General features: G+C 40.8%; 6 protein-coding genes across 7 annotated transcripts in view; 2 read left to right on the top strand and 4 right to left on the bottom strand.

Annotated features, from left to right (window-relative positions):
* The window catches only part of LOC146635712 (uncharacterized), a 74,442-nt gene extending 48,404 nt beyond the window's left edge, over window positions 1-26,038 (bottom strand). Inside the window, exons 1-5 of the mRNA XM_085350197.1 lie at window positions 25,872-26,038; window positions 24,624-24,653; window positions 23,783-23,911; window positions 23,547-23,669; window positions 22,893-23,021 (exon numbers count right to left, since the gene is read on the bottom strand). Of these exons, the coding sequence (XP_085206323.1) occupies window positions 22,893-23,021; window positions 23,547-23,669; window positions 23,783-23,911; window positions 24,624-24,631 (389 nt within the window). The 5' untranslated portion in view covers window positions 24,632-24,653; window positions 25,872-26,038. The remainder of the gene's footprint in view (window positions 1-22,892; window positions 23,022-23,546; window positions 23,670-23,782; window positions 23,912-24,623; window positions 24,654-25,871) is intronic.
* Window positions 13,001-18,297, bottom strand: LOC146635713 (stonustoxin subunit alpha-like). The gene is made up of 4 exons (XM_085348027.1): window positions 18,106-18,297; window positions 17,480-17,653; window positions 14,658-14,704; window positions 13,001-13,551 (listed from the first exon to the last, which is right to left on the bottom strand). Exons 1-4 carry the CDS (start codon window positions 18,189-18,191, stop codon window positions 13,010-13,012), a joined length of 849 nt encoding a protein of 282 aa, XP_085204153.1. The 5' UTR covers window positions 18,192-18,297; the 3' UTR covers window positions 13,001-13,009.
* A 13,004-nt stretch (window positions 26,039-39,042) lies between the features above and the next one.
* On the top strand, window positions 39,043-41,408 carry LOC146635711 (programmed cell death 1 ligand 1-like). Its single transcript, XM_085348986.1, has 4 exons — window positions 39,043-39,232; window positions 40,375-40,430; window positions 40,538-40,891; window positions 41,135-41,408. Coding segments are annotated over exons 1-4 (444 nt in total). The 5' UTR covers window positions 39,043-39,230; the 3' UTR covers window positions 41,167-41,408.
* Window positions 41,409-43,200: 1,792 nt separating this feature from the next.
* LOC146635710 (uncharacterized) lies at window positions 43,201-52,754 on the bottom strand. The gene is made up of 10 exons (XM_085348775.1): window positions 52,706-52,754; window positions 51,569-51,628; window positions 50,801-50,916; window positions 47,630-47,768; window positions 46,349-46,375; window positions 45,561-45,640; window positions 45,335-45,425; window positions 45,130-45,237; window positions 44,400-44,567; window positions 43,201-43,337 (listed from the first exon to the last, which is right to left on the bottom strand). Exons 1-10 carry the CDS (start codon window positions 52,734-52,736, stop codon window positions 43,201-43,203), a joined length of 957 nt encoding a protein of 318 aa, XP_085204901.1. The 5' UTR covers window positions 52,737-52,754.
* A 22,857-nt stretch (window positions 52,755-75,611) lies between these two features.
* On the bottom strand, window positions 75,612-100,584 carry LOC146635709 (FHF complex subunit HOOK-interacting protein 1A-like). The gene is made up of 18 exons (XM_085349071.1): window positions 100,451-100,584; window positions 96,412-96,461; window positions 94,153-94,400; window positions 92,229-92,430; window positions 91,924-92,145; window positions 87,881-88,043; window positions 87,633-87,744; window positions 82,531-82,632; window positions 82,000-82,056; window positions 81,843-81,929; window positions 81,202-81,369; window positions 81,041-81,120; window positions 80,577-80,749; window positions 80,385-80,496; window positions 77,519-78,822; window positions 77,026-77,204; window positions 76,821-76,941; window positions 75,612-75,984 (listed from the first exon to the last, which is right to left on the bottom strand). Exons 3-18 carry the CDS (start codon window positions 94,255-94,257, stop codon window positions 75,752-75,754), a joined length of 3,420 nt encoding a protein of 1,139 aa, XP_085205197.1. The 5' UTR covers window positions 94,258-94,400; window positions 96,412-96,461; window positions 100,451-100,584; the 3' UTR covers window positions 75,612-75,751.
* A 9,096-nt stretch (window positions 100,585-109,680) lies between these two features.
* Window positions 109,681-142,336, top strand: LOC146635708 (uncharacterized). 2 transcript variants are annotated; one of them, XM_085348066.1, is made up of 17 exons: window positions 109,681-109,771; window positions 116,786-116,822; window positions 121,152-121,192; window positions 121,609-121,702; window positions 123,821-123,956; window positions 124,077-124,236; window positions 125,256-126,473; window positions 129,904-129,975; window positions 132,283-132,508; window positions 133,101-133,392; window positions 133,466-133,666; window positions 133,962-134,020; window positions 134,092-134,342; window positions 135,079-135,110; window positions 139,588-139,762; window positions 139,862-139,956; window positions 142,070-142,336. In XM_085348066.1, the coding sequence occupies exons 1-17, from the start codon at window positions 109,681-109,683 to the stop codon at window positions 142,175-142,177; spliced, it is 3,288 nt and encodes a 1,095-aa protein (XP_085204192.1). In that variant the 3' UTR covers window positions 142,178-142,336. The 2 variants fall into 2 exon arrangements, with proteins under 2 accessions (XP_085204192.1, XP_085204183.1); XM_085348057.1 differs by having other exon boundaries at window positions 124,077-124,243; window positions 125,263-126,473.
* The last annotated feature ends 1,843 nt before the right edge of the window (window positions 142,337-144,179 follow it).

Raw genomic sequence — 144,179 nt, 5'->3', positions numbered from 1 at the left:
TTTTAAGTGTCTTCATAGTTTTATTTTTGAAATACACCAATTTTTATATACTGCAGGAATAAAACAAAATAAATACTATAGTGCCAATTTGCAAAAAAAACAGCATATGCATCAAAATAAACTATTTCCAGCAGTGCAATATGAGTCCTAAGCATCCCAGAGACAACACAGAAAGTCATAAAGTCAAAGATAACTTTTAAAAACACAAGTATAGGCTCATAAGGCCCTGATGGTAAAAAAAAACTACATTTTCGCAAAATGACGTCACTTCCTGTTTCGGGCAGGTCATTGCGGACATGCGATAGTTCACGCTGATGGGCGTAGGAAGTGTTACAAACAGCTGATCGGATCAGCAAAGCCTCTTTCTGGAATATTATGCTTTTGTTGCTGCAAGTGTTTTTTATGCAGTTTTTGCAAAGCTATATGTGGAAGGAAACTGTGACCTAGGACAAGCTGATGGCATAAGATGTAAGTACAACTCCTCCGGTTTCATATGCAAAAAAAATTATTGCGCTAGCTTAGGTGGTTGCAGTGCTACCGGGATTTAAAAATAGTTACCGCTCCAACCGGCTTTAAACATCTTCAAATAATAATTTAATGAAAAAGTACCCCAGAAATAAGAAATCAGTTTCATCTGCACATTCTTAACAGAAACATAAAATAAATTAAAGCTCACCAAATGTCCACATTCAATGTGTTTTATACTGTACCTCACTTCCTTGTTTTTCTCTTAGATACTAATAATTTGAATACAGGTGCTCACTGTACTGATGATTTTACATGCCTACACCACTCGACTGGTTAAACAAGTTTAAAGTCTCACTACTTTGTTCTGATATTTTGATGAGTTTCCTGCCACTGGCTACTGAATTTCTTATCAAGTGAAATGTTTGAACTGCAAAATATTGATGATTTAGTTACATAAATGATGTGCAGCATATTAATCTATAATAACAGTTGTTTTGAGGACTGTGCAAGTCTGCAGCCCTAAAAAGTTTTGAATATCCTGTCCTGTTTCCCTACCAGGACTGACTCAACTCTGTGAATCAGAAACATGATAAATTACCAACAGAGTTCATCAACCAGAGGCATTAACAGGTTATGTCAAAGCAGTTAAAGTCATCATATGCTTAAATAACTCGTGTCTCAATATACAAAAGACCAAATTCATGGTTCAGTCCAACCAACAGACACAGAGACAGTGCACAGGGTGGTCTCCCTCAGTCTTCTCTGTCCAGAGCAAAGGTTCTTAAATGTTCTGTGTCAGGGTCCCGTTACAGAGGTGAACATTATCCTGTATAATCAATCGGTTTAGTCTTAGCTCAACTTAATAATATGTAGTAACTCAAATATTTAATTAATTTCAACAGGAAGCAAGCTGACCCATCATTCACATCGCAGCAGGAAAGAAGACACAGAATTACAGTGAAAGAAATGAAAAGATGAAATACATACGTCTGCTGTGTCTTCTTCTTTCACTTGGTACCTGTCTGCGTCATCATTAAACTGGCAGACGTGTAGTTTCACTGTATATGCAAACACAGCTGCCACACCTGGCTACGGGGGTCAGATTACATCAGTTTGTTCCTCTTTCTGTGTTCACTCGGTTCATTTCTCTGTTTGCGTTTGTTTTCAATAACTTTGTAGAAACACAGAGTTATTAATTTTGTGTGGCTTTATGAATGATTTTTGACAGCAACAGTAAAAATACCTCTCATCACTTGTTTAAGGCACCTTTGCATCAGCACAGATTGGTGAAGCATTTGTGCCACATAGAGGAGAAACTTATAGCAAAAGTGCTTTTGTGTGTATTTTAATCTAAAAGGAGAAAAAATAATCCTGTGTACTGTAACTAAGTAACTAAGATGAGTTCATATTTACAGAAAAACTTTAATCAGAGTACATGTATAAATGTAGCTGTGCAGCTACAGGTGGATGGAAAACCCATCAAGAAGAGGAAGTGAGTGACGGCAGATATAAAGATTAAATAGTGAAACAAATACTCCCGTGAGTGTTGATTGATATAAAAGGCATGTGTATGTGTAAATATTTTTATCTTCAGGGGGGAAGCGGGAGGGGGGGGGGGGGGGGGGGGGGGGGGTCTGTCCCACTTGTCAGAGGGAGAGAGGCAGGACAGTTCACCAGTCTGTCACAGGGCTAACACAGAGAGACAAGACAACCATTCACACTCACATTCACACCTATGGCCAATTTTAAATCACCAAATAAATCAATCTAACTCCACATGTAAGGCTTCGGACTGTGGGAGGAAGGCAGAGAGAAGCCAACTACCATTAACTAGCCATTTTGTCATGTAACGGCTGTGCACAGGCAGGAAAAAGGACCCACACGCTGGACTCAAAGGCAGAACGTGAACTTTATTGCAGGTTCGGAAGTGATACAAAAACAACGAAACTAAACTGGGGTAAACCAAGGCTCAGAATGCACTGGGAAACACACAATATGAGGGTGAACCAACGTTAACAACACAACAACGAGCACTGGAGGACACACGCCCTTTAGGGCTGTGGAACGTGATGTCACGGGAGGGGGGATTTTTGTTTGAGGTGCTGTTGGAGTCAATTTTTTTAAATGTTGTCATTGTGTTACTTAAATTTGTAAATCTTAGTTCAAGCAGAAGGATCAAAGACATTCCTTTGTCTTTGACCACCTCCAGCTACTCTGGTGCTGGGTGCAGTGTTGGTCAAGTTACTTGAAAAAAGTAATCAGTAACTAATTACTGATTACTTCCTCAAAAAAGTAATCCCGTTACTTTACTGATTACTTATTTTCAAAAGTAATTAATTACTTAGTTACTTTTTAAAAACATGATTTACAACCTAAATAGGTGATAAAGCGATAGATCTCTCAGCCCAATTCTACTTTTTCTACATAATCCATCACAAAATGTAATCAAATGGAAAAGTCTCTTTTTAAAACTTATTTTATTAGTTTTAATCTTTTAACTTTATGCATCAAACAAAAATGTAATTATATGCAACATTCTCTGACTGGAAGAAATTTGTTTAACATTTAAACCTTTTTTCTGCACATTCCAGCAGATAAAATACATATGTATATTTTTGTGTTTACACTCAGTCTTTCAAATAGATGCAAGTAAAACACAGCAGGAAATAAATAAAATCAAAGACTCAGCGGTCCTTTTGCTCTATTTTCACCTGTATAGCAGGAGTGGGGTAGGCGGAGGTTTATCCTGGTGCAGGTGTGCCGCAGCGGTCAGTTAAAGATTTAACGTCGTAGCACACTCAGTGCTTTCTTGCAAGTTTAAGGTCAGTACTTCCACGCTTTAAACGCTGCACGCTCATACTCTCTCCCGCACTGATATATGATCCATTGTTGATCTGCACACAGCTGTTGTCAGGAACGTCGCACTTGCTTATGTCACTGTCATGAGACATTCACATACGCAAAAAAATCACGGTTTTAGTAATGCAGTAACGCAGCGTGCTTAAGGAAAGTAACGGTAATCTAATTACCGTATTTGCAATAGTAATCCCTTACTTTACTCGTTACTTGAAAAAAGTAATCGGATTACAGTAACGCGTTATAAGTAACGTAAAGTATAGTATATATATATATATATATATATGTCTATAGTAAAGTATTTTATTTTATTTTCAATGCGCTCTGAGGTCATAGCAAATTAGAACAAACATGCAGAACTACCTTTATTTATAGAGTTGCTAATTATTTGGCATCATTGCAGCAAACCAGCCTATGAAATGATTGAAGTACACCCTGACTGGGTTCCAATGCTACACATGGGGCATTACAAAATCCCTGCTTCAAACCACATGCTACACACCACCAATCAGATTACTTCTTCCATGTGAGGGTGAAGAGGTGACCCTTCTGGATAAGATGGCAAAGGTTTGCTGCGTTTTGGTGAACATGTGCCCCAGTGTGTTAGTAAAACCAGGGAAAAATGCTCTTGTTAAATACTCTTAAGTCTTGTGTAGTGATAAGTTTTCAAAAGAGACAGTAAATTACAGAATGCTAGTAGTGGGTGATGTTATTTAAAGGCTGTCATGATTTTATGTGAATATTTTGTCATTTGTAAACTATACATGACATTGATTCTACATTGTAACTGATGTGATGTTCTACAAAGTGGTTTTAATTTAAAAGAGGCAAACCATTGTTTGCTTCTTTATTCAACTTTTGAACAGTGTTAGTAAGTACATATTTAGTAAATACAAATTATTTACATGCCCCCCTAAATACAACATTATGGGTTATTCAGAACAGAACTATGCTTGGAGAAATATTTTCCCATCAGTTGATCCAACTCCTGCACAGTAGCAAGTGGAATTTTTCTGTTTTGAGGACGGCTTCTTTTACCTGTCACTACAGATGGTCTGTTTACGTTTTGAGCGAGAGCCTTTTTTGGGCAGCTGAAGAGGAGAAGTCTATCTTATGTATCTTGGTCATATTACCCAGCAAAACCCAGTATGCAGGTTCATCTGTAACAGTCCTTGTGCCACAGATCCGCATTGTTGCTTCTACATTAAACAGAAGAGCAGTGACATGGCTGCAGGTCTCCGCGACTTCGGCCATACAGCTGCAGTGGGCGGCTTCAACCTTCCCTGTGATGCTCACAATGACCCATGGCTGCAATGCTGGTTCATTCAGTCTTTGAGAGTGCAGTACCTGAAACATACACAGACAAAGTTCATTTAACTAACTCGGAAAATAAAAGAAAGTAAAAACAAACAAAACAAAACAAAACAAAACAAAAAAAAAAACAGATCCTGCTGCTCATCATCCTCACCTCATGCGTCTCTGGTTAGTTTACAGCTTCACTTTATGAACTCCAAATAAAGCTCAACAACAGATTTGTTCCAGTTCTCAGTGTGTCTGCTCCTCTCTTTCCCTCTCTGTCTCCTCAACAGGATCATTTGTAGTCAATGTGACACAGACCTCCTATCAGGCAGAGGAGAACCACAACATCACACTGGAGTGGACGTTCACCACCAAACCTGACAGATCCACCAAAACTCTCAATATCCTCTGTGAACTGATAACTGAGCATAAACTCTCAGTCTTGTATCAGTTACATAAATGATGTGCAGCATTTTAATCCATCTATAATGCATGCATCATCATCATCATCATCAAATCAGCATGAATACTTCGTTACAAACTGTCCTTCAAAAGCAAACTGAATCACTGACAGAAAACCAAATGAAACTAAACATCTCAGATCAGCTTCACGTTCTCTGTGAGGCTGATGACCTAATTTTGTTTCATTTCCATAATCATAGAGATTATTTCATGATGTTATCAGGGACAGGTTGATAAAGTTTCCCTTCAAAATAATGTAAACTTGAAGAAAGTTTCCTCCATTGAGTTTATGATTATAGCTCATTATTCTGTCCATGTTATTAAAGTGAACACCAATCGTTTCATTTACAGTGTTGATCAAACTGTTTCTACTGACTGAGTTTTCTGACATCCATTATTAGAAGAGTAGAAATTCTGTTTTCTATTCAGACAGTAAATAAATGAGAAGAAGCAGAGCTGCTGTCAGTCCACAGCAGAGGCCGATCCTTCCTCGTCTCTCTGTGTTTGATGTCTCAGGTTTTCTCTCAGGTTCAGGACAATCCCTCACTGCTGCAGAGACACAAGCATCTGAGTCGCTCACATTCATTAAATAACTTTCACTGAAACCTTCAACTCACTGACGTTTAGTCGACATCTGTCAGATCTGAAGCCATAATCCGTGTTCACCTCACAAACGTACAGACCCAAGTCATCAGTCCTGAGTCTGGACAGCTGAAGTCTGATTCGTCCTTCTCTGAGGGCGTCTTTGTCACTCTGGACTCGTCCTGAAAACGTTTCATCCTGAGACTTTGACACCTCAGATGAGCCACTTGTCGTCATGGTGATTTCTGATCCATGAGTCACATGTTATGGAGTTTGATGGTGACCTGGATCTCTGCTGTAAGATGGTCCCAAATGTTAAATGTGAACGGTCTCCATCTGTGTCTGACCAGCATGGCTGATGACCTTTGACCCCTATGACGAGGCATTCGTTAACAAATTTCATGTTTCCTGTTTGGACTTCTTAATGATCCAGATCTTTAATGGTCCAGCAGGTTATAGATGACAGAATGACGATCAGAGAGGAAGCACATTAATTAATCCAACTATTATTAAACGTATTAAAGTTTCAGTGTTTTGACTCTGCTTCTGCGTCGGTTTTGTTTGGATCGGTGGAGTTTGAGGAAATTTAAAGTGCACATTGAGGAAATACAAGAGCAGTTCAGCCCTTAAACCTCTCACATAAACAAAAACTATATTCAGTGTTTGAACTGCAGTGTTGCTGCTTCATGTTGAGAAAGAAATTAAGCCAACGACACCTCTATGCTGATGTAGAGATGTTGAGTGTCTCAGAAAAACAAACTGGGACTGACAGGATTCTCTGTGCAGGACCAACTTTGGATCAGAGCGAATCATCAGTCACATCAACAAAAGACTCTGAGCTGCTTTAATTACAGGAAGTGATGTGTGCTGTGTAACATGACTTATGTTAATTCAGGCTCCTGTTATCCTGGGATTGAATTCACAGCCGTAATCATTAATGTGCCTGAAAGGAGAGATTAATTCTAAGACACATTCCTGGAAAGCTGATCTCCTTTTCCCCACACTGTGAACACAAAACCAAACTTTCACCGCCAAACAATTCAAAACTGAACTATGCCATCAAATCGTGCCTCAAGTCAATCTAAATTAAATACTCTACTGAGTAGTTGCTAAGCACTACATAGAAAAAAGGAAAACACAATGCTCAGGACATGAAGCTGTCACGGGTAATGGGAAAGTACGGACTCAGTCGCGGAGCTCAGGATGCAAAGTACACAGTGCGTTTATTTACAGTGCCCAAAAACAGTTTCAAAACACAAAGTGAAGTGCAAAGTCCAACAGTGATCTTCTCCAAACTCCCAGTAGTGCGCAGGTGAGTTTCCAAAGTGATTCTCAGAGTGTGTGTTCTCCTCCAATAGCTTAATCCACGGGCTCCTTCTCTCCAACCTCCATATCTCTTCCTCCTATAAACAACAGGTGAGGAAGCTAGCCGGCTAAAGCTAAGCAGGACGTCACAAAACACTCAGTGACAGCTGGGTGGCAAATTAGGTGCGGGTGTGTCAGACACTGGGTGGAGGAGGAGAGAGAGAGAAGCACACACATACACACACAGGCAGGTCGCCCCGGGAAGGACCGTCCGACCATGACAATAAAGGGTGTCCAATTTAAGGAATAAGTACAATTATGTGTTTAGGTGGTTTAAGTATTGATGGAAACATGCAGTAGTTTAGTATTGGTTAAAATACCTATAAAGAAAGGTAGATTTCCAGTCATGATTTAACTGTTGTTTTAATAAAAAGCAACTGTGCGAAAGAGGTGGAAAATCAACACCATAGCTCAACAGTGTTTCAACATCAGAATCTGACATTGTTTCAATGTCAACAGTATTAGAAAATATAACGTTCAATCAATGTCAGGTTTCAACATTGATTCAACATCAAAACCTGACGTTGTTTCAACATTAAAAAAAGGTGCAAGAGTGACGTTAGGTCAACATCACACTTCAACGTTGATTCAATGACATCACCTGATATTGACTCAACATAGTTTCAATGTTTCCTTGCTATCTGGGACACTATTCTGTTAAATCCATCACAGTGCAGCAAACTAACCTGTTTATCCTGCACTAACCTGTAACTTTCAAATAAACCAGTGAGTCTGAAAGGAACTTTTAAAGAACACCGATCACATGACCTGTTTAATTTTGCCTCATTTATTTTCTGGTGAGAAACGCCCCCTGTTGGCTAATGCTCAACTTATCTGTGAGCTCTGATGAAATGAAAATCTGTTACAGTGATATTTTGTTTTTATCTTGCAGGTCAGTGAGTGAAATGCACCGGGTGAAATCAACAGAAAAAACTTCACATGTTCTTCCACGTTCGTAGAGAGGAGCTCATGGTTCGTAGAGACAGCTGCCAGAGACGGAGAAACACAAGGACGGGTACAGATAAACTCCTCAGCCTGCAAACATCTAAACATGTTACTGGAGTAACAAAACAACACACTTCACTCTGATGTCAACAGACAATTTTACATCTTGTAGCTGAAAGTGTGCACAGAACAATGATCATGATTTGGATCATAGACGACCATTAAGTCTTCATGTGCTGGTGAGCTGCACTGAAACTGTGGCTGCAGACTCTGCCAAGTGTCAAGTGTCTGTTATTGTCATTACCATGTGCAGTCGTACAGTACAGAGTGAAATGACAGCTTTTCCCCGAAGCCCTGGTGCTACATATGACATATAATAGAAAAACACGGGACTACGTAAAGTGCAATCTGCAAAAAACTGCTAAGAAAACAAGACAAGACAGTGCAACACTAGACAGAACAGGGCGACACAGACACAAGACAGTGCAATGGATGTGTGTGTGTGTGTGTGTGTGTGTGTGTGTGTGTGTGTGTGTGTGTGTGTGTGTGTGTGTGTGTGTGTGTCCAGTCACTGAGTGTTCAGGAGTCTGACGGCTTGGGGGAAGAAACTGTTCCATAGTCTGGCAGTGAGGGCCCGAATGCTCCGGTACCTCTTTCCAGAAGGCAGCAGGGTGAAAAGTGTGTGTGAGGTCCTCCATAGTGCTGGTGGCGTTGCAGATGGAGCGGGTGCTGAAAGTGTCCTTGGTGGAGGGAAGAGAGGCTCCAATGATCTTCTCAGCTGCTCTCACTATCCATTTTAGGGTATTGCAATCTGATATGGTGCAGTTACCACACCAGGCAGTGATGCAGCTGCTAAGGATGCTCTCGACAGTCCCTCTGTAGAAGGTGGTAAGAATGGATGATGGCAGATGGGCTTTCCTCAGCTTCTGCAGGAAGTAGACACGCTGCTGGGCTTTTTGGTTATGGAGCTGGTGTTGAGGGACCAGGAGAGGTTCTCCACCAGGTAGAGACCAAGGAATCTGGTGCTCTTGACAACCTCCACAGAGGATCTATTGATGTTAAGTGGGCAGTGAGCTCTCCGTGCTCTCCTGAAGTCAACAATCATCTCTTTTGTTTTGTCAACATTCAGAATCAGAATCAGAATACTTTATTAATCCCGAAGGAAATTAGGGTTACAGCAGGCAGCACGCTAATGGAGCATGCGCACTTACAAAGGAACCTTCTGACCAACTTTACACAAACATCACATTGGGCAGACATGTCAGAAAGGTAGGCTGATAGGAAAAAAAACAACAAAAATACATAACAGGTTTAGGTTTTTAATCTCAGGTTCTTCGGTGATGTTAATCCTGCAAAGCCTGAATGCTGAAACCAGGGATCAGGTGGACACTGTGCTACATCAGCACATAATCCACCATTGTTGGCTCACAGACCACCAAAAACTTCTTTTGGTGCTCTAAAAACCTTTAACTGATTCTGCTACAACAACTGGCCTCACTAAATGGAACTATGTTTTGGCACAAGCTTTGTACACTTTGTACACCAGATACACTGTAGCTTAAAGGCTACTTATTGAATAAGATGTGCAGTTGATTGATCTTAAATGATTCACTGATTGTTGACCATTTGCAAGTTATCAAATCAATCAAATATAAAATGAAAGGTGGGCTCTTGTATGTCCATTAAACATTTACAAGACAACATCAAAAACATGATAACATTAGCTGTCCTCTTACATGAACTGTCAATTGCCAGATTATTTAGTTTACTTACTGAATATTCTAATATAGTTAGAAAAATTAAAAATCACATTTGATTTCAATGGAAATGGAATATTAATGAATATGTCAATGTAAATACGCCAAAGTCAGCAATAAGGTTACTTTCATCTGTTGTCTTATAATGTTTGCTACACAAGTGTGTGAATGTGTGTGTGAATGGGTGGATGACTGAATGTAGTGTAAAGCGCTTTGGGGTCCTTAGGGACTAGAAAAGCTCTATACAAATAAAGGCCATTTACCATTTACACCTAACGTTTTGTGCACTTTGTTGCTTATAAATGTATTGTTTTTTAGGTTTTTCAGGAAAAAAAATATCAGTGAAGCACTCTCAAAAGCACATGTATAAAATACAAACAGCTGTAAACTCACTATGTGCTGAGCTGGAGCAACAATAATGTAGAAAATGTTTAAACTGAAGAAACTGCAGAAAACACAGGAAACATTTATGGCACATTTACTGATATTTGAACATGAATACAAGGGTCAGTGCTGGATTGGATTTCCCACAAACTCTGCAGGATCTGCAGGTTTTCATGTCTCTGCATAATGACTAGCTAAATCCATCATATACACAGTATATATTATACAAATACACAGTTAATGTTTAACATTAATACCTATCAGATACACGAGGTCTGTGAGGTCGATATGATTCTCATCAGTAAAGTGAACATGGAGCAAATTTCATCTTCTGACTGAAAAGTGACAGTTTGATAAAGTTTCCTTTTGAATGAACAGACTTCCATGAAGTTCATGATTTTGTGGATCGTGTCTCATTATTCTGTCCATCATGTTATTAAAGTGAACTCCAACAGTCTCGTTTACATTGTTGATCAAACTGTTTCCACTGATTGATCTGATGAAGTCTTCTGACATCTATTATTAGATGAGTAGAAATCCCGTTTTCTATTCAGACAGTCAATAGTAGTTTTTGGGTGACATGGGTGGTTGCCCAGGGCACATTGTGGTGGAGGGCGGCATCGTGGGCACCAACAAAAAAAAGCTGCTAGCACCCATACTGCCCCAACATCATGCCACCTCATTTTGGGGATTGCATAGGCACCGATTGGTTTTCTATCGCCCATTTGCTGGGAGTAAGGGCGCCCTCCGTTTGCGAGGTGCGCCTGCCGCTTGTGGCACAGGGAGGAGAGGGCAGGGCGGCGGGGGATTCTCTGATTGACTGGAGCAGCATCTCGCAAAATAAAAACAAACCAACAAACATGAAAACACCAGACATTATGATACAGACTTATAATTTCTTTTTTGAAATTTCAACGCGAAAAGTGAGTGCGAGAGCCTTCGGTGTGTCTGCTCGCTGCTGAAGTCAAACAAAGTCATCTCCGCTCCATACAGTCCAGTATATAGAGACGAGACGACGATCAATAACAATTTAAAATTTATAATTTAGAGTCGAAAGGGGACAGGGGCGGCTGCTTCCAAATATTTCACATTTCATCCATAATGATGTAAATCCAAGCCATTTATGTATTCATGATTTGAATCCTGGGTTGTGTGAAATCCCAGAAATAAACCGTAGACAAAGCGAATCTGTGAACTAAGGTCTGTTAGGTTATGTTGTGGTGATCCTCGGGTTGGGGGATGGGTGTTCACTGGCGTGCAAAATTAAAACCAATAAAAGATGGACAAGAAAAGTTCAAAATCATCAGGTGCTCAGTTTAGAAAAAAGAGAAGAAGAGCAGAAACGATCAAAGCGGGAGTGTTCCCCTACTAGTTCTTTGACCTACAACCCTGCAACTCTCCACAACTTCACACCACACAATTTATATTATTGTTATCAACAAGGCTTTGAATTATGCTGGACGAGATCTGAAGACCCACAAAAGTGTGGATGGTTCTCAGTATTTTGTGTTCTGATGAGAAATGCTGCAGTCGCGGTCTCTGTCACTGCTCGGGTATTTATGTGATGAAAGGAGAAACTGATAGAATGAAAGTTGGAACGAGTCTTTTTGCTTCTCGCTTTTCCCCTCATATACAGAAAATATACACTTGTTGTATAAATGTTTACAAAGATGCTTTAAAAACATCTTCCTGTCTGTTTTTCCTCCGTTTTTGTTTTTGACTCTCTGGATACAGTGTACAGTTTATACACATATAAACAGTTTCATTTTAGTGTTTCATATAAACAGTGCAACATAGTACCAGACAAACAGTCCTTTATTAAAATTTATTTAAAAAACAGCTGTGTTTAAATATTCTCCAACTGAATTTAAAAACTGACAAAGGTTTTAAATTAATTACACACATTTATACACTGGAGAAGTAAAAACACCTTCGTCAACAAGAAAAAAATCCTACTCTTTACATATTTCTTTTGTCTTCACCTTCCCTTTTCTGTTACAAATCAGGATTGTGTTTTTCACACAGAATAAAAACCAAATCTGAGATTGAAAAACAGTTTCTGATCAGTCGAGAAATACGTTTGTGAAGGTTCTCAGTCATCGTAGTAACTTTAAGAAGTCCAGACGCTTTTCTTTCCAAGCTCCTCAGATCAGTCGAGAAACACAGACTGGAGGTCATCTACAAGTCAGACTGTTTTTACTGAATATGAAATGAAGAGAGATGTCTCCAAGGCCTCCAGTTACAACCTCCATAAGGTGCACTCGTGTCAGTAGTATTTAAAGCTACATTTAGATCATCAGAAATTAATAAATTTTTTTTGGATCCAGAACCATTTGGATCAATTGTTATGAAAACTGGTCACATGGTGGTGATATCGCCTTTTTCCAGGAATTAATTGTAGTGAAATGTTAATTAATTTGCATAACAAGAGACAGAAACACAAATGTATAGTAATGCAATGTAAGAAATTAAGCCTAAACACAAAATCTGAAGCCTGCAGCTCTCCTCCTCACAAAGTCTAACTCATCAACATCTAAAATGTCTACATTTTCTGATCCAAGGATTTCATCCATCAGTCTAAACATTATTAAAATGTGTATAATGGAACAAATATAATAGTTGATAATAGTAATGCAACAGATTTTAAAGTAAAGTTCCTCTTTCCTATTTAAACTGTGACGCATAATAGAAACTGACAAGTGCTCTTAAAAAATAGGCACCAAAGACAATAAGATGATTTTTTCAGGAGAATCTCATTCAACAACTCGGGGCTACAAACCAAGCCAATATATGTACAACGTATCTGACAGTTTACCTGATATATTTAAGGTTCATAATATTTAAGTGAGAAAAAGTGTGAAACACCAATGTGACTCTGCACAGTAAGTTCATTATTCTGAGTCAGCACAGAGGTGGATACTAGAGTCAGGCTTCACCCTAAACCCAGCATATACAGGTTCAGTGAAGGTGGTGTTGAAGGTGTGCAGGTGGATCAGTTTATCAGAGGAGACACTGTAGAAGGACACAATTCCTGCAGAACTGTCCATATACACTGCTACTTTGTGACAGAGAGGTGAGGAGAGCAGAGGGATGGCTCTTGCTATGTAATTGTGACCTGCATAGTAACCCCTGTCATCACTGCAGTAGAGACTCCAGGATTGGTAAGTCCTTCCAAATCTGCTTTCATCACCATCTCCTTTCCGTCTGATTCTTCCATAAGCTACAGCAACATGAACCTCTCCTCTCCACTCGACCTCCCAGTAACAGCGACCAGTCAGACTGTTGGTACACAGCAGCTGAGGCCACTGATCAAACCTATGATCATGATGAGGATACAGCTGATCTTCTTCCACATGTGTCACCTCCTTGTTTCCATCAGACAGTTTGAGGTTCTTGTGTGCTGTGTTTGAATCCAGCGTCAGATCACAGAAATCTAAAAGGGACAATAAGACACAGTGTATATAGCAAATAATTAATTATAGCCAATGTGTAACAGTAAATGTGGTCCTCATATTTTGTGTTCTATTGCTTAAACATTCAAGGATGCAGGCAGTGTGATGATGAGTGTGAATGAAAAATAGAAAAAAAATCTTAAAATTCAAAATTATCAACGATAATTAATTCAAAAGGGAAGTGACTGGAATATATATGAACATGTAACTATAAGTATAGAGGCTTTGCATTCACATTCAGTTCACGTCTAAGGTGCACCACCAACACTAAACACAAACATCAAAGTGATGTTATGTGATTTGATTATTTTCATTTTATGTGCACATCAAAATGCATGTAAATGTGTTGCTAGGCAACTAGGAGTGCCAGAGTTGTTTTACACTGATTTCTACACAGTGAAAATATCTCCTGTGGTGACAGGATTTTTAAAATGCTGATGGGTAAAAATATTCTCCTTGGTAGTTTAGTGTTAACAGAGCCAAACTTTACATTTGCCTTTCAGTCAAAAATCAGGTCAGAATCAGTCAGCATCAGCAGTGTATTTGATTTATGGAAAGATTTTTCTGTCTTCATTCTCAAATCTGATCATCGGTACATTAGCTAATGCTAGTTAACACAGATGAATTACAACCTGACTCATGAAGCCAAATTCTGTTCAAAGTAGATCAATAATTTAATTAATCTAACCCCCCCCCCCCCCCTCTCTGGTAACTTTGATTTCGCACCAAATATTATAAACTAATCACGAGGTTGGCGCTGTTACAGCTGTTCCTCTAGCCATGCCAATCTTACCACTAGCAAAATTATATCTGAATAGAAAATTCTAGTTGACTATGTGGCCACGTTTCTTCACCAGATAATGAAGAAAGGGTTTAATTGGTTTTCACGTTAGTTTATGAAGAAGAAAAACCAGTATGCAAAACTTTGTGATGTTTTAAGATTGTATCAAAAATGGGTTTTTAGTTGTGGAATTAAATAACTGAAACAATTTTTTATAAAATATATGATAAAAGATATTTAGCAGAGATGCATATAATGTGTGAAAAAATGATGTAAATACAGCTAGTAAATCAAAAACACACTTACATTTTCTTAGACCTGGTCTCATCCACTGGACTCCTTGAGGCTCCACACTGAAATAAGCACATCATCTTTTAGTGTGAAAACATGGCCTTTATATTCTCTGATTCATCTCTTCTAGAGAAATAAGCTTGCACTTTATTTTATCTCACAATAAATTGAAAATGATCATAGTTTCTCATTTAGTTCTAAGGTTGGATTTTTGTTTTTATGTATCGTAAGCACGTTTCTTTTAATTATCAGGTCTGTATTAGGTTCTTAAATTACCTAAATACAACCTGAGGACATTGAAGACGTGTAAAAAAAAAGATCCTGTATAAATAACACTGTATAAAACAGTGCAGCCCTGTAGGATCACCTCAACAATGAGTAGGAATTGAATAACTTAAGAAGAATTCTTACTTTTTCACATGACTGTATCTGTACCGCATGAAATGCAAGTACTTACTTCACTTTTATTTGGCACCAGGAAAGTCAAAATCCTGTTTCAAAGCTTACAGTGGTTCTGCATTTATTGGCATAAAGGTACACAGTAAGCTCCAGACTGAGAGTCAGTCTGGGAAGACAATCTGAGCCTAAACATTGGCAAGGGAAAATAAATCTGGAGGGGACAATGAAACAGGGTTACATAATGTCATGATCCCTGGGTTTTAGACTCAGAGTTTGGAGTTTTGGGATGTTTGGGTTTTTTCTGGTTTTGAATTTTTGATTATTCTCCATATTCTGTATTGGTTTCATACTTTCTTGCAGCAGCATTTCTTGGTTTCAGTCTGCTTTATTTTCTGCCTCCCTGTGTTTCTGTCACTACAATAAACAATGTGCTTCAAATACTATGTTCTGTCTCTGTTAACATGTGTGAGGATGTTTCAGTTGCTTAGTTATTCAGTGCAACACAAAACAAATCAATATATAGAACAAAACATTTTGAGAAAAGACTGCTGTGTTCGGGCTTTAAGTTATTTGGGTCTGAGTCTGTTTCTGTCTTTGTCACTGTTGCCCCAGCATTGGTGGGGGACAGTGTTGGGAAGGTTACTTTTAAAACGTATTCCATTACAGAATACAGAATACATGCCCCAAAATGTATTCTGTAATGTACTCCGTTACGTTACTCAATGACTGTAACGTATTCTGAATACGTTGGATTACTGAATATATTATCATGCTTTTTACAACAACGTGAATGTACTAGTGCCAGTATACCATGTACACTGACACAAATACAAGAAAATAGCCTTTGAATAGCTGTCCACTGTTGTGACCACTATATGTGAAAGGGTTAAAAGTGTGTGAATTTGAGTGAATGAATAGTGGAATTGTAAAGCACTTTGGGTGCGTAGAAAAGCGCTATATAAATGCAATCCATTATGAAGACGAAGAAGACGAAGACGAAGAAAACATGAATAATAAAACATGTATTAACTTTTGTTGGCTAATTCTGACCAGTCACAACATAACTGTCACATTGTCCTCCCAGCCCATTGTTCCTTCAGTGGGCTGGTTTCAGTCATTATGCAAATGTACTGTTTATAAGGTTGGGGAAACCTGCAGTCAGCTGAGACTGAAGAAGTCACTTGGATGAGTGACGAAACGTTTCTCCCACAAAAACGCTACATCCAGATGAACAGAATCAACTTTTGGAGATTGTCCAATACCTTTCAAAATCTGAGCAAACATATCACCCTGTGCAACCTCTAAACTCAGTCTGAGTCTTTCTCCTGTTGTTTATGAGATGTTTCTACCAGAAGTGTCAGTGGGAATAACAGGGCAGGGAAGCATGAGCATCATGGAAAGTCTTTCATTCATCATCATGTGAATATGCTGAAGATATTGTCTTCAAAGTCAGCTGTGTGTGGTGAGTTCATTGAGAGAATATGTGTGTACAGCTTGTCTCTTGCTTCTACAGTCTAACACAGATATTTTTGTACTTATTTTAACCATGGATATATTTCCTTCTGAGTATACTGTGACTGTATAGTTGCAAATATACATTGCTTTTTTTTTATTTGAAATGGCAAAAAGAGTCAAATGTCAACCTTTCAAAGTTAATTGCCCCTCCAGTTCATTTGGACTGCTGCCGACCCTGTCATATAGTCCTGGGGCTTCAATCCAGCATTTGTGTTTGGACTCTAAGTTCTGACTGATCTTTATTATTCTCATATTTTTATAATTGAAAGTTTTTAGGGTAGGCGTCTTTGATTTAGTGTTCCTGGGTTTCTTCATTACTTATTATGCAGTTGTGCTTATTTTTGTTTCTGCTCTTTCATATTCCTGGTTATAGTGATTGTTTATTTTGATTCCTGGAGTTTCAGTTTGTTCCCTGCTTTCCCTCTGTCACTCCTTGAGTCTCTGTCTTTGTGTTTGTATTCCTCTGTCTCCATGTTTGTCTACCTTTCTGTCTCGGTCAGGTTCATGTGTCTCTGTCACAGTCAGTACACTCTTAATTCCTGTTTTATTTTGAAAGTTCCTCATCTCATGTGTGTTTGCTTCCTGTCTCATCAATTAGTTTCTGTTAATCTGTGTTCCCCGGGTGTGCCCACACCCACAGATGACTTCTTCGTGAAAATGGAAACCCTGGCGCCTCGTCTGACTAAAAACAGGGAGGTATGGCTGTGACTGTGTGGAGCACAAAGGACATGGGTACACAACAGGAAGCAGCAAAAAAAAAAAAAAAAAAAAAACCCTCAAAACCTTGTGTCACAGACCCAGAACCATCACAAAGGCACCTGTCATAACTGGGGTTAAACAAATCAAAAATTCAAAATATCTGCTCTTTGTTACAATATGTTGGAGAAAAAATATATTTCCAGTTGTATTTCCTGTTTTCCTACCAGAGTATGTCCAGTTTCACATGTGGATCCTTCTTTAGATCAGACAAAAGCTTCATTCCTGAGTCTCCTGGATGATTATAGCTCAAGTCCAGCTCTTTCAAATAGGAGGGATTGGAGCGCACAGCTGTGTCCAGAGAGGGGAAGCCTGTTCCTGTGATCTGACAGCCTGACAGCCTTCAAACATACAACATGTCACATCATTGTTAGGAACTGCTCTGAATTTGATGATGTACAGTCGAACTAACAGATTCTGATTCTAGTTAAAGTTGTTAAAAACACACTAACTGGCTTTTCTGTACTCAAATTAAAAAACAACAACAAAAAACATAATTATTTTCTGTCTTTTTTACTATGACGGACACGTTCTCATCCAAAAACGTAACATACCGATGCTATGTGACAAATCGTCTGTATGTTACACATTTGAAAATATGAGAGCCGTTTGGAATAAATCTACACTAAATCATAAATAAAGTTATAGTTTTTTTGATTTGTGAAGTGTGTGTTTCACTTCTACTGTTCTCTTTCAGAGCTTACATCAGAACAGAAACCACATCTTAAAATCTATAAAATAACGACAGTTGTTATGAAATACCCACATTTTCTTAAACAAAGAATCAGCTAACCTGAGAGTTTCCAGCACACAGTGTGGACTCCCAAGTCCAACACAAAGCAGCTTCACTCCTGAGTCCTGAAGGTTGTTGTTACTCATGTCCAGCTCTCTCAGTCTGGAGGACTGAGAACTTAGAATTGAGGAAAGAGCCTCACAGCTTCTCTCTGTGAGGTTACAGCCACTCAACCTGGAAACGTGAATATCAGAGAACTTTCCAAACTCTTAAAAGAAGCACTTTAAAGTAATCTCTTGAAAGGCTTAAACTGGATACTTACTGGGCTTTCTCACAGACTTTGACCACTGGCAGCAGCTGCAGAAGAGCCTCTTCTGAAGCTGAATATTTCCTCAAGTCAAACTCATCCACACCTGTTTCTGATGACAGTAAGATGAAGACCAGAGCTGACCACTGAGCAGGAGAGAGATCAACTTTGGACAGGTGTCCTGAACTCAGGTGATGCTGGACCTCTTTCACTATAGAGTCATCATTCAATTCATTTAAACAGTGGAGCAGATGGATGCTTTTCTCAGGAGAGAGAGTGTCATTCATCCTTTCTTTAACATGTTTGACCATATCCTGATTCATCTGTGAGCTGATTCCTTTTTGTGTGAGCAGGCCTTGTAAGAGATCCTGATTGGTCTGCAGTGAAAGACCAAGGAGGAAGCGAAGAAACAAGTCCAGATGTCCATTTGGACTCTTTAAGGCCTTGTCCACAGCACTCTGGTAGAAATGTCTTACTGAAGATTCTCCAGTCTGCACTGAGGCTGTTTCTTCTTCTTTCAGCAGGTTGATACCAGAGTTGGTGAATGTCAGATGGACATGAAGAGCAGCTAAAAACTCCTGAATGCTCAGATGGACAAAACAGTAAACCTTCTCCTGGTACAGTCCCCCCTCCTCTTTAAAAATCTGTGTGAACACTCCTGAGTACACTGAGGCTTCTCTGACATTAATGCCACACTCTGTCAGGTCTGATTCATAGAAGATCAGGTTTCCTTTCTGCAGCTGCTGAAAAGCCAGTTTCCCCAGTGCTTCAATCATCTTCTTAGTCTTTAGACTCCAGAGAGGATCTGTCTCAGCTCCTCCATCATGCTTGATGTTCTTCACTTTGGTCTGAACCACCAGGAAGTGAATGTACATCTCAGTCAGTGTCTTGGGCAGCTTCCCTCCAGCCGGTTTGGTTTTTAACAAACTCTCTAGAACTGTAGCAGTGATCCAGCAGAAGATTGGGATGTGACACATGATGTGGAGGCTTCGTGATGTCTTGATGTGAGAGATTATGGTGTTGGCCTCTTCCTTGTCTCTGAGTCTCTTCCTGAAGTACTCTTCCTTCTTTGGGTCAGTGAACCCTCTGATCTCTGTAACCATGTCTATATACTCAGCAGGGATCTGATTGGCTGCTGCAGGTCGTGTGGTTATCCAGATGTGAGCAGAAGGAAGCAACTTTCCCCTGATGAGGTTTGTCAGCAGCACATCCACTGATGTGGACTCTGTAACATCAGTGAGGATGTCAGTGATGTGGAAGTTCAGAGGAAGTCGACACTCATCCAGACCATCAAAGATGAACACAACTTTGAACTTTTTAAAGTTACAGATTCCTGCTTCTTTGATTTCAGTAAAGAAGTGATGAATAAATCCCACTAAGCTGAACTTTTTATCCTTCAGTAAATTCAGCTCTCTGAATGAAAATGGAAACATGAACTGGATGTCCTGGTTGGTCTTGTCTTCAGCCCAGTCCAAAGTGAACTTTTGTGTCAGGAATGTTTTCCCGATGCCAGCCACTCCTTTGGTCAGAACTGTTCTGATTGGTTTGTCTCTTCCAGTTGAAGCTTTAAATATGTCTTCACACCTGATTGTTGTTTCTGGTCTGTTTGGTTTCCAGGAAAACATTTCAAGCTGTCTGACCTCATGTTCAGTGTTGACCACTCCGGTCCCTCCCTCTGTGATGCAGAGCTCTGTGTAGATCTTATTCAGATTGGTTGCGTTTCCTGGTTTAGCAATCCCCTCAAACACACACTCAAACTTCTTCTTTAGGGTAGACTTAAGCTCACACCTACAACCTGAATAAGGGTTTTCTAAGCAAAAAAAGAGAAATTCAAATATAAATGTTAGTCCATAATTTCTTTTATAAAAGTATCGTAAGAATGTTATATATTTTTATTAAAGTATTGAATATACAGGACTAGGGATGGGTACCGGTATCCGGTGCCATGATGGCATAAAGGGTAGTAACCAGACCGAAAAGCAGCGCACATTTCGGTGCTTTATTTCGGTGCTTTTTTTTTTCCTGAGATGTCACACAATTTGAATTCTAGCCAATCATTTTACGTTTCCGAGGATAGTAGGCGGGTCCAGGTATGTACGTTCTTTTAGAGCAGAGCTACAGATTAAAAATGCCCAAGGCGAAGCGGTCAAAAGTCTGGCTGTACTTCACAGCAAAATATGCAAACTCAGCAGCCTGCAACAAGTGCTTTAAGCTGATACTGTGATACTGTCAAAGGAGGTAACACCTCAAATCCGATGAAACACCTGGCGACGCATAGTGTTTTGTTTTTTTTAAGCCGAAAAATGCACCGTATTTGATAGCTTGCTGCGAGACCTCACACCGAGCACATCTACTGCGGGTGGGTTGCCTGTTATCGGACCCGGAGTTAGCAACATCCCCCAAAAACCCGAAGAGTAGAGTCCTGGCCCCTAGCCCTGCCAGTGTAGCAGAAATGATGATGGATGATGATGGCAGCAGCAGCCGTTCTTCTCTGCGTGAGTAGCTTAATGTTGTTCGTGTATACTTTACATTGAGTAGGCTAACCACGTTATTACATTAATGCAAGTAAGGTGAACTAGCAAACACCGTAGTAGTTACATGCAGCTGTCTTCTTGTTTAATGGCAGATACTCCCTTCACCCAGGCCAAAAAGGCTAAAATACATCATCCATCCATTCGCTACCGCTTATCCTTTTCAGGGTCGCGGGGGGCGCTGGAGCCAATCCCAGCTGTCATAGGGCGAGAGGCGGGGTACACCCTGGACAGGTCGCCAGTCTGTCGCAGGGCCAACACACAGAGACAGACAACCATTCATACTCACATTCACTCGCACATTCACACCTAATGGCAATTTGGATTATCCAATTAACCTATCCCCACAAGCTGCACATCTTTGGACGGTGGGAGGAAGCCGGAGTACCTGGAGGGAACCCACGCAAACACGGGGAGAGCATGCAAACTCCACACAGAAAGACCCCGGCTTGACGGTGGAATTGAACTCAGGACCTTCTTGCTGTGCGGCAACAGTGCTAACCACCGTGCCACCGTGCTGCCAAAAGTGGAAAACAGTTAAACATGAGAGGTCTTTGGACAAAGTTTGTGTTTTTTTCCATTGTTTAAGCACTGCTTCCAGCCATGAGTGATACCATATATGCCCTATAGCTGCAGAAAAGGCTAACATTGTTATCTCTTTACAAAAAAACAGCTGAACATGAGAGGTTTTTGGACCAATTTTGTGTTCTCCATTCTTTAAGCACCGGTTTGAGCACCGTTTAAGCACCGGCACCGTTTCAAAAGTACCGGTTTGGCACCGGTATCGGATAAAACCTAAACAATACCCATCCCTATACAGGACACACAACAGTTCTGTCCTCCTAAATGGTGCATTTATGAAAAGAAATCCTCTTACTGCTCTCCAGACAGGCAGCCAGATCTTCCAGTTTCATTGTCCTCAGGAAATAAACTGTGATCTGCAGAAGTGCCTCTCCAATGATCCTCCTCTGCTCCTCGTCTTCACTGTCCAATATTTTCACATCTTCTCTCTGACTTTCAGGGGATTCTGCATTTAGATGATTTTGCATTTTCTTTAGCTCATTCTTCACAAAAGTGACAATGTTGTCCTCCAGCCCCTGAAACAGAATGAATGACAAATGAACAAATTTCCTGAAGTGAAGGTAACGCTTTGGCTTTATTTCTGTTTAAAATGTAGCTCTAGTGAAAGCTGATTACTTTTATCTATTTTTTGATTTAAGCTGTATAGTAAAAAAACAAATAAATAAATGTTTCACATATACAGACCATAAATATTTGGCTCAGGTCAGTTTTATGTTGTGGGGCATGATGGGGGCAGGAGACATCTGAGCCAGACTGAACAACTCTATGGAGACAACGTGAAGAATCAAAGCTTAGACTTTGTGTGTCTGTTTTATAAAGGTCTTAAAATTAACCTATTTATGTTCATCTCGAGCTCTCTTTTTAAAATTTGGACTCTACTAGAGTACCATTGCATGAGTAACAGTGCAGGCCTTCAATTCATCCTCTGTCTGACCAGCAGGCGGATTCTACACTCACAGTGCTTGAAATAACAATATAAAGGCCATTCTCTCTTCATCTTTCATACCACCATAAATATCAAAGGGAAAAATGTCTAATTTGTTTTGTTTTACATAGTTGTTTCTTAATTTTTCATTGTAAAAACTTTGTAGACCCGATTTTGAAAAGTACTATAAAACATGAATATAAACAAAAGGTGACTATTGAATAATGTTAGTATTAAAATAAGACTTTTCTTTGATACTCAAGAATAATAATCACATACTAATTTTTTATCAGTAGTGTTCCTACAAAGAGAAAGATCAATACCAAGCTCATGTTGATATCATGTATGGATTACAGTGATACACTGAATTCATCTTTCAGACAGAAAATGATTTCCTTATATTTCAATTCTTACTTTAAGTTACCATTTTATCACCAGTTCACCAGACTGGAGTAAGGAAACACGTCAGCTATAACTCCTACTAGGCATCATTTAATCTTACTTCTCAACAGCAGGGGATCCCTTTCCTTTGAAGACAACAATGGCTTCCTTTGATCGATCGCTCTTTACAGACACACATCTGGGTTCAGCTTCAAGTCCAGGTTCAGGGACATCTGGTTTATGATGTGTCCTGGTAAACAGAAACAATGACCATCAAGGAGGAAAATACACTTTTCAATCTTCAGTTTTATTAACTACTGGACAAGATATGAGGCATTTATAAATATCTTGTAGTCTGTCCAATCCAACGTGGAATTAACTAAAAGAAGTCAGCAGGCCTATAGTTTCAGGCTCATAACAGGGAATGATTGTTGTTCTCTTTAGCCTGTTGGGCTTCTGGATCTCTTTTTCAGACACAGAAATTTAATGAAGTCAAGTAGAAGCTCTGAAATGATCTTGAAGACCAAATTTGAAAACTATGAGTAGTAATTCTGTCATCGTCTTTAATGTCTGCTGTGGTAGTGTGTAAACTGTGTTTCCTTTAGAGAAGCTACATGTGATTGTTTTTTATTTACACTGACCATTTTAGACACATTTTAGACAAAAATAGTTTTCATCTATTTTTAGCTTTAATTTAAGGTGTAAGTGAAACAAAAGCAGTTTTTAGGTTTTCCTTACTGCAGATATGTAATGTATGGAAATAATCATATCTTACTTATGTGCAGCGGAGGATTTTCTTCTTTTAACTTCAGTGGGATATAATTTTGAACTCTTCCTCTTCATTCTACCCTTCGTCTTCCTCGTGCTGAGTCCAGGTTTAGGACCAGAGGAATCTGATCTGGGGAATGTGGACAATCAGTATTAATTTATGGGTTTTTTTGTTGTTGTTGTTTTTTGCTTTTTCTTTACTCTTCAGCTACAACAGCTGCTAGACAAATGGTTATATCTTACTCATCATCTGAAGGAGATCCACTTCCTTGGAAAACAACGATGGCTTCCTTTGACCGATCACTCTTCACAGACACACAGCTGAGTTCAGGTTCCTGTTCAGTTTCCATGGTTTCTGGTCTTTGATGGATCCTGGCAGGCAGAAAAGGAGACCATCAGGGATGGAAATTACCTTTACAGTCTTCAGCTGCAGGATATGCTGCACAAACTATTTACAAGAAGAAGAAAAAAACACTGGGTCTATATAGTTTACAGCTCTTCACACTAAATTACTTTGGTTCACTTCAGTCTTTTCTGGTTTCCAGGAAGACTTCAGACATCTGTTTTCATCTGTTTTTGTTGGTGCTTAACTGCAAGAAACCTATGATCTGAAACAGATCACATAAATCTATGGATGTTAGAGGACAGCTTATAATGGCCGTGAAGACTAAAGGCAGGCAGGTGTTCTTTGGATCTAAAAACAAGACTAATATAATAACCAGCACCTCTAGATTTATAATATAGGTTATATGGCACATGTGTATCAAAAACACACCAGTCCAATATTTACTGCAGTCTTTTGAAATGATTTCACATTGATGCTGCTTTTATAGTGAAGCGTTTTGATAAGGTGGTAAAAACACTTTCTTTTCTCTTTAAAGAAAATCTCATAATGAGGCAGATCAGGGGAAATGTTGTTCATTGTAAATATTATTCTAGTAAATATATATAACCCTAAAAGGCATCTTAATCTGTAGGAAAAATAAGCTTTAGTTTCAAACCATCATAGAGTAAAGCTTTCAGTGACACTGTATGAATAAATAACACTTATACTAAAAAGGATGTGTGGTGTTGAGTGTCATACCTTTCCATTTTGGCCAAATCCTGCAGTCACCTGATCAAAGAGAGAAACAAGTTTTAATCTGGTTTGTTTCTGTTGATGTGTTCTGTTTATTTGTTTGTTTCTAATTAGGTTGTGGTGTATTCAATAATATGGATACTCTGATACATAGATACAAAGTACCAGCGCTTTAAAGAGCTTTTACAGATGTTTATGGGCAATTCCACAAGTGATTAAATTCATAAGTGGCTAAAAAAAATCCAGAAGAAAATACTGTGGAAAAATAAAGTAATACATAAAATTAATTTAATTTAAAATAGCATTGTACTGTATTATTAAATAAAAGAAAATGATCCAGAGCGGCTGGATCACACACTCCACAAACTCCGGGCTGAGGCAAAGCAGAAGACTTTGGTCTGAATCTCAACACGTGAAATTATTTTAGGGAAAAGTGGACGGTGAAAAACAGAAAAAAGAAACTCATCATCCGGAGCATTTTTGATAATGTTATGTGTAACTTTCACGTCCTTTTTTGCTTAATTCAACAAAATGCATCAAGCAGTTACAGCAGCATGGCTCAGAGTCACAGGTGTGTTCCAGACCCACTGAAAAGATCTTGGCACATATGAAATATGGAACAAAGGAGACTCCGATCAATAACATAATTTAATCAGATTTAAAATGTTCCTTAAATACTAATTACTGCATTAAACACAGAGAACCCTAACTGACTTATTATGTTTTACTACCTTAACTTACTTCCATGTTTCATGTAGTGCATTTTTACTGCTGTCTATACTGCTTGTTTTTGTCCCTGGGGAGATGGCGGCGTCATCTTTAGTTTCACTTTCGTTATTTATCAAACTACGCAGATATAATCAGGATGTTCGTAACTCAGTGAATCCAAATAATAATAGGAAACAAAGAAGACTAAGCCTTCAAAGACGAGTGAAAATGTGCGACATAAACTGGAAATTGAGTTTATTTCGATAAATTAGCAACAAAGACACATCAGCAGTTTATTTGGTTACAATAACAGTCCAGTCGCCTTTTTTTCCCCAAGCTCTTTACAGTAACATGAACCGGATGACCGAGAACAATAATATAAATAATATAAAACCGCATAAATGTAATCTGTGCGTTAATAAAGTTAATTGTATAGCTTGAAGAAAGGAAAACAAACTCTGAAGAAGAAGAGAGAAAAACCTAGGTCACCGTAAAACGACACGAGTGCAGCCGATTAGCATGAAGGTTTACGGTGTACAACTTTACCTCCAATTAACGGTGCAGAATTTAATCCAGAAACCACCGATAATCCAGAAACGGTCCAGCTGAACAGAAACGTTAACGGACCGCCATGAGAAAACACAGGAATAAACCTTTTCAGGAAGCAGTGTGACCCAACATGGCAGCTCGCTCTGAAAGTAATTTCATATCAGTTTCAGCCAGCTTTTTATGGTCGTTATAAAGACGCAGAAGCACTAAGCGGCGGTCAGCTCTATGTCACGCCCTCCAGCTTAACCAGAAAAAAAATTCGGGTAGCTTAATTTAAATGTGACCTGTACACACTTACGAGGTTATGACTTTTATAGAAGAATGACACATTTCTTCTGAACTGAACTGAAAGTCCTCAGTTAGATTTTATCCAGCGTCAGTGTTTGTAGCATTCTAACCTGACATGTCTGCTAGGTCAGTAATTTTGCACCAACATCTGACCAAAAAGATTGAAACATTTACTTAGAATTGTTTTTCTTTAAGGAAAAACTTAATTCGTGTCCAGTTAACTTCCCTTAAATACTTTAAATTTGGTTTATGTAGTGATGCTGTTGTCATTGTGCTGATCCTCCTTTATAAAATATGTAACACTGTGGATGTTGTATCTTCAAGTAAGGAACATCAAGACATTTAGTTCTTTTATTGAACTTTAAATCTGTCTCCCAGTAGCGGTTTTAGATACGGGCGACACGGGCGGGTGCCCGGGGCGGCATCGTGGTGGGGGGCGACATCACGGGCATCGGCAAAAAAAAAAATGCCCGTACTCATGCTGCCCCGACGTCAGCCAGCGCATATTGGGAATGGCATAGGCTCCGATCGGTTTTCTATCGCCCATTGCTGGGAGTAAGGACGCCCTTCGTCTGCCAGGTGCGCCTGCTGCTTGCGGCGCAGAGAGGAGAGGGCGGGCTGGTGCGGCATCTAAAAACCAACTCGCAAAATAAAACAAAATAAAAACAAACCAACAAACACGAAAACACCAGACATCATGATACAGACTTATAATTTGCACCGATGTTTTTTCGAAATTCTATACGCGAAAAGTGAGCGCGAGAGCCCTCAGTGCGCCTGCTCGCTGCTGAAGTCAAAGTAAACTTTATTGTCATCTCCGCTACATACAGTCCAGCATATAGAGACGAGACGAGGCTCCAGTTACAGCAGTGCAAGTAAACAAACAATATATATATATAAGAAGAGTAAAAAAATAAATATACACTTAAGACTAGGGGTAAAGAGATCAATAGCAATTTAAAATTTACAGTTTGATGATTTAAAGTCTCACACACAACACATCGAAAGGGGAAGGGGGTCTTGCTGCTTCCAAATAGAGCACATTTCATTCATAATGTTGTAAATCCAAGCCCATTACGTATTCATGATTTGAATCCTGGGTTGTGTGAAATCTCAGAAATGCACCCTAGACAAAGTGAATCTGTGAACTAAGGTGTAGGTGTGTTAGATCATGTTGTGGTGATCCTCGGGTTGAGATGGGTGTTCATACTGGAGTGCAAAATTAAAACCAATGGAAGATGGACAAGAAAAGTTCAAAGCCATCAGGTCCTCAGAAAAAAGAGAAAAGAAGAGGAGGAGAAACAAGAAAAAAATGTTGTCCGGACCAATGACCTGTCTCCGCCTCACTCAAGTACCGACCCGAGTCATCAGTCCTGAGTCTGGACAGTTGCAGTCTGATTCGTCCTTCTCTGAGGGCGTCTTTGTCACTCTGGACTCGTCCTGAAAACTTTTCATCCTGAGACTCTGACACCTCAACACCTTCATGAACATCATACAGGATTAAACGTTTAACCACAGTTATCAGTTCACAGAGGATCTTGAGAGTTTTGGTGGATCTGTCAGGTCTGGTGGTGAACGTCCACTCCAGTGTGATGTTGTGGTTCTCCTCTGCCTGATAGCAGGTCTGTGTCACATTGACTACAAATGATCCTGTTGAGGAGACAGAGAGGGAAAGAGAGGAGCAGACACACTGAGAACTGGAACAAATCTGTTGTTGAGCTTTATTTGGAGTTCATAAAGTGAAGCTGTAAACTAACCAGAGACACATGAGGTGAGGATGATGAGCAGCAGGATCCTGCAGATCATCTTCTCCCTGTGAGAGGAGACAGAGGTGAAGAGTCATCAACACATGAGGTCAAAGGTCAGGCAGTGCAGCTAGAAGAAGGAAAATCTGACTTTATTCACTCATTTCAAGATCTGCAAACAAACACAAGGAGAAACTGCAGAAATATCAAATCAGGCTTAAAATCGTTTAGAAACAGTTTTGTAGTTACAGAGTTTGTCCACCAGGAGAAAAAAATATTTTGTGTTCTTCTTATAAAAAATTAACCTCAAAATGATGCCTCATGCAAATATAACACAGTGTTATATAAACCTCATTACTTTTATAGGAATGATCACAATATAAAGAAACTGTTTCTCCAAGCTGACAGTAAAATATAAAGCGTAACTCATAAAATCTGCCTCTGTGAGTTCTCAGTGAAATCAGAAATGACATCATCACTTGTTCAGCTTCATAAAAATGATGATGATGGATTAAAGAGAGAGAGAGAGAAAAGAAGGAGAACAAACTGTCTGAAAGTAAACCATGCAAACAGTCTGTATTAGACTGTAACATCAGCTTGTAAAATAATAACATTATATCTAATGATAATGAGAGCAGAGATTTCACTTTAAACACTCTCAGAGACGTTTGACATGAAAAAACAGAGTTACAGATACAAATGCATACACACTGCTGCTGTCTGCTCTTCTTTATACCCACATTCTGCACACACCAACAAACAAGGACAGATTTCACTGACTGAGCTGGAAGGAGCAGAGTTACTTATAGTTACTAACCTCTGCTCCGCCTACAACGCCCCTTCGGGCCTAGCCATAAACCCCGCCCAATGATGAGGGGCAGGGAATAATCAAGCACAACCACGCCCATTGGACGAGGCGGGAGTGGTCTGTTCCCTCCAGCAGTCTGTGAAATCTGTCCGTGGGTACTGTTGTGTACAGAATTTGTGTGGAAAGAAGAACAGACAGCAGCAGTATTTGATGTGTTCGTGTCTTACAGCAGGAACTGTTTACCTAACAACCATTTTCATATTTTCGCTTCAGCTTAGTTTTCGCTTAAAACTCGTTTCACGTATTAACATTTTTTTATTTTTCCGGACTTAAAGAAAATGTTTGATTCCAGATGAATCGACTCTCGTGTTTCCTCCTTTTTACTCGGTGTGAATCAAAGCCGTTCATGTTTTACATTAACTTGTTTTTCTTGTGTTTCTGATCAGTCTTTAATTTCTAGCCAGCAGCTTCTTCCTCCTCTGAGTCTTTCTCACTGCTGCTGACAGTCACTTCGTTCTTCAGCTGATCATTAAATTATTAATGTGAACAACAGGGACAGCTCGCTGCTCGCTCTCTTTAAACTGGTGAGTAAAAACTGCGGGAGATTTGACTGTTTCTATTTTTCATGTTCAGTCCTTTAAAACGTCTTTAATGTTAAAATATAAAACTCAGCAGGATTTCATGTTAGAATTTTTTTCAACCCATCTACTTCCGCTTATCACTTTATTCCGGGTCTGGAGCCTGTCCCAGCTGTCTTTGGGCGGAAGGCAGGATACGTCCTGAGCTGGTCGGGACTTCTTAGTGATCCAGAGGAAGCCCATTAATTAAACTATTATTAAACCAGCTTTTATATTTTGACTCTGGTCCTTCGTCAGCTTTTGTTTGGACCAATCACAGCTGTGAAGTTTTGAAAATTTAAAGTGCGCATTGAGGAAACAGAAGAGCAGTTCCGTCCTTGAACCTTTCAAACAAATAAAATCTTTATTCAGAGTTTAAACTCAGTGTTGCTGCTTCCTGTGGATATTTATTTAGGTCTTAGAGGGAAATCTGTTCCAACTCAGTCCTGAAATGTGTTTTTATCTCAACATTTAAGCATCCTTCTTTGTTTTTGTCACGAGTTCTGATGCAGTATTGAAACACATCATGTTATACGCTCTTACTTCGTGGATGGAAAAATGTTTGTTCAGTGAATGATTTTCAGCTGATTCTGAGAAACACAAACACTACTCCCCTACAAGAAAAAAAAGAGAAAAAAAGAAGAAACGTTTTATTAATTTTAATTTGTTTAAAAGAAGTCCGACTGATCAATAATCAATAATAATAAAACGAGTCAGCCAGGAGTGAAATGTTGGTGATAATCCCTGAAAGTGCAGCAGGTCAAAGTAAAGCTGCAGGATCGTCTGTAAACTGTGGTGATGTTTGCAAGAAACTGAAAATAAGATGGTGTCTGTAACAGAGCAGGAAACAGTGAGCTTACAGCGCCACCATCTGGACAGACAGCCTCATTTCAGCTCAGACTGTAGCTGAGTGTTGATGTTCAAACTGCAGCATTTCTGTGAGAGTCTTTGAATGTTACTTTGTACATTTGGTGAAGCTGTTGCTGCTGTGATGCTCCTCCTCTATAACACTTATAAGTCAGCATATTACTGTGATATATACACTGTTTGTACCTGTTCTGTTTATTTCCTGTATTTACCTCTGAATCTGTTCACACAGATGATTCCTGTGATGAGAAGCTGTTATCAAATGATTTATATTCTCTATGAACTTTTCTGTGATAGAAAATGATTCACACTAAACTCAATAAAACACTTTGTAACTCTGTAAACACAAATGTGACTCTATTATTTCCTACAGTGTTAAAGTTGAATCAATGCAGAAAATCAGAGTTTGTCCTGACTGTTGGACCATGGAGGGATTGTGTTTTCCAGATGTGTTCCAGATGCTGCTGTTTGGTTCATATAGTTCTTTCCTTCCATGAATCCAACATGTGAATGTTTGAATGATGGAATCAGTCACTCAGTGAATGTTTTCAGTCCACTGGGACCTTGTTTGGTCTCCATGTAGAAGAGCTGAGGTTCCTGTGATGATCCTGTTCTGGAAGCAGAATAAAGTCCAGCAGGTAACCAGACAGCAGCTCATCTTTGTGTCCTTCACACTCAAAGTTCATGTCAAGTGAAAGCAAAGCATCACTTCCTGTATTTATAACTGAATGCATGTCATAGTTGTGAGACTAGTTGTTGTTTGTTGCTCCACTTAAATAGTCTAAAGTGTTTTTCTAACATTAAATCAGATGCATCACATGCTGTATTATACTGTAGTTTACTGATTCTGTGCATCAGCATTTTACTGGAATAACAATAAAATAAATCTAATCTAATCTGAACATCAGAAAAATTGCATGCACATTATACATGTTCAGTGTAATATAACGAACATCGTGCTGCTGTATTTATCAGTGACTTATCCTGACTCAGGTGATCAGGTGCAAGCACACTCTGGGTTTGTGGCATTTTTGTTTGTATTTGTAAGATTGTATATTTATTATGTATTTTTAAGAAATAAAACAATAAACAGTCATAAGAGAGACAACAGGCTCAGAGTCCTCTTGTCTCATTGGAGAGTTCTGTGATGTCACTTCCTCTCACTCTCCAGTTTAGGTAGCAGCTAACTGCTAACAAACCTACTGATTCAGTGCTTTGACAAATTTAGATTTCATCCACTTAAGTTGAGCAGAGAGGAGCTCACTGTGTGAAAAACAAACAGCATCGCTGCTCGGTGAATGAAACTCAGTGTGGAAAACAGTTTGCATTATCTGATCTTCCCACAGCAAAACGTCACTAATACCACAAAGATTATATTATGTTCAACACGCTCAGTCATTTGTATTTTTATCCTTAATGTTTGCCAGAAAGGAGGACAGCTCCAGTCATTTTCAGGATATATTTAGGACGACCATTACAGCAGGAAGAATACAAACAATAAACAACATAAAAGAATAATTTTCACAGTGGAAGAATCGTTTAAAAAGACGTCTCATGCTGTTTACAGTGTAAGCTTCAGTTTTCATGACCAACCAATGAAAAACAAACAAACAAACAAACAAACAAACAAACAAACAAAGAGAGCCTTGTACAAATTTAACAAAGGTTTTTATTAAAAGAGTCCAGGACATGGCACCTGTGAGCTGTACAGGTATTTCTCTTTTTCATTTTCCCTCACTTATGGGTACAAACATGGTATAAACACACTATTTCTTAAGGCTTGTGCTGTGCAATAATGGTTTCCTGCCACATAAAGCAAAGTGTAGCATGGTGTGACATTGATAGAAATGCAGAATGACAAACTACAGCACAGGACATGCAGAGTGCAGCGATCAGCTCAGCACAAATTCTGTCTCATTTACTCAACCTGGCAGTCAGCTCAGGGCGTGCTCTTCCTATGTGAAAAGGGCTTTAAGAATAAGTCTATGACATACATGATGTATACATATATAATCACTGAAACCAGCTAACTAATACACAAACAGAGCTTCTTTTATGCCTTATTTGTAGGTGATCACCACAGACAGGGACCTTTCCCATGTTAGGTGAATGTGCTGATCATCACACTCACAGGTCTTTTTCTAGCTCCATATTTTCATTCTTGGACTTCACTGCAGGAGCTTGAGATGAGACTTTTTAACCCCACCTGCTTTTAACCCAGGTTCTTCTGATTGGCTTTGCTTCAGAAAAAGGATTTCACAGCAGCTGGGTAGACTTTTGTGCAGTCACAGCCGTGTGTTTGAGATGGCCAAGACTGAAACTACAAATATTGATTACTTTAAATACTTTGTAATTGGGAAAGAAAAAGAAGAATAAATCCTCCTCTAGGATGCAGTTACTGTATTTGTACCCTGAGGAACTATTAAACATGAAAAAAGAAAAAAGTAAAAAAGAGAAAAAGAAAAGACTTAGAAGTGTAAAAAATGTTGGGTTTTTTTTGTTGTTGTCATTTTTAGATACTGTGTTCAGATTTTAGCATCATGGCAGGTTTCTGTGCATGAGTAGCTGACCAGTAGCAGTTCAAGCAGCAGCCAACACAACATCCACACCGAGTCATTTTCAGTTGTCTACAGTGTTATAAGACAGCGCAACATCGGTACCCTCGGAGTCCGACCTCTTTGCAGTGCACCTTCACCATCTCCACATCCCATCAAAGCTGGTTACTGATCAGCTTTCTGTCAGTAAACTAGAGGTTTTTTGAAACAAAACAAGCATTAAAAAGATCCAAGCAGATGGCGCATGTCTGGATCACCATAATGCAAATAAGATCTACTTTCAATTTAAGTTTTTGTTCATTGTAATAAAAATTGTTGTTAATGGGGTGTTTTCTGAGGCAAAGAAAGCAGATAATGTCATTTAATCAGTCTTGAACGCTTAATAGATACTTGGACCAGAAGTTGGTGCAGGACTGGTAACCACAGTTGACTTTTTTTTATGACATTAACATGAATCTTAAACTTTATTAGAGACATAGTTCATTGACACCATGACATAAAAATACTAAGATAACACACACTTCTCTTGAGCACGCACAATCTTAAACTTTATATCACACATCCAAGTGTTGCAGGTACAGAGTTGCAGCACCTGTGGATGCTGTGTGTGTCCTATATATATGCAGGAAAGTAATGATTAGATGGGAGGACGTGGCTTGTCTTTCCTGAATAATCCGCCATTATTTACTCCACTTCATATTTATGCACCCTTTTGTAACTTTACAGTATTACAAATGTGGATTTGCATTTTTTAAACATCTCCCACATATTCTCCATACAGTGAGTGCAGAATTATTAGGCAAGTTGTATTTTTGAGGAATAATTTTATTATTGAACAGCAACCATGTTCTCAATGAACCCAAAAAACTCATTAATATCAAAGCTGAATGTTTTTGGAAGTAGTTTTTAGTTTGTTTTTAGTTTTAGCTATTTTAGGGGGATATCTGTGTGTGCAGGTGACTATTACTGTGCATAATTATTAGGCAACTTAACAAAAAACAAATATATACCCATTTCAATTATTTATTTTTACCAGTGACACCAATATAACATCTCCACATTCACAAATATACATTTCTGACATTCAAAAACAAAACAAAAACAAATCAGCGACCAATATAGCCACCTTTCTTTGCAAGGACACTCAAAAGCCTGCCATCCATGGATTCTGTCAGTGTTTTGATCTGTTCACCATCAACATTGCGTGCAGCAGCAACCACAGCCTCCCACACACTGTTCAGAGAGGTGTACTGTTTTCCCTCCTTGTAAATCTCACATTTGATGATGGACCACAGGTTCTCAATGGGGTTCAGATCAGGTGAACAAGGTGGCCATGTCATTAGTTTTTCTTCTTTTATACCCTTTCTTGCCAGCCACGTTGTGGAGTACTTGGACGCGTGTGATGGAGCATTGTCCTGCATGAAAATCATGTTTTTCTTGAAGGATGCAGACTTCTTCCTGTACCACTGCTTGAAGAAGGTGTTTTCCAGAAACTGGCAGTAGGACTGGGAGTTGAGCTTGACTCCATCCTCAACCCGAAAAGGCCCCACAAGCTCATCTTTGATGATACCAGCCCAAACCAGTACTCCACCTCCACCTTGCTGGCGTCTGAGTCGGACTGGAGCTCTCTGCCCTTTACCAATCCAGCCACGGGCCCATCCATCTGGCCCATCAAGACTCACTCTCATTTCATCAGTCCATAAAACCTTAGAAAAACCAGTCTTGAGATATTTCTTGGCCCAGTCTTGACGTTTCAGCTTGTGTGTCTTGTTCAGTGGTGGTCGTCTTTCAGCCTTTCTTACCTTGGCCATATCTCTGAGTATTGCACACCTTGTGCTTTTGGGCACTCCAGTGATGTTGCAGCTCTGAAATATGGCCAAACTGGTGGCAAGTGGCATCTTGGCAGCTGCACGCTTGACTTTTCTCAGTTCATGGGCAGTTATTTTGTGCCTTGGTTTTTCCACACGCTTCTTGCGACCCTGTTGACTATTTTGAATGAAACGCTTGATTGTTCGATGATCACGCTTCAGAAGCTTTGCAATTTTGAGACTGCTGCATCCCTCTGCAAGATATCTCACTATTTTTGACTTTTCTGAGCCTGTCAAGTCCTTCTTTTGACCCATTTTGCCAAAGGAAAGGACGTTGCCTAATAATTATGCACACCTGATATAGGGTGTTGATGTCATTAGACCACACCCCTTCTCATTACAGAGATGCACATCACCTAATATGCTTAATTGGTAGTAGGCTTTCGAGCCTATACAGCTTGGAGTAAGACAACATGCATGTAGAGGATGATGTGGACAAAATACTCATTTGCCTAATAATTCTGCACTCCCTGTATGTAGTTATCTTGGTCCATGTGTACGTCTCCCATTAACAATGACTGGAGCTTGTCAAGCTGTGAGGCCAACAGCTTGTTTCTGGTGGTTTGTGCGAGTTAATTGCCCCTGTGAAATGAATTTATTGGCTCAAATTATGTTTTGTTTTTTTTGTTTTTTTGTCATGTGCAATTTATGACATAAAAGTAATTTCATAGTTTAGACCAGGGGTAGGCAACCTTTCTGATGAGGAGTGCCATCTAAAATTTCCACAGAAGTCAATATGCCGTATGATTGCATTAGCAATAAATTTAATAACGCTCTATATTAACAGTTGCACACTATATAGAACAACATTATACAATTATATTTGTTCGCAGATGTTTGATATGCTGCAAATAAACTCAGCCGATATGGCATGTTTGTTGATACAGGGATACAAATGTTAATGTGATCTTATGAACTTTGAAACTTGAAACTTTGCTAGACCCGCCCCTGCACAGTTACCAGCTGTCAGCGACTTAGAAAAGGATCCTGGTGTTATTTGTCTCTCAGAAACAGCTTATAACTTCCCTTCAACTCATTCATGTCGCCTAAAAGGTAAACAAGCAAGAGAGATGGGACTTGTGTTAGAAATGCTGATCAGCTGATCATTGAGCGATCGTGGCTCAAGAGTTGGGAGTTCGCCTTGTAATGGGAAGGTTGCTGGTTCGAGCCCCGGCTTGGACAGTCTCGGTCGTTGTGTCCTTGGGTAAGATACTTCACCCGTTGCCTACTGGTGGTGGTCAGAGGGCCCGGTGGCGCCAGTGTCCGGCAGCCTCGCCTCTGTCAGTGCGCCCCAGGGTGGCTGTGGCTACAATGTAGCTTGCCATCACCTGTGTGTGAATGGGTGGATGACTGGATATGTAAAGCGCTTTGGGGTCCTTAGGGACTAGTAAAGCGCTATATAAATACAGGCCATTTACCATTGATCAGTTTTGTGATTGAAGTAGCAACAGGAAAGGGAGGGGGAGAGAATGAGAGAAGAAGAAACAGCTGTGCAGCATAAAAATGCAGAATAACTCCAGCGTTGTGTCTTTTTCCATTCTAGCTGAAGTCCGGGACAAACTGTTCCTTTTCAGCTCAATACAAAATGCATAATATTTGTGTTCCTTCTCCACTGGTGCAGGCAAGCTACAGTTGTAGCCACAGCTGCCCTGGGGCAGACTGTCAGAAACAAGGCTGCCATATCGCGCCATCGGCCCCTCTGGCCAACACCAGTAGGCAATAGGTGAAGTGTCTTTCCCAAGGACACAATGACCGAGACTGTCCAAGGCGGGGCTTGAACCAACAACCTTCCGATTACAATCAATCAATCAATCTTTATTTATAAAGCACTTTTCATACAAAAAAAAATGTAGTACAAAGTGCTTTACATGGTTAAAAGCAGCCCACCCCACCTCCAACTCACTCCCCACACTCTCATTAACATAAACAATGTGAATACACACATATCTCCCCCCCCACACACACACACACACACACACACACTTAAAGAGTAAAATTGGGCTGGGTACGCATGTGCCAAGTGAGGAAACACTATCACAGGGAGCCGTCTGCACCGGGAGCCGGCCACAGACCGCAGCCTCCGGGCTGGGCACACAGCAGGAGGGAGGCAAAAAAGCCCCCCAACCAGGCTGAGAGGACCCCCAGAGACCCAGCAGCCACGGTCGATCACAGCCCCGGTGCAGAGAGCGCCCTCTGAGGAAACACTGGAGATATGACGCAATACGATGTATACAGGGTAAAATGATAAAATAAATAAGAACAGGATACAATATAAATATAAATATAAATAGAGTAAGAAGATTAAAAAATGAATAAGAACAAAATCAATAAATATTAGGTAAAACCTAAATTAATAAATAGAATAACAGGATAGAATAAATAAGCATAAAATAAATAAACGCTAAGTAAAAGCTAAATTAAAAAGGTGGGTCTTGAGCCTGTTCTTAAAAACATGTACGTTCTCTGCGGCCCTGAGCTCCTCCGGCAGGCTGTTTCACAGACGAGGGCCATACCACTGAAAAGCTGCCTCTCCGTGAGTATGTGTCCTGACTTTAGGGACAATCAAAAGGCCAGCACCAGAGGACCTCAGGGTCCGCGAGGGTTCATATGGTAAAAGCAGAGTTGGCAGTTCGTCTACAAGACGAACTGCCAACTCTTGAGCCACGATCGCCCCCATGATGGATGTTTTACTGTCACCACCAGAGCCAAAGACCAGAGCTGGATTCTTAAAATATTCACATTAAATCCCTACAGCTTCCTCCCACAGTCCAAATAAATGCACTCAGTGGGGATAGGTTAATTGGAAACACTAAATTGCCCATAGGTCTGAATGGGGTAAATGTGAGTGTGACTGGTTTCCTCTGTCTATGTGTTAGCCCTGCGACAGACTGGCAACCTGTCCAGGGTGTAACCTGCCTCTTGCTCAGCTGGGATAGGCTCCAACACCCCCAGGGGACCCTAAAAGGGTAAGCAGAAGTGAATGGATGGAACTACAGTCTTATTCTGATCATCCAGACAGATTAACTGAATATTATCAGGTCCTGAGTAGAGAGAGTCTGACTGGATGTTGCTACTGGGAGGAGGAGTCTAAAGAGGTTAAAGGAAAAAGACGTGGAAAATCTTTCTTCCTGAATTGATTACTACAAAGGTAATCATGGAACTTGCAGATAAGAAACAGATTTATAAATCCAAATGTGATCAAATAAAGTGCAACAACATAGAAAAAAAGCAACTTATGTCAAACACTCATCTCTGAACTTGAGTACACATGCTTTATTGCACTCTAGGTTTGTGTATTTCAAATAAACATTTTCTGTCTTACAGTTGTTTATTGTACAAAAATATAAAGCCAACATTCGTCTATTCTCCTACTCCTAATTTTGTTTTATGTATGTAGCTAGAGACTGACCACATATGCAGTAACAAATAAAAACATAAATAAGCAAGCTTTTTTTTTTTCCATATATTGTCACAGTTACACATGCGACTCTCCCCTCTTTTAACAGCTGACAATAAACAGTTTTAATAACAAGAGCTGCTTATAAGCTAACATGATGCCAGCTAATGCTAGGTTCCAGTGTCTGAAAAAAATCACACTTTCCCTCTGATAAATTGTTTGAATACATTCTCTCATAGCACGAAGGTTTCTTTGCTAAGTTTCCAAGTGCAGTTATGTTGGATCCACGTCATAGAAGGTTTCTCTAATGCTGCCTAAAACAAGAGGCTAACAGCACTCTACTGCCAGTGCTGAGATTTTACACACCGTACCTCTAAGCTCATTTTTGGTGATACCAGAATGATTTGGTGTAAGGGAGATAAACAGAATTCCCACGAATCCAGGACCCAATACTGCTGCTCCCTGGTTAGTGCAACATAGGCAAAACTGCTGGAGTTATAAAAGTTCAATCCCTATAGAGAACTGAGGGAGTTCATGACTTCACAAAAGACCGAAAATACAAATCAGGAGTCACAACTGTAAAAAATAAATAAATAAATAAATTAATTAATAATAATAATAATAATAATAATAATAATAATAATAATAATAATAATAATAATAATAATAATAATAATAATTGTACTACTCCCACAGATGAACAACTTGAAACTTGAAATTCTGGATTTATTTATTTGTTTGTTTTTTGTTTTTTTAATCTGAAAAATCACGACTTAACTTTTCACAGAAACAGTGAATACTTAATAGTATTTCCTCGGAACCTGCTTTTGTCTGATCATTTTTTGTCAGTGTCCCGGCACACTGCTGCAACAAACAAGTCAGTTTATTCTGAACTGGGTGATGACTCCTTTAAATGAAAATTAGCTTGTAGCTTGTTATCTGTCTAATGATGTGACTGGATATGTGAGCTCAAATATTATTTATTGAATTTAGCCTGTTGCATCAGTTGCTCACTTTCTCTTATCTCGGGGTTAACAAACTCAGTTGTTGCTTACTCTGCAGTCTGGAAGAGGACCCTGTACTCTGCACAGACTTGGATGAGCTTTGTTAAACGAGGTTCATGTTAACAGTTTAAATTACGCATTTTTTGGAGGCAGTGACAACCAAAGACAACGGTGTTTGTTACAATCTGAGAAAGGAAGAAGCAACCCATGTATGTTTTTATAATGTTTTTCTGCTTCTATTGCAACTGTTAGTGATGAAAAAGCAAGAATGTGCATAGACTATTATTAGTACAAGTAGTAGTAGGATTAAGTAGTCGTAAATTATTAGATATATGAGAATTTGTAAGTTTTTGAGATTTCTATATCATCAATGTGATTTTTGTTTTTCCCACCAAAACACTTGTGATGCAAATTCATATTTCTTTTTTTATCTGTCAGGTTCAATAAACACTACATTTTTCACTCTAATTTTCTGCCAATTATTTTATGATTAATGCTTTAAAGAGTTAAAGAGGTTGTGTCATTAACATAATGCTTTTAGAGGACTGTAGCTCATTCTGTGTGTCTGTAGCAAAGTATTTAAACAGTTAAAAAAAATTCTCAGTTTAAGTAACAGGTACAAAAAAAAATCCTTGAAATGAAGCTCAAAAAATCTAGAGAGAACTATGGTGCAAGTTGATTTCGAACTTATTTTCATAAAAAGGGCGATCGTGGCAGTTTGTCTTTTAACCAGAAGGTTGCTGGTTCTAGTCCCGGCTCGGACAGTCTAGGTTGTTGTGTCCTTGGGCAAGACACTTCACCTACTGCCTACTGGTGGTGGTCAGAGGGCCTGGTGGCGCCAGTGTCCGGCAGCCTCGCCTCTGTCAGGGTAGCTGTGGCTACAATGTAGCTGCCATCACCAGTGTGTGAATGAGTGGAAGGCTGAATGTGTAAAGCGCTTTGGGGTCCTTAGGGACTAGTAAAGGGCTATATAAATACAGGCCAAAAATAGCATTTTGATGGTAAACACTCCTTTAAACACCATCACAGAAAACAGATTTCACAGTGTTGCTGTTTTCTATATGTTGAAACATATAGAAAACCTTGTGTCAGATATATATTTTTGCAACTCTGAATATAAAAAAAAATATGTCAAATATTTTGAGAGCAAATTTTTCTTCTGGTTGCTTCCAATGCTGTGTTTGTAGTTCATGTAGTTTTGGTCAGTCAGTGTAATAATCAGCATCATGAACAGAATCAGATGTTGTGACGAGTGAATGAAGTCAGACTGTAGATTTTCATTCTTCTAGCTGTACTGACTGACCTTTGACCTCATGTGTTGATGACTCTTCGCCTCTGTCTCCTCTCACAGGGAGAAGATGATCTGCAGGATCCTGCTGCTCATCATCCTCACCTCATGTGTCTCTGGTTAGTTTACAGCTTCACTTTATGAACTCCAAATAAAGCTCAACAACAGATTTGTTCCAGTTCTCAGTGTGTCTGCTCCTCTCTTTCCCTCTCTGTCTCCTCAACAGGATCATTTGTAGTCAATGTGACACAGACCTGCTATCAGGCAGAGGAGAACCACAACATCACACTGGAGTGGACGTTCACCATCATAGATGACATGTCTTTGATTAGTGTCCTCTGTTATCAGAAAATTGAAGAAAAAATAGTAGTCTTGTACAATTTTGTTCATTATTTTGAGGTGTCAGAGTCTCGGGATGAAAAGTTTTCAGGACGAGTCCAGAGTGACAAAGACGCCCTCAGAGAAGGACGAATCAGACTGCAGCTGTCCAGACTCAGGACTGATGACTCGGGTCTTTATGTTTGTGCAGTGTTTACTAACTACTCCTCAGGTTCAGCAAAATGTGATCTCAAAATCACTGGTAAGTTTATTCAGTAGAATTAATAGATTTTTCAATTTTCACTCTTTCACTGGCTGGACTTTTAATCTGCACTTGATGGAGTTTAATTGTTGAGAATTTTATTATTAGTCAAGATCAGCTTTCATAATTAAAACACATTTCATGCATGTAAGACAAACATCAAAATGTGCTCATGCTGGACATGAACATATGTTAACTGTTTCTTTCTTCTTCTTTTTTTCTTTCTTTTTTTGTCTTTTACAGCAGCTGCTGATCAACTCAGAGATCGACTTTAACACCCAACACAGTTGGGAATGGCACTGACAGCACCACCTCTGATGTGGTGTTTGCCATAATTCAGAAAGAAAGTGCAGACACAAGACTTATTTATAGCTGTAGAGATGAGTTTCTCAGATTACAAGTAATAAATCCAAGTTTCTTTGATGATTTTACATCTCATCAACACCAAATAATTTAATTCCAATTTCTTGTTTAAAATGTATTTTCTGTTTTTTTACAACCTGCAAAATGATCATTAAAGAAGTTAATTATAGGATTTGACAAAAGTATTTTTTGTTATGGTGTGCTGGCTCTGTGAAGAAACAATACTGGCTTGATCAAGGCTTTCTGTGTTGTGTAAAAATCAACAAAAACAAAACATCAGCTATTTAACACTAATAAAGTGATTGAAGACACTGAGACCTGAGGGCCATGGCCACAAGAAGAAGCATAAATACTCACAGACAGGTAAGTCAAAATTGTTTTATAGTTTTGATATGGACCAAAGAATATACAGATGACTTTCTGAAAAGGTTTGGTGTGAGTAAGGCAGCAAATGGAATTAAACCCAAAAATTAGTTAAGTGAGAGACATTTTAACCATCAGGATAATAAAGAGAATGAAGAAGGGATAACAGTGAAATTCTGAAAAAAAAATAGTTTTATTTGAATCAATTTGATTTTTAACATGAAACAAAGTAACACTTCTCAATGTTTGTTTTTTTTAACATTAGTCAGAAAATTATATATTTATATATCAGTTTGAATTAGCACTTTGAGGAAAATGGCAGTGGTGAAATTTATTTTTAGTTAGCTTCTGAAAAGAAACCAGTTTATTAAAAAAAATGACAAAATAAATGTAGGTTAAAAGAAACGAAAGCATTTAAACATCTAGTAGAATGGAAACCTTCAGAGTCACAAAATTAAAATATAGAACTTGAATAAATGTGAATAATTCACAGTATTCTACTAAAAAAAATATATCGTGTACAAAAATATTTACAGCAATTATGACACAGAGTGTATTTTTATAGTTCAGAGATTTCACAAATCTCCCTGTAGGTTTAGGGGAAACTAGCCTACATCGATAATTTGAGAGTAACAGTTGTCACTGCTAAAGCTAACTTTAATCTTGTTTTATGATGCTTTAGTAAATAAAATGAAGTAGAAAAATGCTACATTTTAGGAAAAAACTCATTTGATTTAAGTTTGATGTGCTGATAATGTATAAAACAAACAAAAAAATCATAAGGAAGCGTTAAAGCTAGTTTTATGTTTATTGGTAATGAGATGTGGTTCCCAAATGAAGCATCATTCTTGTGTATGTCCATTTGCGTCTTGGGATTACAACCATAACTTATTATTGCAATATTAAACTGTACAAAAAGTTAATCAACTGTTTCCTATATGAGTACTTTGTACACACTAATTTCCCCAAAAATAATCTGACTTAAAACCAAACATCTCTTCTGAGAAAACGTTAGCCTACTTCAAAGGATGTTAGATCTGAGAGGAACTGCAGCCAATCTATACGCTCATGAAGTGATGACATTTGGAAAAAAAAAAAAGTTCAGGCGTTATTGCTTAGTCTAGATGTCACAAATAAGCTACCTTGCTTATTTTACTTCCTTTGGTATGAAGTTTGCAGTGTGGTTAGGCAACAATAATAATAAGTCAGTTAAATGCAGGAAAAGTTGTGATTAACATTTCTTCAATCCTTCTTTTTCTTCGATGCAATTTTGGACTGCCTCTTTGAGCTTCCCAAATTGCTCAGTTTCAAACAATTCAATTAAAATCAGTTTAAAGTCCTTCATATAGTCTTAGAAAAAATACTAAATGAGACCAATAAATTTGAACAAAAACATATAAAAACACAATAAGAAATCAGTTAAAGCTAGCTTCATGTTTACAGGTTGATGTTAATTCCTTGGTTGTTCACTTCACAATCCATACTAGCTTTGGGAAAAAAAAACACATGTTGTGCTCATGTCCATGTGCTACGAAAGACAGTCTCTGCCTATATGTTGATGGAAGAGGATAACATTCAAAGTGCTAAGAGGAAGAGGAGGATAAAGAGAATGGAGAGAAGGGGAAGACCGAGGAAGAACCTTCAGAAGAATTGAGGAGCTGATCACACCATGCCGGCTCGTCCAGGTTTATTTCAACAAATGGGTCACTGGAGCAAACTGCTGTGAGAGAGGACAAAGATTGGGATTGAAGAAGACAGTGGATTGCAAAATGGAAAATGCCAACTTATCTGCAAACACCTAATCACTGTGCAGCAGTAAAACATTAAAAAAGTGCCACAGAAACAGACAATGTTCACTTTTAGAGTAAAACTGATGGATCACTTCTGCAGCCAACACTTTTAAAATGCAGACATTTTCATTTAAAGCCAAATGGTCTCTACCTTCAGTTGGTCACTGACCTGTTGCTACTGTAGGTCTACCTTTTGAATTTTGCATGAAGTAAAAACATTTCAGGAAAAAAGTCCACATTTGGAGGTAGGGATTGATGAGGGAGACATAATTCACATCACTCCTTACACCAGTGACCACAGTAAGAGTCCCATATACAGCTGTGGTTGGACGTTTCCATACACTCATTATCGGCATGAATGTCATGGTAAATAGTCTGACAAGGATAAAGCCTATTAAATTTTTAATTGTAATCATGGTTGACTACAACTGGCAGGTTTTCTTTGCCGCATAAAACAATTTGTTTAGCAGCACTTATTGGAATAAATATAGGGGCAATCGTGGCTCAAGAGTTGGCAGTTCGTATTGTAGTCGGAAGGTGGCCGGTTTGAGCCCCGACTCCGACAGTCTCAGTCATTGTGTTCTTGGGCAAGACACTTCACCCGTTGCCTACTGGTGGTGGGCAGAGGGCCCGGTGGCACCGGTGTCCGGCAGCCTCGCCTCTGTCAGTGCGCCCCAGGGTGGCTGTGGCTACAATGTAGCTTCATCACCAGTGTGTGAATGTGTGTGTGAATGGGTGGATGACTGGATGTAGTGTAAAGTAAAACGCTATACAAATACAGCCCATTTACCATAAAGAGTTGAGCCATATGTATACAAAGAATTTCAGTGAATATTTCATGTTTTGTCTTTAGACATACATAGAAGCGAGTTATATTTTGGAGCTTCATGGTAAACTTTCTCGTGCAAGTCCTGCATGATTTCTGAAAATGCAATAGAGAAATGACCGTACTGCTTTGTGTTTGTATTTGCATTATTAAAGAAAAATCTTACTTGGGTTGTTGTTGTTTTCATTCTGCTGCTCCCCAATAGCATCAAAGAAAAGGCTGGTACTGCTCGGTGGGTTGGATATCTTGTCAGCTTCATCGCTACTCAGTGAGGGAGTGGTGTTTTCAGCGGGTGAAGTCTCCACACCGTTTGCTTCTGGCTGTTCCTCAGGAGCTGAGTAGAGAGGTCAAACAGAAGACAAACAGGATTTGTAAGATAAGGTGTAACTTTCTTTAGTGCTGCAGAGTTTTGGGTAATCCCCGCAATGCTAAAGATATTATTTAGTGTAGTTTAAAGCCCTTCCCACAACATACAGTACTTTTTTCGAAACATGTAATTTGCAATCTTATTTGTAATTTGTAATCTTACTGTGTCTCTGTCCTACCCAAATAATTTTACTTTACTTCTAAAAAAATAACTTATTGATGACAAAATATCTTGCCTTGTAGTTTAGGCTGTTTAGAAATAATGGCGTAGTGTGGAGGCATATATTCTTGGACCTCTCTGGGCCGCTTATTACAAACAGAGCATTGTTTAAATCCTACTTTAGTGTTGATGCTGATCATGAGTAAAACACAGTGTCACAAAGCTCAAATCTCTCAGTGTGGTTTCTTGTAAATGACAATGCATTCACAGTACTCAGAGGCAAGAAGTCATGAAGTACAAATACATAGTTACTATACCTAAGTAGAATTTTCAGGTATCTGTACTTCTGAAAAACAGTTTCATTTTGTACCGTTCTCTCCAGTGGAGTCCTTTTCCTCCGACTGTAGACTCGTGCCATTAGCGACCGGTGGAGGTGAAAGGTCATCGGTGGCTTCAATATCTTTAGGTACCGGTCGCTCTGAGATGTGACACACATACAAACGCCAAAGCAAACTCATTAGGATCATCTTAAGTGCAGACATGTATATATAAAATGTAATTCCACAGAAACACACCCAGATCATCCAGGTAGACTGGCTCAAAGGTGCCAGTGGGCTGGTTGAGATGACCAACAGGATTTGGACGCTGGAGGTCAAATGAATATGTCTGCACAAACAAACAAAAAAGCAAGCAAGATACTAATAAGCGAACATGATGTGTGTGTACCTGTTTTAATTGTAATATAATAAGCAAAGGCTAAGTGCACAGAAAACAATTTCTACTTCCATTTCTTTTTCTTACCCTGGAGGCTCGCCTCAAGAGGTAGAGGATGATACACAGAATTATAATCACTATGATGATAAGCGCCAGGACAACATAACCTAGAGACAAAGATAAGCAGAGCTGTTTTAAAAGAAGTGGTAATAACATTGGGACCACCCAAAAAAGGGAATGGGCTCTAAAAATTAATATTATGCTGTTATTCTTACATTGTTAAACTCCTTAGAACATCACTTAAAAAAATATAAAAACTATTTAAATATTCAAAAGTAGAATTGTAGAGAAATTACAGTGTCAATTTCTTATCATGTAATCAGCATTGCAACCACAGGGGGACACTAGCATTTTTTATGGTTGATTTTTTTTTAGTCCCACCAAGTAAGAAAAACTAAAAGGTGTCTCGCCCAGGCAGCATACATATTTGAGCCAAATCTAGCCTACTTTTGGCACTGGCCAGTGTTCTGTGTGGCATGTCGTGTCAAAACTTTGGTGGAACTGTGGCTGAGTAGTGGTAACCAGGCACATCCTGAGTAAGTGCTGCCAGTCACAACCCAAGGCAGCTCACAGGAAACCACTGATATGTGCCAAAAATCCGTTAACATCTAAAAAAATTTAACTGTTTTGTTTTTTCTTTTGTTTTTTTAAAATATAGATTCTAGATCCTATTTATTACCACTGAAACAACTGGCCACTGTAGTTTTAAGAAGTTCACTACAACATTAGTGTCCATTTGGACAGTTGAAAATGATAGCAGAATAAAACAGACAGATGTTTAAATACATAATAGATAATATAATAAAGATTCTTACCTGCAGACGAGCCAGCTGGAGGGGGTGCTAAAAGAAACAAACAGCAGGCTCAGTAATTCAGCTAAAGTCAGTTTATGTTTTTTTATAATAGAAAAGTGAAGCAAATTCACTTTATAGGTAAAAGCGTAGCATATGTCTGAATATTTAAATTACAAGAGGATGAGCATTTGATTTTTCTTTAGTTAATTTGCAACATTTACAAGTGACTTTCTGTTTAGCAGGCACTATTTAAGCATAGTGATTCAATTTAAGTCAGTAACTCCTTTCCATCTATCCATATCTCCTGTTAGTATCCATGTGATTACTATTCAGAAGCTGCTTTTCAAAAAAAAAAAAAACTTTAAGGATTATTTCGGTTTAATATCCCAAAGAATCGATTAAGGTGTTCCACAAGGATCAGTACTGGGCCCCTTTTAATACTTGTTTGTTTACAATTTTATTACAATGATACTTTTATATCTACTACTTACGTACTTTTATATCTACCCCTCACCAGGTCTGCCTTTGTTTTAGTCCTGTCTATAGGAAATACCCTAAAACCTGCAAATTAAAATACCCTGAACTTTGGTTCGATTGCAGGCTGTCCAACAAAGTTCAAACTGAACTTGGAGTGTATTTCTATTTTCAATAGGACGATATGTTTTTCTCTCTACTACACATTAAAATTACTTTTTATAATCCACAACAAGAACTATCTAGCTAATGGCCAAGTTTAAATAAAGCAATGAACCTATTTCTATTTCATGTTGACTTTGTGATTTCCAAACATATTTCTGCTGATATGTTGCTTCTTTTGGATTATTTATAATGTGACTAACCCTTATTCTAAATCTTAGTTAACTTTATTGTTTTAATTGTCTTTAAAATGATAGATAATGATAGATAAAGATGTTTTACATGTTACATGTTTTGAGCACTATATATCATTTTAGATACAAGAGATCAAAAGTCAAGCAGAAACTTACTCCTTCTGCTTGACAATATGGCTCAAATGATTAACCTGAATTGATATTTAAGTCCTAATTTTAAAAAAGAAAGAGGAAAAAAGGGGTACAAGTGTGCTGCTTTGTGGTCCTTTTATGTGATACGGTGACGTGCCACTGTGTCTGAATATTCAGTTTGACGGTGTGTTAGAATAGGGTGAGAGTGTTTGAGTGGTTGTGTCTGCAGCCTGCTTACAGCTACAGAGCGTGTGAGCCTGCGAGTGTTGTGGTTTGGTGCACAGGAAGACAACTTGGGGCGCAGAACTTGTGCATGTGCTTTCTGAATATGTGACGGTACCTGTAGTTCCTGAGCTGGTACTTGGTGTTGTTTGAGTCATTTTACCACCACGGTCTGCTCCTCCTTGTGTGACTATGCTGGTAGTCTCTTTTGTTGGTACATTAGTACTTGTTAGAGTAGTAGCCACTGTGCCTCCAGGCTGTGAAGAGTAACAAACATCCTTTGGTTGTAAACATTTCATCCTGTAATCTGCCTGATTTCTGTTTCACTCATTGAATATGAAGGCATCTGACTCTGTACAGCAGTAGTTTCTGATTCAAAAGGCTTCCTGTGAGGAGTCTTTGTAGTTCAAGTGAGTTATTTTTTGATGTGGGAAGCCATGTCTATAGACTGTGAATAAAAAAAATAAAGGTGACTGTAGCCACCGTGGTATCACCCAGTGGTTTTAGAAGTCTTATTTCGAAGGCTTGAGTTGAAAACTTTTCTAGGCGCCATCTTGTTTTTTTGAAATTTGACGTCACCATTGAAGGATGAGTCTGGATGTGAAACCGAGCTCACTGCATACTCGTGCAGAAGCCACAACCTAATTCATACACTCCTTTCTCATCTATTTTACTCAAATTAGACTATAAATTTAAAAAAGGACATTATGTTGAGTCCAATATGACTTTAAACTAGCATCAGAGTCCATAAACTCCGGAAACAAAGCTCCCCACAGGAGTTTCCGCACCGGAAGTAGCATATGCTAACGTGCACATAGTCAATTGTGTTGCTAGGACTGATTGGAGGCAAATTTCATTTCAAAAGACTACTCGAGGGAAGCCTTGGTAAAAGCATGGTTTTGTACAAAGTGTGCAAAACGGAGTTTGCATTCCATCGAAGCACTTCAACCTTATGGTACCATCTAAATGCAAAACATGTTGCAGCGAGTGCAGAAACTGTGGGAGCTGTTAGCGCTAGCAGTCCAAGTACCAACAAAAGGTGTCGGCAGCCCAAACTTCAGGCTTCAGGACCAATATTAGTAAGTCAACAAACTTTGGATGGATTGCTCTGGACTGTAGACCACTATCAGTGGTAGAAGATGTAGAAGAAAATGTGCTACAGTTAGCGTCAGGTGATCCAACTTTCTAACTGCCATGGCGAAAGACTATTTTAAGTAAAATTCAACAGCTTTTTGACATTAATAAATGAGCAAAATTAGATGCATTACAGACAGCCCTGCTAATATGGAGGAACTACACCAGGAACAAACAAGACTGGGGCAACAGAAAGAGCCACTCATACAGGATGTTTCCACACTGTGGAATTCAGCCCTGGATTTGGTTTCTCGTCTACTAAAGAATCAAGAGGCTGTTTTTACTGCTTTAGACAAACAAAAGCACAAGCTACCGTAGTCATTTTAACTCCATCAGAGCTGGTAAAACTCCTAAAGCTGCCGACTGTCCTTGAGCCATGCAGGTAAATAATACTATTTTTAACAGTTTCTTCAAAAAGCCCTATAGTTACAGTTATTATGTGGATAAATAATGAATTTCTTGAACTGTGTACTACCGGTTTGTGACTGAGCTTCTTGGAGGTGAGACATGTGTCTCATGTTCAGTGGTTTTACCTGCTTTCTGCCGCCTGCATCACAACATGGTCTCTGATGATGACTCAAACTACATGGTGAAATTTAAGACTGCCTTCACAAAGGATCTATCCCAACGTGTAGCTACACTCAACCATCAGTGGCTCAAGATAGCTATTGTGCTTGACCCACGCTTTAAGGACTTCACATGTCTTGCAAGGGTAGAGCGAGAAGAGGCTTGGACCAGCCTTGAGGCCCTGACAGACTGTCCACTGCAGTGGTGGTCCAGTCGAGCAGGGACCTACCCACAGCTGTCTGTCCTGGTATTTGATTAGTGCTGCCACTTCTGTCCCATGTGGGAGACTGTTCTCATTTGCAGCTCACATAGTAACAAAAAAGAGAGCTGTCTTGAAAATGTGAACAGGTTAGTTTGTCTAAGTAACTGGCTGAAAGAGACCGACAGTAAATAAGCATGGAGGTATAGTGAGTCCAATGGGTTTGCTATTTTCTTGCACTGAAATGTTCGATGATCACACTGTTTTAGCCTAATGTTAAAATAATGTTGGCTAAGGTTACTCAGAGTTTAAAGGTGAAGCTGGTCAAATAACCTTTTATGTTTTTGCCTTATTTTTTTAAACTGCACTTTATGTTGAAACAAGTATTATTATTATTAATTAAAGACAATACCATTTCGAAAATTTACTTAAAGTACTTAAAATAGCACTTTATTTTTAAGTCCGCCCAATTTTGGAGAGGGATATTATTTTTTTCTATTTTTTTCTTTCCAGAAATTAAAAGTGCTTAAGTTCACAATATTCATGTCCATGTCTATTATTTGATTCTGTCGCCCACTAAAACATTTTGGATTAAAAAAACATTTGCGCTTTGGGGCAAATTTTCTTGTGTGATTAAATGCAATTAATCAGATTAATTAATTACAAAGCCTCCAGTTAATTAGATTAATTTTTTTAATCAAGTCCCACCCCTAGTAATACTAACTTACTACTATGAGCTTTGGCAAATAAAATAATAATTTCAACTATGAGTATCCTACCTTGACTTGGGTGTTGTGATTAATTATTAATAAGGAATTAAACAAAGATATGAAATTGGCGTGCTCAGTGTTATTCATCCTTTGCTGAACTGTTATATTTTTCTTCATCAGTAGCTGAAAATAACTATTTGGGATGTAAAGCTGTTGATGGAGAATCAAGTCAAAGATTAAACTGAATTTGTGAAAACAGAAGTTGAATAATTGCTCTTTATGTTGTGTGATGATCAGAGTTGTGATTAAAGGCAGTAAACGACAGCTTGTGGTTCTCCAACTCTCTTTACGTCTGTGCAGCTACTCTGCTTTTAACTACGCAGCTTCATAGTGACAACAAGACTTCAGGAAGTGACTGCATGTTGTGCACCAGGAAATAGCTCCACCATGTAACTGTGCATAAAGCCTGAGTAGGTGGCTTTTTGCACTTTAAAAAGAACCAGACTGCTGTGGATGTTACTTTTTATTCCCTTCTTAAAATAAAGCCTATTTGAAGTTTATGGTCACTGAATGGATGCCAATAATGTGAACTCATAAGCATGAATTCCCAAACCAGACTTTGTCGTTTTACACTTTGAGAACCAAGATTTGCTATTTAACTTTGAGATAATTGACTTACCATACTGTTTGTTTCCTCTGCTGTAGTACTCTCAGGGTCTGTGTCATTTTGCATCTCGTTTTCAGTTCCATTCAAAACGTATGTGGCAGCGATTGAGGGGACAGGAGAAACTGTACCTGACATAAAGGAGAGACGCATAAAATCACTTTGAGCCACAGTTAACTTCCCCCCTCTGAAAATAGCACTGTAAAATAATAAACTATTACAACTCTGCAAATAATGAAGTGATATAAAAAATAAATAGAGTGACACAGTTATGCAACAACACAAGAGAAACAGCAGTCTGCTTCAGAAGATAAACCAATGCAGATTTTTATGGTAGTTTAAGAAGCTACAGAGTGCTGACCAGGTTCAGGGGTTAGTGTCTAAATCTGAATAGATTTACACAATACATGAGTTGTTCTTATTACAGAGGACATTTATACTGTAGCATTGCTACTTTTTTAAGGACAAAAATACTCCAATATTCTCTACTTTACACCAGAAAGGAAATTAATATAAATAGATTTTCAGGTTATCAGATCAAGTGACTTTTATTTCTACAGCCTAATATTACATGTAAGGGTTCATAGACTTTACAGGCATAAACAAAACATATTAAGGACATCAGAGAATTATTCAAATGCTTTCAAAAAGTCAGACTCTTGCTTTTTGTCCTTTTCATACCACAGGTCCATCTGTATTTGGACTTGTGGTATGAAAGAACCTTGATATTCTCAGCTTGTTTTATGTTAAGTAAATAATTTTCTAATTTCCCGTGGAACATACCGTTGGGTTGCACATGACTTGCACCATTTTGTCCCAGGCAAATAGGAGAAACTGCTAGAACTGAAACAAAGAGAGAGAATGAGCAACAGATAAACATGAGGTTAAAAATGAGCCAGTTAGTCATGGAAAGAGATCAAATTAAATAAAAAACATCTAAAATTGCCTCAGGACGCAGACTGTGGGTGTGCAACATGATTCTACACTTTACCCTAACAAGTAAATGTCATCCAGATTCTGTGGCTAGCCGGTGTGAGATACACAAACCAACTAAACATGCTCATTTACGGTCACTTGTTTGACAAAGCACGCTTGTTATCTGCTGCTGCAAATACGTGTGAAAAACAGAACAGCTGGTGTGAAAATGAGAGCAGAGAATGGTGAGAGAAGCAGGACAGGAGATATATCATTTTAAATCGTATCAATCAGTCAGTTACAAACTTTCAGTCACTCTGCACTCTGACCTTTGACCTCTCTACCAAAGTTCCTCTGTAAGCCTGCAAACCTTATCTGTATATTACATTGTTATATGTACTGCATACATGTTCTGTGGTCCTAATTTATAGTAATTACAGCAACCAAAACACTTTCATGTTTACAGGTTCACGTTTTTTGTGGTTGACAAATTTACATTTGTAGCAAGACAAATAATTCAAATAATTATAGCTAAAGAGAAAAGCCTCATGTTGAATTAATACATTCTGCTAATCTGTTAATATTTGCATTGATTTGCACAAAAAGCAGATTCAAAGAAGGGCGTGCATATGGCGAGATTCGTGTGCTCCCAGATTACTTCCTGGATATGTCATGCTTCTCGAGTCCCTGAATGACGCTGAAATGTAATTAAATGCATGCAAGTGCAGATTTAAGAGCAAATCAAGGCTTTGCTTGTGTTGGTCAAAGAAAGGTTTGATGTGGAGCAAAAACTCGAGCCTCCTGCAGCGTCTGACCGTAAAAACAATCTGAACGTTGCCCTTGAAAGCTTCTGAGTTTTTGAGCGCGCACAAGGACCCCGATCGCAAGCTTTTCTGTTCCCTTTTAATTTTATTTTTAACTTACCACAAATTCAAACTTCCTCTAGCGAGATAATAGAGCGTGAAATCAGAGATGAAAGCTGCGTGACAGTTGAGTTAAACTCACCGAGGAAGCAGGCACGGCTCCACAGCTTCATGGTGGTGATGAATTTACTTTTCTCTCTCTCTCCTACTCACTGAGATTTTAGCCACTTAAAGTTGACGTATGACCATCAGCAGGACTGGTGAGTTTCCTTTTTTGTTTTTTCCTTATTTTGTCCTTTTTAAAGCGATCCTCTTCTTCTGATGCTGCTCTCGCTCCTTAGCTATGAGCTTTCTGCTTGCCGCTTTCTCTCTCTCTTCCTCTCTCTCACGCTCTCCTCCCGCCCTCACTGTGTCTCTTGTCACTCAGTGCCTGTTTCATTTGTGCTTAGTGCTCTATGCTTGTTCTGTTAATGCACGCTACACAAGCTAAAGCATGCTGAAAACAGGGCGGTTGATTGATGTGGGCCCTTTATTTCGAAGAATCTTAAAGTTTTGTACCTTCATCCAACAACTTTAGGATGAAGCTGAACCTGGACTGTGGGTTACAACCTATGACCCGGCATCAGTTTTGGGTCAGTCGCTGGTCCTTGAGTTGCAGGTTGGGATTATAATCTCTGTAATAATAATAATCAGGTGAAAACACTGAAAAAAGGAGAGCATCATATCAGATGCATGCTTACATGCTGTTCTTCTTCACTGTTTTTGTGTCTACTTCTCTTTTTCTCCACCTGCTGCAGTCTACCCCCCCCCCTCCCCCCTTATTTCTCAACATCTCAACCCACTGTTCTCGCTCTCATATTCTCTATATGATCTGCATGTATCTCCACCCTCTCATGTTTCCCTCGCTCTCAGGAACTGAGTCATCGACCACAGGCACAGGATGCTAGCTCAGTTTTGGCCTCTCACCTCAGAAACACATCGGCAGGACCTCTTTAGTGTTAATTTTCACTGGTTTAAAGCCACGACACACCATATAGCATTTAAAAAAATGCTTACACAAACTCCAGAAAGGGAAACGATTGCCTAAAGTGTTTGAAATCCAGCTTTTGGTGCATTAGATGCTTTAAATTTGCAGCTTTTGTCCCATTTTTTTAACCACAGTCTCAATGTTTTGATCCAGATTATTGAATGTCTCAAGCTTTTTGTGGCTTACAATAGTTTTCAACTTGCGTGTCTTGTCAGATTTCGCACAGTGATTCTCATGTGATGTCTAATGTTAACCACACGAGGGAGAAGTTACACAAAACTACAGCACAGACATCACTGATGTTGCAAAGATGACACTGATAAAGGATGGCAACAATATGAGAGGCAGAGCAAGATCAAGATCAGTAATTTCAGATGAAATTTGAGCCGCTGTGTTAAACATGGTTTAAACATGTCAGGTCGGGTCTTGGACTCCACCTCTCTGGGAACATCTCAGCCCCCCACCCCCCCGGTGTGAGGGCCTATATCTCCCCTCACCACACTCCCTGGCGGTGGCTGATGCCCTCGTCCATCGATGTGTTGGTGGATCCTGGCGCCCGTGGCTTGGTCGGGCCCCTTCCGGGGGTCGGGGCACCCTCGGCAGGGCCACCCCCCACGTATCTCTGCTTGGACTCTCGCACTCTAGGGGGCCTCTGGATGTCTGGGGCCTGGATCTCCACCATACCTGCTTCATGCCCTGGGGGGCAGGGCTATGACTCCCCACACCCTCTAGCAGATAGTTGCATGGAGAAACCTTTTGAGGTTGTGACAGCAGGTGTACACACGGGTGCTCACAGAAAAACACTATATCTTCCTTGGCTGCTGCCTCAAAGCATACTGTGTACCGTCGGTCTTGTGTGCTGTTCAGTAACATTCAATAATTATTATTTACTGTTACTCTAATTACCTTGGTTGTTGCTGTGGTCTCCCTGCTGTGTTGTTCTCTTTTTGCTTGTTTTCTTTTTTGTTCCAACAGGTGATCCGGAGGATTATTTTTTAGTGTCTTCTCTCACTGACCCTCTTCCCCCCTATTTTTCTTTCTTTCCCTTTCCTATCCCCCATTCATGTCTGTCCAGTCTCTAATAACTTAAAATAAATAAATAAATAAATTATTATTAATAATAATAATAAAAACAATAATAAAGATCAATCAAATGGACCAATATACCAATGTAAAGCCATAATGACCCACTTGGAAAAACAAATCTGCTGGGCATCTTTTTTGGCAGACAATAATTCTGATTGCTAAAGTACCGAACAAAACAGGCAAAAAAAAAAGAAAACAAAAAAGAAATGTACAGACACAGTGTCTCACAGTATAACGTAATCATATTGTAAATGGACTGCTGCTTTTCCTCTCTAACTAACTGCACACTCAAAGTGCTTTCAGTACATTCACCCAATTATGCCCATTTAGTGACTTCTAAACCAAAACACCTTGTCTTAACACACACGCACTGCAAGGATATGTTAACATGCATGCCATGTAATTTGATAAACGACCCACTAAACCTCTTCCTGAGCCACAACTGCCCCCAGGAAACAGATGCAGTCATGACTGGGTATTTGAGGAGGAAACTGAAAGATTAAAAACGGTACATCATGTCAGCTCGCTTTCATTTTCAGCAACATTTGAAATCTTAAAAATATTCTTAACAACAATACTGTGTCATTGATATAAGTAATATCCTTAGCCTGAAACACTGCCCAGCCGCCTTTTTATACACAATTGACAAAAATAATAAGATATTTATTAAAGAAGTGACTTGTTTTTTATTTAATTTATTTAATTTTTGACTTCTAACATTGATGTTGCCCCTGTCAGAGGAAAGAAGCTTCAGTTCATTCACTAAAACCCCCAAAACTCCCCGCTCTCCTTCCATGGCAGTTTTTCATTCTGGGGCAATAGATCAAAACATCACAACAGAGAGTTTGAAGTCAAGGCTTCATGAGGTGGTTAATGTTGGTTACCAATTGCTGTTGCTGGTGCTGTTCTTCCCATCTATTCCCACCTACCCCCCATTTACCTTTTACCTTGATTTTTTAAATAACCATTTCAAACTATTTACAGAACAATCAGCTGTTCTTCATTCAATAAGATGCCACACAAATTATTTGTGCCACTCCTCTCTCTCTCTCTCTCTCTCTCTCTCTCTCTCTCGCCGTCACTCCTAAGACTTCCCCAGTTTTTTTTTTGTTGTTGTTTTTTGCTCATAAGCACAGAGTGCTTGCTAGCACTGTCCTTAGACAGTAAACGTGACGAAACTATTGAGGAAAAAACACAGTGTATATATTGTTTATCATGACTGGTTTTACGTGGCCTATCAACACAATTTAAAAAATGGGATATGTCACCTTGCTTTGTCTTTAAGTGGTCATGTGATTGGCTTACCACAACTACTTTATTCTTTGTCAGTCATACAGCAACACTCATGCGATTGTTTTGCCACCTTAGCTCCAGGTGTTGTGCTAGACTAGACCTTCCCAAAGTGTGGGGCCCGCCCCCTAGAGGGCGCGCAGAACCATTGCAGGAGGGGGCCGCGGTATGAAAAGGAAAAAAAAACAAAAACAGTGCTTGGACACTGCTAGCATAATGGACAGGTTTTTTGACGGGGCTCCAACACAAACGCAAAGCAGGAGATGAAGCATAGCTGAATATGTTTCCAAACCAACTTCATTCTAAGCCAAAGACTAGAAAATATGGTGAAGCATATCTTCCCTTTGGCTTCACCTGCACAAGTGCCAAGGTAGGTCTCCCCTGCAGAATTGGTTTCCCTTCGTCGGGAGCAGCACTGGGCTCTTCAAATCACAGACAAACAGTATCCCACATTCTTGATTTTTAGTTCACAAACACTTGTTGTAATGACTAACTACTCCTGACATTTTGGAGATGTTAGCTCTTTATACAGTAAAGTTACAGCGGGATACAAATAACATCAGGCTGATCCTGCCACGATTTGTTTGTTATTCCCATCACTGACCCCAACTAATATTACTGACAACCATCAATGAAAATAGTACTACTGGTAAGTCCGAGCTCACCTCAAAAGTGATAAACAAGACAGCAAAGACCAAGTGAGGACTAATGCAGGAGCTGATGGAGGTGAGCCAACCAGCATGAACATGATTTCCTGCAACCAATCAGCACAAGGCGTGAGTCAGCGAGGACAGAGCAGGTTAAAAAGAATGATAGTCAGCTCAGTAACTGGATGGTAAATATTTCAGGAGACAGAGGTGTACATAACAATGAGTAGTTATAAAAATAAATAAATATTATGAGACATATACAGCTGATGAGATGTAGAAAGAATATAAAGCAAACATTTTTTTTTGTTGCTTTGTATGAAGAAAACCCGACAAAGTAACTAACTGAATCTCACCATGACTACATTTTAACTCTTTCTTCACTAGTTGTGAAAATGACACACATGGCCTATTTGTGGCTAGATGGCCACAGTCAGAACCTGTTGCTTCTACAGCAGCTCCAGTACACCTTGAAACCAAGAGGTTTCAGTTTGCATACTCTGAGGACCAACTCAGCTTTTGACCTTTGCCAGTCCGAGCAGATGGCACGCAAATGTCAACGAGCACTTTGTAAAATATCACACGCATGAATCATTATTCTGGTGGAAACTGTGGGATTCAAACCCTGGACCTTTACATACCTGTGGTGACTGTACGAACTAGAAAAGCACAGTTCTGAGAGCTAACTTGAAAGTCTTGTTTGCATTTTATCAGTATTGATTTTCATTCTTTGTGAGTTATTACTGAGACTAACAGTCAACAACCAGATTCAGTATCTTCTGTTCCTCTTCTGTTCATCTAATGGAAATTCTTGGATGAATTCTTTCAAGTCCTTTGGAAGCCCAAGCTTAAATTTACTAACTTTACCTGGGGTGATAAACACTTACCTCATAATGTAACTGACTGGGACATAGACTTTGTCCCTTTCAAATATTTTCCTCAACCAGTTGCAGCAGGTGGCTGCCCCTCCCTGAGCCTGATACTGCTGATTTCTTCCTGTTAAAATGGAGTTTTTCCTCTCCACAGTCACCAAGTGCCTGTTGTCTTTATCCTCCAGTATAAACTCACTTTAGTCAACTGTTGTAGTGAACTGGAGATGTATACATAAAACTGAATCAAATGTAATCGTACCAAATACTATGAAAATTGAAACTATGTAGAAATATGGATTTATTATACTAAACCTGAACCACCTACACTCACATTCCAATTTATTAAGCACACCTTGCTATACTGTAACTGCTTTAACCCCCTTTAATTTTTCATGGCACTAATAGCGTCCTGGAATCCGTGCTGAGAGATGTTGGTTCATATTGACTTGATGGCATCACACAGTTACACATATCCATGATGAAAATCTCATGGTCCACCACATCCCAAAGGTCCTCTATTGGATTGAGATCCCTGTGACACTGTGTGACATGCATAGCTTTCATTCATTTTAGGCCAAATTCTGACCCTGTCATCTAAATGTTGCAGTATAAATTGAGTCTCATCAGACCAGGCAACATTTTTCTATCTTGTAGAAACGCTTGCTTTAATTTCCTGTTATTAGCTGGTAGGAGTGGCATCCGGTTTGGTCACAAGCCCCAGCTAAAACCCACCTAGTTCAAGGTTCAACGTGTTGTGCATTCAGAGATGCTCTCCTGCATATCTTGGTTGTAATGAGTGGTTATTTGAGTTACTGCTGCCTTCTAATCAGCGTGAAACATTCTGGACATTCTCCTCTGAAAGGAACCACTGCTCACTGGATATTTTCTCTTTTTTAGATCATTCTCTGTAACCCTAGAAAAGGATGTGTGAAAAAATCCCAGCAGATTAGCAATACTCAGACAGTCCATCTTAAATCAGCCCTCTTGTCCATTGTGATGCTCAGTTTGAACTTCAGCAGGTTTCTTTGACCATGTCTACACTGAGCTGCTGCCATGTGTTTGGCTTATTTGCAAGCACCAAACATACAACATCCAGCATGCACAGTTCTCATAGTTCTGTTAGCTGAGTCTCCAAATCTCTAAACACCATGCGTTAAGGGAACACAACTATAGTTCAAGAAACTTAATGTACTTGACAAAATAAGAGAGAGGACCCACAGTTGAAAAAAAAGGGGGAAGAACATCATGTGACAGCCACCATCTGACTCAGGATTCTCCCCAAAACTGTCATGGTCCGCGGCCCGGCGACCGGGGTGCTGCTGGGATGTCCACGCCCACGAGCGTGGCTGCTAACCCCACACCTGCATCCCATCCCAGGCGATCATCAGGTGGACTATTTAATCCTGCCCTACCTGCTGCTCCACGCCAGTCCGTAGTCGCCTCTCAGCGGTAACGTACGCCTGCGGGAAAAGAACTCTTATGACAAACTCTCCATCGGACCTAACACTGTTTTTTCCCTGTGTACCCAGATCACAACTCGGCGTGTTTTTGTTTACGAGCCACCTGCCTGTCCACCTGTCCGCCTGAGATTTGGTTCACCATCAGCTTCGCCGTCTCGACCCCTTTTGGAGCTCCACCCCCCTCTGGTTCACTCGGCCCGGCTATCACCGTGAGACGCACACTCCACCTTCCCTCGTATGCTGCCTTTTTTCCGCACCCCAGTAATCTGTCTCTCTTTTTGTTTTACAGCCTCTCACAGCCCCGCTCTCGGCGTTCCCTGCGCGGTCCCTCGGTTTCTTCTGGTTCCATACGTTGTTTTTCAGGCTACCCTCACGGGACACCTTTAGTTGCAATAAAAATTACTTTCTTTATTCGCTCCTACCCTAGTGTGTGTGTTCTGCTACTGGGTCCTGCCTGCGCTCGGAACTTCGGTTCATGACAAAAACTAAAATTAATGAACTGAACTAATACTTAAGCAGGACTGCTGGGAACTCCCAACTCAATGTGTAGATGTTACCTCTTTTATACAGTATGTGGCAAAACCCACCAATTTAATTTAAGTGCTTAGGGGGTCATATAATCTACTGTGCAATATAAAGCGCCTTGAGGCAACTGTTGTTGTGATTTGGCGCTATATAAATAAAACTGAATTGAATTGAATTGAATTAAGCGCAATTAGAAACACTAAGAAAGCCAGATTTGTAAAAAGGTACTAAAAAAACATTTGTTGGGGCAATTCAAAGTGTTCAGCTGAACAGGGAAATATTGTAGGTCTGCTCTTACCCTTACCCTACTTCTACCCTACTCTTCCTCTTCCTGCTCTGTTATTTTTTTATCTAACACCTGCAAAAGTCACTTGAGGTCTCTTTAATATTTTGACACGTGACTGAGTTGTTCTTCCAAGTTTGAACAGGTGCAATATGACTGAGACCTAATGAAACCACTGTGTTGTACTTTAAAGACGAGTGCTATATGATGACCTTTATGCTGATTTGCTGCTAAAGCGGTGTTTGGATCAGTGGAATTGTGCTTAGAGTTAGAAGCTTGGAGTCATGTTGCTGACACACAACAGCTTTGTGTTTTCAGTACATAATCAGTGTTGGGGAGTAACGGAATACATGTACCGCCGTTACGTATTTAAAATACAAAATATGAGTAACTGTATTCCGTTACAGTTACCGTTTAAAAAGGTGGTATTCAGAATACAGTTACTTTGTTGAAATAAATGGATTACACGGCGGTACTTTCCTGTTTCATATTGTTGTTGTTCCAGGTGGCAGCGTTACGGTTGCCATGGTTACATGGTGACGCGCGCTCTCTTTGCGACTGTGTGTTTCCTGGGTGAGAGAGCGCCTTTTGTTGTTGTTGTTGTTGTGCTAAGCTAAAAGGTAGAGTGTTACAGACATAGCCCTAAAGAATGTAGCATCATGGGCAGTGTAGTCACATTTCAGTGCTGCAGGGAGAATGGACTGCCATACCTGTTATGTGTCTGTGAGCGCGAGGAGGGAGAAAAAGGAGAGTGGAAAGGTACGAGTTGTCATCGTGCGAAAACGGGAGCTGGAAGCATGTAAATATAATAATAACCACTGCAGCCAAGAAGAGAGCCTGACGAGCCCAGTTGTAAGTAAGCTAAGACTCGACTGTACACTGTGTTCGTGTTTTCCTCCGAAACAATAAGTTCCGTTGGAGCAGCCTTTCAACGCCTCTCTCTGTCTCTCGCTAGCAAACTTGACCCACACAACAAAGTAAAGCTATTTTTCGGCTACGAGCTGACAGGGACCCCGCCGTATTAGTCAGAGGTCCCTTTACTACGGTTCGGAGTCGCGGACCTTCAGTAACAGTAATAAATCACACAGCAATAGTACATTCATGTAGTTGTAAACAGCGTGATAATATATTAAGTAATCCGAAGTATTCAGAATACGTTACTCTCATTGAGTAACGTAACGGAATACGTTACAAAATACATTTTGGGGCATGTATTCTGTAATCTGTAGTGGAATACATTTTAAAAGTAACCTTCCCAACACTGTACATAATTCCAATTTTCATGTATATTTATTCAGAAAAATCAGCAGTGAGGATGATGGAAAGCAGTGACATCGTAAATAACAACAGCAATACATATGAAGCTTTCCTTCTTTATAAATAAAATACAGTATGAGACGTTTAACTGTTTTGTGATGAAAAATTGTGTATAAAACATTTACTATGTTGAATTTTTCTTCTGTTGAATAAGTGAAGTAGGACAAAGTGTCACGGCCAGCGGGAGCTGACTGTGTGTTGTGAGCAGAATAGTGGACCCAAACGCAGAAGACGGGAGGAGACGGTACAGAACTTTAAACAAAAAGCGAGACTTTAATAGGGCTGATGACAAGAGTGCAAAACAAAACAACATGAACAGTGGCAAGGCTAAACTAAAACCTAAACTGGAAACACTAGAAATGACTATGACGACTATGAACATGATTTTGTGTAGGCATGAAAGAAACTGTGAAATACAAACATGAACTAGACACATGAACATGCCCTGAACAAAATCATGAAAATCTTGGAAACCTGAAGTGACACGGAGGGCAGACGACCTGACACAGAACAAAGGAAGAAGGAGGACTTAAATACACACAGGGGAAGTGGAAACACACGGGGAAACAGCTGACTCAAATGAACATAACAACATCACAGGAGAAGAGTAAAACTAAACACATTAAAGAAAGAAACACAAGACTTTCAAAATAAAACAGGAAACATGGAGCGACGTAGATATGACGACACAGGCTTGACAACATGAAACACGCAAACAAGAAATACATAACAAATAGCACAGAAGGCCTGGGTGAAACAGACTAAACTAAAATTCACGGCCAATTAATAATCACAAACTCCACATTATCTTCAAAATATAACAAATGATCAAAACTGAAAGCGCTGGGCCAGAGCCAGCCCTGACACAAAGTGAACAAAGTGAATTTATACTGTTTGTTCTTTGAGCTGTTCCTTTATTTCCCATGAGTATTAACAGCACAGTGGTCAGATCTACATACACTATATAACCAAAAGTATTTACTTCTCTGCCATCACATGCATGTGAACTGGAGTGATAGGGTTTCATATGATGTTGGCCCAAACATTTTCAACTTAGTTTATGAGAATTTTTCACCATTCTTCCAGAAGTGCGTCTGTGAGGTCAGACACTGATGTTGGATATGAAGACTTGGCTCACAGTCTCCGCTTCAGTTCATCCCAGAAGTGTTGGGTTGAGGTCAGGACTCTGTGCAGGGCAGTCTTGAGGACATTTGAACTTTAAAGTCATTTTAAACCCTGTATGTATTTAAATCTAGACTTACTACTTACTACAAGTTTAAAAGGGCTTTACAAGTCACACATCTTCTTCTCTCATTTGTTTTCATGTACACCTAACAACGGGTAAATGTTGTTGCTTCTACAGCAGCTCACCTGCACTTTGAAACTAACTTGAGTTTCAAACCCTTGCCAGTACAAGATGATTGCACACACGCAAATGTCAGTGAGTTATTTAAAATATACCACATGCATGCATGAGTAATTACAATCATGGCAACTGGGGGATTCAACCCTGAAATTTGCATACCTGGAAAAGGTGACTGCACCAATAAAGAAGGCACAGTTTTCATGGTTTATATGTCAGGTGTTTGCAGCTTATGTGCTAATTTGAAGTTTTCTTGGTTAGAATTGGTGAAAAATAAAGATTGTTTTATTTCTAATGGCTTATTCATCTGAAAAAAAAAATAGAACACCTCGCTCTTAGTGGATTTGTGGTTGCAGATGTTGAATACCAGAAGCTCATTGCCGAGAAACACAGAAGTAATCACTTTAACAATCAAACCACTAATCTACTCAGTAAGAGCAGGATGATAAAACTTGCGGGTGGGGGGTGAACAGGTTTCCTGTGTATTTACAAGCAGCTCACACTTTTCAAAAGAAAAAACAAACAAACTTTTTTTATACTAGCATACACAAAGCTAAAAGAACATAGCTCAGGCCAAGGGAACAGAGGTCAGCATTTTCAGCACCAGTTGTTTTCAGTCCATGGTTTCTGGGAGCTGCGAAGAGAGATAGAAAGCAATCATGCAAAACAACATTTCCTCATTAGCAGAAAAAACAGCCTAATTCTGAGCTAGCTCGAAGCTTTCAGAAGGGGGAAGAAACTCAGAGGTTATGCAAAAGACCAGAGAATCACCTAATAGCTGACAGTAAGCCAAAATTTGTGAAGCAGCTTTCGTTGACACTGGAAATTAAGGAAAATTGGAAGTGCAATTCTACCTTAGGTACGTAGGTACGTGAGAACCTTATGTGCCTGTGATAGAAATTTGCTTTTAAGTGCATCAGATATCATCACCTTTCTAGGAAGGTTACAAGGTGAGTCCTTCCTAGTTATCTCACAACTCCTGATTTCCCCCAAATTTTTAAAACTGAGGTGAAAAGCACAAATTTGGCATGATCCATGACAAGAATGTCTATGGACAATTCCAGGTTAAAACCATGCAGGCTGGTAGAAGAGTAGTTTAGTGCCTATTGTCTGTGAATGTTCTCAATCATTCAGGTCATCGTAGTCTAAGGAGCTTGGAAAGAAAAGTGTCTGGACTTCGTTTCCTTGAAGATGGATGTCAGTGACCCAGTGTTTTGTATCTGTTTAAGTTATATTCCCTGATTATGTACACTGTAAAAACTGTGACTAGAGGTTACTTAAAAAAGTTATGGCAACAAAGTGACACTTGAAATAATTAAGTAGATTTTAATTTCAAAAGATTTATGTAAAATGTAGAGAAAATGTTAATTAAATTCAAATAGAAAACAAAAGTAGATATTAATAGAATTAAACTGTAAATATGTGTTGGATTTAGGGTCAAAATCTCAAACTGAAGGTTGAAATTGCCCAACTTTACCAAAAAAAATAATTGATATGAAATAAGTCTCTGAGAAAAATTACTTTGAATTTACTAACTATCTGGCAAAGGTTTAGTAAAAACTTCCTAAAATATCCATTACAAAGAAATGAAATCTTCTTGTTTTTTCAGTAAAACTCAAATTGGATTCAATAATTTTCCAAATAAACCTTAAAAATAATGACTGAATAATAAGAGAAAATGAAATGAATTTTACTTATTTTCTGAGTAAAATGAATCAATTTCACAAAGAAAACATCAAAACAGTAATTTGTTTTATTGTGGAAAATAAAACACAGTAATTTATAATATAACATTTTTCTGCTCGTATACACTGAATTCTCATCAACAATCTCCTGATCTCCTAAATACATTCCTCTGCTGTAAATTTGTTTTAGTGTCATAAACAGTTTATCACACAGCTTTGTGTACAGAGCAACAGCAACATAAACTGCATGAATGTAAACCAGTTTTGTAAAAAAGAAATTAATCTTTAGACTGTAATATCAACATGAACCTGAAATTTGAATATCCTTTACCGTTTCCTTTATCTCTGTTACTTATTTATGATTGACAAACAAAAACTTTAGTTTGTCAATCTTTTGTTAAATTGAATCACTCAATATAACTGTAGAACAAAGGTTTTTCACTCATGTACATGGAATATCAATAATGTAAATCAACCTTTTATCCCAATTTGGATGTTTAACCTGAGAAAATCTAAGACACATGTAAGAGGAAGTAACATTTCTACAGCTACAGGACTGCACTTCTGTTGTTTTAAACCAATGTTTTATAGTAACATACACTATAAACAAAGAAAAGCTTCACTAGTGATTCCTCCAATTTGCTGCCTTTCAAACAGAATATTCCTAAGAAACTTGTAGGTAATAAAAAACAAAATTAAAATGAAGAGCACAAATACAGCCTGACACATTGCAGGTCATTTGGGTAAGATATGAATAAGATGAAATTAACTTAAAAACTGAAAAGATAGCTGCATCTAACAAAGACAAACCAAAGGTTTTCAGTGAGCTTACTTCCCTTTCATTCTTTCAGAGTCCTCGTTTAAGCCAATAACTTGTTCTTGAGGCTGTTCACTTTTGGTGAGAGCTTAGCACAATCCAGTTCAAGGAAAAGTTTCTGGAATACTTCCAAGGTGTATTTTAGCTCTTTGGGATAGGCAAGATCGACTGCATATGTCAATCCAACCAGCATTGCGCATGCTCTTGGAAAATTGCCCAGAGCAGGCATAACTCTCACACCCTCCAGCACAATGCCAATGTCATCCTCCTCAGATCCAACAGCCTTGATTTTGTAGATTTTCATCCTCTGTTCAGAAAGATCTTGTGACACACCATCCTCATCAGCATCCTGAAACAACAAACACATGGGTTTTCTGACTGTAGTTGCACACATGAAATATTTCCTGGACACATCCTGTAGCTGAATGACAAATAAAACATGATAATGCCTCAAATTATTTGAAACTTGACAAACACATATGAATAACAAAAACAGAATAATGTTTCTACTTCAACACTTACACTGTACTCTTTGATCAGTTGATCAATGGACTCCCCAAGGTACACCATCAAGCACTGAATAACCAGATTTCTGGTTATGTTATTGCTAGGATTGCTTGGTGACTGAAAATGAGCAAGAATTCCAAAAATTACCATCAGATAAGTGACCATTTATTAAGACAAAACTGTGAGAATTGGCAGTATTAAAAAAAACTGTTAAATATCAAATTATCATCACATGGAGCATTATGTGCGATAATTAGCTGATGTTAATGCACATGCCTGGGTGCTGACAGTCAACACAAAGGTATTGTCAACATGCTTGACAGGTTCAATCTTTAAATGTGTCGTTTTAGTAAATTACATTAATTTAGTCATTTAGTTTTTTTTTATCTAATTTAGTTTATGTTCGTCAGAAAGGGTTTTTCCTTCTTGGGACAAAACAAAAACCCAGCAATACCTGTACTTGTGTTTTTTTGTTTGTTTTTTGTTTGTTATTTTTACTAAGAATAGACATGTATTTAAAATACAATTAAAACATGAAACCCATAATTGTGTTGTTAATTATATCAGTGACGTCCTGGCGTCCTCTTGCACTGACAAAAACATGCAAACAAATTAGTGGAGCTGTGCACCATGCAAATGAAATTTGACAAAAAAATTCTTTAAATAAAATTCCAAGCTGAAATGTCTGTGGAAAATACCTTGGCTATGATAGCCTGCAACTTCAATCCCATGCTGATCAGGTGAATTTAAGTTGAGGGATCTTCCATTACCTGAAAGGAAAGCAACATTATCATTTTTGACGTTTAGTCAGCTGTGTAAAAACCAAGGAGGAACCCACCCGGGGGATTAATAAAGTTTTATTTTATCTAATCTAATCTAATAACTTTAATCTCAGCCAAACCGATTTACTCACGAACAAATAAAACACTGAAAAAAACCAAACAATAACATTTTTAGGTTGTCTAAGTGACTTATACATTACGTTTAAACTGAGTAGCGAAACCCCGCGGTGATCTGAAAATGATGTGCCGGGAGTTGTGCCGTTCTCAGCGGCTTCAGTGACCCTCGAGCTCCCGGCTTGCTATCGAGCTGGTGGGTAGCAGATGCTCCGAAAACGTCGAAGCACTTTTGCAAACATGCGATATCTTGATAAACCGAGCAGATATTTGATGTTTACACAGCTACTTTCGCGCCTGAAAATATGTTAAAAGTTTATTTTGTGACCCAGAAAGATTAATAAGAGTAATTTTAAAACTTAGTAGCGGCCGCCATTATTGGAAACTGGAGTTCGAAAAACTGACTGTGGCTGACAAAATCACTCACAACTGACCGCAAAACCTTTTCATGAACTTTTAAACGTGGATGAAAGACGTTAAAACTCATCGGAATATACCGTTGATATTTTTTAATACGGTAAAACATGTGGTTAGTTAAAGCTGTTCAGTAACACAGTCGTGAAGGCTTGGAAAGTGACCTTGTGCTAGCAGTCCACTAACTGCCATTTGTGTAAAAATACGATACTATCATTACAGTGATGATTATTAATAAAATTTCGACGTATCATACTGTTTAAAACCTTTACTCAAAACCGATATACGTTATTGTTTAAACCGTGTCTTATATTTGAACAAATTAAGAAGTCTTACCTCTGACAAAATGGAGACGTCCACTCACGAAGCGCGTGTGTCCTGCACGTGGCACAAAGGATTATGGGCGGAAGTGTACAATGATTAAAATGAAAATGCTTTCATCAGTTAAATCTATTAGATTTCTTAAATTTTTTTAGTACTCAAACATTTTTTTTAAATCTACTCAACAAACCATTGCTGAATTTACCCCAAACAAAACTGTGTAAATTTAAATAACTGAACATCTCAAAATTGTTGAATTTTGCTTAGATTTGATTAAAACTACTCATACACGTTTTTACTGAGTAATAATTACTATTACTCTCCTATTAGATTCTAATTAACCCCAATCACAGTTTTTACAGTGTATTATTATAATTTATCTCGTTCCCCGGTCATGTCTGTTGTCACTCCTGTCTCTGTGCTCCGTGTTTACGTTGTTCAGTTTCACTCTGTGCTTGTCGTGTTTCCTGTTTTACTTTGAAAGTCCGTTTCTCATGTCAGTGTTTCTATTTTTGCTTCCCTTGTCTCGTTAGGCATAATTTCTCCCAGCTGTGTTTTTCTCCTGTCTCCCATTCCCTGATTACTCCAGTGAGTATTTAAGGCCTGTGTTTGCCGTGCTCTGTGTTGTGGTGTGTCCTCACTGTGATGTGTTTTTCTTCTATGTTTCTGGTAACGTTATAGTCCTCTGTTCACAGTTATGTTTTCTAGCTTCCCGGTTTCGTTTTGCAGTGTCTTAGTTCCTCGCTGTTAGTTTCTAGTTTTCTACTTTTCGTTTCTAGTATGTTTTACTACAGCGCACTAAAGTTGCCTCTTTTAGTTCACCCTTGTGTCCTGCGACACTCAAAAATCAGTAGATGCACTTGGGGAACCAGGTCTTTGGTGTCTAAACACAAATATAAATCAATATCCAGATAGGAGTCTCCAAGTCTGAGAGCATGCTTCTCAGAAAAGGGTCAAGTGCTCACTCTAGGTTAAAAATTAGTTGGTTCTCCAAGGGGGAGAGTTGAAGAATTTTGGAGTCTTGTTCATGAATGACCAGAAAGTGGAGCCAGAGATTGACTGACAGACTGGTGCAACACTTTGCCAGTTTGTCATGGTGAAGAGAGAAATAAGCATGGAAAGTGAACTTGATCATTTCCAGGGCAATCTACATCCCATCCCTTACTTATAATTAATAAGTACACCATGGTTAGTTAGCCTTCAAACTGAACCCCAATCCCATTCAAAACATCCGCTTCTGACTTAAACAACCAAGAATTGTTAACACAGGCCAGAGCAGGCTAACATTACCTGAGGAGCCTGTCGTGTCTTTTTCTGGAATTTCACCACTGCCAAAATCTGAAAATGAAATAACAACTAAGGTTAAGCTGTTACATTTACTCATTAAACATTCAATAAAAATAGTAATAATAGACTCCAGCCCCCCGAGACCATGACAAGGATAAGCATGGATGGATGGATATTTATATTTATAGCTGAGCTGTTTCATTAAAATTTAGTGTGGTAATGTACAGAACCAGAATTACAAAAAACAGTTGTCTCTGTCCAAATATTTATGGACCTGATTTGATTTTGCCATCAAAATATCATTTTGATTAAAGAGCATCCACAAAGTGATGGATTAACCACTGCAGAAACAGATACAACTATTTTGGTAATTACAAATACTGTTCATAAACTTATGGTCTAATAAATTTGTTAAGCAGTCTATTTCACTATGTCAGAAGTACAGTATGTTTGGAGTCAGCATCCTGTAAAGATATTTACAAATTAGAACTACAGACATAGAGCAGAGGAGACAGCTATTACCTGACAGTAGAGATGGCAGCAGTTCAGTGTCATTTATTATTAAGGTTGAATTTATTTCGCCAGAAGTAAAAAAATAACTATAATCTTCATCATCAAAAGGTGGATCATCTCCCTCTGATAAAATAACTCCAGTACCTTCAGGGATAGACAAACAAAAATAGCAGATCAAGTAAAGTTGTAGCCCCAAATATATATAGCATTTAAACAATTGAATGAACATATTAAAAAAAATAGCTGCTGCCCCAAGCCGAGGAGTTTAAGTATTTCAGAGTCTTGTTCATGAATGACCACAGAGTGGAACAGAAAACTGACTGGTGGACCAGTGCAACTCTATACCAGTTTGCTGCGGTGAAGAGAGAGCTATGTGTAAAAGCTGAGGTTGATGATTTTCAGGTCATTCTACATTCCTTTCCTTACTTATGATCAAAGCTGTAGGTTATGACTGAAATGACATCATGGATACAAGTTTCCTCTGATGAATCCTGGGCTCAGCACAACAACAGAGAGAAGATCTTGGTCATTTGAAAGGGGTGCAGAGTAAAGCTTCTACTCCTCCACACTGAAAGGAGCCACAGGAGTTGGTACAGCCAACTGACCGTGTCTCCTGGGCATGTGCTGATATATTACAGTGTATGCTAAAGATATAAAGTTAGCACACATTATAACGTATTTAAAATAACATCCAGCCGAAACAATAAAGCGATAGACAAATGAATGAATCAATGATAATGACCCAATAACATATACATGATACTACATAATAGTAATGCATCTGTATGAGGTCACAGGGCTGCATATCAGTGTTTTCTATCTTCATGTCAACCTTTTATGAAAGTCAGCAGAAACTCCCCCTGTCTGGATAGCATGAAGGGGTGAACTCTAAAGTTCCAGTTACTATTTATTTCCTTCTCATTTACTTGATTCAGGTTTTGAAAATATTGCAGGTTGGGTTAAAATACGTCCCATCTCCCAGGGCTGGTGGTACAGGGTGCTTTGTGTTTCATTAAACACCGGTGTCTGACAGTCTGGCGCTAAGGAAAGGATCACAGGTCATTAATGAAAACTTCATTTAGTTTTGCTGAAAGAAAATTCATCATTTACAGCAACAAACGCTAAACGAAATGAAGAAGCAGTGAAAAACAAATATTCACAGTTCATTAGCTTGTAGAGACACATTTAACAGCCATAACTTGAAGTACTTATTTTCGGTGTAACTTTATTAGTCTCTCACATTGCTGTTGAGGATGTTTGGCTCACGAACTAAAACACTCATGTTGTTTTAGTTCATTGAGGTTTGTGGGTATTCAATTCTGCACGACTCTGTTTAGATCCCTCCAGAGCATTTAAATTGTGTTAAATGAACTTGAGTCTTTTCTTTTTCAGCCATCATGTTGCAGATTTGCTGATCTGATTGGGACCAGATTCCTCCTGCATGACCCAGTTTCAGCTAAACTTTATCTTTGGCTGTGAAATGAGACCAAATCATTACTCCACCAATAGTGTGCAGTGGCCTATAGAGTCTGAGAAATGTCTCTTGTATGTTTCTCTCGCGGTCTCGCCTCGGAGCTAGTGTTCTAGGATGACTAGGATGACTACCATTGGGATAGAGTAGGAAAGCACTGTATAAGAACCAGTTCATTGACCAGTAACACTTACTTTTCTATTAGTTTGTTGCATGTTTTTGCAACTTTTTTGAGACATGTTGCTGCCATCAAATTCTAAATAAGCCAGTATATTTTCCTAAGATGCTACATTTTCTTAGTTTAAATATTTGATCTATTTTCTATGTTCTGTTGTGAATAAAAATGTTTATGAGAATAACAAATGATTACTTTCAGTTTTTATTTATCGCCTATATACAGCTCCTAGCTTTCAGTGAGCTTGTTTCTCACACTCTGTATTTTGGTTTAGGTTTTGTTGTATAAATAGTGACATAGTGTAATGTCACGTACTGTTCATTTGAGGATGTGTCTCAAAAATGTTATGACTTGCCGAGGACCACGTGATTTTTATTATGCCCTGATATGTAAAATCTCGAGAAAGAGCCTTTACTTTCTTTTTTATGCGTATAAAACATGTACCTTATTTGAAATGGTCTCTTTACAGCTACAATATGTCTAAAATACTGCATATAATTATTTTTGATAGCACATATAACCTATCATATATTAATTAAGCATTAATAGTTAGAATTGTAGTTTTTCTTACTAGTAAACCACATGAAAGGTTAAATAAATGTTAATTCACCAATAATTAACAACAGTTATTATAAGTGTTTCTTTTGTCTGAGCTGTTTGAAAAGTATTGGCAAATGAGCCAAAAAGAACACTTTTTAAAGCATTTTAAGGTGGTTCTTTCAGGTAAACCGAGATAGAACTTGTGCAGATCTGAAACTACACACTAATACACAAAAAAAGATCTGCTCACGCTCAAATGTTGAACTTTAGAAGTCGCAAAGATTAAATATAACCTACATGTTCCCGACGGTCAAAGGTACTTTCAACGATCAACATCTCCCCAGATCCTGCCTTTGAAACCCCATCAATACAAATCATGACTGAGACACACCCTACCATGATGCCATTTAAAAGCAAAACAATAAACCACACGCACAGTTTTAACTCACTCACCAAGAACCCACAACAGCAGGCAAAGTGTCATCGTTGGCATCATCCGTTAATGCTTTGTTGTTCTTCTCTGACAAATTTGATGTGAAAATTTCAAACCAATCTTCTCCTCGTGACTGACAGCTGTCACCTTGATGTCTGCTTGAACTCTTCATTCAGTAAGTCTTGTATATACAAAAACAGGAACTAGCTAAACCACAGTGAACTACATCAGCTGACTTGTTATTGCTTGCAGACTTATGTAAAACTTTGACTTTGACATCAGGGCCACCATGAGGTCGATAATTGCAGCTTTTGTTACAGGTCTTTTGTACAGATTTGAAATGTTTATCCAGAGGATGCTTTTTACTCTAGTGGTTCTCTGACTTTTCCATGACTTATTTTCAACAGATCTTACTTTGAAGGTTAGCTTTTCTCATGTGTAATGTTTAACTTCCTGTGTCTGTCTTCCTCCGATTCCCTGATTGGTCTCACCTTTTAACACTGCTACATGTTGACTAATTAGTTTAAATATATACATGCCTATATGTACACGACTTAAGTGTTACCAGATTATAAATGTGCAGGACCTGATAATGTGATAATACAGCAAAAACTTGCTGCACAATGTAAGTGCAAAATCTCTCCTTTGGGTTAGGCACCAGACTTTATCACTGATTGCAAAAGCTAAAATGCAAACATTATCTATGCCACAAGAAGAAATGACCAAGACGTAAAACAAAAATCTTTTCTGTGTCAAGTTGTATCATCTTGGTAATAATTTATTTCAAAGCAGATGATGGACACTGGTGACAAGAAGAATAAGATCTGAGCAAACGTTCACCAGATTGTGCCAGCAGTAATGCAAATCAGCATCAGAGTCAGACTTCAGTCAGGTGCACTATATTGCCAAAAGTATTATCTTATGTGCCTTCACAGGCATATGACTAACATCTCATTCTTAATCCGAAAGGGTTTAATATGATGTTGGCCCACCCTTTGCAACGAAAACAGCTTCAACTCTTCTGGGAATGTTTTCCCCCACGTTTAGGATTCTGTTTATGGGAATTTTTCACAATTCTTACAGAAGCACATTTGTTAGGTCAGACACTGATAAAGGCCTGGCTCACAGTCTCAACTCCAATTCATCCCACAGCTGTTCTTTTGTGTTGAGGTCAGGACTCTGTGCAGGTCAATCAGGTTGTCAGGTGTAAGGCTTGGATGCAGCTGCTCGTCCATAGAAACCCATTCTAATCTGAAGACCACATGACGTTTGGACTCTGCAGCAATTGACTCTGCAGAAGGTTGGAGACCTGGGCTCGCTTTATGTGCCTCAGCATCTCCTGACCCCACTGACTTTATGTGGCCTAGCACTTTGTGACTGTGTTTCTGACATTCCCAATAACTTCCAGTTGACTGTGGAATATTCAGTAGCAAGGAAATTGGTCTTGTTGCACAGATGGCATCCCATCACACTACTACACTGAAGTTCACTGAGCTCCTGAGAGCAACCCATTCTTTCTCAAGTGTTTGTAGAGGTGGTCTGCATGCCTAGGTGTTTGATTCTATACAACTGTGCCCATGAAGCAACTGAAAGATCTGAATTCAATGATTTGGATGGATGAGGGAATTCTTTTGTCAATATACTTATTAGTATAGGTTTTGAATAACAGTTCTCAGTTGGAGGAGAATCTGATAGATGCATTCACAGGCAGTGTGCACATGGGTGAAACTGTGCTTTCTACATACAGACCTCATCTATTACTGCTTAAAAATAGAGAGAAACATGGTTTCTTGGTGTTTGAAGTCAGATCGGTGATTATGTTTGCCACCTGAAAACTATGTAAGCAGGAAACCAAATCTCTTTTTCTTCCAACAAACAACACAGCAAAGACAAAAGCACAGGAGCATCACAACGTGGAAAAATTTCACCTTAAAGACAAACATGAAGTTTAAAATGTTATATTAACAACAACAAATCATATTCACAGAGGTTTAAAAGAAAAAAATAACATCTGATATCTGCATGGGAAATCAAAATCCACTGACTTTGCATCATTATATATTGCACTAATATTTTAGTCAGCTGAAGTAAGGCTTTTGATACTTTACCTGTGTGTTCGTTTGCATATGAAGACAGCAGCAAAAACACATAAACAGGAAGACACAACTGATCAGAGCAACCTGACACTTTAGATACTGTTTCAAGGATTGTCACTCACTTTGTTTGAATTTCAGCATTAAAATTTCCTCCATCTGGTTCAAAATGTTCAAAAAATACACATAAGCAAAAAATGAACTACTGTACACTTAGAATGGCTTTGTCAGGCACATGAGCCAGTCTGGTAAATACAAACAGCAATAAAACAACAGTAAGGACAAATAAGGTGCTTAATCTCACAACACTCAGTGCCTTGTATATTAGTACTGATATTTAGGACCCTAATGAGAATAATAAAGACAGTACTGATGAAACATCTATTCATTTTAACACTACAGCCTTATTTTCCGCTATGCTATGCAGTGCAACTGATCGTGCTATAGAGAAGTGTCATCAGGAAGTAAAAAATCTGATATAATCTCTCTCATGAGCTACACTTTCCTGCCTGGGATTTCCATCCTGTGTGAGGCCTTTAATCTTGACATACAGTAGTTGAAATAACTTTCATTTTTACTCATGATCAGGTTTAGCAAAACCACACTAAAAAAACAAGTAAAACTTCTACCATCCTTTAACCTTCTCTTCCATTTTTCTTGTTGTGGTGACACACTAGGCAGTTCCTTCAGGCAACTGGTTGCATATACATCTATGGGAAAGGCTTCCTTGCTCTGTAACCTTGGGAACACTTCCCTGATGACTTTGTCACAATCGCTGGTCATCAGGTCATACTGAATGGAAGATGAAGTGCATTTTATGATTGACCTGTTGACAGGTTGACTCTTTCTCAGTCAGATCCACCCCTCGTTTATCACATACAGTTTGAAAAACACCCAGATGATGACATACAGTCAGGTCAAGGCTGGGACTTTACAGACCACATTGTCTGCACTCGTCTTTTATGACATCTGTGTCTCTGATTCAAGATGAGGGTTTGTCCCTGACAAACCACAGATGGTATAAAAGATAAATGTAGGCACTGTGACTTTGCCCATCAGTTTGCGAAGCCTCAAAGTCAATGTTTCAGGGTTTTATAATTAATCACAGGAACCAAAGGTGTGGATGTGACTATGACTATAAAACCAAGGAACATCACATACTCTTTAAATAATGACTAGTCATTAGTAAATAAGCAAACTAACATCCATAATCATCTTTTCTGAGCATAATAATAATCATTTGCAAAAGGAACTTACTGCTTTACTCGTTATCACAACAAATTAGTGAATGAGCTTATAAATTCATTAGGAAGTGTTTAGTGAAATAAGGGGCGAAGAGCTGATTTAAGACAGGTCTGCTTTAACTTCAGACTCTGAAGCTCTGTCCATTTTTTATTCTGTTTTTTCATAGCTGCTATGTCAGATGTTGGATGGATATTTGAGGTTTAGAAATGTCTTTGAACTACCATACACGTTAAAAAAAAACGAAGAAAATGTTGGGAATATAAGCAAGGTTAAATTTTACTGCCTCCTTTTATAAGAGAAAAAAATTGCTGTAAGAAAGTAAGAAAGAATTGTCTCGCATTAACAGTTTTAATGAATCATTTTGAATATTAGTGAATTGTTTACTGGATATGAAAACACAATAAAATAAATTAAAGTTTAGATCTATTTGATGCAAAGTCACTTCAGTGCATGTAAGGTAAGAGTTATTGTCAACCAGCTTCTGCAGCACTTTGTCCTTCCTGAGGAGGAGGAATAAAAAGGTCCTCTGCATTTTGAACCACATGTCTAACTTTTTCCATCTCAACAAAACCATGCAAAGATTTAAGAAAATATGGTAGAAAACTATTTTCACGCATCCCACAAATATATAAAACTCAGTACTGATTCTTCAAAATCATCTCCTTCAAAATCATTTTATAAATATCAGTCATATTCACATGGGGAAAGCATCAACATTTTCAAGTGCTGCCAGGAACATACACAACATCTGAATATTTATACTACTTAAATTATTCGCTTATATTAATCCTCAATGAGGAAAGTAGTTCATGCTACATGTTTTCTCCTTGAGCTCAGTCTTTTGCTGGTGGTCACAACACATATCCTTGATCTTATCAGCAGCAATCTGGGAGGCAGATTTTTTACAGGGGTTTGCATTCGTTACTCCTCAGAATAACAGTCCAAGGCAATGCTGTGCTCCTGGGCCAAGGCAGCCAACTCCTTCAGGAACTCGGCGTACAGGATAATGGCGAAGACTCGGCTCTTGGCTTGAGGGGAAATAGTAGGACAGGGGGGCAAGACACTGAAAGGAGGCAAAGGCAGAGCGTTCTTCACAGAGCCATTGGGAAGCGATGGATCCAGGATGATGTCACCGCCCTGAGACTGGAGGCACTCTGCGGGACACACACAAGTATCATAAACTGACGTCTGAAAAACGTTTTATTTGTAACTTTCCAAAAATGACTGTGTTCACACTTTCGGAGGTGGCCTGACAACATCTACAAATTATGTATTTCAAGCTTAGTCAGAGGCTTGCCCAGCGCTATCAGTGCTAAGAAAAGCAGATGTACTCATCTGTGGCTCCAGTGTTGACTGCCCAAGAGTAATAAATGAACAATTCTCAGTTTCACAAATGTATTCTAGTCCAGAGCTTCTCTGATGAAGGCCACAAGGCCGAAACATTAGGATGTTTGCTGGCATGGCCAGAATAAGTTGGTGAAATTAAGAGCTGTCGACTTAACAACTCTTTTACGTCTTTTTAAGCACAACTTTTCACAGTGGATCATCTCTTTGTCTTTTTTATCCTCTGTCATGCCATCACAGCTCCTCAGCCGCTTAAAGACATTCAGTCATTCTTACTTTGTCCAACCTGAGCTGTTTCTCCATATCCTCACTCCTGAATCTGTCTGCCCTGAATCTTTCATTTCTATTCCTCCTGCTACCTTTCTGCCAAAAAAACCCATTCTGCCCAATCTGAGCTTCTTCAGCTCTTTTCCACAACCACTGTTGCTTGGAGTGGTTGACTATAACTATTTAAACTCATCTACAATATTCCACTGTCCTCCATACAATTCAATTCAATTCTATGTCATCTGCAAACAGCATAGCTGACAGAGACTCTTGCCTGCTCTTGTCCATCACACTGTCCATTTAAAGCAGACTATCTAACTTGTTTCTTTAACTTTAACATATGTTGTTTTGTATCCTGTTTATATGTGTACTTATTAACCTCTGAATTTGCCATCTTGGTCTTTTGCCAACAAGAACCTCCAGGCCTGAGTGACTAGAGCAGGATAGTCTGGTCTGGCCATCACATAGCGCTCTATCTGAGCATGCAGCGACACCAGCACCTACAGAATGAAAGTGAACATAACATTTTTATTAACAAAATCCAATCTGACCTGCATGAGTCGTGTCAGATGTATGACTCCTACCTGGTAAAGTGTGCGAACGTTAGGCTGGTTTTGTGTGTCTGTGCTGAGCAGGAAGGATCTCAGGAGAGGTTGTGGGTACGATGCCAACTGGGCCAGGATGCCTGTCACAAGCAGGTTTACAGCAATAGAGTTTTCGAGAAGGTTCTCCAGCCGAGACAAGAGCACACTGATGAATGGACCTGGTTAGTGTACGTCAAGAGAAAATGCATTGTATCAGGTGTAAAATAATGGGGGGGGGGGGGGGGGGGGGGGGGGTGTGTCTTTTAGTCTTACAACTGACATCCAACCAACAGCTTTTTTGTATTTTCAGTGGCTACATTTATTTTTGACCACGTTACCATGTTGCAAATCTACATTACGTTAAGCGTTAATTGGAAAAAATTCTGAATATTTGACACAAAAGAAACTTTCTCATTCTGTCTTGTAAAAATGTGTATAGTGACTGAGGTTAATAAATCAGTGAAGCTGCTTTAAATGTTACACAAGCACAGACCTGTAAATGGAATTTGATGTCTCCTGCCGCCTTTCTTTGTGTCGCTCCTGATCTTCTCCGCTTCTTCTTCCTCTCGCATCACCTCTTCCTCTTCTTCTACCCCAACGTCATCCCCAAAGGAGCTAAAACCAAAGTCAGTGCAAAGCTCTTCCTCCTCCTCTTCAAGTCTTTGCCTTAGCACTTGGACACGCTTCCTGAATGTGTCAATATCCTCTGTGATGTCCTCATAGTCTGGTTCTACCCCTAATGACAGCATGAGCTCACAGTATTGGGACAGGAAGTCATTGTTGTTTGTGTTGTCGTCAGGCAGGCTTGGAGATATGGGACGTTCAAATGATTCAGATCCATGATGGCCATTGGTTAAAGTGTTTTTTACTAAACATGTTGAGGGTGACTGCATGCTTTCATGTACATGTTGCTGATGTGCTCCAGGTGTATGGCTGACACGAGCTGTAATGTATATATCATCATCTGCATCATCACATTCGTCGATGATGTCATTGTTTACATTAAAGCCATTGGTAAAGAGCTGATCTCCCAGTGACCCTCTGTGTCCAAATATCCTTTTGGTTTCTTCTTCTTCTCCTTCCTTTGTTCTCCCTATCTCCTTTTCACAGTCCTCACTCCTTCTTCTTTCCTCTTTTCCTGCATCCTCGCTCCTCCTCCTCGCCGACATAATGCTGTTTACAGTTTCCAGAACCGTCCTTCCTGTTGTTGTTAACATCGTTGTTAATGTTGTCGCTGTTGCTGAAACTCGCTGTCCTTTCAAGATGCTCCCACGGGATTGGCGATTTGCCAGCATGATCCGATCCAAAATGGCTGCCTTTGCATCCTTTTTAGCAATGAGATCATAGACAAGAACGTCATCCTGAAACTCGGATTCTTCAACATAAGAGCCGCGCACCAGCTTGGTTGCATTGCGCCGCATTTCCTGGATGTGTCGAGGAGGCAGTGGGGGAGGTGCTGGCGGAAATGTGCATGTGTCTGCCTCCAATGATACATCCCCATTCGCCAGCACCACGTTTACCACAGCTGAAACCAAGGGATTGTCATCTGCAAAAATGTCATCCCACTCCAGTTCAAGGGCGGAGCTGGCTCTGCCCGCTTGGCTGTTATCTAAAGAGGATGGTGTAGGGGAGAGGGCAGAGGGCGGAGGACTGATAACCAGTGAGCAGATGGAGTCGCTCTTGACTCGCTGCATGAACTCTTCCTCATCTTCCATGTTGTTACCAGGTGTATCAGATCGATACTCTTGAAGTGGAGGATTGATGCCATCATAAGAAGCCGACCATAAACGGCAAGACCTGCCAACAAAGAAAAAAATATAGATTCAATAAACTTCTCTGAAATTACTCAGTGTATAACTTTTAGTTAAATTCGAAAAATTCCCAAATCATAACCACAGGGCTCTGTCACAGCAATGCTCTAAATTAACATTATAAATACTAAGATCCCAGTCAAATCCATTCACTGGATTGATCATGGATGGAGGCCCAAAGTGATGAAACCCAGTGCAAGGCAGTCCATGACCTTGAGCCCATATTCTGATTGGTAGAGGTAGGGACACAAGCGTGTCCCGAGCGTGGCACGAGTTGGGCCTAAACAACATTAGGATGGTAGTTTAAAAGTCAGTAGTGTCACAGCTGTGTCCTCATGTGTCTCCACATCCCCTGATCACCTCGTGTGTGTATTTAAGTCCTCTGTCTTCCTGTGTTCAGCGTCGTGTCGTCTGTGTGTCACCCTTCATGTCATGTCAGGTTTCAGGAGTCTGTGCTATAAGTTTATAGTTCCTTCATGTTCCTGCACGACGTCCTGTTCATAGTCATCACAGTGACCTTGTCATTGTCTTCCTAGTTTTTATAGTGAAGTCTCAGTTTTCTTAGTTTTCAGTTTTCCCCAGTTTAGGTTCCAGTTTAGTTTTGCCTCTGTGCTTCCTGCCTTGTTTTGTTCCCTGATTATCAGCCGTAATAAAAGGCTCACTTTTTGTTCAAGTTAGTTTTGGTCTCCTCACCTGAGTCTGCTCCTGGGTCCTCACACACCCACACACGGTCTGCCCCCGCAGAGGCTTAAAAGTATGTATTTATGCAAACTTTTACACTAAGACTTTCAGATCTGAAACAATAATGGCATTCCCATTAGCCAACCATTATCAGATATTTGCATGCCAACTCACAAAACAAAGAGTATAAACAAGTAAGCATTAGCATGTAACTTAAAGTGTTGCTCAGTCTTAGCGTGGCTGTAAGCTGTTGTTCTCGTTTCTTTTATTAGTCTGTTTCCTGCACCTAAGATTACAACGATAAGGAGTGCATTTTTTTGTTTGATTTTGGTTTCACTGTCAGATAAAAGACCAAACTCATTATTGTGGCAACATTTATCTATTACCACAAATGTCTCAGTTCTCCTACCTTAGATGTGCCTTGCTGGTTTTCAGTTCGCGCTTATCTAATTGTAGTTTGAAAAGCAAAACTATGAACTTTAACTCGCCTCTGTCAGTGCGCCCCAGGGTGGCTGTGGCTACAATGTAGCTTGCCATCACCAGTGTGTGAATGTGTGTGTGAATGGGTGGATGACTGGATATGTAAAGCGCTATATAAATACAGGCCATTTACCATTTAAAACCAATAACAACAATCAAGGTTTTTAGTACAAATGTAATAGCATATGTTGACCAGCAGATGTCACTATAACACTATGAACCACTTTCACTGTTTCACACTCTGGTTTGCTGCATGTTTCCCAGTAAGTGGTGCAATGCACCATGTACACCAGTTATGAGAAACAACCCAAATCACATTTAATTTTAGTAATCAGACCCAGGCTGAACCATAGTCTTTTTGTAGAAGAAGAAGAAAGGCACACTAACCTGCGGGCAGTGGAGATAGCCTGACAGGCATCCCAGAGGTATTGGAGGTAGTTTACATCCATCAGGAAGTCTGAACCACGACAGTAACTAACGCTGTCTGACACTGACAGATCTGACAGACGGTTCAGGAGGAACAGGTCAGTACAGCCAAAGCTAATGTATAAATAAGCCGTTACCCGCTAACATACTGACCGGTTGCTTTGGGCCAGTGGATGTGCTCTGAGTGTGTGAGTGAGTTTTGGAGCTGCAAAGGGAACCAGGAGGGCATCAGCAGTAGGAAGGAGGCAGCACTGGAGGAGTAACAGTCCCTCTGCTTCAAGAAGCAGCGCTGCTTCCTGCTCAGGTGGCTGCAGGGAATCAGATACCTGAGGAGACACAGAGCAGTTACACTCAGTCCAAGCATGTTATACACAACTGGCATCCAGGTGCAGTTTCCCCATGTTAAAATGCTTTATAGTAAGTCAATAAAGGAAGCTGTAGCTGACAGTGATCAGTGAGGTCTTACCATCATAGATAGAGTGTTTGTGCTGCTGGTGTTTTAAATGGATCGTCTAAATAATACATTTTCTGCAGTGAAGTTCCAGTTCTAGTGAAACTGTAATATTTTATTAGCACTAATTAAAAGATGTGTGTCTGTGAGTTGCTGTTAGACTGACCTGAAGACCAGCTGCAGCATGACATCTTCACAGAAGAGCCCAATCAGAGTCCTGAACAGAGCCAGCGACACCGTGCCCAACTGAAGGACATGCAAAAGGTCAAAGGTCATTTACTGCATGACAGAGCATGAAGCAGCTGTATTAGATGACTGTGTGGATACCTGGAAAGGTGTGTTGACCCTGCTGACCAGTGTGTCCAGGATGTGAACGTTGTCATGTGTGTGCAGCAGGATGAAGGAGAGGAAGGTCTGGAGGAGGGCGGGCTCAGAGATGGAGCGCAGGAACAGGTCCAAGTATGCTGTGGTAGTCATCACTTCCTCCACCGTCAGCTACTCACAGACAGACAAATGATCACATACACTAGGATGTGATTAAGTAATAGGTATTCCATGCAGGTGTTTTTATCCTGCTGGAATCACAGTAAAATGCTGTATTAATAGCTTTCCTGTGAGATGTTTACTGGTGACTAAATGTAAAAGATGAGGAAATAAATGTCCTGTCTGGTCACTTTAAAAACTTTAGTGGCTACAAAAACAGCTGAAATTACTGTATGGTCAAACTTACACTCTATAGAGTATAAGTGTAATGTTTTTGCATGAATAAATAAAGTATTTATGGTTATTACAGCAGGAAGACCAACATAACTGTGTTTGGTAACCAAAACCTCTGACAGTATCATCCTTTAAAACTCTGTGTTATATAACAGGCAACTGTTCCTGTTGTAGATTTCAGGTTTGCTGCCTGTACCTGCACGGCACTTTATCAGGCACTTTCTTTACAGTGTCGTGATGAAATGTGATACCTTGTGCAGAGCCGGAGCAAGTACAGGCACAAGGAAGCCATTGTAGATGTAACCAAGCAGCTGGGAGCGGATGGACGGATGAGCCACCTGAGGGAAACAAAGATGTACACTTACAGAGTAAAAATAAAGTGTGTGTGCGTGTGTGTGTGTGTGTTACCTTGGTAACAGCACTACAAAAGTCCAGAGAGTGCAAAAAGTGGACCAGAGCAGGAACCTGTTGACCCAAACACAAAGTGTTGATTCATTTATTCTCATTAATTGTGTTACTAACTTGTATAATTAATTAACATAGTTTTATTTTTCATACATTTATCTAACGCATACTTGTGCATATTATACTGCACATATCACTTTTTAGATTTAATTACCATTGCATAGCTGTTACACAAGTGTTGCATTGATATACTGGAAAATTAGTTGTCTGGCCAAGTCAGGAAGGAAGGCATTCATGCTTGAGCATAGTACAGATTAAGTGTACTTAAAGTGGAAGCTCTTCATCTTCAGTCCTCTGAAGTAATGAGGAAAACCACAAACTTTGCTTAAATGGCTTAAAACTGAAACCTCCCAGGCACCAACAGAAATACACCCCCCACACACGAAGGTACAAGTCCAGACACTACTTTTGGTTTCTCTCACAGGTTCACTCATTCATGATTTCATCCTGTCACCCCAGCACTGTGGTTGTTACCTGCTGCCAGTCCGCCTGGTCCAGAGAGTGCCAGTCCTCGCTGTAAACCTGCAGCCGAGCTGGAAGAGACGAGTACAGACCGGACAGACCCGTGGCCAGCACCTGCAGCAAACACACACATACAGGTGTTCAAAATTTACATTCTGAAGAAGAGTTGGTCAAAAAGAAACAAAAAGAGAGACAACATTTGAAGACTTTCGCCATACCCTTAACGACCAATTTTAACACCTCAGTGTAAATCAACAGGCATGGTTTAAATTAGAATAGTTTTCAGGTTTTCCAAAGGGTCGCTGCACGGGCATCAGCCCTGATGATGCCTGTGGGGGTATATAAGGGTTCATCAATCTTAAATGATAAGTTCACTGACATTATAGATTTCTTTACCATATTTTTATTTACTATTAAACACTACTATTGTGTCCCTGAAAACATTAGTTCCCTAATCCCAAAAATCCATGCTGACTTTGGAGCCACAACTCCTGCTGAAATTTTATTTTACAACTTGCTGATTTTGGTGTTTCTGGATGCTTTTGACTAAAGGTGGAAGTGACTTGTGGCAAATACTGTCGTGGTCCGTGTTATATTTGTTGTTTTTCTCATGATTCTTTGTATTTCTAGATTGTTCATTTCCTCCTGCCTTCTCTGCTTCCCTTCTTTCTGTAAATCAGGGACCGGGGCCCCCTGGTGGACTGCAGCAACAACAGAAGGTCAGTTTGAAAATTACTCATAGAAACTATGTACAGTTGCATATCTATATAATAATATGTATTTATATAACATGTGTATTAAAACTGTAAATAGGAGGTGGTTAGTTTGTGATAGTACTCATTACTCTGACTGAAATTTGCTGCTCTTCTGTTGCAGGTTGAGTTTTGGTCACACATGACATGACACTTTGCATATGTAAGGCGACCATATTTTGATTTCCAAAAAAGAGGACACTTGGCCCAGTCATGAAAATTTTTAATAATACTGTTTGTTTAAATAAAATTTTAACATATTTAAAAGATGCCTTCTCTGTGCGGTTAATGAATGGTGAAATAAAAAATGTCATATAGGCTTTTACAAGTCAACAAGTGCAAAAAAATAACTTAAAAACCTGTGGAATTAAATAATGTTACAGAAATAATGCCTCATCTGTATAAGAAAGCTTACCAGTGAAGTACCAGTGAGGTATTGTGCAATGGTTTCTGCTGTCTCATTTGGCGTTTCTAACCTCAATTAATTTTGTCTGCACGCCACCATTCTCCCAGTCAAAATATGATTGGGAATATTTTCTCTGTTCCATGGTTACTTAAGTCTGAGAAATGCCACAGTACTGGATTTCATTAAGAGCTTCAAGAGTGACTTGAACTACCACCTACAGCACAGCAGTTCGGGGATGACGTTGCAGATATGGGTCCTCTGTAGGCCTATAGGAAAACCCGGACATTTTCATCCATCTCAAAAGTCCCCCCGGACGCCTCGGACAGAACGTGAAAAGTGGACATGTCCGGGGAAAAGAGGACGGTTGGTCACCCTAGCATGTAACTGGTAAGCATTAGCAATTTATAGCTCTGTGTTACTTGTGTTTTTTGTTTTTTTTTTTCAATAAAAATTTCAAGGAAATACACCACCTTCTCCTATATAATGATTAAAGAGAAGATTTCAGAGTTTCTGGTTTCTAAATGGGCCACAGCGCTCTTTACTTTGGTAATGGCTTGTCTAAATATTTCAGTGGGTCCTATTTGTCTTTTTTGATTAATCATACATTAAGAAAATGGATATAGCTGTGAGTCCAAGAGCTGCAGCCTTTAGACAAAACCACGAGAGGCCTTTCCTTGTGTTTCAGGTCTTTATGCTAAGCTAAGCTAAATGGTAAATGGCTCACACTAAAAATGGCATTTCACAAACTGGTCCTTTAAACACAGAGGTGAGCAAAGAAGTAGCCTGCGGAGCGAGAAGTTGTTTCTAAAAAGAAAAGAAAGACATTGTTTCATTTGAGACAAAAGAAACAGGGATGAGATATCAGGAAAAAGGAAGAAGAGAGGAGGAGAGCTGGTGATCAACATCAGTATAAACAGCAGCAGTGGTGGCGGCGCTGGTCGTCAACAGCTGCCGTCTCGGGTCTCGTTAGCAATCGGGCAGGCGTCCAATCATGTGCAGACTTGCTAATCCCTCTTTGTGTTGGGGCCAATCTCACGCTGATTTACTAAGCTGCTCTCTGCATAAAGATTGAGGTCAGCTAGTGGTCACATGGGCTTAAATCTGACACATGGACAAACACAAGCACACACAGGTGGCACGTGCTCAGATGTCTTTGCTCGCCCTTTCACATATGAAACCCCCACCGTGGGTCTCTCTCTCACACACAGTCAGGAACTGGGAGGGTTGGAGCCAACATGGCTGACGCAGTGATAAACACTGAAACACACAAACATGTACTTACATTACTGTAACATTTAAGGGTCTTTTTTTATTGTTATGACATTTTATCACATATACATATGTTTTTATATTTTCTTTAATTACTTTAATTGTTTTTTCAAGTAACTGACTGCTTAATTAATCAATTACTAATAGTAAGGTTCATTCAATTTTGTAGAAACACGATTTTTCTTCAAATGTTCCCGTTTTCTCTTATTTCTCTTTGCTGTTTCTTTGGGTTTCCCTCTTAAGCCCCCTTCATCACTTTCCACAGTAGTTTTCCCTCAGTTATCTGCTTCTCCTCTCTCTCTGTATCCATCACACACAGTCCCAGAGGAAGCAGTATGAGCTCATTAGTTTATTGCATAACTTGCGCTAATGAGATTACAATACAGAGGGGAGATGAATGGGGGGGGAGCTCATACACTTGGCTCAAAAACTACTGATTGTATTCATTAAACAACCATCTGGTTCATAAAAAATCTGTTAAATGATCAAGGGTCGGGCTGTTAAAGGGCCTTTTTATTCTCTTAATTCCTCTCATTTCCCTTCTTATCCGTGCAGTTTGCACTTTTAATAAAAGTTATCCAGATCTGTGAGAAACATGTATTTGATTCTTTCTTTCTTAGTTTGTGCTCAATCCTCTCAAGTAAGTTTTATGAAGTGTGTGTATAATCTTGCTGACAAACAGAGAAACAGAAAACAGTCAGTTGCTTCACTTCAGCAGAGGAATAAACGCCCTTTTTCTCTGCAGGCTGGAAGGCATGTGGAGATTAACCCAGTTTAGCTGGGCTAATGGGGGTCTATGTGAGATAAACTGGTGGCTCAGCTTGTGAAGAATAGCTTTAAACACTTTACAGATGTGACATAAATCTCACGTATTTAAAGTTTCACAGCATAATGCAAACACAGAAGTCTTAATCTAACACCACTTTGTTCTCACCATATTCATAATGTTGCACAATGTCTTTGAGAAAACTGAGAAAACAGGTTACCTGGGTACCCCTGTAATATATTAACTACACTGTGATTCGTTAATCAGCAGTATCCTTCACCCTGATTGGTCGTCTCTTCAAGTGTTAAATGATGTGGTTCTTATATCGCAGTTTTGAGCTCTATTAGAGCTTTTTATGCCTCACTCACACAAGCACCTTTTTCTAGACTTAAGTGCTTTCTTTCTAAACTTCATGCACATTCAACCATCATTTACATTTTTGAGACTTGTACACATCCAGTTAAGTTCATAAGTTTTTTGACAATGACACAATTTATGCAGTTTGGCCTCATAACACCACCAAAGATCAAAGCAAAAAATCAACATGTGATCAAAGTGCAGGGATTTCATTCAAGGGATTTAACAAAAGTCAGAGATATTTTTCGCTGTCTCTCATTTTCAAAGGCCCAGAAATAACTCAATAGTTGACTGACAAGCAGTTTTATGGCCAGGTGAGGCCTGGTCCTATTTAAAAAAATAGAGAGTTGAACTTGTATGTGCTAGCTTTTTACTGGAATTCTCCATTTGACTGTTAGTCAGGTGTCAATCTAAGTGAATGAGGTCATCGTTTGGCTGAAACACCAAAAGAAAACTGTGAACCCATCACAACATCGAGCCGAGTCAAGAACACAGGTAGGTGTGTCGTCATTATGGTTTACAGTCAGGAAACGCCTTCACAAGTACAACCACAGAAGGTTCACAACAATGTGCAAATAACCGGTTCCACTCAAGAACAGGAGGTATGTCCACACACACACACTCACACACACACACACACACACACACACACACACACACTCACACACACACACGCACACATGCACACACACACACATGCACACACACACATGCACACACACACACACACACACACACGCACACTCACACACACACACACACACACTCACACACACGCACACACGCACACTCACACACACACACACGCACACTCACACACACGCACACACACACACTCACACACACACACACACACACACACACACACTCACACTCACACACACGCACACACACACACACTCACACACACACACACACACTCACGCACACTCACACACACACACACTCACACACACACGCACACTCACACACACTCACACACACACACACATACACACACGCACACACACACTCACGCACACTCACACACACGCACACACACGCACACACATAGTAGTAAGTATCTTACTCCTGTCCCCTACATTTTCACTGTCCCTACATCTCACTGTATCTTACACAGTGTGTAAGATATATGGAAGGTAATGTGATGGCATGCATGTTGCCAGTGGCACTAATGCTTATTGATTATGTGACTGCTGATCAAAGCAGCTGGATGAAGTGTAAAGTGTCCAGAATCAGACACACGCTGCAAAACTGCACAGATGAAGCTTCACAGTGCAAATGATGATGACCCAAAGCAACCCAATAGTAATTCAAGGCAAAGACATGGAATAATCTTCGTTGGCCAAGTAATTCAGATGATCTCAACTCAACTTATTAAACACAGAACTGACCCACAAACAAGCAGCAGCTGAAGGTGGCAGCAGTAAAGACTGAGCAGAGCATTTTGAGGCAGGGAATCATCCAAGTATAAAAAACAAGCCTCTGAAAATGTTGGACTGTGTATGAAAAAATGGTCTGTAATTCTTAAACAGTTATCTTTTTATGTTGTGCATTTACTTACAGGACAGAAGTATGTGTTCTCTGCAATGTGCTGAGCGACTCGAGGCTCAGAGGCAGACAGAGACATGATGAGCAGCAGAGCATCTCGGGCCTGTTGACCTACCAATCCCTGCCTGAGAGACAGAGATAACACAGGCTATGAGTTTTGTGCAGTTCTGAAGTACATACATTACCTGTGTGTTACCTGTGTACATTTGTGTTACCCTTTTTTATCCAGCAGAGTGTATGCACCTGTGTGTGTGTACCTACCTGTGTGTATACGGGATGAGCAGGGAGAAGAGAAGGAAGTTGGCAGCTCCCTGGTCCTCGCTGGTGTGGAAGAACAGTTCGAGCACTGAGGGATCCTTGACCAGAGCCACGCAGAGCTGGTTCAGCAGGAGAACTAGCTCCGCCTCCACCACGCCGCCGGTGTCTGCAGGGGGCCGCAGGTGATTAAAGGGTCAGGTAACCAATTAAACGTCTTACTGGTTAGTGGTTACACCTCCAGCTTGAGAAATGACCTCATAATTAACCACTTAAATCCATTTTGATGTAAAGATGAGGGGGAAATAATCACCTTATTTGAAATACCATTCTTTGTTTGCTGTGGTTACACTGTGTGTACTGATGCTTTTTCACAGTGTCTGCAAAAGGCTTCAAGTGACACTTCAGGTACTTAATGTAAAAATCTAAACCTAAAAACATCCCTTAATAAATGAAGCTATCACTTAAACAATTGCCCCTACTTTCTGTCAGAAACATCCGTTATATATATATATATATATATATATATCAACAAGGTCCGCGTCAGGTGTTGAGGAACCAGGGCACCCTGACGACAAGTGGGCTACTGGAACAAGAAGGCATCGGTGGGCAAGAGACGAAAACAGGGCGTTGTTGGAATGCTACTACGCAAGTAACGCTGGCGGAAGGGGCTACATGAATAGGATGAGGGACCTATGGATTCTTCGATACCCAACATCCACAATGACGGCAAAACAACTAGTAGCTCAGTGTTCAAGGGACTGCTCTCACAGCTAGAGATTGACGAGGTACAACACAAATGCTACGGCAAGGAGGAGTCAGGACGCCAGGTCAGGGGGGCGATATCATCACCCCCACCCGAGATTGGGTACATAGCCCCAAGTGCGATAGGAGAAGGATCGTTGAGTGCGAGAGGAACTGACCTGAAAAATAGGATCATGGCCAAGCTTGAAACCTGGATCCCCCGTAGTCGGTTACCAAGATTACGTGAAGTACCCTCAGAAGGTCTGCTAGATGATGTTAATGCAGCACTACGGACGATACCTACAACCACGATTACCGACACTAACAAGCTGATCTACAATACGGCAGCAGTGATCAGTGAGATGCTTGGCTACAAGTTGAACAGTGACAAGGGGCAGTACCCTCCATGGAGAAGGAGGCTAGAGGGCAAGATCAAAGTAGCACGGAGGGAGGTTAGCCAACTAACGGAGTTGCAGCAAGGTGCGACAAATAAGGTGCCTAAGAAATACAGCAAGCTGTCCATACCTGAGGCCTTGGAAACTGCCAAGCAAAGACTCACAGCCTTGGCCAGCCGCTTGAGGAGGTACACCAGAGAGATAGAAGGCAGGAGAATAAACCAGCTGTTCTCCACAGAACCAGCAAAGGTGTACTCTCAGTGGCAAGGGAACAATAAGAGAACAGCACCACCAAGGCTGGAGACAGAGCAATACTGGAAGAGCATATGGGAGAAGGATGCAACCCATAACGGCAATGCTCAGTGGCTAGTGGATCTGAGGGCAGACCACAGCGACCTCCCTGAACAGGGTCCAGTAACCATCACAGTGGCAGATATCCAAGAGTGAAGAGTTGGACAGCACCAGGGCCCGACATGGTTCACGCCTACTGGCTGAAGAAGCTGACTGCACTCCACGAGCGTCTGGCAGCACAAATGAACCAGCTGCTAGTTAACGAGAGACACCCGGAATGGCTAACTGAAGGCCGGACGGTCCTGATCCCCAAGGACCCCAAGAAGGAACCGGTCCCCTCCAACTACCGACCAATAACCTGCCTCAGTACTACATGGAAGCTCCTGTCAGGCATCATATCGGCTAAGATGAACAGGCACATGGGTCAATACATGAGCGGGACACAGAAAGGAATTGGCAAGAATACCAGAGGCGCAAAACACCAGCTACTGGTAGACAGAACAATCAGCCGAGACTGCAAGACCAGACTGACCAACCTGTGCACTGCCTGGATTGATTACAAGAAGGCCTATGACTCAATGCCCCACAGCTGGATACTGGAATGCCTAGAATTGTACAAGATCAATGGGACCCTAAGAGCCTTCATCAGGAACTCAATGGGGATGTGGCGTACAACACTAGAGGCCAACTCCAAGCCCATAGCACAAGTCACCATCAAGTGCGGGATCTACCAAGGAGATGCTCTGTCCCCACTGCTGTTCTGCATAGGCCTGAATCCCCTCAGTGAGATCATTAACAAGACTGGCTACGGATACCGACTACGGAACGGAGCAGTTGTCAGCCACCTCCTGTACATGGATGACATCAAGCTGTATGCCAAGAGTGAACGAGACATCGATTCACTGATCCACACTACCAGGCTATACAGCAATGACATTGGAATGTCGTTCGGACTGGAGAAGTGTAGTCGGATGGTATCAAAGAGAGGGAAGGTAGTCAGAACTGAGGGGATTGAACTACCAGAAGGCAACATTGCAGACATAGAGGACAGTTACAAGTACCTGGGGATCCCACAGGCGAATGGGAACCATGAAGAGGCCGCTAGAAAAGCTGCAACCACCAAGTACCTGCAGAGGGTCAGGCAAGTCCTGAGGAGTCAGCTGAATGGTAAGAACAAGATCCGAGCCATCAACACGTACGCCCTGCCCGTGATCAGGTACCCTGCTGGGGTAATAGGCTGGCCAAAGGAGGAGATAGAAGCCACTGACATTAAGACAAGAAAGCTCCTTACCATGCATGGAGGGTTTCACCCCAAGTCCAGCACCCTGAGGCTGTACGCTAAGCGTGGGACTGGTGAGTGTCAGCACCACAGTCCAAGATGAGACAAGGAACATCCAAGAATACATTGGGAAGATGGCCCCAACTGACCGAGTGCTCAGTGAATACCTCAGGCAGCAGAAATCCAAGAAAGAGGAGGGAGACGAGGAACCATCATGGAAGGACAGGCCCCTGCACGGTATGTACCACCGGCAGATAGAGGAGGTGGCTGATATCCAGAAATCCTACCAGTGGCTGGACAAAGCTGGACTGAAAGACAGCACAGAGGCACTAATCATGGCAGCACAAGAACAAGCTCTGAGCACAAGATCCATAGAGGCTGGGGTCTATCACACCAGGCAAGACCCCAGGTGCAGGCTGTGTAAAGATGCCCCAGAGACAATCCAGCACATAACAGCAGGGTGCAAGATGCTAGCAGGCAAGGCATACATGGAACGCCATAACCAAGTGGCCGGCATAGTGTACAGGAACATCTGTGCTGAGTACAACCTGGAAGTCCCAAGGTCAAAATGGGAGATGTCCCCAAGGGTGGTGGAGAATGACCGAGCTAAGATCCTGTGGGACTTCCAGATACAGACGGACAAAATGGTGGTGGCTAACCAACCGGACATAGTGGTGGTAGACAAACAGAAGAAGGCGGCCGTAGTGATCGATGTAGCGGTTCCGAATGACAGCAATATCAGGAAGAAGGAACACGAGAAGCTGGAGAAATACCAAGGGCTCAGAGAAGAGCTCGAGAGGATGTGGAGGGTGAAGGTAACGGTGGTCCCCGTGGTAATCGGAGCACTAGGTGCGGTGACTCCCAAGCTAGGCGAGTGGCTCCAGCAGATCCCGGGAACAACATCGGAAATCTCTGTCCAGAAGAGCGCAGTCCTGGGAACAGCTAAGATACTGCGCAGGACCCTCAAGCTCCCAGGCCTCTGGTAGAGGACCCGAGCTTGAAGGATAAACCGCCCGCAGGGGCGTGCTGGGTGTTTTTTTTTATATATATATATATATATATTTAAAAAAAAGGAACATTTTACAACTTCAACCTAAAGCGCTCCATCTATGCAAGATGGCATGGGTGCTGTGTATATATATATATATATATATATATATATATATATATATAAAAATTGTATTATATGGAAGAGATAACAGCTGAACTTGAACTTGGACTTGGCTGCACTGTAATGTAATACCACATTGTACCACTAGATGGTGTAGTAATCAGCAAAACCTTCATTTGGCCTGGGAAGTCAAATCTTAAACATTTCAACACTTTCACCTCCAACTCACCAGATGCAGCTCCGGCGCAGGAGGCGAGCAGCATCATTAGCGGCCGCAGAACCGGTTTATGGTGAAGCAGAGGCTGTTTGGCCTGAGACAAAAGCATCTGGTACATCCTGAGTTGCTCTAGCTTCATGTCCTCAGTGAACTGCCTCCTCAGACTCCACAGAAACAGCCTCTCCATCACACCCTCAAGGACCACAAACTCCAGGATCGGACCCATCGCTCCCCCTGGTACCGGTGCACAAACACTCCTGAGTCCCAGTATACTACTGCATTTGTTGCACAGTGAGGGATGATTTCTTTAATCCTACCTTGGCCCGCCTCTTCCTCCATCAGTAGAAAGAGCATGTGCTCCACGTAGTTCTGGACGGCGCTGGCCTCGTCGGCTGGGATGGGGCCTAGACGTAGCGCTCCGGAGCTGCTGCTGCCGCCGCTGCTACCATAACCTGTGAGGAAACTCAGCGCGTTGGTGCCGCTGCGACTCGGCTCGTGTTTCTCCAGGATCTTCACCACCTGAAAAACAACAGAAACACAAGGATGTAAAAGACAATGCGTTTACAGCCATCTTTATACGACAAGCAAAACAAACACCTGAAATGAGAGTGATTAGAGGAAATTACTCAGTAGATACTCACACCTGTTTTATCAAAGCGTATTCAGATTTTTTTAAAGTACATTTTTAAAGAATGTATTTGAAACTCTGCATGGAAAAGTTAAAAACTAAACTAACTAAACCAAAGCTTTATCCTGGTACAAACACAAACATAACAGCTGGAGACAGATTTATTAAATGAAATATGGCATAAATAATGTCACTTAATAATCTCTCAAGCGTCCAGGTTAGAAACGTCACTGGGGCAAAATGCTGTTTAAATTAATGCATGAAGAAAACAGAAACGCATTATTTATATCATGTTTTTATTTTGGCTTCCTTTAGTTTCTAATGGTACCAAACTGGATTATTACTGCCATCACCTCTTTACCTCAATGCATTATAAATAATATTTATATGCAGCTGTTTTGGACCCTTCTCAGCTGAACGTTAAAGGACTACAGTTGTAATTCCTCTAATGACCACTAGGCACCACAAAAACTTATGGAGTGGCAATGTCAATGTTCTATTTGAGGAGTAATTTTGTAATTCTGAGCAATTTTGACCTGTGTATATTTGTTTGATTTCCCTAGAGTTCGTGGACAAATTTGAGCTTACCTCAATCAGCCTTTGGAAAAAGGGTGTTTTGTTTATTTACTCTAGTCTGAATCAGTTAATGAGTTTATTTCCTGTACTTTTGCTTTTTGTAACACAGAGAAATTCCAAGCAAACCAAAATGTGTTGCTACAAACCACACAAGACCGTTCAGTCCATATATTGGCAGAATGTGTCTGTGCCGGGAGCAAAGAAAAGAAATACAGGCAGAGGGTGCTGCATTGCAGACTAATGGATAACATGGATAAGTTACTCCCAAAATCATCGTATTTAATTTCTTCGTAATTTCTGAAACTGAAACTCAGCTGAAATCTGCTGAGTACGATGTGCAGACTGAGGTGGGATCACATTGTCATCATAAATAAACAGCTTGGGAGTTTGTTTGGAGACAGACCGAGACAACCTCCGCCAACGGATGTGAGTGTGATCATCTGTCCTCACCCAAGTGCGATGACTGTGTTGAAATGTCCACATATGAAACGCGCCAAGGAGGAAAATTAACTGGAGCTCACATAAAATGGACTAAACTTTTTTTTTTAATTTGTCTAATAAAGAAAATAATTTTATTGCTGTAAAACATTTAAGATGCCACAACAGAGAGATAGCCGTGGGAGGGATGAAAAAGAGATGAATAAAATAAGAACGCAATTCACTCTCTGGACTTGTGTTAACCTTTGACATTGGCTGCTTCAGACAAGGACCGCATGCACACACTTGCAAACACACACAAAATACTTGTACACACACAGACGATGCAGAGTGTGTGGGGGTTTTCTTGGCAGCTGTGGAGAGTGATTTGTACTAAATGGATCCTGTGTTTAAGGGCCAGAGTCTGGCCAGTAATGCTGACACACATTCATAGACACACGCAGACAGTCACACAGTCATTGTAAGTGAAACTAGGCCAGGCCAGACAGAAGAGACAAAGAGCAGCTAAAAAAACATGTCAGTAGTGACTTTATCTGTGAAGCAAAGCACTGATTAACCAGTGAAGATGAAGATGATGCAGGAGTAAATAAAAAGATCACCTGTGCCCAGTGGTTCTTAAACACGATCATGCAGGTCTCTGGGTCCACACCTCTCAAAGTGAGGGACTTCTTCCGATGTCCCCCGATTACCACCGAGGCCATCATTTTGACTGACTGTCAGGGAGCTAAAGCATGATCCGGCTCAATGCGTGGAGGCTGTCTGATGGAAGGACTGAGGGTCATTACCTGGCTCCCTCTGCCCAGAATCAGTCTCTGGCACCGGGCTTGGTGGGCAGCTAGCCGCTAGCCTGCAGAATATGGAGAAGGACAGAGTGGAAAGTTTGTTAATTTCGTCTTTCGTCTCATGATAAAAATTTGTCTTTATATTACTGTTGTTGCTGGTGTTGTTAGCCCTCCTAATGACATACACAATTCCTAGTGTGGCTGCTCTTTTCAGATTACTTTGGGAGTCCCATCTTGACCACTTGCGCCTATGCGTTTGCTGGCTCTCCATCAGTGTTTACACACAGTATGTATTTACCATGAATATTCTCTTTGGAGAACAGTGCAGTTACTGTTAGCCAGATACCAAGTTTGGGTTGTTGTACCAAGCCTGACCAACATGTCAGTGGAATCAATATTATCTACCTGCTGATATCATTTTTAATGGTGGATAGATCTAAATAAATAAGTAGAGAAGATGGGAGAAACACCCTTCAACTATGTTGTGAGTTGAACAATTGCATAGTTTGTCCACCAGAGGGCACTATGCAACCTCCCCATAGGTAACACGTGTTTTGAACTCCACAAACACAATAGCCAGCTGATGCTAGAAGAGTCGAGTAATCCACGATTTGTTGTGCCAGTAAAACAAGATCATTTTAAACTGCACTCTCGTATCATCTTAGTAATTACTTATAAATAATTATGTGTACTGTTTATTCTTCATGTGTCTGAAAGAAAAAAAAATCTGTCGGTATATCAGATTTTTTAAAATCACCAAATATTGGTATCAGTATCGGTCTTAAAAAATCTTACATCTGAAGAGCCAAAGCTGTTTCCATGTCATGTATTTATAATGAAACTCTACTTTGACAGTGTGACTATGAGGGACACGTTTAAGGTGCACACCCACTTTAGGATCAAGCTCCTGAGCTGATACACCAGCTTCAGGATTGGACTATGCAGTTTCTGTTTGGTTCTCCAAGTTCTGGCTAGAGAACCAGCTCACATGTGTGATGATCCTCAAACATCACTGAATGTTCCTCCATAATGTTCAGATGCCTCAGGATGCTAAACTAGAAGACAGCATTGGCAGCGTGATGCTCCGTCACAGTGCTTGGACACTGCAGACTGACTAAAAGCTCCTGTTTGGGCCCTGAGGCGCAGCAAATTTGTGACGAAATTGTGATTTGTCTGTGATGACACAGTAGAAGCTCCAGTGCAAGCAGTCATAAAAGGACTGCAATGTAAGAACAGCAGCTGCACTGGAAGGAGTTGCAGGTTTCCCACTCTAACTGTTGCTGGAATTGTGATTCCTCCATTCCCGGCATGTGCACATGTAGCTGTGTAAAGTGTGGATTTCTCTATATGTTTTTTTAAACACATGGGCTGTACATGTGCAGGGTGCTGGAATAAACAAATACAGTGACCTATTGTCCAAAGAATACAAATATTTTTAGCTTAGTTTTCTTCCCTCCAGGCAGCTGCCGAATTCTGTTCATTTCTCTACATTATGACAATCAACTCCCAGAGATTTGAGGCTGCAGGAAGGTAATCCACGTTTATTTTTAGCTGTGCTGGCTGCATAGCTCAAGTAAAGCCATTTCTGTTAATGTAACAGAAAATTGTGATGTCAAACTTTGAAGTTAACACAGAAACAGCACTGCTAGAAACCTATTTTCAACCTTTTACCCATCTGACTGATGATCTAATACCATTTGTTTTACATCCACTCGTGTGCTTTGTGATTCTTTATTGTCTAAGTCTTCATGTCTTACGTAAAGCACTGATTCTCTCCAACAAGAGGTCGCTGAGCAGAGAGGATTTTATTTTTCATGAGGAAATCCTCTTATTTTAATTGTGTATATATCTGACTTTCACAATCACAGAGCTATTTCCTTACTCTGTGTCAGTGTTTGTGTGTGCGTGTGTGTGTGTGTGCGTGTGTGTGTAAACTAGCAGCAACAGCAGGAAGTAAGGCTCTTCAGTAGAAACAAGCAAACAGGAAAAATGACAACGAGGCCCACCCTGGGCGTTCCGGGACATTCCGTGAATTCCCATGGAGGTCTCGAGGAAATCACCCGGCAGTATTCCTACCTTTGCACTGCTGCTGCTGCTGTGATGCCATGGATGAGCGAGCCTGCTGTCTGCACTCGTAATGGAGAGAGAAAGAAACACACACAGTGACACAGAGCAGCACTAAATGTAACTCTTTACACTATCAGGGCCTGATTTATGTCCTGACAACATGAGGAAAACAAGTAAACACACACAGTTTATATCCCTAACCATCTGGGACTCTAATCTGTGTGTGTGTGTGTGTGTGTGTGTGTGTGTGTGTGTGTGTGTGTGTGTGTGTGTGTGTGTGTGTGTGTGTGTGTGTGTGTGTGTGCGTTTCTTAATTTTTGTGTACCACTTTAAGTCTTTTGTGCCTTTGGAGTATCAACATTTTTCTTTTTGTGGAGACATTGATGCATTTAATAAGCATTTTGTGACACATTATTTTTTTCTTTGTGCCTTCAATGTGTGACACTGAAATAATCATTGTTTTTGTGCCACCCTAACATAAGTTATAGTCTTAGTTTGAGCCTGCCTATAAAAACCTACATTGCTCCATCAATAGCAGAAGGTAAAAACAATCAATAGCAGAAGGAGCCCATTTTCTTCCACTGCTTGTTTCAGTAATTTCTCCGACAGCCAGAGCTAAAATTAAATCAATAAAACTATATCAATTTATTTTACTTAGAATATTTTATGCAAAAATGCCAGCTACCAGCTGCTCAAATGGTCATATTTATACGTTTCTGCATTCTGTATTCATAAAACCTGTAGACTGTATAGAAATGATGGCTGTACCCACTGGTTTTGGACTTCACATTTTAAAGGACTTCAGTCTCTCCCACGTTGCTGTTGTCGAGCCAGAAGAGTCCATATGTCAAGAAATGTGTGTTGCTAAGTTACCAGCTAAACCAAGCAAGCTGTACACGGATAATTTTTAACATAATTACAATAAAATGCTCCAGTTGGCTCCATAATGTGTAATAAGCAAACCATCACTAGATAAGTTCAATGAGGGGGCATAAATCAAGAGTAAAGTGCACAAAGGTCCAGTTCACTGAGTTGAATTAGAGTAGATAGATGGAGGTACTGACCTATGACAGCTAACTTCTATTCAGTCACCTGTCAATCAAAGCAGCCACACCCCTAACTTTAACAGTATCCAGATGGATGAGATAAATGGAGAAAGAAAAACAGCCAGAGTGAATATGAAGGGGTAAATTAGCTTGAAGCTATAAATTTGAGCGTTTTATCGTGGGAGTCTCTGGGATTTGCTCACATTTGGAGCTTTGAGTGGTCATTAGAAGAAATGCAGTTTTTGATACTTAATTTTTAAGCCCTGGAGTTTCCAGCTTGCTTTCAGACCCAATTTTATGAGTCAGGTTTAGTTTGGGGTATGCAAGGCCGAGTGCATGGCTTCATCATCTGTCCTCACAAAGACGGAAGAACAAATGTGTGTGTGTGTGACTGAGAGCACGACAGAAAAAAAGAGGTAATCTCAGATGAGACGGCGCTGTTTAATCCCAGCCCGGCTCTTTCTGTGTGTGTCAGACGGTCACATGCCATCACACAAACCAGGGATTAAACACACGCACAAGCAGACTGACCTGAAGTCTTTTCTGACCTGGTTTTTAAAATCATTTCAGGCATTTAGCTGATTGAGATTTAATTTAATCGTGCAAATAACACACCTCGCTGTGTTGTTTAACGGGCTGAGTTCAGTTGTTGCATTGAGGTGTTTGCAGTCCTCTTACAAACAGGTAAAAGACTGAGTCATTTTGAAGAGCTCACTGAATTCAAGTGTGGTGCTGTGACAGGAGCCCACTGTTAGAAAAGTCTGTGAAATTTCACAACAGTTTGTGAAGCTGCTTCCTTCTTAGATAGCCCACAATCAGCTGTAAGTGACATTACTGCAAAGTGGAAGCATTCAGAAATCAAAGCAACATACTCATAAAGTGGCAGACCATGCAAAGTTACAGACCGGATTCACAGAGTATATAAAAGTTGTCAAAGCTCTGCTGACTCAGTAACTGCAGATCTCCAAACCTCTGGCATCAACATCAAAACAAACAAAAACCGCATGTTAGGAGCTTCATAGCTGAGCAGCTGTAGGTGTAAAGGTCCAGTATTTTTCTCTACATAGTGTAAATGAGGCCCAGAAACAAGTTTTTTCTTCTGTATTTCCAATGAATTCATGTTTTATTTATAAAGCTTGCAATTGCCAAACTTCATTAGAAGGTGGGCTCTTATGCCATGCCTTATTTCTTATCTGCTGTTATAGGAGTGAATGTTCATATTCCATGGCCAGGTTGGCCTCTAGCTAAAAGCTAGTTAATCACTCAAACTCAGCAAGGATCACTGACCAGCAGTTGTGAGCACTGCAGACACACCTGTTTACCTGCATTGTAAAGGAGCAGGGCCTCACGTGTGTTTGGTGAGGTTACATTATTTAAAGTAGGCCTGAGAGAAGTCACAGGATGGGGAGCCTTTTGGAGCACAATGAGCTGTCCTCTGTTTGTTTAGGATTTACAACGAGCTTCAAGGATACCCTGGCTGCTTTTTCACAGTGCAGGAACACACTGTGTGCCTCCTATCCTAGCTATCCCTGTGGGGGCAGGGATAGCTCAGTAGGTAGAGTGGTGGCCCCATGATCGGAAGGTCGGGGGTTCGATTCCCCTGAACAGCTACCCTGAGGTACCCCTGAGCAAGGTACCGTCCCTACACACTGCTCCCCGGGCGCTGAGTGGCTACCCACTGCTTCACTGAGTGAATGGGTTAAATGCAGAGAGGGATTTTCCCCACGGGGACCAATAAAGTACACCTTCTTATCTGGAGGGTAGATGCAAGACCAGATATATGAAATTATGTGTGAGATTAGAGCTTCAGAACTCAGGATACCTTCTGCAACACAAGTGGATATTTTTCCCTTCCCTCCAGAAGCAAGTTTCACCACTCTGTAGCAATCACAGCTTTACTTCTGTTTCTATTTCTACTCTACTACATCTTTGACACGAAATGTTTTACTGTGTAGTCCACACCATTTATTTTAAAGCTTTGCTTACTTATTGTTTTGCAGATTAAAAATATAATACATGTATAAACATACACCCATATAAACTGAAACTACAGATCAAAGTGACGTCAAAGGAGGCTAGTGGCCTTTCCTTCCTCCCCTTAGACATGGAACATTTTAAAACTGCCAGGAAGACCACAGATGCCATGACTCAGATGTTTCTCTTGCATTGTCCCTGTTAAGATGAAACCTAATAACAGAATCCATTAGTTGGGTGTTGATAAATTAGCTTCCTTTTTGAGTTTTTGATGCTACTCTGCCTCTGGTTTTTTCACACAATACTAGAAATCAATCATTTATAAATCGATTTATATATTCTGCTCTGTTGTTGCAAACAAAACTGTGCAGCATGTATATAAGTTAGTAAAATCACCCCCAGCGGCAACATTAACGTTAAACACCAATTAATAAATCAATAATTAAATATATAATTATTATACAAATAGCACATGTATGATTCTGCTTAATAACTGCATTTACTTTTGATAGTTTAAGAATCTTTAGTGCTAACAGTTATTCAATAAACATGGTTTCAGGCTGTCTTTCAGTGTCAGGACTCATTTCATCCTTCTGTATGAGGCCACAGCTCCTGGATATCAGTGTTTTCTACACCAGTTCTTACTTAGACATAAAAAAACAGTTAAAAATAAAAATAAATAAATACATCCAGGGCACACAGAGCATTAAAAATGCATTTTATATTTAAGAGACGATTTCCTTCCCAATAAATGCTTGTTTCCTTAAAATAAAATCATTTTTTAAATTCTTTAAATTCATTAAAATAGTTTTTAAGCAAAAATCCATTCTATGAATGCAGGTTTATTAAGTTTTATTAAGCCAGGTTTGACCAACTTTGCGCTCCTTTAACTATTATATTTTGTCTATCCAGAGTCTTGTAACAGTAAACCCTCCTCTTGGTTTACATTACACTGCAGCATGAAAACACTGAGAATCCCAACATTTTCTGCACTTTTCGTCGGTTAACCTGAACCAGGCGTTTCTTACCTCGGCTGCCTCTCTAACTGTTGCTTGTTATTCCCAAAGTGAGAAGAAAAGCGGTTAAAACGCGTTTAACTGTCCAGAAACGTGTGTAAATCCTTAGGTTTGCAGTTTTAAAGCGGCCCGGCTGTGCCGCTTCTGAGCGCTGCGGAGTTTCTGAGGCTTTAAGCGGCTCAGCTGTCAATCACTTAGCTGCTGGGCGCTAGGTAGCACTTAACCACGCCCATAAATGTTGTAAGACCACGCCCCCGGCAGAGAACCAGAGCGCGAGAGAGACGGTTTTATACAGTACATATAACATGTTTGAAGGGTTATTTTCATACATGTGTGTCTGTGCAGCTTTTCTCTTTCTGTTTATCATTCTGTGAACTACAAGGCAATTACTTTAAGGTTATTTAATAGATGACATTAATCACCATTTTCACTGTTATTTCTTTAAGAAATCCTGATTAATCAGGTCATTTTCTTCTTCGTAAAAATGCAGAACTTACTATTTAGAGGCAAAAAAAACAAAAAACATTAGAAATGTATTACACAGTGATGGGTTCACAGGGTGTCTGCTACAACAACCTAAAATGCTAAATGACATGAATAATACATAAAGAATAAAGTAAGCAAGTGTTAACAACCCTGAAAGGCTTCAGTTTATCTAATTATTAAGAAAGTGGCCATTAGCTAAATAATTAAAAACAAACAATAACAAAACAACTTAAATAAAACAAAATAGTTCAATAAAATAACACAGATTAAATATTACAAAAATTAAATAGTTAAATAAGGTGAGGAAATTAGAAAAAGGAAAATGTGAAATAAATTAAAGGAGCTCAATATGTGAAAGTCTAAATCAATTGATAAATAAATTGTTATTAAAATAATTATTTCAGTGATTGATTCATAATTATTATTAAAAGTAGTCTTGTGCTCTTGTTTGTTTGCTTGTATTAATCTGGATCTTGGGTGAGTGACAAATGGATTCATCATTTTGTATACGAGCTTTAGAATTTTATATTAAATGTTAATTTTTACACCTTTGATATATTCATAGCAAAGTAGAAAAGTTCAATGAGTTGATGCAAATCGCTAAAATCTTGACACTAACTTTATCTGTATTTAATTTGTACTCTTTCGATAAAACAAATAATTAATGTTCTAAATACGTTTTTCCCAACCATTTGGAGCCACAGCACATCACCAAACAAAAATGTCACAAAATACATATTGATAGTTGTTCCCTGCACCAGGCAGTGTGGAATTGGCTCAGTTTATCCCCAGTATAGCTTTTTTGCTTTTTTCTGACCACTCATCATGCTAGGGCCTTCATCTAGGTTGGAATTTTTCCAGGTCCCAGGTCAGACAGATTACTTTTTCACCTCAAATGTTTATCTATTGCTATTACAAGCTGCTATCTCACACACAGTATGTCTATTGTGTAATTTCTTTTCCGTCTTCCTCTGTTTTACTGGCAGTTGGCAACCAATTTAATTAGAGCAGGTAATTGTACCGCCCTCTAGTGGAAGAGAATGTAATTGTTCTGCCTGTTACTCACGCCGGTCACTTAGTGTACCAATCAGGTGGAACAAGATAATCTTCCACGGCACTCTGGTCATTTCTCACAGCACACCTATGTGCCGCGGCACAGTGGTTGGGAAACACTGTTCGAGACAGATATTTATATAAGCTGGGATGTCTTCTTGTTAAATTGTTAAAGTGGAATTATAAATATTCCAATTTAATACTGAAAGTATTAAATAAAGTCAAAATAGTCCACCTGCTTTTTTCCTCAAATGGAAATAATGTGAACACAAAATGTTCAACGACACACACTCACACAAACACACACAGTGTATTCCCGTCTCACCCATGTGATTCCTTTAATCAAGCTTTGTTAATCACCGTGCAACAACAGTTTAACACTGAGTGTTTGAGGACAGCAGGAAATTGTTAATCTGAGCTGTTAAATCAATGCACACACAGGTCATCTGGATCCAAACCAGCCTACCAACCTCCTCCACATCAGCTACTTTGCAGTGGCCTCATTTAAAATAAATAAATAAGACGGTAAAAGGTTTATTAAGTCAGAAAGCTTAATGAATGAATGTAGTAACCATGATGCCATTAACACCTCAAAAGTTATTTGACACCATAAAAGGAATATAATTATTTATTTATTAATTTTCTTTTTTTCAGTCTCTTAAAGTGTGATCTTTCTTGACAGAGCGACAGGATAATGGAGGACTAAATCAACCTATACTTGTTGCATGTTTGCATTTTTTTTTCTTTATGTAGGTTTTACTTTGTAAAAACATCACGTTTTTCTGTAGAAGAACTTGATGTTTATAGATTGTGTGTTTTTGTTGTTTCTCCGCTGATTTTTTTTTTTTCTTTAAGCTTCAACTTTGGTAAAGCCGTGCAAAAATTTTAATACTTAAGTTTTTATCCCAAAGTTTGGACACCAGTGTGTTCTTGGTTAACCATTCCTCTACATTTATCAGCAGTTGGAACTGCACTTGATTAATTATGGACTGACTGTGTATTATTCTTAATAATGATCAGCATTTTAATAAAGTAACTTGCTCAAGTGTTGCACTGTGTAATTGCTACAGAATCATCATTGTGATGATTTAAATTGTCATCTTTGAAAATCCGCCTCATTAAAATAAAGGCAGTCACCAGATCAATGGAGCTGAAAATAGAAAAGATATCTGAAAATCCCTCAACTCCAAAGCACAAAAGAGAACACATTAGCTTCACTGCTATTCTAGACACTGTTAATATCTGATTACATACTTCCTGTGTGTTCACCTGTGTTATTCTGACTCAGGCTCCTGATCTCTCCACTGTGTTAGTCATGTGAGAGTTTTTTAGCTGCGTGGTGCCAAGTTTCAGTTTACTTCACTTCACATTTACCGTGCAGAAAGAAGATTCTGTTTTGAGCAAAGCTCAGCGCACACAGGCACTTACAGTAAGAAGAACTTTCTGTAGTGCTCATTTACATATTTTATTCTAAAGCCGGCCTGCATGCTGTATATTTATGTATGTCACTTGTATACCTGCATACAAATGACCGCATTCTTCCAGAGGACAAATGTGGTCATTCACTGGTAGAAACTCTCAGAGAGCTGCAAATTCTTGATGAATCAAGCATACAATATATCGCTTTGTGTGTGTGTAACAAAACTAACTTCAAGGTTATTTAATGTCACTTCATCATAAGCACTTTGAAGTAGAAGGGACAAGAAAACAGCCACATGCTGATACCTGGGGTTTTGTGCAATTACAATCCTACAGAACTGTAAATTTGTTTTAAGTTGCCTGAATTAACAAACATGTTGCAAACTCAATACCTCACAAATATGAAGTAAAGGTAACTGGAGTCTTGTGAGTAAAAAAAAATCAGCAGAAAGTTGTAGAGAGTTCAGAGTACTTGTTATTAGTTTAATCTGTTAAGAGGCAGATATTCAATTCACTTTTATGTATATTCTGCCAAATCATGACAAAATTCATTTCAAGGTGCTTAATATTGTAAGGTAAAGACCTTCCAACAATACAGAGATACCGCAACAACAAGAGGACCCCCTGTGAGCAAGAGCTATGGTGACAGCGGGAAAGAAAAACTCCCTTTTAAAATGAGGAAACCTCAGCCAGAACCAGGCTCATCATGGTAATAACAAATCATTAAATGTAGAGTGGTGTATAAACACACGGTGAATGAAAAAGTGTATGTTATCCATTCAATAAGATTTAATTAACACCCCTGAAGCTTTGCACTACACGGCTCATTTAACAATACAATAGTCTCACTCATGGTCTATTAAAAGCCAGACCTTTACCCTGTTCCTGCCCACACGCACACTGGAAATCCATTACACATTTACAAGAATCAACGTATGACGTAACTGAATTAATGATGCAAACACTAATAAATTCAGGATTCATGTTAAACATTAACCATCCCACGAGTCTGTGCGGACATCAGGTGGAAATCAAGTAGGTAGGTGAATAATAGTAAGCAAACTTTCCCAGCCAGTATAACCAAAGTGCCAATTCAAATTCAGTCATGACTGTATTTAGAGTATGTAAGCTGTTATCAGCTAAATTCTTTAATATTGCTTCCTAAGCCTTTGTCGCAATTTTCCACATTTTTCCTGTCACTTTGTGGATCATGTTAAGTTGTTCAGCATCAAAATTTTGTAGTTTCACATTTGTGATTTGGGCTTCTTTCACGTTGTTGGACAGCACTTGGTGTTCTTTTGCTTCTCTTTCCTTTCTTTTGGTGTCTTTGCAGCTACTGTAAGTGGCAGCTTTGCATGTCTTAGTACTGATTTTACTTACTATTTTTGCAGATGATTGCATCACTGTAGCAGTGTTGCATTCTATGTAGTTATTTTACATCACTGTGGTCATTTTATATCTGTATATATTTATAAAAAAAAAAAACACCCAGCACGCCCCTGCGGGCGGTTTATCCTTCAAGCTCGGGTCCTCTACCAGAGGCCTGGGAGCTTGAGGGTCCTGCGCAGTATCTTAGCTGTTCCCAGGACTGCGCTCTTCTGGACAGAGATCTCCGATGTTGTTCCTGGGATCTGCTGGAGCCACTCGCCTAGCTTGGGAGTCACCGCACCTAGCGCTCCGATTACCACGGGGACCACCGTTACCTTCACCCTCCACATCCTCTCGAGCTCTTCTCTGAGCCCTTGGTATTTCTCCAGCTTCTCGTGTTCCTTCTTCCTGATATTGCTGTCATTCGGAACCGCTACATCGATCACTACGGCCGTCTTCTTCTGTTTGTCTACCACCACTATGTCCGGTTGGTTAGCCACCACCATTTTGTCCGTCTGTATCTGGAAGTCCCACAGGATCTTAGCTCGGTCATTCTCCACCACCCTTGGGGGCATCTCCCATTTTGACCTCGGGACTTCCAGGTTATACTCGGCACAGATGTTCCTGTACACTATGCCGGCCACTTGGTTATGGCGTTCCATGTATGCCTTGCCTGCTAGCATCTTGCACCCTGCTGTTATGTGCTGGATTGTCTCTGGGGCATCTTTACACAGCCTGCACCTGGGGTCTTGCCTGGTGTGATAGACCCCAGCCTCTATGGATCTTGTGCTCAGAGCTTGTTCTTGTGCTGCCATGATTAGTGCCTCTGTGCTGTCTTTCAGTCCAGCTTTGTCCAGCCACTGGTAGGATTTCTGGATATCAGCCACCTCCTCTATCTGCCGGTGGTACATACCGTGCAGGGGCCTGTCCTTCCATGATGGTTCCTCGTCTCCCTCCTCTTTCTTGGGTTTCTGCTGCCTGAGGTATTCACTGAGCACTCGGTCAGTTGGGGCCATCTTCCTAATGTATTCTTGGATGTTCGTTGTCTCATCCTGGACTGTGGTGCTGACACTCACCAGTCCCCGGCCCCCTTCCTTCCGCTTAGCGTACAGCCTCAGGGTGCTGGATTTGGGGTGAAACCCTCCATGCATGGTAAGGAGCTTTCTTGTCTTTATGTCAGTGGCTTCTATCTCCTCCTTTGGCCAGCCTATTACCCCAGCAGGGTACCTGATCACGGGCAGGGCGTACGTGTTGATGGCCCGGATCTTGTTCTTACCATTCAGCTGACTCCTCAGGACTTGCCTGACCCTCTGCAGGTACTTGGTGGTTGCAGCTTTTCTAGCGGCCTCTTCATGGTTCCCATTCGCCTGTGGGATCCCCAAGTACTTGTAACTGTCCTCTATGTCTGCAATGTTGCCTTCTGGTAGTTCAATCCCCTCAGTTCTGACTACCTTCCCTCTCTTTGTTACCATCCGACTACACTTCTCCAGTCCGAACGACATTCCAATGTCATTGCTGTATAGCCTGGTAGTGTGGATCAGTGAATCGATGTCTCGTTCACTCTTGGCATACAGCTTGATGTCATCCATGTACAGGAGGTGGCTGACAACTGCTCCGTTCCGTAGTCGGTATCCGTAGCCAGTCTTGTTAATGATCTCACTGAGGGGGTTCAGGCCTATGCAGAACAGCAGTGGGGACAGAGCATCTCCTTGGTAGATCCCGCACTTGATGGTGACTTGTGCTATGGGCTTGGAGTTGGCCTCTAGTGTTGTACGCCACATCCCCATTGAGTTCCTGATGAAGGCTCTTAGGGTCCCATTGATCTTGTACAATTCTAGGCATTCCAGTATCCAGCTGTGGGGCATTGAGTCATAGGCCTTCTTGTAATCAATCCAGGCAGTGCACAGGTTGGTCAGTCTGGTCTTGCAGTCTCGGCTGATTGTTCTGTCTACCAGTAGCTGGTGTTTTGCGCCTCTGGTATTCTTGCCAATTCCTTTCTGTGTCCCGCTCATGTATTGACCCATGTGCCTGTTCATCTTAGCCGATATGATGCCTGACAGGAGCTTCCATGTAGTACTGAGGCAGGTTATTGGTCGGTAGTTGGAGGGGACCGGTCCCTTCTTGGGGTCCTTGGGGATCAGGACCGTCCGGCCTTCAGTTAGCCATTCCGGGTGTCTCTCGTTAACTAGCAGCTGGTTCATTTGTGCTGCCAGACGCTCGTGGAGTGCAGTCAGCTTCTTCAGCCAGTAGGCGTGAACCATGTCGGGCCCTGGTGCTGTCCAACTCTTCATACTGGAGACCCTTTCTTGGATATCTGCCACTGTGATGGTTACTGGACCCTGTTCAGGGAGGTCGCTGTGGTCAGCCCTCAGATCCTCTAGCCACTGAGCATTGCCGTTATGGGTTGCATCCTTCTCCCATATGCTCTTCCAGTATTGCTCCGTCTCCAGCCTTGGTGGTGCTGTTCTCTTATTGTTCCCTTGCCACTGAGAGTACACCTTTGCTGGTTCTGTGGAGAACAGCTGGTTTATTCTCCTGCCTTCTATCTCTCTGGTGTACCTCCTCAAGCTGCTGGCCAAGGCTGTGAGTCTTTGCTTGGCAGTTTCCAAGGCCTCAGGTATGGACAGCTTGCTGTATTTCTTAGGCACCTTATTTGTCGCACCTTTCTGCAACTCCATTAGTTGTCTAACCTCCCTCCGTGCTACTTTGATCTTGCCCTCTAGCCTCCTTCTCCATGGAGGGTACTGCCCCTTGTCGCTGTTCAACTTGTAGCCAAGCATCTCACTGATCACTGTTGCCATATTGTAGATGAGCTTGTTAGTGTCGGTAATCGTGGTTGTAGGTATTGCTGCATTAACATCATCTAGCAGACCTTCTGAGGGAACTTCACGTAATCTTGGTAACCGGCTACGCGGGATCCAGGTTTCAAGCTTGGCCATGATCCTATTTTTCAGGTCAGTTCCTCTCGCACTCAACGATCCTTCTCCTATCGCACTTGGGGCTATGTACCCAATCTCGGGTGGGGGTGATGATATCTCCCCCCTGACCTGGCGTCCTGACTCCTCCTTGCCGTAGCATTTGTGTTGTACCTCGTCAATCTCTAGCTGTGAGAGCAGTCCCTTCTTTCGAATGTTGGAACACTGAGCTACTAGTTGTTTCGCCATCATTGTGGATGTTGGGTATCGAAGAATCCATAGGTCCCTCATCCTATTCATGTAGCCCCTTCCGCCGGGGTTACTTGCATAGTAGCATTCCAACAACGCCCTGTTTTCGTCTCTTGCCCACCGATGCCTTCTTGTTCCAGTAGCCCACTTTTCGTCAGGGTGCCCTGGTTCCTCAACACCTGACGCGGACCTTGTTAATCCGGGCGACGTCCGAGCCGGCATGCCTTCATATTTATCTGTCTCGCTCATGTCTGCGGTAGGCTTGCTTAGCATAGGGGGTCTAGCCTTAGGACCCTTACTGGATACAGACGCCCCAGGCAGGAATCAAACTTGCGATCCTCTGTTCCAAAGGCGTGTAGTCTAACCACTACGCTATCCAGCTGCTATATATATATATATGTTTTTATATATATATATACATATATATATGTATATATTTTATATCTGTGTATGTGTGTTTGTCGTTGAAGTCTTTTTTGTTCTGTCTGTGTTTTTGAGCATGTTTACATTTTCTGCACCTCTCGGAGCTCATTTTGCCCTTAACAGTGGTCATTCTGCCTCTCATTTTTGTGTTTCGCATTTCTTTATCCCACACTTTTGTCTGCATACTTTGTGCTGCATGTATGCCTTTTTTTTTTAAATATTATGATGCCTATGTCTATCTATGCCTATGGTTATGTTTTATGTAGTTTGTAAATTTGTAAATGTTTCAGAGGTATTTTGTTTCTGAGTTTTTGAAGAAGTTTTGGTTATTTAGTGTGTCTTTGTCCAACCTTTGTGCCTCTGATGAGGATTCAGAGCATTTGGTGTCACTTTGTGTGATTTAGTTTGTTTGTTTGTTTGTTTGTTTGAAGGCATTTTGAGGCATTCTGCATCTCTTTGTCAAACTTTTGTTTCTATTTTAAGACATTTTGGTTTATTTTATACTACTTTGCACCACTATTTGCGCCCCGTGGAAGATGTTTCAGATTGTTTTGTGTCACTTTGAATGATTTTTGTGCTTCTTTGTCCAAATTCTGGGTTTCTTTGCACATCTTTTTGCACGTGGGAGAACATTTTCTCCCACTTTTTGTGTCTGGGCGTTCAGGACATTTTGAGGCTTTTCTAGTTGTTTTGGGCCCCTTTGTTACTTTGCAGTTATATATTTGCCGTTTTGCGTGTTGGTATATTACAGTTTAGGTCAGGTGCACTTTAAAAAAAAACAACTTTTCGCCACCCATGTTCATCCTCTTCTTCCGCCTCTTTACCTGGTTACTTCTCCCAGCACATACTGCCGCACACCATGACGTTAAGTTAACTAAACTAAACGTTTAATCCTCCATATTTATTTATTATTCTTCTCCGCGTTTTTTTCCCTGTTGGTGACGTCACGGCGTCGGAGAGCGCCGAGCTCGCGACAAGGGAAAACAGGGAAGCTTGGAGAAAGTGTCATCTGAAACTCGCCGCAAAGATAGTTGTTGTCTGTATATTAAGACTTTACAGACTGCTTTTTCTCGCCTCGAAATCTTCCGAACACGCGGTGGAAGTGTTCAGCTAACCCTGGAAGTCATGTTGGGGCTTTAAAGTTGACGGTGTTTGAGCTTTCGCGGTGCAAGTTGGCGACGAAGCCAAAACAAGAGGAAGAATATGTGCCTGTCGCCGCCGCTGCTTCTGTTCTGACACGGCTCCAGTTTCCCACAGACACTCAGAAGAAGCAATTTGAAGGAGGAAGACAGAAAGTGAGAAAATAAGGTAGTAAAAGAAGAAGGAGAAATGGCCGAGGCACGCTCAGAAGAAGAGGAGGAAAGCGTGATGAGGGACACTCGGGAGCAAGTGGTCCGACGACAGCCCAACGCCTCCAGAGGTAAAGAAAGAGCCACAAACATCATCTTTATGCGTTTGCTTTAAACTGTTTCCACCTGATAGACATCCAGTTCATTAATACATAAGGAAGAAATAAGCTGTCACGAGTCTGGAAGGAAATGCAACCCCCAAGGTTTGATATTATATGACCACATTTCCACCGATAAAGCTCAAAGCAAACAAACTGTCAGGTTTATTCTCTGTTATTCTTTATTTTCACATTGTGGTAATGTTTCTGTTTCACTTTTGCTCTATTAAAAGGTATCTTAACATACTGTTTAGCAGCTCTGGGATCCCAGACCCCCCCCCTCCCTTCCTCGTCTGTGAATGTTTAGCATCCCCGCAAAATCTATCACAGCACTGATAAAACGGCACCTTGACATGCATATAATGTGCAGTGTAGGCTCAAAATGCCGCTCACCTAGGGGTTTAAGAGGCAAAATATGAAGCCTGGATCCAGTGTGGACAGTGTTTATGATACTTGGTGTACATTTCAGGTCTAAAACCTTTAAATAAGAGACGTTTTATGAAGCGCGTTAATGTTTAGAACTGATTATCTGATTAAAAATTAGTTGGCAACGTTTTTTGATTGTTATTTTTAAAGCATGAACGCAAAAATGTGTGTATATTTCCTAGCTTTCTTTTATCTTTCTAATCTCAGACCAAGCAGGCAGTTTAGATTTGGCAGCTCTTGAGTGCTTTGTCATTTTTTCCTCAAATCACAAACACATTTCTGATAAGGTTTGTTTAGAAAGCCGTGATGTAGATGAGTGTGTGTCGCCTGGTTGAACTCAGGGTTGTAAATTCTTATATCATGATGTGAACTTGCCAACACTGGGGTCAAAGTTTGTGTATGCCTGTGCCAGGACTTACAACCATTAGTTGAATGACCAAGTCTTCCTCTTTGTCTCTCTCTCGGGGAAGTTAAATTATAACTTGTCCTGACTCTTCTAGGCTTTTCTCAGTTAGTGCGTGAGTAAAGTGAGTCTGTAATTCTTCAGAAACTCTTCAGATGATGCATTCGCTTCTGCCCTGTGGTTAGGGCGGGTACATTTTTGGAGAAATTACCACCGCGTCTTGACATGATTAACTGACACAATGCCACCTGTGTGTCTTTTTCTGGTTGTTATGTAAAGTTTCTAAGTCATCCTGGGAGTAATGTCAGGCTTAAAGATTAGGCTGCATGAGATTAGATTTAATCCTGGGTGATATTTTTGTGGTGGCTAGAGAGGAATACTGGTGCTTTTATGATTTCATTTGCTAAACATGGAGCTGTAAGTGGTAATTATATTTATTACACAGTTGTTTTGACTTTGCAATACCAAATACTCACTAACGTGACAAATGATGGTTATTCATAGTACATGGGTAGAAAATTGTATGTTTCCTAACTGTCCTGTGGCAAGGAAGTGGCTGTGTACAGAAGGCCTACATTAAAAAAAAAATATATATATAAAATATATATATATATATAGCATACCTTTTTTTTAAAGACAGGAAACCAAAACAACTTTTACAGGCTGTACTTTGAGGAAGTGTTGGCACAATGTGACTGTAATCTGTGACCAAAACAAAACAAGACTGTTCATTTAAATGTGAGATCATTGCATCTTTTGCCCTAATTTAGCAAACATTCCTCATCAGCAGCCTTATTCTGCATCATACATCAGAGATGATGGAAAAGGTAGATGGGGTGACCATAACATCGGTGGTCTTGGACTTTGGATTTCGAAAAAGACAAGCTGCGAATGGTCAATACACGGGCACATGTGCACTACATTGACCAAAGAACTGGGCCACATAGACATTACCCCACATAGCAGACAGATCTGGCCTGGATCTGGTGTCATGCTGGCATTGCTGGCTGACTTCTGGCATGGTAAGTGGTCATCCAGATATGGGCCAGGCCTGGCGCAGATGGCACAGTTTATGCGATGGCATGCCACATCTGGCCCAATTATGGTTTAGTTTATGTGGCCCAGGCTCACAAAAAACAGGTCTTCATTTTTTGTGGTTCAATCTAGGGCTGTTCGATATAACGATATATATTGGATGACAATATAAAAATGTCTATCGTTTCATATTACGCTATCGTTTGTTTCGTGTTTACACCAATTTTTTTTCATCGTTTTGATGGTCACTAGTGGCTATATTAATTTGTTAAAGTTATCTCTTTCTCTTATATTTAATATCACGACACTACGGACGGACAAGTGACTGTTTTTACGTGTTGTCGTTAGCAACCACGATGATAAAACAATGGCATGGCTTTGCCATCCGCTTGTTTGTTTTGCATGTTAACCTTTCACAATAAAGCTCAAGATCCTGTTGAGACTTTTCAAAATAAACTAAATCCCATGAAAGAGCATGCAGGATTTTTACGGATGAGAAGCAAAAAAGAGGCGTTAGGTGCTAAAAAATAAACCTTAGACTCAAACGTTAGAACAGGCTTTTCCCCGCAGCACGCCGTGTAATAAATATTCACAAAGAAAGCGGTGGCCATTACAATTTATGTTTAAAAATGTATAACTTCATGCATCGGTTAAAAGTCTCAACTCCAGGTACACAACGCCCAGCTGAAAACACTTCCTGCAAGTCGAGCTGCCCGAGATTCACAGAATTTACAGAAAATGTTAAATTTTTGTGATTTATATCGTTATCGGGATGATGGATGTCTTATATCGGGGTATGAGATTATGGTCATATCGCACAGCCCTAGTTCAATCCCTGGCTCCTCCAGTCTGCATGTCAAGAGTGTGAATAGGTAGCACTCATGTAGGAAGCACTCAGTTTAGAGAAAGTGTGTGATTGGGTGAATGTGGCATGTTGTAAAGAGCACTTTGAGTAAACCGGGAGGGTTGAAAAGCGCTATATAAGAATCAGTCCATTCACTGTCCGAACAGAGTTTCGTCATGTTACTTTTGCACTATTATGTTCTGGCACATGTTGTTATTACATGGCTTGATTAAGGTCCACATTAGGCTGACATCTGGGGTCAGAGCTGAAACTGTTCTGGGCCAGCAAAGGACCACCAGTGTGTCTGCAACTAGCCTTGTGCTGGCCCATGTGTGGGCCACTTCTGGCAAACCTGATCTGGGCCACCAAAGGGCCATCATTCTTTGCAGTATGTGGGCCAGATCCGGGCCATACCAATTTTGCTATTTGGGACACCTACAGGAGCTGCTTGGACATTGAAACCCTATAGCATGAAGCTCCTAGTGCACCGTGTGTGTGCTCATGTTGATGTCAAAGGAAGACTGGAGTACCACATTTACTCAGTCAGCAGTGTGCTGATGACCTTTACACAGTCGGTGACACGCCCTGTAACTTTATCTGATCTGCCACTTCATGGTCGAGTTGCTGTGGTTCCTAAAGACTTCCAGTTTGCAATAACACGACTTACAGTTGATGATGGAAGATCTAGAAAGCAACTGGCTTATTCCGACAGCGGCGTCAATGACAGCACCGGTCAGAAATTCATTGAACTCTTTACAGCGACCCATCCTTTTCATGTTTGTAAAGGCACACTGCGTGATTTATTTATTTAATTAATTTTGTTTTTTTGTGGAAGTTTGAAAACTCTTGAATTCAAATAGTGTGGCAGAATAATTTTGTCCATATTTGGCGCAAAAGTCTTGAACCATCCTCATTTCTTTATATTTTGCTAGAAAAATGGGAAATGGATTCAGAAGTTTATTGACATGTAGAAACGAATATGAAAATGCAGCATACAAGGCAAAAACAGAGTTTGTACAATTCTTGAAAGCCAGCATTTAAGGTGACCACCTTTATTCTTCAACACAGTCTCTTAGGCAACCTTTATTGTCATTTCTTTAAGTAGTCTTCAGGAATAGTTCTCCAGGCTTCATGAAGGGCAGAGCTCTTCTTTGTTGGCTACCTTTTGTTCCATTCTCTGGCAACGTGATGGGAAATGGCATTGTTCTATAGAGCGTTTCTACTCACCCAGAGTACTCAAACCACTCTATATAACATGCCACATTCAAAGACCAAATAAATTCACCCAGTCACTTTTTTCTAAGCCTTTAGTGCAGGGGTAGGCAACTCCAGGCTTCGAGTGCCGGTGTCCTGCAGGTTTTAGATGTGTCCTTGATCAAACACAGCTGATTCAAATGGCTAAATTACCTCCTCAACATGTCTTGAAGTTCTCCAGGGGGCTGGTAATGAACTAATCATTTGATTCAGGTGTGTTGACCCAGGGTGAGATCTAAAACCTGCAGGACACCGGCACTCGAGGCCTGGCGTTGCCTACCCCTGCTTTAGTGGTTCTTAACTAACATTCATGCACAACTTGGATTTAGTATCTTGCCGAAGGATACTTGGCATGCAGACTGGAGGAGTCAGGAATCGAACCACTCTCCTTCTGATCAGTAGTTAAAGTGCTCTACCTCCTGAGCTACAGCCACACTGCATCCAATATGATTAATAATGTTGAACTTAACACCCTGGGGAGGCCAAACCACGACTGAGGTATGCTTTTCCTGTTTCTTAAGGAGATGACTGTCAGGTACTGTTCATCTGCTCTGGAGTTTTTTTTTGTTTGTTTTTTAGGCCTGCTACTAACTCTTCGATTTCTGTTCATGGTGTTTAGGGAAGAGGAAACAGAGAAAATGGGAAGTTAGGATTACTTTTATTTCTTTGAACAAATTCTGAATTTGAATATACAAATATCTGAAGGCAAGGGATGGGATTTTTGTGTAGGAAGCTTCTGGTTTGTGTTTGTATCAGCCAAACATGTTTGAGCTGGAGTCTAAAATGGAGGTGGAGTCTAACTGTGAGATAAGATCCTGTCAGAGGAAGGAGGTGAATGATATCGAGCAGCATCACAAGTGCAGCCCGGCCATGGAGCCATCGGGCAGCGTGACATGAACAGGCTGGGACTAGCTTTCAAATTAATAAAGGTTCATATCCAAAGGTGAATTTTTGCTCCGTACTGAACTACAACAGAACACATCCACAATTCCCAGACAACTCATCACCTATAGAAGCTAATATAGCCTTAAACCACAAAATACATATATCAGGGAGTGTGTCAGAGTCTGAGTTGGTTGTTGTTGTTGTTGTTGTGCAATGAAACCCAACCATTTGATGAGCTGAGCTCACTTGGTTTTCATTAAATGTGTTTCAGATACTTTTTTTCTAACTTGAGAAATTGAATAGCAGAATATTTTGCAACATGAAGACATTGTTTATTAAAAATTGTAAACCATATGGAGACATTAAGTTACAGTCAGAACAACAAATACTGTCCAAATCCCCTTTTCCTCACTAACCTCTGACCTCCTCGTGGCACACAAGAAAGCCAGTGGATGACGAACGCTGAGTGAAATCTGCTGCGGTGTGCATCTTGCGTGTTTGAATGCAGCTCCAGCAGAAAGCTAAGCCAGCCTGCTGCGCAGGACAAACATCTGGAAGTATTAAAACTCCGATGACTCCAGCAGAATCCGTCTGCAGCCAATTGCAGCCTCACTTCCTGGAGGTCCTCTGCCAATCAGGAACCTAGCCAGAGCTGATGGGCTGTCCAGTTAGAGTTTTTCAGGGACAGAAAGTAGAGGAAAAGAAGAAAAAGCACTGAAGGGAGAAGAGAGAAATTTTTTTGAGTTTTTGAAAAGAAGAACTATCTGCAGCAAGTTCTGCACACACGTCAGCATCTAGTTTTTCTGGACTTAAGCAGGTCATACTGATCTGGTTATCAGTTTGGGTTGGGAAGGAAGAAGAAAAAGGAGGTAGGAAATGGAAAAATACACATTCACAGAAAGTGCAGCTCTGCTTTTTCTTGGCTTTTCTCCTCCTTTCTCTTTTTTCTTGCTTTCTTCATCTTGTTGAAGGCATTATAGGAGGTGGTTCACATTTTTAAAAATTCAAATGCTCCCTTAACTTTTTTTCTGTGGTGATCACATGACTTATCAGGATGATTGTGACATCCTCTTCCTTTTGTCTTCACTTAGTTTCTGTAGGTGGCACTATTTTTCGTCTGCACTAAACCAGGATTAATCAATCTTTATTCTTCTATTTTCAAACCAAGATAAAAACAGTTTTGTCTTTTCAGCCTAAAACTTTGGAATGCAAAACGACGTTATTGAGGTTGAAGTTAAAATTTTGTTTCTCATTTCAATGTAGGACACATTAAATTACAATCAGAGGAACTTTTAGTACTTTTAATAATGACTTTTGGTCAATGTAAACACTTTGTTTTCACATTCAACAAGCTGCCCAAAGCATTCCTCAGAGTTTGGTCCATCTTGACATGTTGGTATCACATAGTTGCTGCAGATTTATAAGCTGCACGTCCATGATGTGAATCTCCTGCTTCTACCACATCTCAAAGGTCCTCTATTGAATAGGAGATCTGGTGACTGTGGAGCTCATTTTAGTATAGTGAAGATATTTTCACTTTCAATTTGGCAGTTTGAGATAATTTATGGTTTGTGACATGGTGTGTTCTACATGTCATCAGAAGATGGGTTCACTGCGGCCATGAAGGGATGGACATAGCCGGCAACAATACTCAAGTAGGCTGTGGTGTTTCAATGATGATCAGCTGGTAGTAAGAGGCCCGTTCTCTGTAATCCCTGGTGTAAAGGTTGTGTGGGAAAATCAATATAAAATATTCAGACAAGCACATCAGGCACCAACAACCACGCCACCTTCAGGATCACTTAATTCACCTTCAATGCCTATTCTGATGTTCAGGTTGAACTTCAGCAGGTTATGTTCACCACGTCTTCATGCGTAAATGCACTGAGGTGCTGCCATGTGCTTATCTAATTAGATGTTTATATTAATGAACATTTAAACAAGTGTAGCCAATAAATTGAACGGTCGGTGTAAATTACGTCATATGATCCACAAGAAAACCAGAATAAGTTATATGTTATTTTTACTAAGCAATAACTGAGCTGGTCTAAAGCCTTTTCAGCTCTTTGCCCACATGAACTGCTGAGTTCTGTAGACTAAACAGTGCCTGTTGGTTTACAATCACTCTTTCTCTCCCCAGGTCGTCCTGACAGACATAAGCCAGAGCATCGTCACAGGTAGGAGGTTTCACATTTCACTGTCTCTGCTGGCAGTATTTGCAAAAATGACTAAGTGCTTTGAAGAAGGGTGCGTCTAATCTCTCCCACATGTAACAGACAGTTTGCCCTGGAGAGGTGCGTTTGAAGTTGAATCCAGGTAAAAAGTCTGATTGCTTTGATCTGACCCTCTAAAAGGATTTACCTTACAGTACGAATCAGGCGTCTTTGGGTTAAAGGCGCAGCTTTGGAGGATTTTCTTCAGTATCCTTGCAGACTTCCAGGGAATGCTTTTCTCCCCTCTCGTCTGTGGTCCTGACACACTCCTGAAAGTATTTTGGCTGTTGGCCGGTGGCCATGGCAACTAGCTGGGGAAGTCACCGGGTTTAAAAAGTGTGTGTGTGTGTGTGTGTGTGCGCGTGTGTGTGTGTGTGTGTGTGTGTGGAACAAAGTGTTGCTTTTGTCGAGCTTATATCACTTAAAAGACGTCAAACAAAGAATCCAAAGTGATTGTGAGAGGATCCAAATGCACAAATATATGGCAGGTTAAGTTTATTACTGAATACAGAAGTGAGTGGAAAGTCAAAGAATCTCCATTAAGTGACTTTTGAGACTTTATTTTGTGTATTGACCGACTGATGTTTGGCCAAGTCTCCTCACCTGAAGCAGAACATTTTTTTAAAAACTGATTCTGTTTTTCAAACTTTCATTGAATAAAAACTTAAAACCAAAGAAGTGCCAAAAACGGTAGTTTCTCTAAATGTCACCTTAGACACAGGTTATGGGATGCTCATGGGATACAGTAGTGACTTGTTACACTACATGTAGCCTCGAGGTTTATTGTCCTACTGGACACTAAGAGGGCCATAATTTACAAAATAAACATTATATTAATATCAGTGAAAGTTGGAACTAGTGATTGAGGCCATAAGATCACCAGGAAGGACCATCTGTCGTGCCGAGGACTTATATTATTACAGAGGCGCAGGTTGCTTTTATAACATCAGAAGATCACCTTTAGTGACCTCCCACCTCTAGACGCTCAAGATGCTTAAAACATTTGCAAAGCCCCCTTGGACGAATATAACGTGTGAAGCTCGTCTTTTTTTTTTTTTTTTTTAACTGAGGGGGTTGTGTCATGATTCCAGAACAAAATGAGTGGGTGTGCGTCAGATGTTGGTGAGGGTAGTCCCTGCCTCTTCACCTTACCATAGCTAGCCTTGAAAAACCCAGAACCTGTTCTAATGGTCGTGAAGTCTTTACTAATATAAACTGAGGTGTCAAAACTCGTCATTGAGGCTACAGGGAGGTCGTCAAATGTCGTCTTTATGGGTTAAAGTAAAACCTCATCATCGTCTCCTTTCCTTTGGATGACCATCTACGAATTAGCTGTTGTCCAAAGGTATCTGCCATTTTCTTTATTGCACAGTTTCTCTGTGCCAGTAGGCTGTTAAATCCACATAGGAATCTGGGCCGTTAGGAGCCATTAAAAACACCTGTTTTGACAACAAGTGGTTCACTTGTCTTACTGCATTTAAATGTTTTTTGAACTGCTGAGCAATCAGTTGCACACAGCCCACAATGATGTAATGGGAAAAGAAGAAAACCAGTGAAAACTTTTTTTTGAAACATAGAAAAGCTACATTAGCACAGAGGTTCATTGTTCCTGCCGACTCTCACCTAAAAACTACAAATCATACCTTCTCCCAGTCAAACTGACACCTCTGACGGTGTAAACAAAGCTTGCTGAGCAGAGGCGTATTTCACTGACATTTAATAAGTGCATCGTGTTTTCTTCAACCTTTCTCTGCAGTAAACAAGGAGAAGTGGAAAGAGGAGGATAGAAGGAACATTTTTTCCACCAGTTTAAAGTAAAGCAGTGTGTTTGGGCAGTGTCAGGGGTGAGTCATGTGTGTCTGTTCATAGTTAGCAGCTCCGTGGCAGAAAGAGAGAGGGTGAGCAGCAGAGTCAAAAGACAGGCTGATCTATAACAGAAAGAGAGAAAGAACCGTCCTCGCGTCCTGTTATCGTCTTGGTGAGTCTGGCTAGATAACCTTCCTAGATTAGGAACTACTTTTCCATTTAAAAAGGAAGAGCTTTGGCTCACCTTTTCTGAAATGTCTGCTGTGATAGATGTGATTGCTGACAGTTGGAAAAATGGTCTATCTATTTGATAAACATGCTCCCAGTTTGGGAATACCAAGGAATTCTCCCAATTTATTTATTTTGTTTGTACTGGAATTTTAGCTAAATGTGCTTTCAGCAAAGTCTTTGCTCTACAGCTCATCTGACCAATGTGACCTCAAAGTGGGCGAGTCCAGTAAGTGTGCTGTATTGAAATGTGTTGATCAGAGTGGAAATTTTCGAACATTCTCCCTACTGTGTAATAATGCCAGTATCCACACAGCAGGAATAACTGTATATTTTATTTTCTTTTTTTAACTTTTTTGGAGTTATTAGTGATTTTGCTGCAGGTTTTTGGCCATCCAGTGGTGCTGACTGGGTTCTTGGCTCTAGAAGATTGTAAAGGTGAAAAAACACATTTAACTGACAAATAAGATTCATTTAAGGGAGCTGCCATGAAAGTGACTCATTCTGCACCCTTTAGCTGAGGACTGAGTCACATGAGTTTTGCTTTGAATCATAAAATTATGCAGTATTATGTAAGAGTAAGCATACAGATCGGCGTTTCCGACTCGAACCGCCCTAGCTGCACCGTTGGAGTATATCATATATGGCTCTTTAAAGTATAGCCAGCAAAGTCTCAGGAATCAGGTGACTGAAAACTAAAGTCACACTAAAAACAGATCAGTTTTTTTTTATTCTTTAAGATCTTGTGAATTCAGCCCTAATGGTCAACGTTAGGGTGACCCCACCGGTCGCAGCAGATGGCCCCGCCCCTCCCTGAGCCTGGTTCTGTTGGAAGTTTCTTCCTGTTAAAAGGGAGTTTCTTCTTCCCACTGTCGCTAAAGTGCTCGCTCCTCCTGGTTTTTGCCCTTTACTGGCCAAGTCAACGGAAATCCTGAATTTGTAGTTATCTTCAGTGTAAGCATAGAAAAAGTGCTTGTGTGAATGGGTGATAATAGGTGAATGGGGCTCGCACTTTGAATGCTCTCGGATAGTTGAAGTGCTTTATGTAAGAATCATTGCATTTAGTTAAATGATGCTGTTTTCAGAAGTGTTACCATATTTGAATGAGGCACTGAAGCAAATAAAATAAGCCATGGAGGAAGTATCATAGAATTTTGTCCTTTTGTTTCATCGTCCAGTGTTTGAGAAAACAGATGCAGCATTTACACTTGAGACACGCATAAACATCCACATGCAGTAACACAGGCCCTTTAATCACAGCACAGACTGTTATTGTAACAGAGCAGAGTGATGCAAGCTACAAAGAGGTGCTTTTTAACTACAGGAACTTTTTTTAGTTGGTATCTATTGGAGGTCATACTTCTCTTTTCGGTCTCCATCTAGAGGGACTGGAGACCATAATTCTTCTTAAAACTCACTTTTTATAGTCTTTTATTCATCCTACCATAAATTAAGCACTTTCCTTGGGCAAAATGAACGTCAGGTGACGTAAATATTTTGTGATTGTTCAAATTAATTAATGCTACACCAGTAAAACATTAATGTAAACAAACAATACATTTAAATGTTAGTCTTGGAAATGAAACAAAAGTAGGACGAACCAACTATAAATGAAATCCAGGTTTTACCACGTATTTATTTGATAGAGGAAGTACATCATAAAAGTCATGAGAAGTTTAAAAGTCAAGCATCCTACACAAAGTGTGTAGAAAAAGTGACGTCAGAGGTGATAGTAGTAGGTTTAACAAGTCTGGGGGAAAAAGAAAATGACATTGGAATGAGAATTTGAGATATTACCTGAACCGTGTTGTTTGTTTGTTGTTTTAAATTATTATTAAACTGTTACGTCTCTCTGTGTCCCAGAACTGTTGGGACTGAAAATGTCTACAGACGTGTTTGGTTTAGATGTAAAAAAACAAACTTGTAGTCATAAATCCTGCATTTCCAGAAGACCAAATCTGTGACTGTTCTTGACTTGTTAATGAGGTCAAATGAGGAAATGTTTTCTGCACAAACCGCAGATTCATTGTTTGTAATTAGAGAACTGTACCCATCATTTAGATCTTTTGCCTGTATTGTGGCGATTCCCAGAGGCAAGGCAGCGGATGCTGAGCTCATGTGTGGAGTTCAAGTAGCGTGGACTGACTGGGACGACCGAGCTATGTTTGTCACTGGAAAACAGGGGGAGAGAGAGAGGAGGTGAGGTAGCAGAGGTGAAATGAAATGACTCATTGTTTCCTTTTTGTCCTCTCTGTGCAGCCAGGGTCCTTTGTCATCTATCAGAGCCGTCATCAAGAGAAGTGAGTATTCACTCTCACAAATGAACATAGAACCAAGAAGAATGAAACAAAATGTGCACAGTGTTTGGAGTGAAGCTGATACTTCCTGTACCTTGGATTTACGGTTCCTAAAAGTGCCAACTTTCCATCCGCTAATTTTTTTGAGGGCTTTAACTCTAAAAATAAATCATAGTTTTAAGGACAGGGTTGTTTTTCTTGTTTGTTATTGCACAAAAAAAATAAAAATTAGTTGATTCTGACGGGGTCGGGTTGGAGTCATCCACTTTTTTTTCTTTTAGCAGTGATGGAAAACATCTTCTTGGTTCGTGTGACTATTTTGATTGTGTCCACACTGTTATCTTCTCTGTAGTGGGAATTTTTCTGCTTTGTTTTGCTTGCCTTTCTTTTTTCTAAAGCGGCTTCTGTTTTCCTATCAGCCTCTTCCAGGTCGACCGCTCTGTCTGAGGCTCCCAGAGACAGAGAGCGGGACCGGGAGAGAGACCGAGAGCGGGAAAGAGACAGAGACAGGAGGTACGAGTCTGCCGTGCCATCATCATCACTGGTTCATATTTAACATGCAGATGTTTCATGAAGTGAAACGGGGAAAAGAAAAGTAAAATCCAGCTGTGAATTCTGTTGTTATGGTTACTCCATTTAGTCAGGATAATATGTTAACACTTTAGCCAACAAACAAGCTTTAATCTTCACTTTTAGAGTAAATGAGCTTTATGTAAGGTGTGTGTATGTGAGGGGAAGCTCATCACTGAGCTCCTTCCTGCGTCACGTTTAAACACTTGGACGGTTCCTGGATCTGAGCCCGTGTAAACATTTGAAAATAGTTGTGTACTCTTTGAGCTGCGTGTGTTTGCCTGTTTCTTCTTTAACAAGGTACTTTAAAACCATTTACTATGAATTCTGAGATTCATCTGGGTTTTTAATTAATGAAACAAAATTATATTTATGTCTCAAATTTAATTCCCCATTTCATTTAAAAGCTAAAATTAGCATTTTTTTTTATTATGTTTTCATTTAAGTTTTAATTGACATCTTTGATGTGACTAAAAATTTAAACAGTTTTTTAATTAACTGATTAAACTGTTTGGGCTATAAAACTTAAAAACAATTAGAATAGTTTGTTATCATTTTAGAAAAATATAGGTGAAAAAAATCATTACAGTCCTGAAGCTAAAATCAGGAAATGAACTTTTTGAAATACAGTTTTTCTTTTCAGTGAAGTTAAACGTCCGTTTAGATTCAGTGAAACTGAAAATTATAACTTTTTGAAAAGTCTGTGAAGGTTCTCAGTCATCCAGGTCATCGTAGTCAAAGGAGCTTGCAAAGAAAAGCGTCTGGACTTCTTTAAGTTGCTTGAAGACGTTTCACCTCTCATCCGAGAAGCTTCTTCAGTTCTAAGGTCAAATGACTCTAAGGACTCTAAGGAAAAAAGAAGGAACACACACATATGTAAAGGAAGCACTCAAAACGTGCAGCTATCCTAAATGGGCGTTCTTAAAGTCAGCAAAGAGGCACAGAAAAGAAGACCAGACACCAGCGAGGGAGGATAAGAAGGACAGACGCAACAACATTGTCATCCCCTATGTAGCCGGTGTATCAGAGAAACTCAGGAGAGTTTTCTCCAAGCATGACATCCCGATGCATTTCAGACCCAGCAACACGCTCAGACAGAAACTGGTTCACCCGAAAGACAAAACTCGAAAACACAGACTTAACAATGTGGTGTATGCTGTACAACGCAGCGAGGAATGCTCAGACCTCTACATTGGAGAGACCAAACAGCCACTTCACAAGCGCATGGCACAACATAGAAGAGCCACCTCCACGGGACAAGACTCAGCAGTCCATCTGCATCTTAAGGATAAAGGACACTCTTTCGAGGATGCCAATGTTCACATTTTGGACAGAGAGGACAGATGGTTTGAAAGAGGAGTGAAAGAAGCCATCTATGTCCACTGTGAGCGACCATCTTTGAACAGAGGCGGGGGTCTACGACACCAACTCTCTGCCATCTATAATCCAGTTTTGAGATCCCTTCCCAGACGCCTTAACGCCCACTCACATCCTGGGCCATCTGACCTCAGGAATTCGCATGATAAGGTGGGGCCAGGTTTCACAATGAACACACCCGAAACTCTGGCTGATTGGGACCCACGCCCAGTTTCACACCTTGGCTCAGGCGATTAGAGGATCATCAGGGGGTCCTTTTGTCCCTCTGTGGGGGGATACTCCCACTAGGTTTATATCTGGGACTCTCCACCATTTGACCTTAGAACTGAAGAAGCTTCTCGGATGAGAGGTGAAACGTCTTCAAGCAACTTAAAGAAGTCCAGACGCTTTTCTTTGCAAGCTCCTTTGACAACTTTTTGAAAAGAATTTTATTTTATGATTTAGTTGATTAATTTCAATGTGTCAGGAAAATGTATACATTATTATTTAATGAATTTATTGAATTAGTGAGGATAAAATGTATGTTTCCATACCTGCTTCTAAAACACTTGTGTGACGTGTGTAATGTTTTTTTTTCGTCTCTGAACTTTGCACCTGTGTAGCTTTCAGAGCCTCCTGCCTGCTGTTGTCCTGTTTTAGATTTTGCTTTTTATAACCTTCCTTTAACATGTGACGTGTTTCCAGGCGTCCGGAGATCACCATCCTGTCAGCCGAGCCGCTGACCTCGACTTCCTGGTTTCCTGGAGCTTCTGGAGGGTTCCCACCTCCCCCTCCACCTCCTGCACAGATCTGGGGACCCACGATCCCTCCAGCCATACAGGTAAAGTGTTTATTCAGGGGTGTTTTTGTATTAAATAAATGGCTTTATTAAGTTTCATAGTCCTACCTGTGGATTCAGTGCATGTTTGTGTCTTATATTTGCTGGTTTTCTCTCACTCAGCCGCCTCCTACCTACGAGGAGGTGATCAGGGAGAAGACACAGGAGCAGGTTCTCTCCACTTCTTCCTCTGCCTCAGCATCCCCCTTGCATCCTGTTTCCAGAGTAACCATCTCCACGCAGACTGATCCAGGATCTGACCCTGATCCTCCAGAACCACAAGGCAAGAGGTTTTTTTTTTTTTGGTTTTTTTTGGGGGGGGGGGTTGTAAAGCTGGGTGATGTCAATAATATATCAATAACACATCAGTACAGTCATGACTTAAACAGTGCCGCTGTTCCAGATCTGCAGTCGTGTTGCCCTGCCCACACCTTCCAGCTGCACCTTTGCTACTTACAAGCTATTTATTGTGGAGAATATTGAAGCACTAAAAATTATTTTGCATGAATTTCACCTGTAGCGAAAAACTAATCTGATTTCTACATCTCCATTGTTGGGCTGTGGGGGGTCAGACGTCAACACACTCATAGTAAATGTTTAAAGTCTGTTCATATTAGACATAAGCAAGCGTTGAAATAACTGAATATGGTTCATGATTTCCTGCATCATTGCGCTGCCCTCAGCACTTTTATTAGCTTTTGGTGTTTCAGTTTATATATTCTTCATGTGTTATTATCTCTTTCACAGCAAGTGTGTAATGTAAATGACACTGTGCGCCATTTACCTGGACCGCTGTTTAATGTTTATGCTGTTGGTGACTTTAATAGCATTTGTAAATAGTATTATCTGACAAATAATGTGGTTTGCTGTGTGGTGCAGATCATAAGAGGCTTGTACTTTAGTGACTTAACTTCTAGAATTTTATTAGTCTGTTACATTGCACCCATATATTTTATGGGTGGAGCTTTCTAACAAAGTTCACTAATTTTAGCTGAGGCGCTCCACCATTTCATAAAAAAAAAAAACCCTAAATAACAACAACAAAACTATATTGTGACAGCCAAAGTACCAAATTCAGGGGTTAATGTTACAGTAGTTACACTATGTGCATGTTTTAAATACAGTACAATACAATACAGTCTGCCTGGGAACTAGTGAGCGGCGTGCCGCCTGTTATTTTACATTTCATAAAGTAACAGGATGTTATCTGTTTCGTCTGTATCAGCCAGCTGTATTGTCTGCCTTTAGCCTTATTTTATACGTAAGTAATCGAGTAAAAGTAACTTCTGTCTGTGTGTGCAGTAAGAAGAGCAGTGAAACCGCCTCGGCCGCCTTGCCGCCAGCCTCCTAAATCATCTCACGTTGATGACATCACCAGCACTGCCAGCCAATCAGCGCTTGCCCCCATTGGCAGTGACACGCACATTTCCACGCACACACAGTCCTGTGACCTCACTGATCTGGGTTCACCTTCAACCTCGAACTCTGGTGTTCAGACTGACCAGTGGGATCAGTGCTCTGCTACTGTGGATGTGCCTCCTCCTCGTACTTCTCCCACCACTTCCTTTGAAGTCCCATTGGAGCAACCCAGACCACGTCCTCGTTCGAAGCCTGGCCTTCGACCAATCAGCAGCGAGGTTAAAGTTCAGACTTTGGTGAAGCTGCGGGAGGACGGTTTGGCCACGTTAGCCAGTCGTGCAGCGAGTGACCCTGCTAACCAACAAGTCACTCAAGGGAAATATTCTCAGGAGTTACTCGAGGCCTTCAGTTCAGACGAGTGGGGCTTCCCCGATAACCGCGGCGACACCAGTGGGCTGAGCCAGTCAGAGAGTGAGGAAGGGGAGGACGAGGACGACTGGGAGGACATGGCAACACTGAAAGCTAGGATACAAGCCTTTGAGCAGCAGCAACAGCAGCAGGTGAGCAGTGAGAGCTGTGACGGTAATGACAAACAAAGCGGAACCACAAAGAGGCCCGAGCCTCGACCACGCCCTCGTTTCCAGGGGCAACAAGCCAAATCTGGCCCTCCCACGATTGCCCCCAAACCCAAAAACTTTTCACCTGGCCCTAAACCGTCCACCAAGGGATTCTGGGAAGATGGAGGTTTCACAGCAGCCACAGAGGACTCTACTGAAGCCCCCTCTTCTAAACCTCAAACAACGGCAGAACCATCACTGAAATCTGCTCCAGGCCTGGAGCCACAGCCCATTAAACCCACAGAGAAACCCACAACAACACCCAAACCCCAGTCCAGCACAGAAACCCTCTCCTCTGCTCCTGTCCCAGCCCCGCGGCCCCCTCCACCCAAGCTAACCCCCTGTCTCAGTGACCCTAAACCCCCACCCAGACCTCCAGTCACCCCCAGGGTCAGCGTGGGTGTTTCACACCCAGATAAGAGCACCACCGATGGACGCACTACCCCAACTCTAACCCCGAGGCCCTTGGTGGAAGTTGGTGGTGGATCACAGACAGAGACCCAGACTGGAAGTGAAGCGACGCAGAGCGCCACAAACCAAAGTGGTGAGTTTTCAACACAATTCACATTCTGCTGCCCCCTACAAGTGTCTCCAAGGAACTACTGCAGTTGTTATAAACAATATAAACAATTAATAATTGTTATTAATTAATAACTATTAATTCATAATTGTTACTTTGTTTCAATTTCTTTACCGAAGAGTGCTGTGGCAGAAAAATAATGACCTGCTGGTGCCTTAATATCAGCAGTTTTTCACATTTCACATGGCAGGCTTAGCATTTGTGATAGTATCTAGAGATTAGTCCCATACTGTAGTGGTTTACACATTTGCCATAAAAGTCGAAAGATCCCTAGTTTGATTCCAGGTTGTGTCAGGAAACCTTCCAAGCAAACATGCAGAGCTGTCTGCTTCAGTGAGCGCTTGTGAATAAGGAAGCAGATGAAAGTAGAATTGTGCTATTAGCAAACAAAGGAGGTGCAGCCATGCTTACTTATAGGTTGTGATGATGATAATAATAATAACAATGATAATAATAATAATTGACTAATAATAGCACTAATCTGCAGTCTTGGTGAACTAGTCTGTTGCAAGCTCTGGTTGAAGTGACCACCTCACAGTCAGAGTAAACGATAAACATTTCTGTAGTCACAGACACAGGATGAGTTTGGAGATGATATGGAGGATCACCACAGCAGCAACCTGGTGCTAAATAAATGACATGGTTATCGGTCACCAAACCTTCAAAATAAGAGCCAGAACCAAAATACTTACATGAGTGTTCTGACAAACTATATATTTGTGGAAAAACTATACTTGGCACAGAAATAAGTTAGGGGGACATAATGTCATAGCAAAATAAGTTCTTGGTAATCAGTAATTGATAAAGATCATGGTTGGAGCAGCATGAGTGCTTGATATGATTGTTATTGATGTATCTTGTCGTTGAATACAGCCACCAGCTACTGATAGTTGTGCCTCTGGCTGTTGGGACTGACCATGTGTCACTTGAGCTGTTTTACAGGTTTTTTTTTTTTTTTTTTTTTTTTTTGCTCCAAAGGTTTTAAATTGCGCTGACCTACATTTCCTGTTTTTTTTTTTTTTGTTTTTTTTTTCACATATCTCAGCAGTAAACTAAACACAGAAACTTCGTCCTTTAAAAAAAACAAAACAAAAACCTCTTTGTTTCTGCACATGTGCAGAAGTGCAGCTCAGCTCACAAATATTTACAAGAGGGAAGCGTGCTGCTTATCTACTAGATAACCCGATGGTGTAGCTGCTGCTGATAAGCATTGACTGAACTTGAGAGCTGCGCTGTGATAATCTGCTATAGCTGGATTTACTGATAGTAAATGGGAACATTTTCCTTTTAATGCTACTCACAGTTTTAAGCGTGATGACCCGAAGATAATAGGGTGCAAATAAAAGCTAAGCAGCCGGAACTTCTTTATGCTTTTTCTGTTTCTCAGTCTTATACATTTAGGTCTGTTTAAGGACAGACCTAAATGTATAAGATAAAACCAAAGTTTTTACAGCTTTGCCACCAATTTGGATTTTATATTCATCAAAATGTAACTGAAATGCAATTTTAATTCAAGGGTTCTCACAAAAGCATCATTAACTGTTTAGAAATGGCCTTTATATACACGGTTCCCCCATTTTCATTAGCTTATTAGACAACAAACAGTTTTATGACCACATGAGTGCCTATTTGGTTAGATTTAGACTTTAAAATGTATTAGGCTACAGCCTGGACATAAAGTAAAATACTAATTTAAATTTCAGCATTTAAAACTAAAAAGTTTGCTTTAAAAAAGGTTATTGTTTTGGTTAAAATGCAACTCTTGCCAGCTGTTTTAACGCTCTATTTGTGTGGTTGCCACGGTGACACATCTTCTCTGAAGAGCCTGGACAAACTATGTGTTACAGGGTGGCAGCACCTGTAGACAGCTATCTATGTTTCCTGTAAACAGGAACGAAATGATCAGACAGGGAGTCGTGGCTTGTCGTTCCTGAATACTCCGCAATTATTGCTGTTTACAGCTGCACTGAAAAAGTACCTTTATGTCCATGAACAGGGATGAATCGATTTCTTTACTGTGAGGCCAGGCTGGCTCTAAGCAGTGGACCGTGATGATGTCATTTCAGGCACAGCAGCTCCACCTAACTCTTCTGTTTGCCAATGATAGCCAATCAGAAAGAAGTTGGCTTAAAAGACATATGAGCTAAATTAGCTTGTTTGATATATTTAGATAAAAAAAATGCCCAATTAATGCCCTATTGGGCATTGTGTGTGGCACTCCTCTGGTTTTGTGTATGCTGAAGCATTATCCGTTAAAAGAGAAGCCAGTCCTGTGCTAATGTTGACATTTGAAATACAATCCGCTGTTTACCCTGAAACCTCTGTCAGGGATTTATAGTGGCGTCAGTGTTTGTGGTGCCTCCTCACTGACTGCTGAATACATATTCATTGCAATCTCAGAATTCACAATGAGCAACCGTCTCCTCCTCCATGGACCAGTGAAGTCCTTTCCGTCTCGGCCTGAGTTTGCAGACAAATTAACTAACCTATTTTTAAATGACACCAATTGAACCTAATGTGCTGTCTACCAAGACACCGAAACAGCGGACATTCCCTAAACCAGCCCAGATGTTGACTTTGGAATCAGTGCTAATCGCACAAAACTCCAATATAAACCATTTACAGGATGTTTCCTCCTGCTTTGTAAAATGGTTTTACTGGTGAAATAAAGAATGCCTGGGACTTTCTGGGAGGACTGACTGGAGACATTTAATTACACTTCGTGAAATAGTCACAAATAACGATGTCAACCAAGATAACAGTGCTGTGGAAAACATGGTAACTGCTGTACCACAGCAGATCATCTGCCTCCATCTCACCCATTCCTACTAACCTCCTCTCCACACCAACCCTCTGCATGTCCTTCCTCACTAAATCCACAAACGTCTGGTCTTCCTCTTTTTCTCCTGCTTTGCAGCTTCTACATCCTTTGTCTAATATCCACCATCCTTCCTTCACACTATCATCTTGGAAACTTTCATTCTTATTGTTATCCTTGTGTCACAAATCACCCCTGACACTGATCTCCACCCACCCCACCCTGCCTGCACTTCTTCTTCACCTCTCTTGAGTACTGTCCTTGAGTTCTGTCTGCTGCTTTGGATGTTTGACCTCCAGGTATTTACATTCACCTACCTTGACTACTTCTGCTCCTTGCATGGTCTAAACATGAATCGGTTGATTTGAGACCGGCTTCATGAAAAATTGCGTTCATGAAAACAAAAATAAGATGAGCAGAAATTCTCCCTCATCAAGCTGCAAGCACTGCATGAATGTTATAAATGTGTCTCAGCTTCAAGCAGTTTTAGAATTAGATTTTTATTAAATCCCCATCGACAACTTTATTTTCAGGTTTATTTTCTGATTTATTTCATTAATTTTTTTGTCATTTCAGTGAAAGTTGGAAGTTCTCGTCCAGGCGTCCCAAACAAGCCAGCAGCACTGATGGCACCGCGCAGAGCAAGTGGTAAGACACAAGTGTGTGTGTGTGTGTGTGTGTGTGTGTGTGTGTGTGTGTGTGTGTGTGTACACTGAGCAGAAGCACAATAGAGTGTTTGAGAGCTTAGAGACACAAATCTGTCCTGCTTAGAAATATGCAAACTTGCAAAGAGATTTTCTGTGGTTTGTGTTTTTGCATGTGAGTGTGTGTCTGTGTGTGCTGAAGGGAGGGGGGGAGGGAAGGAGGGAGGGTGATGCATTATGCAATCCAAACCTTGTGAAAGAAAAAGACTGCAATTGTGTAAGGAGAAACAAGACCCCACTGTTGTTGTGGTGGTGTGCTGTGGGTTTGATGCACCAGAATTGTGTGTGTGTGCTTAAGTGTGTATGATATTTTTTCCAGGGTGTTTATTGGCTGCAGCATGAAGTTGTGCAAACAATAGTCTTTCATTAAATATATTTATCCTTCTCTCAGCTAGTAGTCATGCGCTGTGAGCCTCAGATTGGTGAGTGCATATTGAGGGATATCGACGCCCTTATCAGTTCTGCTCAGACGTCTCATCCTCGATGGCACGACAGTATTTTTTGGCACAGCGAAAAATGTTTACTATGATTAAAAAATGTAAACTTAAAAAACAAAAAACAATGTGAAACTGCTCGTGGTTTTCCTTTGGTCACCATTTTGTCTCCACTACACTGATCGCAGAGTACAAACAGTAGAAAAAGGGCTGGTTTGTGACTCAGGTGTGAACAAGCTCCACCGATGTGAGTCTGACGTCACTGTTTGGCAGCGAGCTGTCAGGAAAGAAAAAACACATGACAGCACTGGAAAAGGGAGCTAATCGGCTTGGAGGCATTCTGACTTATACAACCGTTTGGAAACTGTTCTTGACTCCGGTCCTTACTCAGGATGTTTGCTGCTGTGTTGCAATGAAGCAGTGTGATTCTTCTGTGTGTGTTACTTAAATTTAAATGAATTTGGTCATCATTACGCCTTCTGTGTATGCCATACATTAACTACATGACCATAGCTGTAGTGAATCTGTCCTACCTCAAGCATCATGTAGTTTGATTAAACTGCAGATTTCCTGGAGTTTTGGAACAATAACAGCACTTCTGGATTGCTGGAAAAACAAAAGCCAGCACATGTAAATAACTTATTTAGGAAGCAAATCGAATGCAGACTGGCTGGAGGGACTCAGATAATCAGAGCATGTCAGAGACTAGTCTGAGCTTGTCGTGGAAGGCATACAGCGGCAGAAGAGATGGGAAATTGAGGCTTGATCGCAAATGAAGGCCCGAATCACTCAGTATTAATATAATGTGCTAATAAAGAGTTGGTGACTTTATATGGCCCTCGCTGAGCCTGGTTCTGCTGGAGGTTTCTTCCTGTTAAAAGGGAGTTTTTCCTTCCCACTGTCGCCAAAGTGCTACTCATAGGGGGTCATATGATTGTTGGATTTTTCTCTGTATCTATGAAGTGCCTTGAGGCGACTTTTGTTGTGATTTGGCGCTATATAAATAAAATTTAATTGAATTAAATATGGAGGTCCAGCAACATTAAACTCACCACTTGGCAACCATCCCATAAACAGGTTTGGGAATTTATTTGGGAAGTTATTTTGAAGCACTGTGCAAATTAAATGTTAGTGCCTGTTTTTCCTCTAGAAGTTGTTAACCATATTTAGTTTGCCGTGTTTCTGTTGTGTCTTAGTTCAAGCACACATTATGCACATGCATTTTTTGCCAGCAGAGGGCAACAAAGGACATTTAAAGCCTTACTGATCAGTGATTTAGGTTTAAATAGAAATGCAATCTGAAGAAAAATGATTGCTGAAGCATCTCAACATAAACAAGTAAAGTTCAGATGATGTCTGTGTCAGCAAACATCATCATACCAGGAGCATCGCTCATGTCCAGAAAGAAGAGAGCTATGACACGTGCTTGGTGTGAGTCTCTGTAAGTCTAGCTTTTGTTTTTTGTTGTTCGCACACTAAAATTTGGCTAAAACATAAGTCATTCAAAAATAAAAAGATTCTTCTTAAACGTTTAATCTTGACATTGTAGGAAAATTTTCAAGATTTTGTTCAAATTATTCTAAAAATTATTTTAATTTTTTTTTTTTTGCGTGTAACGTTGGTTCACCTTTTCTTGGTCATTGGTGAGCTCTTCTTTTATGTAAGTGCTACATTAAAAACTTTCTCTTGTTGCCTGTTTTTTTTTTTTTTTTTTTTTTCATCGAACCACTCAGATTATTAAATCAGCTTTAATCTCAGTGGTTTGATTTCATGTATGCATTTAATTAAAGCAAATTATGTTTGCTTTCTGCCTGCAGCCCCAAATCTGGCTCCCAAACCCTCTGGAGTCTCATCAACTCCTCTGGATCCAAACCCAGTCCCGGCCAAACCTGCAGCAGCCCCTAAAACTTCTGGACCAGCCCCAGCCAAACCCCCGAGCCCGGCTCCAGCTCCGGCCTTGAGGAAGGGGCCTGTGGTCCAGACCAAACCTGAGACTGCCAACACTACAAAACCAAACTCCTCAGACCCTCCTCTGCCGCCACGGTAAGAAAGAGAGCCAAGCTTTAGGAAAGATGGAAGTTTGCTGCAAAGCAATGAATTTCGAGGCTGTGGTGTCTCTGATCCATATGCTGTAAGGCTAATGCAGAGGACCGGGTTCAGGTCCACCACAATTTAAAAAAAAAAAAAAAGGCTGAAAATCCCAAAACATATAATACATACACATACTGAGAGTGGTTTCAGTTGAATTTTGACTAACCTCTGGTGCAGTACGGAGCAGCCCCTCTTCTTTCAGCTACATACAGCAGTCGATCCTCAGAGCCGTACACATCAAGAACTCCACCTTGTTCTACTTTATCACTGTAGATAATGCATACAGATAAACCAGCAGCTTTTCACAGTGAATGCAAACAAATCAGTCCAGCGGGCTTTGATCCAGAGCTAAACAGACTGAGGATGAAGCATTTTTGTGTCTACATAGGTGATTACCTCTGAACCTGCAAAATGAGGTCCAGCAAAATTAAGAAAGTAAGGTAGTAGGTGTTAGAGGGGCTACAGCTGACTGCTGCTGTCTTCTCTTGAAGACACCTCCTGTTTATCTTTACCTGACTAATAATACTCTTTCTTTTACCTTCAGTCCATCCAGTGTGAAGCTCCTCCCCCTTCGTCCACCACCAATCAAATCTATCCCCGGGCGCCCGCCGCCTCCAGCCATCAACTCCACCTCCTCAGGTAGCCAGAATCCAACTCTGTCTAAAGTTAGTCCCGCCCCTTCCCTTTCTGCTGCTAGTCAGGTGACACCTTCACAGACCAGTTCCAGTCCTCCTCCTTCAACAGCCAATCAGACACAGGCACAAAAGGCATCAAAGCGAGGACCACCTCTGCCTCCACGCCCTAAACCTGGACACCCTCTGTACAACAGCTATGTGGTAAACCTGCACGTGCACACACACACAAAGATACAAGTTCTGATTACGTTTCTAATTCAACTTTATCTCTCAGAAGCAGGAAGTGCTGATCGTCCTGGATGACCCGAGTCCCTCGCCTTCGGAGCATCCTCCAGGCGAGAATCAGAATACCACCACCCCCCTAATCAACACATCACAGTGTCTGCTCGATCTGGACCCCAAGCCAGAGTCCGTCCCTAATCAGGACAACCAATCGAAACCTGCCCTGGAGGACCATAGCCTGTCAGGCTCAGAGGTACAGCTTCAGATTTATTTTTTTTTTTTTTTTAGTTGATTATTCAAATCATTTTTGAAAAAGGATCAGAAGTCACCTGTCAGGAGTGGTGGGTTGGTCCAGACCAGACAGGTTTGTAGCTCTGGACTACAGAGGCCCAAACTGCAAAAAATCATAAATTATAGGAAACTGGAACGGTACCAAAATAACATTTGGTCAATGAATAATTTACATTTGTATTGTCATCAGACCTTTTTATATTTGGTGCATTTAAATGCATAAATATTAATGACGTTATGTTTTGTTTATCCTTTAGTCGATTCTTCCGGTGCAGCCTGCTGAGCTGAAGGAGCAACCAGACTCTCCTCCTGTCAGGTCAGACACACACACACACACACTCTCACTCTCTATGAGCCACATGTTCTAATCAGCCGGTTTTTCTGCAGCGGCCCTCGGTGCGTCGCTCTGTTGGACCACGAGGGAGAGGAAGAAGACGAGCTCACCTTTTCCCAGGGTGATGTCATTGGTCTCCTGGAGCTCATCGGGCAGGAATGGGGGCGGGGCCAAATCCACGGCCGAATTGGTAAATTCCCCTTGAACTTCACAGAGGTGGTGGAGCCCCTCCCAACGTCAGTGACTGAACTGGGGGAAACTGACAAACCGGCACTGACGGACACGGCAATGACAGAAAACTCCGGTGAGCTGAAGGCTGCATTATCATCATCTCTACATCTCTATGCGTCACTGCTGTGGACAACTGCTAACAAAAGTTTTTGGGGGTTTTTTGTTTTGTAAATCCAAGGTTGCTTAGAGGTTTAAAAAGCTTTAAATGTCACCTTTGCTTTAAAAGAAGTTGTGAATCTTAGTGTCTGGTTTCTTAAAATGCTGGTAATTTCACACATTTTCTGGGTTTCCTTCTTCCGTCTGCATGACTCTGCAATGACCCTGTTATATGATGGCAAAATTAACACTTAAAGAGGTAAAACATTTCTATCACAGTCCTGGTGATTTGGACAAAACCTTGTTGATGAACACCAACATTTTATATCTGCAGTATGCATGCTTCTGAAGATCTGTTTGTGCTGGTTTTATCTTCACATTTTGGAGCAATTACATAAATAAATCAAAGTGATGGTGTAACACTGCTAACAAGCTACAACAGCTTCTCTGTTTGCACTGTTTAAGAAACAAAAAAGACGGTCATGCCTGTTCTCATGGGGAAGATAAACTCAAAGATAAAGTTGTTCTAAAAAACAGGTTTTAAATGACTGAACTAGAATATGCTGGAAGTAAACTTTTTTTTTCATGTATGCACAACAATCAGTCTTCTCGCACCTCCTTGTGACCATTTTAAAACTGCAGGAGAAACAAGAGAGAAATGTTCTCTGCTTTGGACGTGAATGTAATGATGCTCTTTCACGTATCATCTGCAGGAATAAAGACTTCACAGGGCTCAAACTCAGAGGTGAGTGAATTTTCATTTTCTATTGTTATTTTATTAAACAGCAATTAATGAGCATGTTTCTTATTAGAACTGCACAATTAATTTAACGAACCTGATTGAGCAATATTGAAAAAGACAATCAAGCGGAGCCAAATAAATGTCTGACGTGTCTGCGCCTGCTGTTTGGCCTGAATCCAAAGTATTTTCAATCGGAAGCAAAGAGTGCTGTAAAGTTGTGCCTGCACCGCAAAGACACACATCTAATCTATTCAGCGACCTGAAAACACAACACTAACCTAAAAATCAGTGCAAAAGTAATTTCCCAGCATTAGCTCAGATGCCCATCAAAGCGAGCCTGTTCATCACGTCTGTGAAACATCCAGCTCACTAAGATGCAGCATAATCACATTCAGCCAAAGAAAAGTGTCTAATAAACACGGTGGCAGAGCCTTTGGTGGACGTCCCAAATCTTTAGAATAACCTCCCTGATTAACATGTTTTCTTATGCATTTCTGTGCATGTTTGCTGATATAGTGATTATAAATGTTATAAGTAACAAAGGCTTCAGGTAAACAGTCAACACGATGGACAAACATGTTCTCCCCTCAGTTATTTATCCATCCATCCATCCATCCATCCTCATCTGCTTTATCCGGGGCCGGGTCGCGGGGGCAGCAGCCTAAGCAAAGAGGCCCAGACCTCCCTCTCCCCAGCCACCTCCTCCAGCTTATCCGGGGGAATACCAAGGCGTTCCCAGGCCAGCCGAGAGATATAATCTCTACAGCGTGTCCTGGGTCTGCCCCGGGGCCTCCTCCCGGTGGGACATGCCTGGAACACCTCACCCAGGAGGCGCCCAGGGGGCATCCTTGTCAGATGCCCAAACCACCTCAGCTGGCTCCTTTCGATGTGGAGCAGCAGCTGCTCTACTCTGAGCCCCTCCCGGATGGCCCAACTTCTCACCCTATCTCTAAGGGAGAGGCCAGCCACCCTTCGGAGGAAGCTCATTTCTGCCGCTTGTATCCGCGATCTCGTTCTTTCGGTCACTACCCACAGCTCGTGGCCATAGGTGAGGGTAGGGACGTAAATCGACCGGTAAATTGAGAGCTTCGGTTTTACACTCAGCTCCCTCTTCACCACGACGGACCGGTGCAGCGTCCGCATTACTGCAGCTGCAGCCCCAATCCGTCTGTCGATCTCCGGCTCCCTTCTCCCATCACTCGCGAACAAGACCCCGAGATACTTGAACTCCTCCACTTGGGGCATGAACTCATCCTCGAATTTTAAATCATGCTTTTTATTTGTTCTTGTTTCTAATGTCTCTGTAAAGCACTTTGAATCACCTTGTTGTTGAATTGTGCTATACAAATAAACTTGCCTTGCCTTGCCTTGCCTCGACCCGGAGTGGGCACTCCACCCTTTTCCGGCTGAGAACCTTGGCCTCAGATTTGGAGGTGCTGATCCTCATTCCCACTGCTTCACACTCGGCTGCGAACCATTCCAGTGCAAGCTGGAGGCCCTCACCCGATGAAGCCAACAGAACCACATCATCTACAAAAATCAGAGATGAGATTCTGAGGCCACCAAAGCGAAAGCCCTCCGCCACTTGGCTGCGCCTAGAAATCATGTCCATAAAAATTATGAACAGAACTGGAGACAAAGGGCAGCCCTGGCGGAGCCCATCACCCACCGGGAACGAGTCCGACTTATTGCCGGCAATGCGAACCAAGCTCTCGCAACGGTTGTATAGGGATCGAATGGCTCGTAGCAATGGGCCAGACACCCCATATTCCCGCAACACCTCCCACAGGACACCCCGAGGGACACGGTCGAATGCCTTCTCCAAGTCCACAAAACACATGTAGACTGGTTGGGCAAACTCCCATGCACCCTCAAGTATCCTGGAGAGGATAAAGAACTGGTCCAGTGTTCCGCAACCAGGACGAAAACCGCATTGTTCCTCCTGTATCCGAGGTTCGACTAACGGACGAACTCTCCTTTCCAGCACCCTGGCATAGACTTTCCCAGGGAGGCTGAGGAGTGTGATCCCCCTGTAGTTGGAACACACCCTCCGGTCCCCCTTCTTAAAGATGGGGACCACCACCCCGGTCTGCCAGTCCACAGGTACTGCCCCTGATCTCCACGCAACATTGCAGAGGCGTGTCAACCAGGACAGCCCTACAATGTCCAGAGCCTTCAGGAACTCGGGGCGGACCTCATCAACACCAGGGGCTCTGCCACCAAGGAGTTGTTTAACTGCCTCAGTGACCTCGCCCCCGGAAATTGGCGGGTCATTCCCCTCATCCCCAGACTCTGCTTCCTCCTCGGAAGACGTGTCAGTGGGATTAAGGAGGTCCTCGAAGTATTTCTTCCACCGCCTGACAATTTTCTCAGTCGACGTCAGCAGCGCTCCGCCAGCACTATACACAGTGCAGGTAGAGCACCGCTTTCCCCTCCTGAGACGTCTGACGGTTTGCCAGAATCTCTTCGAGGCAGTCCGAAAGTCTTTTTCCATGGCCTCTCCGAACTCCTCCTACACCCGAGTTTTTGCTTCAGCCACTGCCTGAGCCGCATTCCGCTTGGCCTGTCGATACCTGTCGGCTGCCTCCGGAGTCCCACAGGCTAACCAAGCCCGATAGGACTCCTTCTTCAGCCTGGTGGCTCCCTTCACCTCTGGTGTCCACCATTTGGTTCGGGGATTACCACCACGGCAGGCACCAACCACCTTGCGGCCGCAGCTCAATGCAGCAGCTTCGGCAATGGAGACGCTGAACATGGTCCATTCGGACTCAATGTCCCCAGTCTCCCTCGGAATGCTGTTGAAGCTCTGCCGGAGGTGTGCGTTGAAGATCTCGCGGACTGGGGCCTCTGCTAGACGTTCCCAGCGCACCCTCACTACGCGTTTAGGTGCACCAGGTCTGTCCAGCGTCCTCCTCTGCCACCTGATCCAACTCACCACCAGGTGGTGATCAGTTGACAGCTCAGCCCCTCTCTTTACCCGAGTGTCCAGAACATATGGCCACAGGTCTGCTGATACGATTACAAAATCGATCATCGACCTACGGCCTAGAGCGTCCTGGTGCCACGTGCACTTATGGACACTCTTATGTTCGAACAGGGTGTTCGTTATGGCCAAACTGTGATTAGCACAGAAGTCCAATAACAAAGCACCGCTCGGGTTCAGATCAGGGAGGCCGTTCCTCCCAATCACGCCCTCCAGGTCTCGCTGTCGTCACCCACGTGAGCATTGAAGTCTCCCAGCAGGACAACAGAGACTCCAGGTGGAGCACCCTCCAGCACCCCCCCCCCCCCAGGGACTCTAAGAAGGCTTGGTACTCTGAACTGCCACTCTGCGCATAAGCGCAGATGACAGTCAGGACCCGTTTCCCGACCCTAAGGCGCAGGGAACAAACCCTCTCATCCACCGGGAAAAACCCCAACGTACCGGCAGCAAGCCGAGGGGATATTAGAATACCCACCCCAGCCCGCCGCCTCTCACCAGGGGCAACTCCAGACTGAGACAGAGTCCAGCCCCTCTCCAGGAGACTGGTTCCAGAGCCCAAGTCATGTGTAGAGGTGAGCCCGACTATATCTAGGTACCTCTCAACCTCACGCACTAACTCAGGCTCCTTCCCCACCAGAGAGGTGACATTCCATGTCCCTATTGCCAGTCTTGGCAGCCGGGGGTCAGTCCGCCAGGGCCTCCGCTCCTGGCCGCCACCCGGCACACAATGCACCCGACCCCTATGGCGCCTCCTGCGGGTGGTGGGCCTGCGGGAGGATGGGCCCATGTCTCCTCTTCGGGCAGTGCCCATGGACCATGGACTAAGGCCCGGCCACCAGACGCTCGCCCTCGGGCACCCTCCCCGGGCCTGGCTCCAGGGCGGGGCCCCGGTAACCCTATCCCGGGCAGGGTAAACTGTTCCCTCGGTGTCCTTTTCATAAGGGTCTTATGAATCGCTCTTTGTCTGGTCCCTCACCCAGGGCCAGTTTGCCATGGGAGACCCTACCAGGGGGCGAAAGCCCCCAGACAACATAGCCCCTGGGATCCCTGGGACACGCAAACCCCTCCACCACGATAAGGTAGCGATTCAAGGAGGGGCAGTTATTTTTCCATGTGCAGTAAAACCTGGGCTGTAAAGAAAACATGTCAGAGAAGAAGAAAAGCGTCTCACTGCTGTCGAGTGCTTTGCAACAAGTTTTATTCACTTTAATCAGCAGCTGGATTGAAAACTTTATATTTGCTTGTAGGAGCTGCACTGAGATTAGAATAAAGGCTGAATTTGTCTGCAGAGATTCTTTAAAAATCAATGTAATAAGAATATAATCCACAGTGTTGATGTGGTTTGGTCTTAATTTTTTCGAACTTTTAAGAACCACTTATTTAGATTTTTAAAATAATGCAAGAAGCTTTTTATATTCTGTTTTATTTTATAATTAAATTTATCGTTGAGTTAAAATGTAAGTGATTATCTCAGTATTGATTTGTTAAACTGTGCAGACTGAGGAGTGGGCTGTAGCTCTGTTTGACTTCCCCGGTCAGACCCCAGAGGATCTGTCCTTCCACAAGGGGGCGCTGATCCAAGTGACGGAGCACATCGACACAGAGTGGAGGAGAGGAAGAGTGGAAGGGAGAGAGGGGCTTTACCCCGTGGCCTTTACACAGCCCTGCAAAGGTACAAAAGTCTGGCATGTGTGGGTCAGAGAGAGATTGTCAAACGACAAAAATACACAAATAAACACGCAAACTGTATCAAACTTTTTTTCTTCTCCAGCTCAGCCAATCACAGGCCAGCAGCCTGTGGCTAAAGGAATGGCCAAAGCTCTGTTTGACTTCACAGCAGAAAGCGAGGATGAGCTCACACTGAAGGTGTGTGAGGAGCCATAAGTATTTGGACACAAACACACTGTAGTCTCTCCTCTGTACACGTTCAAAGTGCTGATTTTATACATAATCCCCTCTTCACTGGCATTAATACCTCTGTAGACTTCATGTTGACAGTTCAAATTCAAATTCAAATTTTTATTTGTCACGTACACAGTCATACACAGTACGATATGTAGTGAAATGCTTGGACAACTGCTCGTGAACTAAAGAAAACAAAAAAGGAAAAGGCTATGAATAAGAAAGGAAATAAATATGAAAAATTAAAAAGGGTAAATTTAACTAGGAAGGAATAAAATATAAATTAAGGTTAAAAATGAAATAACTGTACAACACAAATTAGAATGAAGGGTAAATTTAACTGGGAAGAATAAGATAAAATATATAAATTAAAGTTGAAAATAAAATAACTGTACAACAAAATACACAATACACAATATAGAACTATATAAGAATGTATGAAGAAATCTAAATATAAATAAATATATACACAATAACAGCAGCTGTACAAGTATTAACCGGAAATGAAGAATATAGTGACCAGTGTTGTGCAAAACCAAAGTCCAGAAAGTCCAGTGTGTGTGTAAGAACCATATGTGTGGGTCAGTACTGTGTGGTGGTGTGATTGAGAGACCGTATCGCCTGCGGGAAGAAGCTCCTCCTCAGTCTCTCTGTGTTGGTCTTCAGGGAGCGGAATCGCTTTCCTGACCTCAACAGAGAGAACAGTCTGTTGTTGGGATGGCTGAGGTCCTTCACGATCTTCCTGGCCTTAGTCCAGCACCGCCTGCTGTAGATTGAGTGCAGGTCAGGGAGCTCGGAGCGGATGGTGCGCTCAGCTGACCGCACAACCCTCTGTAGAGCTCGTCTGTCCTGCATGGTGCTGTTCCCGAACCAGGTTAAGATGTTTCCCGCCAGGATGCTCTCTATGGTGCACGAGTAAAAGTTCCTGAGCACCTTGGAGGGCAGTTGGAAGTCTCTCAAGCGTCTGAGGTGGTAGAGACGCTGTCGGGCCTTTTTCACCACGGTGTTGATGTGACAGGACCATGACAGGTCCTGCGTGATGTGAACTCCGAGGTATTTGAAGCTGTCCACTCTCTCCACTGGGCACTCGTTGATGACGGGGGTCTGGTAGTTCCTCTCCTGCTTAGTGCTGAAGTCCACTATCAGCTCCTTTGTCTTACTGACGTTTAGAAGGAGGTTGTTCCTCTGGCACCAGTTCTCCAGATTCCTAATCTCCTTCAGGTAGGCCGTCTCGTTGTTATCAGAGATCAGGCCCACCACGACGGTGTCGTCAGCAAACTTGATGATGGTGGTGGAGCTGGTAGTGGCCACACAGTCATATGTGTACAAAGAGTACAGCAGGGGGCTCAGAACACACCCCTGGGGGGCTCCAGTGCTGAGAGTGGTGGAGGCTGAGACATGTCCGCCCATCCTTACTGCCTGTGGTCTGCCAGTTAGGAAGTTGGAGATCCACTGACACATAGATGAGCTGAGTCCCAGATGCTCCAGCTTGGTGGTGAGTGTGGAGGGAATTATGGTGTTAAATGCAGAGCTGTAGTCTATGAAGAGCATTTTAACATAATTCCCCCTTCTAGTGTCCAAGTGAGTGAGTGATGTGTGGAGGAGATGAGAGATGGCATCGTCTGTGGAACGATTTGGACGGTAAGCGAACTGTAGTGGGTCCAGTGTGTCTGGCAGTTCCAGTAATCTGACGAGTTTCTCCTTGGATAATGAGAGAACAGGACTCACCTGGTCATGAAACTATCAGTTAACTATTCAGGTATTTTTAAGCCTCAGAAAATTGGCTTAAAAAAAGAAAAAGTATAAAAACAGTTGTTAATCCAGTGTTTTTGTTAAGCGCCTTAAATTAAGGCTGAAAGACTGCACTTCAATCACATCTTGACTGGTTGATTTCAAATCCACTCTGGTGGTGTACACAAGAAAAACTACAGAAAACAATATATCACTGATAAATCCTTACAGATATAAATAAAATACCCTGTCAGATTTCCTGTGTTTACTTTTAGGTGTTGATTTTTTTTGGGTGGGTTAATAACATGTCTGCTCTCTCTCTCTCTCTCTTTGTGTTTCTGTGCAGGTCGGTGACATTATCACACAGGTGGAGGCTGTGGATGAGCAGTGGATTATGGGCGTTGTGGGCGGGAAGCATGGGATTGTGCCTAAAAACTACATTTCACTTTTGTGACAAGGGAAATCCTGAAACGGCTGATGCGGGAAAACAAAGAATGAAACTGCTGTTTGCTGCCGCTCTGTTAAACAGGTTGGAGGTTTGGAACTGGAAACCTTCAACCTGTCGATGCTACAGGGAGTGCTGGTGCTCCCACGGACACGCACATGAATCTGATCCAGTGTTGTTGAGAAAAACTGAACAGAATAAAATTAACTCCGATTATGCTGGTGGTTTGATGACGTCTTTGAGGTGTCTGTGGTCATGATAACTGAGTACTGGATGATTAAGAGGTTGGTTTTCCTCTCACAGTCATCCTGCTGTGATTATTTTCATCTGCTGTGGAGTGGATCTGAGCTTTCTCTTTTTTTTTTCTTCTTCTTTTCTTTTTCTTTCTTTTTTTTTTTTTTTTACATTAAATTTACATGTTTGGTATTTGTGAAGATCACTTAAAATCTGGATCAATGGACATAGCAGATCCAGGTTGGACGTCTGCTTCAAAGAGCCACTTTTTAGATACTCAAAGAAAGAAATGTGTAACACATTAATGCAGTACGTTACTTAAGTGCTCGCCAGAGAAAGAAATTTGTTACAATGCTTGTTCCCTTACTTTTGCACTACTCTGTAACATGATCTGAAATGCATTGTCATATAACCACCAGTTAACAATATATACCTAAAGCTACAGTCCCACACATCAACACAAATCCCTATCCTAATGAGGACACACAAGATCTCTGTCTTGGTGTTTACACATGAACACAAAGCAAAGCTGATACCATCCCAACAAGACTTCAGAGGAATCACCACAGTGACTCTGCTGTGGAAACATGAACAGGTAGAAATGGAGGCTGCAAACCTGACTACCTGTTGAAGATGAGGATCTGGATCGGCATGCGCTCAGCTTTATCATCACTCTGGGTTCTTGACTAGCTTTGTGTTGGCATGCTGTCTGTACAGAGGAAGAGTTAAAGTTCTGTTAGCAGCATGATCTGTTGTTTGTGTCATTGATCCAGTCTGTAATTTACCATTATGCTCTTGTCCTTATGTGCAATAAAAACAAAAATAATTCCCATACCTCCGCTCCTCAAACCTGTAGACACTGTCTTCCCTACACACAACCTGCAATCAGCTGATTGTAGCAAGAACCACACATCCCGTGTGACTGAGGGACCTTTGCAACACAAGTAACCATAAAATTGTAAGTCTAATATAGTTACTGAATTTAGTACAGTAATCTATGGGTGATTCTCTTTTTGCGGCTTCATTTCATGTCCACATATTTCATTTAACCTGATTTTTTTTCTAAAATGTGCCAAATATGTACAATAAAGTAATAAAATTGTTTAATTGTTTGTAATTATTTAAACAAAATGTGTGTCAAATTTTTTATTTTACACACGTTTTTGGTGACACAAATTCAAATTTTAATTTTATTTGTCACACACACACACAACCATACACAGTATGACATGGGGGTGAAATGCTTGTAGCTGTACAATGCCCGACCATTAAATGACAGAAGAAAAGTTTTACAATATTTACAATTTACAGTTTACTACAAAAATTTACAAATTAACTTAGGAATTTACAGTAAAGAATGTGCAAATAGCAGAAGAGATTATAAAGATAAGGATTATAAATTATAGGATTATAGGAAATGTGTGGTGGTGCGTGTGGTGACGTGTGTGAGAGTCCAGTCTTATAGTGACGTGTGTGGGAGAGTCCAGTCCTACACCTGGTTCAGGCCCCGAATAGCCTGGGGGAAGAAGCTCCTCCTCATTCTCTCTGTTTTGGCCTTAAGGGAGCGGAAGCGCTTCCCAGACCTCAACAGTGAGAAGAGTCCATTGTTGGGATGGGAGAGGTCCATCATAATCTTCCTAGCTTTGGACTTGCACCGCTTGGTGTAGATGGACAGCAGGTCAGGGAGCTCTGATTGAATGATGCGTTCTGCCGAGCGCACCACCCTTTGCAGATCTCGTCTGTCCTGCTTGGTGCTGTTCCCAAACCAGGTGCAGAT

Source organism: Diplotaxodon limnothrissa, linkage group LG3 (genome assembly GCF_057381915.1).
Source record: "Diplotaxodon limnothrissa isolate DT_005_m linkage group LG3, D_limnothrissa_male_GT1.1, whole genome shotgun sequence".
Lineage (NCBI taxonomy): Eukaryota > Metazoa > Chordata > Actinopteri > Cichliformes > Cichlidae > Diplotaxodon > Diplotaxodon limnothrissa.
This window is presented reverse-complemented; position numbering and strand designations above follow the sequence as displayed.

What these genes read in the sequence shown, in the direction of transcription:
- LOC146635709 (XM_085349071.1), bottom strand. Translation starts at nt 94,257, where the DNA reads ATGATGGCCTCGGTGGTAATCGGGGGACATCGGAAGAAGTCCCTCACT. An exon ending in CTCATCCCGTATACACACAG is followed by an intron (nt 87,745 to 87,880) that starts GTAGGTACACAC and finishes TCTGTCTCTCAG; the next exon opens with GCAGGGATTGGTAGGTCAAC. An exon ending in TTTGTAGTGCTGTTACCAAG is followed by an intron (nt 81,930 to 81,999) that starts GTAACACACACA and finishes TGTTTCCCTCAG; the next exon opens with GTGGCTCATCCGTCCATCCG.
- LOC146635710 (XM_085348775.1), bottom strand. Translation starts at nt 52,736, where the DNA reads ATGAAGCTGTGGAGCCGTGCCTGCTTCCTCG. An exon ending in GAGCCGTGCCTGCTTCCTCG is followed by an intron (nt 51,629 to 52,705) that starts GTGAGTTTAACT and finishes TCTTTGTTTCAG; the next exon opens with TTCTAGCAGTTTCTCCTATT. An exon ending in GGACTCCACTGGAGAGAACG is followed by an intron (nt 44,568 to 45,129) that starts GTACAAAATGAA and finishes CTCTCTACTCAG; the next exon opens with CTCCTGAGGAACAGCCAGAA.
- LOC146635713 (XM_085348027.1), bottom strand. Translation starts at nt 18,191, where the DNA reads ATGAGTAACAACAACCTTCAGGACTCAGGAGTGAAGCTGCTTTGTGTT. An exon ending in TGTGTGCTGGAAACTCTCAG is followed by an intron (nt 17,654 to 18,105) that starts GTTAGCTGATTC and finishes GTATGTTTGAAG; the next exon opens with GCTGTCAGGCTGTCAGATCA. An exon ending in GAGACCAGGTCTAAGAAAAT is followed by an intron (nt 13,552 to 14,657) that starts GTAAGTGTGTTT and finishes TGTCCCTTTTAG; the next exon opens with ATTTCTGTGATCTGACGCTG.
- LOC146635708 (XM_085348066.1), top strand. Translation starts at nt 109,681, where the DNA reads ATGGCCGAGGCACGCTCAGAAGAAGAGGAGGAAAGCGTGATGAGGGAC. An exon ending in CGATCCCTCCAGCCATACAG is followed by an intron (nt 123,957 to 124,076) that starts GTAAAGTGTTTA and finishes TCTCTCACTCAG; the next exon opens with CCGCCTCCTACCTACGAGGA. An exon ending in CCAGACTCTCCTCCTGTCAG is followed by an intron (nt 134,021 to 134,091) that starts GTCAGACACACA and finishes GTTTTTCTGCAG; the next exon opens with CGGCCCTCGGTGCGTCGCTC.
- LOC146635711 (XM_085348986.1), top strand. An exon ending in CCTCACCTCATGTGTCTCTG is followed by an intron (nt 40,431 to 40,537) that starts GTTAGTTTACAG and finishes TCTCCTCAACAG; the next exon opens with GATCATTTGTAGTCAATGTG. An exon ending in ATGTGATCTCAAAATCACTG is followed by an intron (nt 40,892 to 41,134) that starts GTAAGTTTATTC and finishes TGTCTTTTACAG; the next exon opens with CAGCTGCTGATCAACTCAGA.